This window comes from Pieris brassicae, chromosome 4 (assembly GCF_905147105.1).
Source record: "Pieris brassicae chromosome 4, ilPieBrab1.1, whole genome shotgun sequence".
NCBI lineage: Eukaryota > Metazoa > Arthropoda > Insecta > Lepidoptera > Pieridae > Pieris > Pieris brassicae.
Window position 1 is genome coordinate 1,521,053 of NC_059668.1, and position 112,524 is coordinate 1,633,576.

The following is a 112,524-nucleotide window of genomic DNA, read 5'->3' on the forward strand; positions in this document are numbered from 1 at the left end:
TTGCTTGAGTTGGTGCACAAGAGCGAGGCCCCGGGCTTTTGCCCTGTTCGCCACCCCCTGCGGCCGCCGCTGTCGACTGTACTTTAGCTATTCAGAGGGGGAACGCTGCCAGTATCCCTGAAACCTTGCCTACAGGGATTCCTGTTAATAATATATTTTAGTTATTCTTTTTTAAGGTTAATTATTGTTTTTTGCTATATTAACTTTATCCTAAAATGGATTATAATTGATATAAAATAATCATCTGGATATAAGTTTTAGCTTTTAAGTAGATTAAAATACAAAACAATTCAAAATTATATTCAACATTAAATATGACATAAGACCTTTTCAGTGGCCTATCCTTCGGAAATAACAGTCATCAGGTGAATAATTTTTCCAAGTAGCGATATCAAAAGTTAATAGATAAGTTGTCTTTGAGTTCAGTGATTCAGTCGTCGCATGGCGCTCCTAGAAGCATGGCGTTCAGCGTACTTTATGGCGGTGAAAATTACGACATAAACAAGTTTTTACGCGACCACCCCGGTGGTGTGAACACGTTGGAAAAGTTTAAAGGAAAGCCTATAGAAAGTGTTATGAAGGCATACGGTCACAGCACGAGTGCGTATCATATGTTAAATGATTTTAAAATAGATAAAAACATAACTGGAAGTGTCAGTGAAAACGGTAGGATTATTACACAAGACGAAAGCGCGCGATGTTCGGAGGAAATTAAGTTCCTGGAGGAGTTGGAGGTAAAGCATTTTTCTTTTGAAAAATAAGGATATTTTTTCTATATGTTGCTATATATCTTGCGAAATAATATGCCTTGGATTTTGAAGATAAAAACATAAAATATACCTATCTACATTTTTTTACGATAACTTTAACTATATAGTTGTATGTATCATAAATAATGTTGCTAGTTTTCTAATTATCAACAGCGATTATGAGTTTTAAATGTCACCTTTTAATATCATTATTGTTAATTTTATGGGAAAATAAAAAATATAACTTGTTATAATTTGTTACGGTGCAAAACTCACGTATTTAAAGTTATTACAAACAATACTGAAGACACGGTGCGGACCAGCACAATCACATATTCATGTTTGGGCAGCGTACCTAAACTGGAGGAACCGAAGTGGACATCACTTCGAGAATCACAAAAGCCAGAAGAACGTTTGTACATCTGAGGCAAGTTTGGCAACCACGCAAATTAACACGACGAGTCAAGTCAAAGTCTTTCATAAAGACCGTGTTACCGTATGGTGGAAAGTTACACAGAGCCACGCAACAACTCCAGGTCTTCGTCGCTGCATTCGTCAAATACTCGGCATATTCTGGCCCGTGAGAACCTCTATCAGCTATAAAATGAGGTGATAATTCAAAACTATATAAAGTGACATTGCCAAGACAGCTGTCGACTTGAATGCTTAAGGCAAAAGGACACGTGGCCGCCCGGAACAGACCTGGCAACGAAGCATCTTTGCAGAATTGAAGGAATCTGAAGAAGGACAAAATGGCGTTTAATTAAATTGCCGAAAACCGGTCAGGCTTGTTTACGTGAAGTTTAGTCTACGCTGGATGTCCTATGTCCCACCTGGGGGATCCTATGTTCCATAATGATAAATCAAAACATAAAACATACTCGCTCGAATATGTTTTTGATACTTGCGATATTTATAAGTAACTACAGTAAAACGCAATGTAATGTAATAGAAAATATTCCGATGAAGTATTTCTTTTTTAACAATCTTCATTTTGTGATAAGCAAAATATATTCTTACCTAGCAGACCTGACAGACGTCCTGTATAAAAATCTTAAATACAACATTTGAAACTTAAAAAAAAACAAAACATCTAATTGTAAATAATCTGAACTATTCTCGAATCCACTTAATTAATTAATAATTATTAATTAATTTAATCCATTTTTCTATGTGGAACCAGCTGCACACTGAAGTATTTCCGAACCAATTCGACTTAGGGTCCTTCAAGAAAAGAGCGTACAAATTCTTAAAAGGCCGGCAACGCACTCGCGAGCCCTCTGGCATTGAGAGTGTCCATGGGCGGCGGTATCACTTAACATCAGGTGAGCCTCCTGCCCGTTTGCCCCCTATTTTATAAAAAAAAAAAAAAAAAAAACACTCATCGAAAGCGGTCCACGCATTTATTGCATTAAAGCTTTGTCGGGAAAGATTTGATGGTCTTGGTCGTGGCATACACCAATAAAAAACAAAATAAACACAATCTTCAAAACTTCAAAGTGTCAAATTTTCAATAATACTTTACCATAGATAACATTACGTTTAGTTGTCAGTTATGTTTTGTTATTCGGTTTCAGTGGCGTTTAGTGACACCATTTTTAACAAACTGATATTTTGACTGATAAATTTTGATGTTAGATGCCACGGAAATCCCCCAATCCCAAAAGTTCTGAGCGATTCTACCTCCTCACCAATTTTCAGCCAAATCCGTTCAGTCGTTCTTACCTTATAAATAGTGTAACTAACACGACTTTCTTTTATATATAGATAACTTATAAGCTATAATAGTAGTATCCAATATACAATGAACATCTAATATCTCCTTTAATGATGAAAAGTCCTTGACCTAAATCGGTTCCTACAAATCAATTTTACTCATAATATACTCAATAAAAAATTCATTTCAGACGTAGACGTATAAACAGCCGTAAAGAAAAACAGACATTGTCATATATTAGGGTGATATTCAAAAACGTGACTTAGCGATGACTCCCCGAGTATGTAAAAATTCAATACGCTCATTACGAAAAAAACAATTTACTATAGTCTCACGGTCTTAGGTATTCAAAATAATGGCAGAGAATGTCTTACCAGTTCTTCTCACTTTAAACCCTTAATTAGGAAACTTGTATCTTAATTTGTAACTTTCACTTTGTTTTAAATAATGACGCTTATAAATATATATAGTTACAGAAATTAATTTTGATTTGACTCCTAACTTTCGGATGAATATTTATTTCTATCAGAGATTATTAAATATGTTGTAATCGCTTGAAGTGTTAACTGTATAACCAACTCTGAACACCATATACCGAATTTGAATGATAGACTTAGTAGTGATTCCATCAATTTTGACATTGCCAAGCGAAACAAAATTTCGTTGTAGTTATTTTAAAATTCGTAGCGTCTTAACACGAAATGATTATTTACGAATACTCAGTATCTATATTGGAATCGTATTCCCTATTCCAAGTTACGGGGTATAACTGTGGAAACGATTTCATTTGATACGAAGTAATTTCAGTCGGCCAGGGAGTTTTTACATATTTATTAAAAAAAAAAAAATTCTTAGATTATTTTTAAAAATTGCCAGAATTTTCCTATATACGTAAACATTAAACGTTATTAATATTTTACCTTACCTTACCGTATGTCTTAGAATTCAAAATAGTCGTAGCAATTTTGTAATTTAATATGAATTATTAATGTGTGACATTTAACAGATTCGCCCAAGGAGTTTTTACATATTGATGAAAAAAAAACTCACTATATTAAAAAAAATGCCAAAATTCTCCTATATACGTGAAACACCTAGGTTATTAATAATTTACCAAAAGCTCATTATTACTTAGCTTTCAATATACTCATAGCAATTTTGTAATTTAATATTAAATATTTATGTGTGACATTTAACAGATTCCTTTAATTATTTAATATTGACTTAATATATAAATTTTTATACGCGTTTTAAAATTATGGCTTAACGCTATCCATGCATGTATCAATTTTTCTTCTTGGATTCTTCCATACCGGTAAATTAATTCATTTTATTACGATTTGTTACGAGCTAGGGGATCGGATAGAAAATGCCGTGGATTTATTCAAGGGTTTATTTCTTGAAAAATCAATGAGGAATTTATGGGCACAAATTAATTGCAGAAATGCACTTATAGAACACAAAAACAAACACTTATGCACACTTCACACAGTACTTTATCACTTGTATTCACTTTATTCGCACTTTATCGCTTCGGTGTTTCTCCCTTGTTATCGCATTCAAAACTAAAGGTTACTAGTCGCGTTTCGGCTCGCTTATATATCCCTGGGAATAATTCTAAACAATATTCGAGAACTCTTTAGGCGGGCTTGCTACTGAGTAGCGATTGCAGAATTCTAGAACGTCCGCACTCTTTGTCTCTTTTGCACGTTGCTCCGTCCTTGTCGTACGACGTTCTAGAGTGCTCAGTCTAGTTTCGAGAAAGTTCTGATCTTCTTTCTCTCTCTCTCGTATCATTTCGTCCTTGTCTCACACGTAGAAAGTTTGGTCTAGAATATTTCTTCATCAAAGGGGTATACCTAGGCCTGAAAACGCCTGAAAACGGGTCTCCTGAAAACTGCACCACTCTAATACACATGTTCTGAAACCGACTGAAAAAAGGTTTCAGCTTCCTGAAAACTAAGGTAACATTATGGAAATAACAATTTTCTAATATGTGATTGATCCTCTCCTGAAACGATCAGAAATCATATTACAGCCTGCTGAAAAGTTCTCTAACTAGTGGAAAAATCTAGAAACATTGCAGTCGACCCGTCTTCGTAACAATATACATACAACACCGGCTCACACACCAATACTGCTGTAAACTCCGTTGAGTATTCAAAATAATGTAATAAATCCCCATTTACATTTGCTGAACAGTTAATATTTAGAAGTACAGAATCTTTAACCACAGCGTAAACACAAATCAACAAAGACAACAAATTGTGTGTTGTTTAAAGTAAACTACTTTAAATACCTCTCAACATTATTTACCTATTATTCAAGTCGTCTCCGGAAATGCCTGGATTTCACGAAAACTATTGAATCTAATGAAGCTTGATTTGATCCCTTATTTGGAGTACACTAATTTGTCCACCTCTATATTTAGTTTCCAAAACAATGTAGTTAGATGTATCCTCATACTCAAATATTATATTCCATTAATTCACGTAAGCATATACATACATAACTGCTTGTTTATAAATAGGTTAAACAGAGTAATTAAACAGTTGTGTTTACGGCTAGACTAGGTCTCTACCTAGCTATAAAAAATAATGAAAAGGTTCTGGCTTACCTTGTTATTAATATAATTGTATATATGTGCCAATTAAAAAAAAATCTTTAGTTTCCTCAGATTTCTGTACCTACTTTTTGATCTGTGGTTTATAAACGATGTTTTTCTTCACAGTACGAGTAAATTTGTGCACGGCCAAATTCGAACGCCCGAATTCTGAGTTTTTGTTGAATTATTATAATATTATAAATGCTTGTCTAGGCCATTAGCATGGAAACATTAATTTACGGGTGAGGTAAGGCAGACAATACATTTAATTTATAGTCATTGATTTTTAATCACTGTTCGAACATTATGGAAAACCTCCGCGTGCTACGAACAGGTGTGGTCGAATCGTAATTAGTAAGAGATACTGACTAACATAAAAATCGGTGTTATGAATGATTTGGTAATAATGTATTTCATTGTTTTATTGCTCTAATGACATTGACAAGGATATTTGTTGTAAATGTCATTAATGTAGCAAGGAACCGTCGCAGCATAGTACGTATGAAAAATCTTACACCACAGCCGTTGCCTATTTATTTACACCTCTGCAATATATTCGAGATACACCAGATAAACAGTTGGCGTTATAAAAAATAGTACATGACCAGATTCTTGATAAATAGAAGTATTTTCTTCAAAGATATTGACTAATGAGTTTTTATTAGACGAACATATGAATTCTAGCAGTCTTTTCTTTGTGTTCGTTCGTTTCAGCCCGTTGACGTTCACTGCTGACAGAGACCTCTCCTCTTAGTTTCCAGTAGGACCGGTTCTCTGCGCTTTGCATCCAACACCTTTCCTTAAGAGCTTACAAGCTTAAATGGCAATGGCGGGACACATTACCCAAAAAATCGATTGCTATATGTGTTTAATAATTCCGTTGGGGATTTGACAGTTCGCACTGTCCATCTTCAACAAGCTCCCTCCCATTCCTATAGTTTACTCGACTTTTCGCCGACCTATTTTTGAAGCGTATAGGGGGATTATATTATCATTTAAGGGCATACTTAGAGCAAAAGGTTTTCTGTGAATATAAAGTTGGCTAAATTATATAATACTTTTACAATATTTTTTGTTGAAATTTGGTCACGTTTGGGCTGTAAATAAATAATTACCCAATACATACCCTTGACTTATATTGTGTTATATACCACATGAATGCTACGATGCGTATATGTTTAATGAAGTCTTTACAGTCTTTTATCGACTCGTTTGTTGGTCGTATACTAGTCGACGTCGCAAGTCGTATTACTTGTATTAATAATACGTCAGGCCAAGATAAAGCGAAATACGTAACCGTAAGTTTGATTTTGTACGGACAAGCGGTCTTATTTTGATGTTAAGTGATATTGCCGGCTTTCTAAGAATTGGAACGCGCTTTTCTTGAAGAAAGGTCTGATCATGTCACACATGTGTGTGGTGCTGCCCGGCAATCACTGCCTGAAAACGCTTAGTTATGGAACACAGGACATTGAGGTTATACGAATGGAATTTCCTATTCTACCTCAACGCCTGATGATGAAACTGTGTTCTAAAATGAAGTGTCAAACGCCGTATTTTCATTTTAACATTATCACCCCAGTTGACAATTGTTAACCACATATAAGACTTTTTTTTAAGAAATGGGCAGGAGGCTCATCTGATATAACTGCATATCGACTAGGGAATGCAATCCCGACGCGAGATCGTGAATTCGAGATCCCGAGAAACTTTCGGGATCTCGTATAGTTTAAAAAATAATTCACATGACTGAATACGATGATAACTGCATGTTTGTGATAATGAAGTTAATTAAAATAAAATATTATTTGAAAGAAAACAAAAGCCTTTATCCTTTAATATTTACTAACTAAACAACTAAAAATTTTAGTTACATGAACATAATCAAAACAAAAGTAGGTATAGCTCAAGGAGATTAAGATGTGATTGATATTCGGGTGATTTTGAAAGTAACTTCTAAACGAGAGTTTCTTCTAAAGTGTATTAAGAGTGCTATCTGCTAACCAGCATCAATGTGCAGGGTGCATTGCAATGGACATTGATGTAATGTGCAATGTCGCGTGAAGCGTCCCGAGCGGATGTGTGTAGAATCGCTGACCATTGCAGCCCAATCCCGTCAATCTCGAACGGGATCTCGTCATATTATGCTTCAGGATTGATCCCGAAAAATTACACGGGATCTCGGGATTGCATTCCCTAATATCGACACGCACAGAAGCCTTGTGAACGCGTTGTCGGCCTTCTTTATATATATACGCTAACACAGAAATATTAAATGACTGTCGAATTCCATGTAATCGGGATTAAAGTATTTACATTTCAAACACATTAAATTTTTTTAGGCCATAACTGATAGTAGTGATAATAGTTGTGATACTTATCAGTATATCAGTATTGATTTCGAGGCTGCTTCGACGAAAAAAAATCGTCAAGTTCTGTAGTATCAGTAATAAAAATTATACAATAATGTTAGTTTTAGTATTTAAACCAATAAAATACGGCAAGAATATCGCGTAAATTTTCACAACAGACCCAGAAAATACATATATATATATTCTGTTTATTTAAAACTATTTATTTGCTTATCAGTATTGCTACAGCTACTTATGATACAATATCTAAACAATTACATAATACAGAGTTAACAATTATTAACTACTTATACAAAAAAAAACTTAAATCAAAAAAATTCAGATACATTGATCATTATAGTATGTTTAATATAAAAGAGAAATTAAAATATAATTCTATCTAATAAAGGATACCAGAGGTTTTATATTATTTTTAAGCATTTTTATTTACATTAAATAATTTGTTCACTTGACTTAGCATCCTGAGCTAAAGTAAACAGCTATAGATACCGGCAAACATCTTGAACAAATGTCCTTGCCTGTGCAGTAGCGATTATTAGGTATCACTAGGAGGGGTTTGGGAGGGGGTGCGGCGGCGGGAGAGTGACGTGTCGATCGCGTGATTGGTAGATCAGTTGACGTTTGCTTCCCGCGCTGTGTACGATGCGCAAACTTTCCCCCACTCCCTTGTTTAATGCTCAAGAAGTTTGCCGGTATTTGTACCAAACATAATAACAACAATTTATTTCCATCACAATTACATAAAACAGGAGAAAAATACAGTTAAATAACTGTGTTTTGTTTCTGGAAGTAAAACGTTTTATGAAATTAAATATATTTTTTGGTAGACGGCTTTTTAGTTACGTTCTTTCTCTCCGATTCAAGATTAACCTAGTGGTTAATGGCATAATATTTATGAATTATACTTGAAATATTTTCAAATTATTCTAAATTTCTGGAAGACTGAAATCAGTTCACAGGTTTAGGAGACATGCGTACGGAAAAATAGAAAAAAAATTGTGTTCGATTAAACTTATTTTATCGCTCGGGTTTAAAGTAAGATAATTCTTAAATAAAATAAAACAAAAGTAAACATCAGTTATACCACAACGAGTATATTTTATATCTGATAAAATTATTTATGGTGTATAACAATCGTCTTGCTCTACAAACCCTAATTTATGACTCATATCATTCTTTGCCGTTGACTGCTGGACACTAGATTTTTAGTACCCGGAGCGCGCTCTACATCCGAAGCCTTCCCTCCACTGACCTGTCCACCTATTGGGAGGAAAATATAGCATAAATTTAATTCAAATTATTATCAGTCTTATCAGTTCCATGATTACACTTGTAATATTTTATTCCCCGAAATATCTTATCAACATCACGTATTATGCTTCGTTCTACGGTTCGTGTGAGTTATCTGACACTAAATTGATAAAAGATTTCCTCATTTTTCGTAATATGCAGCAGTTTTCCTCAACATTTTTCATGTTTTTCTGTCCTGGGGTCTCTTTTTTACGCATTGTGTGTTATATTTTTAAATAACGTCAATGTATTTGTGAAGATATAGGTGTTATAAAAAATATACGCTTATCAGTAGCGACCGGCTGCGGCCGGCTCTGGCTTCGTACAGCCAACCGTGACTCGTAAACCTTGAATAATTGTACATATACCTTTTTCATGAATCATTACAGATGTTGGTGAAAACCGACACATATATTTCTATTTCCGGACCAATTTGACTGAGGGTACTTCAAAAAAAGAGCGTACCAATTTTAAAAGGCCGGCAACATAATCGCGAGTCCTCGCGAGGCATTGAAAGTGTCCACGGGCGGCGGCCTCAAGCCCGTTTGCCCACGGTAAAATAAAATAAAAAATATATATTATATAAGTTTTTATATACTATAAAAGTTGGCATATGCTATCACGTAATAAAGCTTACACCTTTCCTCTAGAATTTAATAATTTATTCATCATCATTAAGGCAGCGTACGCAACGCCGTTCAACCGTTATCGGATTACCACGAAAACATATTATCATTTTTCGGTCAATGTATTGCATATGACGCACAAAATAACGTAGCTATCTATTGGTAAAATCACTATAAATTGGTTCATTACATCCACCTACAACCTGACTAATATTACTTTGTAATATTAGTATGGACATAGCTGGAACGGGATATCATTTTTTAAACCGTTGCCTTCACCTACTAAATGCTGAAGGTATCGATTTTACTTACATTGCTTTCCCTTCTTAATTATACAACTGTTGTTTCACACAAGTCAAGAACTTGTGAATTTTTAATATGGATGCACTTTGGCTAGAAACTGAATCATACAAATCTGTGCTCTAACTTTAAATACAAATGACTTATTTCACATGTCTCGCTGACTATGTTTCTTCGAAGCAATGATTTTAGAGTATGACTGACTAGAATTTCGTGGGGATTTAGCTTTGATGAAATTTGGTTTAAGCATTGTTGATAACGATACGGAAAGCGCATACTTGCTGGAAGAGATTATGAGACTGCACGTTTCGGACAATTATCACCGCTGCCGAAAACATAACCTTTTTGCTGTGTATTCGACAAACACCATTCGACCAGCGTCAAGGAACTCAGGGAACCATTTGCTGACTCTTGCAGCCCAATTGTTTTCTCAACTCTTAGCCTGAGAGCGACCTATTTGTGAAGTGTATTAAACTATGATTTAAATATGTACTTAGTAAAGTTTAAGGAATAGAAAAAGGTTTTTGACATGACAACGTAATGAATCATATGAAAATGAAAAATCATGACTCACTGTCCCGTTACGCTCATTGTCCCGTTACGCGCAATGTACGCTTGCGCCGCATCTCTCTTCGACTCGATGTGTCTATGCGTCTGAGGATTCACTCCTCCTTTGTATCCATACAAAGTAGTGATAATTTAATAAAAATATTTCAATAAATATATTATTATTCATAAAAGTATGCAATCATTCTACAATAGTAGTTAAACATAAGTAGTTAGTCCAGTTATGTAAATAATAGTTTATTTATAGCCTTAGCGATTAAGATGTCCTTTAGATTATGGTTTAATAAAAATAGTACTTAGAAAATTAAATCAATAAACAAACACTGATTGTTGCTCGCGATAAACTCTTTTAAAATACCAATGAATAAATATCAGTTTATTTAGTTAATTGAACGCATTTTTTCAGAGCAGACTTGATTGGTCGAAGCCACTCCTATGCCAGCTCCATAAGATTTCTTCACACTATGAAGAGTGGGTTAACAGTGCCGTGTATAAGCAGTGCAGGCTGTTCTCTTCCCCTCTCCTGGAGAGCCTGACGTACACACCCTGGTATCTAGTACCAGTCTTCTGGGTACCAATAATTCTGTACCTTATATTTACACAGTATACTGAAAACGTTGTTTGGAAAGGTTAGTATTTGATATGGTTTCGGTGATGCTAGGTGTAGCATTTGTACAAGTATTTTGTAACGAATAATAAATTTATGTTATGTTAGTATTTTTAAGAGAAGTATAACTCAAGTCTTTTGTACGAGGAAGTTAGCAGATATTCACCAAATTTAGATTAGAACTTTTTAAAGTGAATCGTATGTAGCCAAGCCAAGCGTAGAACTGGATTACATCTATTTTTTTAATTATTCCAGAATACATGTCTAAGATTCTGTTGAGTTTTAATTTAGATACCTCGTGTCGTATTTCGGTAATTTTGGACCATTGTGATTCCAGCGATCTTAACTAACACGATAAGCAAAGAACAATGAATGCTATTTGCCAAATATAGCGTCGAGGTCAGAATATGTGAAATATATGAATGCGTATGATAGTACGAGCTAGGGTTCGGATATAAAACATCGTCAATTTAAACGCGTCATAATACGGACAACAGACAAATTAGTAATCAGATCACTCGATACAATATTCGCAATTTGATCTCTTCATTGAAATTTCTTGGAATCGCATCGCAACGCAATCGCGAATGGAGTTGAAACTGTATTAACTAGTTGCGTTTCGGTTCCGTCCTTGTTCTACGGCGTTCTAAAATGTTCAATTTGACTTCGAGAAGGTTCCAATCTACACTCTATTTAGCGTGTCATCTGACCTTGTCTTACACCTAGAAAATTCACTCCAGAATATTCCTTTATCAAAGAAATGAAATCAGTCCTGAAAATTGAAAAAGAAAAAGTTTCCTGAAAATTGTACAACGTTACTACACCTGCTCTGAAACAGCGTGAACAAAAGTTTTTGTCATCTGAAAACAGAAAACAAGAGTAATTGTATGTTAATTACAATTTTCTGATCTGAATCTTTCTAAGATTGAGAAATCATTAATTCAAGCCGTCTTCGTATATATACTATATCTTTTATATCTCTTTTTACCAACGGACATGGAGACAGAATTCGAAATGCCACCTGTATCACCTCGACATCATCGTTCCAGAACTGAATGTATTTTAAGGAAGTTTTTGCCTCGCACCAGCACTATGTGGTGCCACCTGCCCCTTAAAGGATTTCCGAACCAGTCCGACTTAGGGTCCTTCATGAAAAGAGCGTGCCAATTTTTAAAAGGCCGGCAATGCACTCTCGTACTCTCTGGCATTGAGAGTTACCCTTCTGCCCGTTTGCCTCCTGTTCTATAAAGAAAAATCCACGCGCATGGCTGTGTTCATTCCTTATCTGGTAGTCATTCCGAGGGCTTGCAGGAAAAGCTTTTCCTTGTTGTTTTGTGTTAATTAATAAACTAACGGTAGGAACTTCTTCTCTCCTAAAGGCGCGTAAATAAAAAAATACTATATATACTATAAAACTTAGTTATAAAAAATATTAGTAAATTAATACTCATAATTTTCAGATGCCACTCAAGACAAACTCACATCCGGCCAGTTCGCGTGGCACCTGGCATTTGGTTTTATTATGTGGAGTCTTTTAGAATACTCTCTACACCGATGGGTCTTCCACTACGACCCTGGTTCGTCTACTACGCTGATACAACTGCACTTTCTCATACATGGAATGCATCATAAGGCAAGTTTAAAGTACCATATACATTATAAAACTCAGTAGGGTGACAGAACCCAAGACAAAGATAGAGTATTTCATTTAAAGTAATTCTTGCTAGTTGTTTTTTTTACTGATGATGAATGACATTTGATTAGAAGTCAAGAAAAAAAAATGTTTACCTATAGTTCAATATTACGAATAGTTATGGTTTTTTTTTACATAAGAATGCAGTTCTTATTTAGTTAGAGGGTATTATTTGAGGTTATAAACAAAAGAGGAATATAATTATTTTCTACAGAATATCATAAAATATGTAGATACTACCAGGGACATAGATACAAAGGGCTCGCAGTACTCACAGAAAACAATAGGCGATATTTTTAATTTAAAAAAATATTGTGATTTTTAAAAATCGAATCCATAAATAATGTTGGGATCCCTTTAGATCATCAACTCGTGTACGATGCGCGTCCATCGAACGGAACGGAGAATTCGGTGGATTTTTTTGCGTGTGCGTCTACTACTGACTTCCCCGTAATGGCCCAGAGCCCCACACATAATATCTGTGGAATCCTTTTATTGAAGCAGTTCTGGCCATTTATAATAATAATAATAAGCCTTTATTCCACATCTTTGACATACATTTGATTGAAATAAAAAGAAAAATTATAGTTTTACTAAGATGCGGCCCCTGTCCGGGAGAAGGCCTCCTCCAACTTTTTCCACCCTACTTTATTTTTCGCCATCGTCATCCAATCTCTGCCAGCTACCCTCTCGATCCCGTCGGCCCATCGCTCCATTGGTCTTCCTTTCTTTCTGTTTCCTTTCGGACCCGTCCATTCTGTTACTATTCTAGACCATCTGTCGTCTGTACAACGGGCTACGTGGCCTGCCCATCTCCATTTAAGTTTAAGGGCATATTGCTCAGCATCAATAATATTGGTTTTTCTGCGAATATTTTCACTTCTATGTTTGTCGCGTAATTTTATTCCGAGAATACTCCTTTCTATCGCACGTTGGCACGAACGTATTTTGGCTTTTGTTTTGTTTTTGAAAATCCAAGTTTGTGCTCCATATGTAAGGCAGGGCAACAGGCAAGAATCCACTACCTTTTTCTTTAACTTAATTGGGAGCTTAGCTTTGAGGATTTCTTTTAAGCTCCAAAACTTCTAGTTCTGGCCATTTACGACTCCCTAAAACTTTGTGTGGATAAAATTTGAACCAGTAGTTTTAGAATAATAACTAGTGTAATATCTTAATTTAGTCACTCTCTCACTGACGGGCCGATCATCAAAACTCTAGGGAACATAAAGCAGACGGAAGCAATGTAGAATACTAGTATAATATTTAGTGTTAAAATCAAGAAACATTAAAGTTTTCCAATATTAATATAGTCACTATAAGATGTTGTAAGGTTAGCAAATTACATAATAACTTTAGACAGAAGGTATCATAAAGTAGGGACTGAATTGACCGGTATGAGACCGGTGTTCTCTTAATTTATGTGTTTGATAACATGGAATTTATTCATAAATATCATTTTTAGGTTCCATTCGATGGTTTAAGACAAGTATTCCCACCGATTCCCGCACTAGTCATCACCTGCATCCTTTCAGTACCAGTCTGGTGTCTGTTCTCACATCCAGTCATAAAAATCACTGGCGGACTTATAGGTAAGCATATATATGTGTGATGTTGTCTTTGTTTATGTGTACAGATACCGGCAAACTTCTTGAGCATTAAATAAGAGAGTGGGGGAAGTTTGCGCAGCACAAGGACAAATGTTTAAGATTTTTGCCGGTATCTGTACTATACATTTAAAAGTTAACAACAAACGAAGCGAATTGACTATGTTAATTCCTCTACGTTTGCTCAAGGCATTCAAAAGGTGTCATTAATGTAATAAATTCGCGTTTATATCTATCCAGTTTATATAAAAACACACTTAAATAATTTTATTTACGTAAATATAATGTGATAATAACGTTTTATTTACATCACAATACAAGAAAACTAATGATGTAAATGGACGGTCTTGCTGCTAAACGCAGTTTCTTCCAGAAACATAAATATATCAAAAAAAAACAATTCAAAATCAATTATTCATAAAGGTAACAATGTCCACTTATGAATGTCAAAAACAGAAATGTACATAAAATGCTTCTAATTTTACATTTATTATCAGTTCTCAATCAAAATAACGTTATTACCCAAACAAATTGTTTCATTTAACATAATATTAGGTTGGGGAAAAAGTATTTTCGCATTTTAGTATGTATGAACTTGTAATAAAATCTCTTTGGCTATTTGTATCTGGCTGGTTTTGGTATCATTAAAATTTTAAAGAAGATAATTCCAAATTCAAATTAGGAGAATGTGTGATTTTTCTTTTATTTTCGTAGAAGATTCAAGATGAGTGAATCTAAATAAGAAATTTGATCCATTTTAAAATATTGCTATTCGCTGTAAGGTGTTAATGTATTCGCCGTACATTCCTGACCTTGCACCTTCAGATTTCCACCTGTTTCGGTCTCTTCATAAGTCTTTAGGGAGTGTCAGGTTAAAATCACGACAGGACTGCCAAAACCAATAGTCGCGGTATTTTGATCAGAAGCCCCAAAATTTCTATAGTAATGGGGTCATGTCCTTACCTAGAAGCTGCCAAAAAGTTATCGAACAAAATGGTACCTGCATACTTTAGTTAAACGTAAATAAACATAATAAAAAATGTTGTTAATAAGAAAATTTCATAAAAAATGCGAAGAAACTTTTGAACATATCATATCTGAACATCCATACAACATTCGCCACCGACCTTAACCCTAGTTTCAAAGGTTTTATTTAAAGAACCGTTTTTATATTAACATTTTTCCGTGGAAAACTAGTATTTCCAGTAAATATATAAGGAAAAAAAAACAAAAGCGTAACATTCTATTGCTTTAGTTTATTTTTTATGATTCGCCGAACTTCATTTATTTATTTATAATTGAGATAAACTCATAATACATTTTGAAACGGTGCCACACAGCTATATCTAATATACAATGTCAGCGAAGGTTGATAAGACCAAATCGTGAGAAATGGACAAGATTCTCTTTTGAGTGGCAGCCGCAAGATGGGAAAAAACGAGAGAGACAGATCAGGCGATGGAGGGATTATATGCAAACCACGGCGGGGACCATGTAGTACTCACGGTATAGAAATAAGTGAGAGTTACAAGAGGCCTATGTGTCGCAGGACACTATAGACCAAATATTTTGTATTATATTCAAAAGTATTCGATATAAAAATGCCTGTAACTAACAGTTAACATTTAATGAACAGCTCGGAGTGCTTAAAACTTAGTTACAGTGGGACAACGACTATAAACCTCGATTTACAAAATCGATTCGTGACATATGTTTCAATCAACAAGTAACACAGAGTTATGTGGCCGAGTTATGCACGCAATATAAAGTTTTGTTATTTTTCTGAAGCCGTCGTAATACAATGTTTAGGTTATATTATTTTTTTCTCTTTTTGAATATATATATATATATATTTTTTAATCTTGATGAAAAGCAATGAATGTGTAATAATTATTTTTATAATGTAATACAATAATGAAAGCACATTTTTTAGTGCACAGGCGCTAAATAAAGATTTTAATTGGCGCCTGGTAGATAGTACCGGTGACCACAGAGCTGGTGCATTCCTGGCTTAACGTATAAGTATTGCAATACAGCGGGGAAATGCTGCCAGCGTTAAAGTTAAACTGCCACAGGGAACAAACTTTTAAACTTCGTTTAAATTTTGTATTTATTATAAATATTACTATGTAGGTTAAGAATATTGTAAATTCTGTATATTTGTGTGTTGGAAATAAATAATAATTCCAATAATGAAAACAAAAATAATATAACCTAAACAGTTTATTATGACGCCTTCAGAAAAAGAATAAAACCTAAATCAGTGCTACAACCTTTTTAGGTGTAGGCCTTAGATTTCTGTATCTATTTCCCTAATCAGCCACTTGTGACTGACACACACTGTCGACACTTTTGGGTCTAAGGCAAGACAGATTCCTCACGATATTTTCCTTCACCGTTCGACTGCACGCTGAAGCCATTAGGCTAACATTGCATTGCAAAAACTGTATACCTAAGTCAAACTAAGCTATCAAAATCCTGTTGACTTGGTTAAAACTATTTTTTTTTGTTTTAGGATATTTGACATACGACATGATTCATTACTACGTGCACCACGGCTCACCTCGTGACGGATCTTATCTTTACGCAATGAAGAGATATCATTCCAATCATCACTTTATTAATCACGATAAAGGTAAGGTCTTATACTGTACATATATTTGGTTTACACAATCAGTATACGGTTAAATAAGTCTTTTTTCGATTGCTCTAAGCGTCGAGCTATGAATAAATTCGTGTCATTAAGTTAGAAAAGTATTATTGAAGACAATTTCTCTGTGAAAAAAAAACTTGTGTCAAATGGAACAAAGTTCGTTACGAATAATTAGTGAAGGAATTGTTATTATTAACAAATGTAATGTAATTAAAACTTAATCAGTAGGCTCAATTTTAGTAATAATTGGCTTGTGGTAACTGAAGTAGACAACATATGTTTGGGATTGTCTTTTATTTAAATATAAAACTGCACCAATGGTAGTATTATTTGTTTGCTTTCTATGAGAGTGAGATACACACAGACCGACCATGCCGCACGGCTTACAACTATAGCAAAAAGCGTCGTTTCATCTTTTGCTCTTAATTTTTTCCGTCTAGCCCCCTTGGGCAACGCCGATAAGGAACTTCGTTCCAATATTACAAATATACATTAGACTTTCTTGAACATATTAAATCTGCAATATACTAGAATTATTTCTTATTATTATTTATGGGGATATTTAAATGCATTAATTTTATATGTAATCTTAACAATCAAATATACATTTTTTTTTATTTGTATAATTAGATTTCATTATGATAGAATCATAGAACATAAAGGATTGGACTCTTCCCGGTAATTAGTAAATGTCATTTATATTTACGACCAATAACCCTATTAGAACATTGTTGACACACTTATATTTATATAATACTAGTTGTCCAAACCAATCAGTGTTCGTTCGTGTTCAGTGTCAAACGACCAGCCATCTTCGAATTTCGCGCTTAGCAACATTCGATTAGGATTTTATTTTTGTTGGCTTCCTATGCAAAATAAATGGCAGTAATTTTATAGCAGAGGACTGTTTAAGCGTTTTAAAACACTAAGTTTCTTAACTAATAGACACTTTTTTTTTCAGCTTTCGGCATTAGCAGCAAAGTATGGGATCTTGCGTTTGACACATGTGTCCAAGTCAAGAAGTTAAGTTTTAGTTTGCGATGGTAAACTGTTAACACGAAAAAAGAAAAAAAAACAAATTGACAACCCTCTAGTGTTTTTGAGTCGTTTAAAATAATATAAAGCTTTTGGCGCAACGGAACTAAAATTCTATATGCCCTAAATCAGCGAAATATGAACAATATTGTAACATTTCTAATTCTATGCAAATATTTTCTACAGATACTAGATTTAAAAAAAAAAAAACATTTATCATAAATTCCAATTCTGTTCTTAAATGCTCTGCTCTAGGCATTGTGACTGTTCTACCTTACTATAGATGTCTTCAGCGTTTATTGTATACTATAATATCTAATAGGGTAAATAATTTACTAAAACATAAACTTGACAATCAATTAATTTAGCGTACATAGTAATAATAAAAATATTTATAATAAAAAGAAAATTAAAACAAATTTTAAAAGATTGGTCCCCGTGGCGTGTAGCTTTAACGCTGGCAGCATCACTGCATTGCGATACTGAAAGCATCAGCTCTGTTCTGGTCATCGATACTATCTATCAGGCGCCAACTTAAATCTTTAATTAGCGGAAAGGGAAAATCAAAGTTAGAGGAAAGACCTATAATTATAAAAAAAATATAATAATGTTTTACTAATAAGTAGGTTTTGTAATAATATCCGAGTTGTCGAAGTCTATTTTTACATAAAGAAAATCCTGGCGTCACATAAAGAATGTATTTTTTTATAAATATATGTACATAGGTATTTTCTTATTCATAAAATCTATAATACTGTTTATAGTTCGGACCCTTTCTGTCAAAAAAAGATCGTGACGTTCGAAAAATGTGTTTTTTTTTTTAATTAAGGCGAAATATATTTTCTGTTTGTTTAAAAATATTTATAAATTTGTTAATTTAGAAATAAAATAATTTAAAAATAGGAAAACCTCATCGATAATTCCAGTCGCGGGGGTTTTGATAGACGACAATTTCTTACAGTACAAAGTAATGTATAGTCAGTACCAAAATAAACTGTGATGTAAGTGTTACTCACACGAACTAATAAAGTATATTAAAAAAGTATATGTTTAAAAACGTAATAGATATTGGTATACGGGCCAAGTCTAGGCTCAGAACCCTGTAGCCGTAAAGTACCAAAGACATCATTTTGCCAGTGTATATAAGAAAATAGTTATTATATTTACTGTTTTATATGGACAGAGCAGTGTTGGCCTAGTGGCTTTAGCTTGCGTCGAAGGAAAGCGGCGATGTCAAACATTCGACGGCGTGTGTCAGGCTCAGAAGGCTGATGACCTACCTATTAGATGGCAAATGATCATCATATGAAGAGATACAGAAATCTGAGGTCTAGAACTAAAAAAGGTTGTACCGCCAGTGATTTATCAATTCATTTATATGGAGACACTTTATACTTACCTAATTTATGCCAATTCGCTATCCAGATGTTAACGAAATTCTGCTAGAAGGTATCTTGATGAAATGTATAATAATCGTTCAATGGTTTTTTTCTTTAATTTTATTTATTTTTAAGTTTATTTGATACAGGGTTATAAAATTTAAACGAACCATGAATAGCAAGAGACTTCTATAAAAAAAAGTTTGTAATTGAAATAAAAATATTTTCTGTGCCTTGTTTTATAATAAAAATAAAAATGTGTTCATTTGTTTTATTTTAATGTCATATACAATATTCAGAGACAAAACTATGTAATGGTACACCACCTAAAAGGACTTAAAATGCTTGTGTTTTTGAAGTGAAACTTCTGTATCGGCGTTGTAAAAAAATTTACCTTCACATTATTCCGTTACGCTGCATCTTTTTCTTGTCCCTACCACGATTGATTCGAAGAGATTCGAATCCATTATTAACAATAATATATAACGATTGTTATCGTAGTAATAATTCTATTACAATTAATGAAAATCTGTAATAATCTTAATAGTAATAAGGTAAAATGGAATAATTGTATTATTTGTTTCATATATATTTAAAAAAAGTATTTTTTCTTACTAAATCGTTTCCTAAACTTTTCTAACAATTCACTTCCATTGTATTAAATCCAAGTTTCAGTCAAATTTCTAGTTCAATAATAAAATAATACAAAAATAGGTTTACCGTTTTCATGGTTAACGTCCATAAATCTCCACTGGTTTGTGGCAAAACACACTGGGGCTCCCAAATACCAGCTTTTTCCTTTTATCGATGTCAATCGTCAATGTCAATCTCCAACGTATTACTGATTGGCTTGATTCTCTCTCTCTCTACACAGAGACATTGCGTCTGTTTGCGTTTTCTACAAAGTCTATGGTGAGTGTTCTAAAGAATTGCTTGGGTTGATCCCTCTTGTCTCGTTTGTACACCTTACGAGCCATATAAATGCAAAATTTCATCATCATCACCTTGATGATTGGAAGTCTTCCACAGTCCGTTTCACAAGACACTTTCTTTTGGGAACCAGCGAAGTGTGCAGTCGACTCCCGGGGGGGGGGGTCTTCCCTGCGAGATATGGCCTCCAACTGTTCAGTTAGAGTGTGGAGTAGTTCCATAAAGACACTCACTAAAAATGGGTGCCCATGCTATTATACATAAAAAAAAATATTCTCCTTCACAGATCTAATAAACCACTTGACCACGCACGCTAAAAAGTACGCCAAACATCGAAAAATTTTCTTTTTTTTAAATCATGTATATAATTATAAGTTTTTAATAATAATACAAAGCTTCAATCCGTTCAAAAAGTGTTTTTCTTAATGTGTAAAAGATATGTCAACAACATACAATACTAGATTACTTAAAGGTAGAAATGCGTTACAAAGGTTCGCAGACTTGGACACAAACTTCTTACTCCAACGAGGATAATCCCTTTACGTCACGTAAAAATTACAAATAAAAACAAAAGGTTGATTAATAATGTACGCAATCGCATTTTGATAAGGAATTGGGAAAGAGATGATGTTAGCTTTCTTGCAATTTGACGAAACTTATGTGATAATGCCTGAATTATATCATTGCACTTCGGTAACAAAGACGTGTTAACTAAAAACTGCAAAAATTAATTATTTAATTACGATGATTTAACTTCACCTTCTTTAAAGCATTTAATGTATTAGAAATGGGTAAATTATTAGTTTGTAATAGTTTTGTTGGATTTTTATTCATTTGTGCCAGTGTTAGTGGGTGTTTGGATGGTCTGGAGTGTATCCTTGACGATGTTTTAGCTGAGGTTTGCCCAATATTAGCTAATACCAGAACGGCTCTTAAGAAAGTGTTTAGTTGTTCCTCTGAAGGTAAGTTCGTTATAATCCCTTGTCCTTTATATTATTATGTCATTGGTCTTTGTTTAATAATATTAATAACAAAATCCAATCTTTACTATTGTTAACAATATACAATTTAAATTTGTTGATTATTTGTTACTCTATATCCTGACTGCCATCTGTACCATTAATCTTTTTAATCTCCAGCTTTTTTCAAATTTTGTTATGCAGTGCTTCTGACTGAAGCTTCTATATCTAGTTAATGCTATTTTTAAATATTATATGACCGCTCATTACGTGTATATACCAGATGTTCTGATCGTCTTGCAAACACTAGTCTATAAATCGATAATAATGATGAAGCGGGGTTCGTCTGTTGGTATAAATAATACAGGAATTAATTATATATTAATTACAAAAACTAAAGTAGACCACCAAGCGAGCACACCTACGGCAGTGTTGACCATGGGCATATCACTCACGTTGGGTGGCCAACAGGACCTACCAGTTTGCATCCGAAAAGTATTGCCACGCTCTTGCACAAGAATATGCTCCGGAGCAACATAATAATAAATAGCATAATTTACTTACAATTTACCGATCCCCGGTTGTTACTAATGTATTTTATATTACAATACTAGAAGACGGTCCGTTCACATCTGATATGGTTTCTGAATGTATTCGTTGCGGCCGCGAACTCTCCAAAGCTGCATCGAAGCGGGCCAATCAGCTTGTCAAAAATGGCGTCACTTTGGATGGCTGTTCACCCGCCATGATGCACTTTTTTTCAACCGACCTTCCAAAAGATGTAAGGAGGAGCGCAGAAGTCTCGCAGGAGTTGCTTTCTGCGACCAAGTTGATGCGAATGAAGTTATGTTCTAGGTAATACAAAGTTTTTTATATAAATAATGTATAAAAAGTATTATCGTATAAAAACAATTAAATATTGATAAATAAAAGAAAAGAACAAATTTAAAAAAGTGTGGCAGTACACCTTTAACGCTGGCAGCATTACCCGGCTGTACCAGCCCTGGCGTCGCCGGTACTATCTTGGCGTCCGGCAACTTAGGCGCCGGTACTATCTTGGCGTCTGACAACTTAGACGCCGGTACTATCTTGGCGTCTGACAACTTAGACGCCGGTACTATCTTGGCGTCTGACAACTTAGACGCCGGTACTATCTTGGCGTCTGACAACTTAGACGCCGGTACTATCTTGGCGTCTGACAACTTAGGCGCCGGTACTATCTTGGCGTCTGACAACTTAGACGCCGGTACTATCTTGGCGTCTGACAACTTAGACGCCGGTACTATCTTGGCGTCTGACAACTTAGACGCCGGTACTATCTTGGCGTCTGACAACTTAGACGCCGGTACTATCTTGGCGTCTGACAACTTAGACGCCGGTACTATCTTGGCGTCTGACAACTTAGACGCCGGTACTATCTTGGCGTCTGGCAACTTAAATTTGTGCACATGAACCATACGTCCCAAGAGTATTTACTCCAAAGGGTCACAAAATCAAACAAGGATAGACTTATATTTGAACCGTTTATTTCCACCTGGTCTACACCATTATATTCTTACTACCCATAGTCGTTGTTATAACTTTTACGAAAAACTTTAAAACATTTTTATTCTACTAATGCTTCAGGGATTTTCATAGTTCGATCGTCATTTCAGTTCACAGGTGACGCCGAACACCTTTCTATCGTATCTAGAACACAACGTGATTCGACCACATGAGTTGTTCTGCAAACCCTTCAGTACCATTTGCCTGGACGACAAGTATCGTAGCATAGACGGTACTTGTAACAACAAAGAACATCCGGCTTGGGGGCGACGTAATGCTCCATTTACAAGAATTGCTACACCGCGGTATTCTGATGGTAAATTTGTATGATATTAAAACAATAAATCAATAGCGCTACAACCTCCAAAGATGTTTCGTAATCATATTTTTGAAACGCTGTCGATTTATAAGTCACAGACATAGAAATAAAGACCATTGGTGCAGTCGCGATTCAACTGCACGACCTCGACCTGAAAGGCCTAGTCGACAATCATGCCTGGTAGCAACACTGCTCTTATTTATTTAATCAATGTAGTAATCTTACAGCTGAGCAGTGTTGGCCTTAGTGGCTTCTGCGTACGACTCTCATCCCTGAGGTCGATCCCCGGCTGTGCACTAATGGACTTTATTTCTATGTGCGCGTTTAACATTCGCTCGAACGGAGAAGGAAAACATCGTGAGGAAACCTTTTTGCTTCCTCCATATTATAAAAGAAAACACTAAGACAATATATAAAGACAAAACAGATTACATTAATAAACAAAATGTATGAAACAGAAAACATAGAATTAATATTTAAAAAAAAGAAATCTAAAATTTAACTAACGACAGCTATTTTAACGAAAAAACTAATTTGTTACTACTGCAAAATAAAGTGAAGCTTATTACGTGAAAGAATAATTAGAAACATTTGATATCAACAACAATCGATGAAACCTTAGACAATAGGTAAAATCAATATTTTGTGAAAGCACAGCTATCCGTAATTAATCTTTACAACCTATTATATCAAACCATACTAGCATAACTAATCATAACTTACAATCACAACTTACAGTTGTAATGTTAAAAAATAAAGAAAATAGAAAAACTATTTAAAAGAATACATGTACGATTACAGTAGGTCATAATTGATTGGAATTTTACGCAGGAATCTACGCCATACCTGTCGCCAAAAGTGGACGTCCTCTACCAAATCCTCGAGCCATATCTACCAGATTATTCACAGACCGACCAATATCAAGCCGAGTGTTCACATATCTCAACATGCAATGGGGACAATTTGTAACCCACGACTTATTGTTACAAGTTATGGAAGTGACAGGTAGTTTATTTTATTTTCACACATGTTACAAGGAGGACAATCTGATATTTATGATAATATGTTATAGAAGGGATATACATGTGTCAAAATAACATGAGAACGCGCTAACCAGATCCATACAACTTCCTCACTATCGAGTAGTCCACAATCTTGAGGGGACACTTTGTATTGAAAAAGTTGCATGGGTCCCGCCAAGAATCCGAGAATATACAATTAAAAACAAATAATTAGTAAGGATTTTAACGAATTTCTCCATGGAGTTGCTGACATACTTTTACCGACCGAGTAATTTTTCATCACAGTTTTACTGTGAATTATAGTTATACTAGTATAGAATTTCAAAATTATTTGAGTTGAAGTAAAAAACATTATAATACATACCGCTACCATTTGATAGTAGGCAGTTCTTAAAAAGAAATAGGGATGTTGTCGTCGGTCAGACCGTTAGGACTGACTTTGCGAGACACAATTTGCAAGCAGACTACATCTATAATAAATTTAATAGGCTGCTTAACATCTATCCGCTTACCGTCTACAATCTAAAAATACGACTAGAGGACTGGCTCATGAACATACCCTACGCAGAGTTGGAGCTTCTTCTGAGGCCTAGTATGTAGTACAGACTTTATTCATTCACTCACTGACTCACTCACTCACTCACACATGTGCACTCACACACTCACTTATGCACTCCAGTGTGTTGATAACAGTTAAAAATCAATAACAAAAAAAAGTTAATAGAAGATGTAACTAAATTATATATAAATTAAATATTTATGGAATGTATAACTAGGTTTGTTATGAAAGAGCTGGAAACCCTGACACAGGTATATTTCTTACTTAAAAGGGTTCCCAAATCTTACACATTGTAATGAAATTGAACTTAAAATGAATAAACATATTTTATTTATTTTTTATTATAATAATACATAGCTTTAAAAAAAAATACTTCTCTGTCTGTCATCTGTCATGAATTTAAATCATTTAAAACGTTTAGTTAACAATGGAACTATGTGTGCATAATTTAGGTGTAAGTTAAATCGTTTAGAATATATTTGTGTCCTACAATCAGTGCGAAACGTTATACCCTGAAGCATGTTTGTTATTTCGAGTATTAAACCTGTTTACAACTTCTCGATATTAGCCACTGAACGACGGTCCTTCGTTTAGGTCGGTGGAAGCCGACAAGGGTGTTTGTTGTGCGTGCTGAATGTGCAAACTATTAAGAGAAATCCTTTATTGTTATAACCAAAAATTTACATTAGCTTTAATTTTTTCCACACCTCATAAAGCATCTAAATTTACAATATCTTGCGGTTAACTTTGCATAAATATAATTCATATTAATATTATAAATGCGCAAGTAACTGATTTTAATGTAATTATGAGAGTTTACAGCCTGAGAGACTACTTTTTAATTCGAAAAAGGGAATTGAGATAGGGAATAAAAGTATCAATGTAAATTACGTGGCGTGACGCGGATGTCGTAGGTAGGGCATGCCTGTCTATCTGAATGGCCAGACAGTGACGGCTGAAGACCGTGGCCAGACGCAAGAAAATATTAAAAAGAATTCCCCATCAAAATAATTACAATTCAAGTCGTTTCACGATTAATATTCTTCGTGAAAAAAAAACAAAAACTTTTAAGTTATTAAATGTTCTCTAACATTGTCGTGTTTATAAAATGTACTTAAATGCGCTACCTATTTTAGCTTATTTTCATGTATGTTTTATTTGCAAAATAATTAGCATTAAAAAATATTAAAAATGCTGCCGAAAGTCAGTATTTCATAAGTCCTATGCTATATTTTATTTATAGACGAAGGTGGTATCCAATGCTGTTTAGGAAATGGTCAAGACATGCTTCCTCAGGACATGTTAAATGACAAATGCATACCAATATGTGTGCCGGATGAGGATCCATTTTACCGTAATTATGGCGTGAAATGCCTAAACTTCGTGAGGAGCGTCACAACACCGAGAGACGATTGCAGCTTGGGCCACGCTGAACAGGTGTGTACAACCCAGAGTCTCTTTGAGAAGTTTAGATAGCTTCCGTAATGTAGAAATTCCCTCATTTTACCAGTCTTCATTTATTAGAAAAAAATATAGGGTCTTTAATTATCTATGTCCAGAGTGCTATATAGTAAACTGTACGACATGTTTTTATTGTATGCTGTAGCAATGTACTTAGTAGGTTCGTTAGGTAAATTTTTCATGTGTCGTTTTTGGCAATACAATTTAAAAATCAAATTATGCATATAAACTAAAGGGTTCATTATTATCTACGTAGCGAAAGCAAGCATGCAAAAGTATACTCTTTCATCAAAACTCCTTTTAAACAGAATAAATCCCGATTTAAGTTTGTCAAATTGAGCAATGTTGGTCTAGTGGCTGAGGTCGTAGGTTCGATCCACTGTTGTGCACCAAAGGACTTTCTTTCTACGTGCGCGTTTAAAACTCGCTCGAACGGTGGAGGAAAACAATGTTATAAACCTGCTTGCCTTAAACCCGAAATGACGACGGTGTGCGTAAGCACATAAGTCTGATCACCTACTTGCTAATTAGATTAACAAATGATCATGAAACAGATACAGAAATCTGAGGCCCAGACCTAAAATCGTACCGCCACTGATTTCACTGATTGTAGATAGCGCAAAACTTTATAATAACAATCATCATCCATGGCTATACAGCCCCTTGTGGGCCTTAGCCTCCTCAAGTACACTTCGCCATCGCAATCTATCCAGAGCTTCCCGTTTCCAATTGCGTACCCCTATTGTTTCGAGGTCCTTCACAACTCCAACCCACCAACGTAGCCTCAATTATACTTATAATAATAATAACCCTTTATTCATCCACATCTTATTGACATATATTATATTTAAAGATAGAATCTACACACGGCCCAAAAATCAGCAGTGATATCAGGACAAATCTTACATTTTTTTAACGTTAATACACTATCATAGCAGCAAAAAATTACCTACACAAGAGGCGATATGCGTGTGTCGTCTACACTTTAAAATGGGGCCCCTGTCCGGAAGAAGGCGACCAACTTTTTCCATCCTATTTTATTTTTTGGCATTGTCATCGAAGTTTTTCCAGCTACCCTTTCAATACCGTCGGCCCACCGCTCCATTGTTTTATATATATAAAGTTCCAATAAATTATGACCTACTGTAATCGTATATGTATTCTTTAAAAAAAAATTTAACATTACAACTGTAATTTTTGCTTGTAATTGTAAGTTATTATACTTGTTCCGTTTCCTCTTAGAAAGAGCCGATTCTTATATTTTGGACACGTATTCAGGACCATGGAGGAATTAACCATTTTTATGAGCAGTATCACAAACCATAGACTTATATCAACCCATTATTTAACGTTATATCAAAAGTTGTAATTTAAAATAATTTTGAGCTTACAGATGAATACGGTGACGAGTTACCTAGACGGGTCACAAGTGTATGGCTCAGATGCGAAAACAGCAAACAAATTACGGAAGAAATGTGGAGGCAGGCTTAAGGAGGAAACAATGTCCAATTGCAAGAAAGGATTTTTACCGTCAGTGGATGATAAACCCGCGGTATGCGATTTGAGGAATATGTCGGAGCCCTGCTACCTTGCAGGTATAATTATTGAATGTGCCTTATCTGCAGTAATATGATAGACATATTTCTTGACTATTTGTCTATGTATAAACTTAATTCTTTTGTTATTCTCACCCCTTATTGCTAGGGGTAAATATTTCGTTTCAATGTAATTGGCTAACAGCATCTAGTCCTTAAACCCTATACACTCCCTTGACTATAAATATTAACAATAATAGATACAACTGAAAAAAATACACTTTGAAGTGCGCAATTTTTTCCGACTCACTACGCAGGTGAAGCTCTGGCCAGACTTGTGTCCACAGTAGTAGTTTCCAGTGACTGTATTGACCATCGACAATATCGTTGGTGGGGCAGAGTTTCCGCACATTGTGAAGAAAAATAACTAAGAACCTTACCTCTGTGCATTTTACGTCAACCTATTTGTTAAAAACTATAACAGAGGCTTAAAAAATAGAGATTCTTGTTATTATATTGTATTTGTAAAAATCAAGCTTTCATTAGAAACTATGACAGCCACATATAATAAAAATGCGATTATTTCTAAAGACCTTTCAAAGAAAACATATATATAACTATAATTAGTTATTCAATGTATATTTAACATTTTGACAAATAATGTAGCTAACCGCTAGTCGTATTAATACCTTCCTATTTTTAATTCAGGAGACAACAGAATTAACCAAACGCCAACACTGGCTGTATTACACACCTTATTGTTAAGAGAACATAATCGCATAGCCGATATACTCGGTTCCTTGAATCCACTATGGACTGATGAAAAGATATATCAAGAAGCCAGAAAGATAGTCATCGCAGAGATACAGCATATAACATATCAAGAATGGTTGCCATCGAATTTTGGTAAGACGTTGTATTTATACCACCCCGGTTATGACATAATTCATTTCAATATTTTAACAATTAAAACTATAAAGGTCAGAAAACCATTAATTACATCTCGTAGTTATTACGTGGGTAACACTGAACATGTTTAGAACTGGCCAGTTAGAAACATTGCTAATGAAAACTTTTTGAGTTTCAATTTTAGAACTCTTTGGTAACCTAATGTAGTATATTGGATTCATTTGTTTTTTTTGTGAATTGGCGGCAAATCTAAAACTCTTCATACTCGTGAAAATGAACCTAATGCGAGGAAATGTTCGGTCAATGATTTATTATGACTTTCGTTGTGGGCTTACTCAACAACAAAGGCTGCGATAAGCATTTCTTAATGAAGATATAAGCAAGCCTAGGCATTTCTATGAGTCAAGTTCAAAAAATAATACACGAACATTTAGTCAGGAAGCTTTGTACCAGATGGATTCCCCATACTTTAACCTTCGCATGGACTGGTGTCGCCAAATGTTAGATAAGTTCGCCGGCGGAGACTCAAATGCTGTATTTGACATCGTCACATGTCATGAACGCTGGTTATATAATGAAAGTCTTGAGGGGTGTGTGCAATCCAAGTGTACTCCAAGAACTGGGCTTCTTAGTACCTATGGGATATGTTCGACGGCAAAGGCAAAGGTTATTTGCGATACCAAGGTCAAGAACCAGTCTTTTGCACAGATCCTCGTTATCCAGGACGTTGCGACTACAGAATGCTGTCTCCGACACTATCGATATAATTATATGTTCACAGAGTGAATTCACGGTAGCGATATTGTGTAAATTATGTGTTTAATATTATATACGTATTTTATTATATTTTAATTATTTAATGGTTCACGACATTATCGTATTGGCATAGTCTGAAAACAAAAGACAATCAGCTCAGTGGGTGTTTCCTTTCGAGGATCGGCCAACTAAGGTGAACAAAAATAGAACACAAGGAAAAAAGATGATTGCCCCATTCTTTGGTCGGAAAGGTCATTACGTGACATTTGTGCTTGAAGATGGAAGGACAGTTACTGCAGACTGGTATATCATTCAGCGTTTGCCTGTTGTCTTGGAAGAAATTCGACAGCAGCGCCCTCGAAGCAGGATCCTTCTTCACCACGACAATGCCTCAGCCCTTGCGGAGTGCGGACTATTGACTGTGGCAGATGTCGAGATAGTGAGTCATTCGCCATACAGTCCTGACCTGGCGCCCTGCGACTTTCATTTATTCCCAAGAACTAAAGATAGAATTCGAGGTATTCGCTTTACAAGCATTGAAAATGCGGTGAAAGCGTACAAAAATGGCATAGAAGAGACCGCTAAGGAGGATGGGCCCATTGCTTTTCTCAGTGGTTCCATCGAAGGCGACGATGTGTAGAGAGGAATGGAGATTACTTCGAAAAACAATAAAAGTATTGGCAACTTTCTACATTAAGCCGTTTTTCATTTACTAAACATTTTCAGTGTTAACTACCTAGTAGTTAATGCAATTGATTGCGCTTTCGCAATGATAGGTACGATCGACTGGAGAAATTATTTTCTTACGAAGATCGTGCCTTTAATACAATATGAATGAAACTGTCAGAAGTGTGCTTGCCTCATATTGTGGGTTAGAGGTTAATTATTAGAACCCTAATGGGTTATACTTACTACGTACTTATTAAAATATCAGAAATAAGCTCTATGGTGGTTGTATCTTTTACTTTTCAACTGTTTCCTACTATCTATTCTTTTTGGTCTGTCTCTCCTTGTATTCATAAACGTTGATACTATGCCAAATCTTTCGAGACTCATCAAAGTTCATAAATATCTAGGTGAGAGTTATTTAAGATACTATGGAATATCACCAACATCGCTGTATAGCCACAGCTACAATGAGGAAGTTAACCCTGGAATCATCAACGGTTTCGGCGCGGGAGCGTTCAGGTTCCTTCATACAATGATACCGGATTCCATCATGACCTGCTCTTCAAGCTACCAAGTAGCCTATTTATATAAGTAAGAAAAATATTATTTTAACAAAAGATTTTATCGTTTTTAATTACTTACACGCAAAACAATTATTGCGGAGCAACAGTTTTGAGACTTATATTTTAGCTAAAAGTGGGTATCTGTTACAGTCTCGTATTTTTTAAATATTAGTCCTTAAGTCTTTCGAGCATGGTCAAGTTCAGTTATATAACTCATTAATTAATGTGTTAGCGCCTCCGCGGAAAAATACTTTAGATGTAAATCCCAAAATATTTTATAATATAAATACGACATATTGTTTAATACAACCTAGCCGTATTAATTTATTTACCCATAATATATTACAGAATGAGCGACTATTACTTCAATCCTAGTATTGTAGAGGCCAATAGAGAGTCTTTTGATGACATTGTCAGAGGAACCGTAACTCAGCCGGCAAGTGAATCAGATCCTTACGTCACGAGAGAGATCACAAATCTATTGTTTAAGACACGGGATAAATGGGGTATGGATTTGATTGCCATGGATATTCAGAGAGGAAGAGATCATGGTATCGCTTCCTATAACGATTATAGGTATTTTATATCATTTTCTACATATTACTTTAGTGGTGTCAGACATATAACTGGTGGCAAACAAAGATTAGGATCGATATGTTTTCACCATTACCTCAAAGATACATTGTTCATAAGCCTTTTTTTTGTTTAAATAGTTTTCATGATAAATATTGAAACATTTTTTTAAGGAAGTAAATATGCTTTCTACCACGTGACAGAAGGCACTCTAATATAATATGTATTTGCATTCACTGCCTTCTAATCAGAAACAATAATTGTGCATGCGTAATGTGAGACAAAAATGACAAACGATATCATGTTTTACCCTAAACTGTCTTTTGTTTTCTTTCTACACCAAAAGTACGCTGTAACCAACTAAGCAATTCAACATAAATTATAACCTATAAGTATTTACAGGGAGACCTGTGGATTAAAAAGGGCAATGTGCTTTCAAGATTTATTGGGAGAAATTCCTCAAGATGTAAGTTCGTATCATTTCTTTTTTACGCTTTTTACCACTTGCAAACATACACATAAAATGTAGTAGGTACACACATAGAGTCGGTCTTTTCGATATGAAACAACCTCTTCCAGGATTTTTTCGTAAGTCTGTCTTGAATGTATTAACGCAAAAGTACTTTATTATTTTTGAATCTACAGAACCTTAGTCAGCAATAAGAATCTATTTCGATCTCAATGTGCTGTAGTCGCACCACGTAATTTACCAAGTTATCTACGACAGATATAGAAAACAATTTTGTCAGATGATATTATAATTATACAGGTAGAATTGGTAAGAGAGCCATTAGTTCATCTTAGTTTTACAGAGCCCTACAGTGTCATTTATAGTACACAATTCCTTAGATAAAATATGAATATTTTTGCAGCGTATAAACGCTCTATCTCAAATATACGAATGTGTTGACGACGTGGACCTATTCGTTGGGGGCGCAATGGAGAGAGACGTACGAGGCTCAATACTGGGACAAACGTTTCAATGTATTATAGCCGAGCAGTTTTACAGGACGCGTATTGGTGATAGATTTTTCTATGATAACGGAGAAATGCCGCATTCATTTACACCAGGTATTAAGAAGTTTTATTTATCAAATTATATGTTATTTATATATCATAAACATTATACAACATATTTGTTATATTTAAGAATGAAGCATATTGTATAATAGTCTGTTATCGTTGTATTACCATTAACTTATTGTTTATGTTTTTAACCAACCAACCGTTTTTTATTCTTACTCTTACATAAAACCTCATTTGCCACAGGCAGTCTTATGTCAAATAAAATAAAACTAAACCACAGAACCGCAGTAAAGCGTATAAGTTTTTATAGAAGAATTTTTATTTTTACTACCCGAAGAGTTTTTAGAATTAAAAATAACCTCTAAGACATACGATAATTTGCCTATTTTACTGGCTTTACAAGAAATTATAACCGCTAAGTTTATGTAGACTGACCTATAAGCAGAGGTGGTCATGTTAATTCGACTTTTACAGAGCAATTAAAAGAATTAAAGAAGGCGTCTATGGCTCGTCTGATATGTGACAACACGGAAGGTGTGAAGTACATTCAGAAAAAGGCATTTGAAGTTGAATCTCAATACAATCCTAAATATAGCTGTGAAGATTACGAGAACATACCTCATGTTGACTTAACTGCATGGAAGCGACCCAAATTCGAACTGTTTGATTGATTTTTTTTATATATTTGATTTAATTTAATTATTTAATCCAACTTGTATAGTCGTTCTTTAAGAATTTTTTAATAAATAATGATATGTATTTATTAAATTAGTTATTTTTTATATAGAGCAAGGAGAAAGGAGCATTGTTTCTCCTTCCTAAGGGGAGAATTCTCGACTAATCTTAATTTGAATTTCTTAACGGCCGGAATAACTTCGCTAGCCCATTCGAGGGTATGACGTCATCGTAGTGATTTGAAAACGCGGATTGTAGATATCGCAACATAACTATATCAGCCTTTGCTACTGCTTCTGCCGCTGCCAGAAATATTGTCCTCAATATTTCATGCTGTGCTGAGCTGAGAGTGAGCTCTAGCGACGTATCACTCTCAGCTCTTTTCTCTTTTACTGAACGACTCGCTATTATGGCAATACCAGTGCTCAATACTCACCCTGCCTACATCGCCGTCACTGGGCGGAGTTCAAACGTTGCATAAGTACCTCATAAAAATTTAAAGACGCGTTTATTATTTAATAAGAAATCGTTTCTGATTAGAACTCTTTTCTATAATGTTTGTCAAAAAACTGAGTCAAGGACTACAGACTTTTTAATTGTGAAAAAGAAAATATTTTAACCATGTTGTCATTGTATGTACATGTCATTTTATAGTAGTAGCATAGTATACCTTTATCGCTTTTGTAAAGTTATTTTACAATGCAATTTTTTAATCACCGTAAAGGTAAAGTTAGTTGTAGCCTGGAAGAGACTGCTCGAAAGCGATAAGGCCGCCAGTTGCCCTCCTTTTCATTTAATTATGTCAATTGCATTATATTTCTGTATGCAACGAAGTGTTAATAAATAAATAAAGGTTTTGAGTGTGATGATAAATTTACCGATGGATTGTGTCAATAATTTTTACCTAGCTCGCTCACAGTAAGCTATCAATAACGTCATAGGGAGCGTTCAAGTATTACGTAACGAATTTTGGGGGAGGGGGGGGTCCTCTTGTAAAATGTTACGATGCTGGGCAAGGATTGAATTACGCGTTATTGTTAATATGATTTTCAACTCATAATGGTAAGTTTTAGATATAAGATGTCACTAGGGGTGGTCACGAAACGTTTTACTATTGGATACAGAAACGTTACGGCGCCTTTCATGGGGGGGGGGGTCAAAAATCACAGAAAAAATGCGTGACGTAATACTTGAACGCTCCCATACACAACTATTATTACCTAAACAAATTAAAATAAAGAGCAGTGTTGTTCTTGTGGATTGAGCATGTGCCTCAGAACCCTGAGTTCGTGGGTTCGAATCACGGCTGTGCAACATTTTTTTCCTACTATGTGCGCTCGTAACACTCGTATAATAAAACATAGTGAGCAAAACTTGCTTCATAGAAGAAACTAAAAATCACTAATCAGATGTATAAATCTGAAAATCAAACTCAAAACTAAAGGTTGTAGTGGGTTTAAACAGTTTAACAGTTGTACAACAATGAAACACAATTTTAACAGTTTATTTATTTAACATATATATATATATATTTGCAATGTATATCTTATGAAGGTATAATGTGGACGTTAACGTGTCATATACGGAAGACCGTTGATATAAGTAATAGAAAAGCTATAAATGCCTAATGGTATGTTAATTAATATGACCCTTACTGAAAATATCTATTTTTATTTAGACTATTAAAACATAAACTTTTTTTATTTATTTTATGAATCTCTCTAGATTTATTTTATGTAGTATATTAAATTCGGGCAACATTCAGGGTGACTAGCGCAAGCTCCCGTGTCAAAAACGTATTGAATTTTGACATTCCAGAGTCATAGTTCGCTCTAACGCCAATAGCGCACTAGCGGCCAAAACCGCTGTTACATTCGTCAGTGTAGATACAGCGGCCAAGACAAGCGACCAGGCCCCTAGTGCGTCCTTAAGGCCCTATGCCAGCGCGGTGCGCAGTGTAGAGGCGCTTCGGCCCGTAATAAAAATTATAATGTTCAATTAATGTAATTTTAATTTTTTTTCTCAAATGGATTGCGATAAAATATATCGTGTAAATTTCAAAATCATGTTCTATATACATTTTCGTCGTTTCTATGTTTGGATTTTTTTGCCCTCAAATAAGTCATTAAGGGTAATAACGCACTAGCGGCCTTGACGCGGCCATTACGCGTGTCCCGGCCGAAAGTGTAGCGGCCAAGCAATTTGGCCAAAACCACAGATACAATCGTCACTTGCAAATACAGCGCGCTTCAGAATGGACGTGTAGTAGTAGAGTAGACGAAAGTAGTAGTGCTTGTGATTGACATAATCCACAACGTCCTCCTAGTCTCAATGTCAGATATAAATCTTTATGTATTGAACGACATCGCGATGAGCGCAAATCACGCTAAGCTAGTGCGCGCACACTGGTGTTTATCTACAAGAAAGTATGATCTCAGTGACCGCAGATGCGTCGCTTTGATCTCGTTGGCCACCGCTGGCCAGGTGCGCGTGGTTCATGGCGATTTCATAATAATGTATCCATCTCGCTGTTCGCTGCGACCTGGCCGCTAGTGCGCTATTGCCCTAAGTCTCGACTCTAAGAAACTCAAGGTTTAATTTGAGTTTATGACAAATCATACATTCTCAACAGTTCTCAACTGACGCCTTAGCGTAAAAATTTAAATACATATATTTGATTTTTTTTATTGATAGAAGATAAGAATTATTATTATAGTCTATAGTTAAAAATCATATTAAGAGGTTTCTATCTTGTCTATTTCCCCACAAAAACGTCAACTTACTCTGTACATTGGTCCAGGACACAGAGCTATTCATAAAGTTGGAAATACTAGTGTTGGGTCGGCCTATTCTCTGTAGGAGTGGTCTTTTGTATAGTCTGTGTGATTCCTCCCTTTGGTCTTCTGTAATTTTGCGGTCATCAAGGTGGTTGAGGGAAGGGAATTGGGATATTAAAAAAAGCCTGAAATAGAATGGTTATTTGTGATGACAAAGTGCGCACGTCCAAAGACCGCTAATACATTTTATGATTGAATGGTTTTCTATGGCCTGTGGCAGTTACCTTTATATTCTACAAATTTAATATAATAATTTTTAAGTTTAAGTTTTTTAGCTTCTACATTAAATACTCTTTTTGTAGTTTTGTTTTTTTTTTAAATTAAAAATAATAAAATGGAAAACCTTAGACTTCATAAAATTTCATATAAAATCTTACCTATACTGCAAGTACTCATAAAAAGTACCACCATTGAAGTAACTAGGCGCCGCGGGATTCCCCATAAGTGATAGATATTGTAAATTTGGACATGACTCCTTCAATTTCCCCACCCAGGGATACAAGGATGCTATTTTACAATAATTAAGCCTGGAATAAAATAAAAAGTTACATTTACATACAATCTCGTGAGGTGAGATTTTTCCTTATTAATATCCATTTTCTATAAAGATATCGTGTGTGTACACGCGTTACAAGTTACATTCTGTGGCACAAGACAATTTTTTTTTAAATCATTCGCCTTATTCTACGTCTGTAGAAAAAACAACACTAACAATAGAGAAAAAATTTCATCAATATTCCCTAACGCGCCAAAGGAAGTATAACTTCAAAAAAATTTAAATGTTGACTATTAGTAACTTCAGGGCGTCGGTTTTTTTGTTACGGTGTGCGCGCGCAACGTAAAAAATTACTCTTAATAATTTTTCCGTATAACACGCAAAAAGAAGTATAACTTCCAAAAAACTAAAATGTTGACTATAGCTAACTTCAGGGTGTCGGTTTTTTGTGACGTGCGAGCCCAATGAAAAAATTTATTCTCACTATTTTCCCCAACGCGCCAAAAGATTATTATATAAATATTGAATCAGTCTCCTTATAAGGAAAAAGATGGAATAAAATCAATTTTATTACTGATTTTACTTTCTGTGCAATCTAAACCATTTATTGATAGCTTGTGCTACTAGATATTTAATAAAAATATAATTAACTTTATATCTGGATAGAATATGGTATAAAAATAACTTTCAATTACTAGAATTTTGTTTCATCTGCTGAGCTTTACTCTGTGTCCATTAATTATTTTTTAACTCATTCATAACAATTTGCTTCTCCTCAAATCTATGCAGAAAACATTGCATCAGCTAGGTTGACTTACCATAACAACTCCAATTTAGGTAATGGTGGTAGAAAGCAATTCTCTGTAACGGGGTTGTCATCTGCTATCAGTGATGTAAGGTGTTTGAAGTGAACAAGTGGCTCTAAATTTCTGAAAGAAGTAGAGTCGCTATATAATAATATCATATTTTCAAGCATCTAAACAACTATTCTGGAAAGTATAAATACAATTCATTCTTCTACATGTTCCTACAAAAATAATTGAAACCTTTTTATTGAATTATTATTATAGATATATAAGTACATAATAATGTCAATTACACTTGGTAAAGATTTTACCGGGAATAAATCTGTACCACCTGAATCTTGATATATTAGATTGTATAGAAAGACTTACGTTATCTTATTATGACTGATATCCAAGTACTGTACGTAGTTGGAAAACTTCTCAACTATAGTTCTTGGTATTTCATATAATCGCTCATAAGCCAATGTTAACTTACTCGAGTCTTCATCTTTATCATTACTCTCCTCAGCTCTGAAACCGAAGAAGACTACAGTTATTATTGAATGTTACATTGTTGTTACCTGAGGCTGGTAGTGCCACTTCTATTCATCCATCTATTAAAGATATGGATAATTAGTCTAAAGCCTAGTACTGAGAACCCCTGTAATAAATGAAATATACATACAGTAAAAACTGTTTATGACAACATAGTTTAGAACAACATACCCCTTATATAGACCAAAATCAAAAGCCCCAGCTGATGATTAGATGTATTAGGTACTTAATAACAACATCATCGACAGTTAAGACCATCGGTTTCTTGGAACAACTATGAGAATTTCCTTTGATGATGTTATAACAGATTTTGACTGTTATGCTATAAATTACTTTTCAATAAATGGAATATGAATTATTTTTCCTTTGGATATAATTATATGTATATATCATACTTACTCTAATATGTTTGAAGAAATTGCTGTTTGGGGCATTGTTGTCACAGAATCTACTAAAACATTGTTTGCAACATCAACAGCAATGATACCTTCATCATATTTTGGAGATACACTATAATCACTACAAAAAAAGGCAAGTTAGTAATCAATTATTTAAATATGAAAACCAGTCCCATTACTTCAATTAACATACTTGTTCTGTATTGGTAATATAATTCTAACTAATTAATATAAGTATTATAAATCTGGGAACAATGACATAAATTGATAACTTTATACTTAAACTTAAACTAATAGTTTTTTTCCAGTATGTAGTTTGATAAGTTATCAAACATTTCTTGCGTATATGAAATATGAATACCATATTCTCTTTCTAGCAAAATAAAATAATAATTAATAAAAAAATAATTAATATTCGTACCTTGTTTTTTGGAGAGGAAAAATCAAACAGATAAATATAGAAAACTCACAAATATTTATCGAGATACGAGACAAATAATTGTAGAAACTAGAAATTGGTTTCTCAGTTGTTTTCAAAAGTTAATAATCTAATATAAAAATCTTGTTAAAATATGTGTTATGTGATGTAAATTGTCGTTGTCAAGTTCTGAACTAGTTTCTTTAATCAAACTTTCTTTTTCCATCCGAAACAGTTATTTTTTTATTGCATTTATCAGTTGCATTCAAAACATTAGTACAACTACAGGATGTATGGATATAAATTAACATGCCTAAAACCGCAGTTTATTAAAAAAACTTACAGATACGTTAAAATACAACGTTGCTATTCTATCAAAGACATCGTAATAAGGTTGAAATGAAAGTCTACCCTAATAAACTTACCATTTTTCAATTTTATAATCCATTCTATTTCACAATCAGAAAAGGAAAATAAATCCACAAAACGATGATGATGTGACTTCCCTACCAATTATCAAACTGTTCTGCAACCGTAGATAAGGCATGTTTATCAGAAAGTAAGTGACCTGTATTGTTTATTTACTTGTAATACTAATTATCATACGAAATCAAGTTAGTCACGCAGTGTTTTTCAGGTTTTATTACTATAATGTGAACGAAAGAATTACGTAACGCTCTTGTACCCACATCATTTAACTAAATAACACAAAGTATTACATACAGTTACTCCTTAATCATATACATAGTACTCAAACTTATTTTGCAATAAGAACATAAGTTTATGACAATCTTACCAAAAATCTTAAATTACTCCCAATTAAAAATATAACAATGTTGTACTGGTAACTTGCTTAAAGTGCAGTAAGAAAGCAAACCATAAACCTAAATCTAGCAGAATTTAAATCAAAACTAATACCGAATAACTTCGAAAGTATTACATATTACACAATACAATAAATAAAGTTATTAATAAAATATATATAACGTATGATAATTATCCTATATTTTCTATACTTATTGAAGTGAAACTTCTTTATCGGCGTTGAAAAAAATTTACCGTCACATTTTTGGGTTACGTGCCATGTTTTTCTTGTCCCTGTCAAGGTTGATTCGAAGAGATTCGAAGCCGTTAATAACAAAAATATATAATAACGTTGTTATCGTAGTAATAATTAATCCGTTGTGATAGTAATAAATCTATTACAATTAATGAAATTTTGTAATAATCTTAGTCGTAAAAAGGTAAAATGAAATAATTGTATTATTTGTATTCATGTCTATGATAATAAAAGCCTTTTGGTAAACATTATCTAATTTTATATATTTAAGTTGCATATAGTAGATCATCTTTTGAAAAATAAGGTCATCAAGTTTCACTTCTTATGTGTGTACACTATAGTGTACACGCACACATTTTTGTATTTTATACTTTACTACTTTATTTATACTTCTTGGTAAAGTCGGTTTTTGAATGCTAAGAGCACAAAATGAAATTCTCTAGCGGTTGGCGGTTAGTTCATATTGAAACAAACATTTTTAATGGAATTTTGCAGTTGGCCTGAAGGGCCTTTACTACTCGGCTTGGTCTGTTTTGATGAGCGTAGCTCGGCTGGAATGGGTGTTTTCTCGCGAAAGCGCAATGGTGTCCTGCGAAAGTCATACCTCGGCTTGGGCCGTTGCGGGGTTGTCAATTGCTTGAAGGTCAGGACGGAAACTCAATGTTGTGAGTGAAATACGAATTAGAGGCCTTCCTCGGTGAAGGCGGTTTTTTACCGTTATCTGATTGAGGCTATTATTTGGTGCGAAGGCGACTTGATTTATCGTTAGCTACGGAGATTGGAATGGACATGTGGGGCCATCTTACGGGCATTTTTTGTCTGGAAGGGGTAATTATTGATGCTCTTACGCACCAACGAGTTGGGATGATGTTTAGTCTTGTCGAAATGGACGCCAACTTCATCTATTGGCCTAGGATAGACCGTAGAGAGCTCCAAGGTACAGCAGGGTAAGCAGTACACAATCTTCTTCTTAATATATATAAATCTCCTGTCACGATGTTTGTCCGCGATGGACTCCTAAACTACTTAACCGATTTTAAATTAAATTGGCACACCGTGAGCAGTCTGGTCCAACTTAAGAGATAGGATAGCTTAGAACTTTAATTATAGTCGCAATTTTATTTTATTGCAAATTATTTGTCTATAATTAATTGACAGTCACAATTATCTGTTAACTCTAACAGATTCTAACAGATGTCGATACTTTTCGACTGGATTGAGTAAATAATCAATAGATGGCACTGCTATGGTAAACCGACAAACGTGTCATATAAGCTACAATTTAATATCATGATTACCACGTGTTATTGAGGCTAAAGTATAAATTAGATTTATTTTGTAGTAAGCGAAATACCGTGAAATTCAATTATTTCTACTTTTTTAATTTTTGGTTTTAGCAAAGCCAACCACGTGTTACTTAGACCGAAGTGTAAATGAAAATTCAAATTATAGTGACGATAATACAGTGAAATTATTCTTTCGTGTCACGGTATTAAGGCTAACTAAAATCACATTAAGGAGCAATAAAGTTCGTGGGGGCAGCTAGAATCTGGCTAACGAAAGTAGATACTGGATTTTTTTGCAAACTTTTTATATGACAACACTAAAGTGTTCCTACCATCGGATATTCACCCTACAAATTGGGGTATTTCGGTCAAAATGTCTTGTAATTTTTTTATTTTAAATAAGTACATATTAGTTTTAGTCACTTTATGTTAATGTTATTGTTCTTTTACAGATAGTTTTGAGGATAATGCACGAACTGCTGAAGTTAAACAAGCAATTGAAAAGGTCACAGATTTAGATCAAAAAGATATGATGAAATCGCAGAAACAGTACTTAGAAGAACTATATTCACTCACCTGTGAGTTTTCAGTCAACGTTAATCTTAGACTAGTTTTGTAATACTTGTGTATTTTCTATTATTTCTTAGTTATGAGACTCACGATAATTGACATTTTATTTTATTCTTTTTACAGATGTAAGTGTTATTACATTGAAGAGAATTAAAAAAGAAGGTGCGGTGAACGAAGGGGTCTGGAGGACTCCAGGTAAAAAACGACCTCACCCTTCAAAAGTGTCGAACTTAGATAGTTTCGATATGGATGTTATTTGTAATAAAGTAAACAAATTTTACTGTGTGAGGAAACAAGTACCAACATTAAGATCTTTGTTGGTAGAGTTAAAAGAAAGTATAGAATTTGGTGGATGTCATGAAACTCTCCGTCGCATATTATTAGCCAACGGTTATAAATTTAAGAAAAACAAAAATGAATGTTCATTATTAATTGAACGATATGACATAGCTGCATGGAGACATCGCTTTTTGCGTACCATTGCATCGAAACGTGCAGAAGGTAAGCCAATAGTCTACTTAGATGAAACTTATGTCCACAAAACCTATAAGCCTAAAAAATGTTGGCAAGGTCCATCAACAAGTGGAATAATTGAAAATATATCGTCAGGAAAACGATATATTATTGTGCATGCAGGATCAGAGAAAGGCCCTATTCCAAACTCATTGTTAGTATTTAGCACCAAATCTAAAATGGCCGACTACCACCATGACATAATGATGAACATGGACATGAATATTCCACAAACTTCAACAAATGGCTTCAAGAAAAGCTTATTCCCAATTTAAATGAACCAAGTGTAATTGTAATGGACAATGCATCATACCATTCTGTCATAATAAATAAAGCGTCCACATCTCAAAATCGAAAGTTAGAGATACAGAATTGGCTTACATTGAATGGTATTTCATTTGAAACATACAATTGAAAAGCAGAGTTGCTCTGCTTAGTAAAACAGAACACGCCAGAACCTATTTATAAAGCTGATGAACTTTTAAGCCACAACGGACATGAAGTGCTAAGACTTCCTCCATATCATTGTGACCTAAATGCTATAGAACTCATATGAAGTTTAGCAAAAAGAAACGTGGGAAGCAAAAATGTAAGCCGAACTCCAAAAGAGTTCGAGGTTCTCATAAAACAATCTTTTGAGAGTATTACAGCAGATGATTGGAAAAAAATGACAGACCTTGTCATTCATGTGGAAAACAAGTACAAAAGAAGAGACCATATAACTGAAAATAATTTAGAAAGATTCATCATCAATTTAAGAGACAGCAGCGACTCCAGTGATTCTGACGATTCACTCCATGTTTAATTTTTAGATCCAGATTTTGATTATAGTGATTAAAAAACAGTATGAAAATATATGGTGTTGTTTTCTTTGATACATATTCACATAGATTTACAAATATTTAAACTCATGATAATATTGATACTCGTGATAGTGTTTGATAGCCTGTTTGTTCCTTTAATACGCCACAATGGAGTGACGTATCCGTGTGATGTTTGGTATGGAGTTAATAAAGAGTTAACAAGTGATATAAGCTACTTTTAATCTCGTCATAACGCGGACAAAATTGCAAGCATCCACTAGTAAAATAAAAATGAATGTCAAAGTATCAAAGTGAGTTGTTCCAACTTTCCTTTTTACTTTAGGGCTGCCATGCTGATATTTTTTAAATTTGCCGCGCTTTTTCAGTATCAACTTTCATTAGCCAGACTCTAGTTATATATATTTACGTTCTGACATTGACATTTGTCAACTTACAACTAAGTTTAATCATCTGATGTCATTTGGTGCAATCAGGACAATGATAGCTCCCACTAGCAACTTGTAAACACTTACACGTCACAAAGTTTTGTATAATGAAAAAATATTTAATTGACTAAGGTATAGCAAAAGGAAATAATAGTGTTGTTTTATAATATAAATATATATGTTGAAGGTGAACACTATGGACGTAAGTTAACATAATTTATAACGCACCAAACAATATGTACTACATATGGAGAGTAAAATTTATTATAATGTTAATTACATTTCTTTCAGGAAAGCAATATTCCTATAGATATTAATATCGGAAAGCTGCAAGACTGGCTGGTTAGTCGAAGACACGTGTCTAAAGAATGGCAAAAAAATATAATTCCCATAAGGGAAAAAATCAACAATGCCATCCAAGATATGCCAGTGCACAACGACATAGCTGCATTACTTTCAGGCAGTTACATTAACTTCTTCCACTGTCAAAAAATAATTGAAATTTTGAAGGAAACTGAAGCAGACACCAAGAATCTGTTCGGTAGGTATGGCTCTCAGAGAATGAAGGATTGGCTTGATGTGGTAAAGAATTATGAGCGTGATAACCTGTACCTTGCTGAGGCAGCTCAAATGTTAGCTAGAAATATAAGCTATGAAATACCAGGACTAAAAAGGCAAATCACTAAAGAGGAACAAATACAAGTAGTAAGTACATAAATAATAACCTTTTGGGACTGATAAAGATTGATTCAAATCTTTGGGCTTGTGTAGTCTACTCTTAAATAATTTTTATTGTCGTATTATTTTAGGATTGTGAAAAGAAAAAGAATGACTACTTGAAAAGTGAGGGATCGGCAAAAACAGAGTTCTTAAATTCATGTAAGCAACTTGGAATTAAAGGTGATAAGATTAAGCAAGAACTTGTTGAAAGATTGCAGGAACTACCAGCAATATATGATAAAGTAAGTTTTTTATAGTAAATCGCTGAACATATTTTATAAATGCGTCAATATTAATTTTTTTTAAATTAAATTATGTATGTATGAATCATGAAGGATTGTTTATGTTTATAGAAGCAAAGGTGATATCTTTAATGAACACCTAATTATACTGATTTCAGATTGGCAGTTCCTTGAAGCCACTTCGTCCCAGCATAGACTTGTATTCTGCATTTACAAAGTATATTTTGGGGGATGAGGCATCGGAAGTGTTGCCTTTGCTTCAATATGTGGTGGAGCATGGAAATACTACAGTATATGAATGGATGTATGGCGAAGCCCCACTAAGTGTGGAACCAGATCCAATACATATTGAAGTAAATGAAGAACAACAAGGTGGTGGTGATCAGGTATTGATTATTAAATTCTCTTCAAACATTTTTAGTTAATAACCCGGTATCATAAATACAATGTAATACTATGTGTACATGTTACATGCGCTAGGGGGCTGTTCAAGTATTGCATAAGCAGATTTACTGCAATTTATCCCCCCCCCACTGCTCTTGTCAGTAGAAGTAAGGAGAGCTCTCAAAAATAATAGTACATAGACATATTAATTATTTCTAGGAATCCTCGTAAATGCATTTCGTTTTCAATCATAGACAATATGTGTAAAAAAGTAAATAATAACTGTTGACGTAATCACCGAACATCAAAGATCAAACGTCAAGTATTACTATACTTGAACGGCCCCTAGTATGGGGTAATGTACATTATAAAAACTTTATATTGTGATACCCTGATATTGCGAGGATGGTCTTCCCGAGACAAACTGTATAACACAGTTCCCATTTGTATTAGTAAATTTTACGAAAAAACGATGTTAGAAACAACACAAAAATATCATATTTTTGTCATTAAACCGTGTGTGGAACGTGAGCTAATGTCATTCTCATTTAAATTTGTTCAGTGTTAGTGGACGAAGACGAAGTTTTGTCCCAGATCCTAGTTGCATGGACAGTCTGTTTAAAACAGTAGTTAATTTTATTTAGTTTCCACGTTTTTTTTAAATAAGCAGTTCTAGTCTTACACATTGCCTGCATATTCTTATGAATGCAATGCGATGGCAATGATATGATAATGATGGCAAGACTTTTAAGCAAACTCTTTAGTACCAAAAGCCAAGATTCAAAGTTGTGATCTAAGATTTGATACATGGTAGTTGGTGTGGCGGTGCAACCACGAAATAATTATCAATATAACGGTTACGGTTACTAATAGCGACACAACCCACCATGGATTAATGTTCAAAGAGGAAGTATTTCACATAGCTCATGCTACGCTGCTGCAGGATCAATCCAATGCTTGCGTGTATGTAGAATATATAGAATATACAGAGTTTAATACGACGTTTGCGTAGCGATTTTTTTACTGAGAATATTCGTCGTAGTCAGACTGTTGCGCGGCGGCTTATCGTGTGTTATATATGATGAAGGTTTCACAACGATAACTCGCGTGTTACCACGTCGAGCGCTACTCGGTGACTCTTCTCCCGACAAGTGTTCTACTTGCGCAGGATTCTTTGAATTATTACATCAACCGCGCGAATAGTCGTATGTGAAGGAAAGACAGGAAGGCCGTGTCTCAAACCGAATCCCTAATAGATACAAAGACTTTGTGTGGCGTAACTAGTAGTCGTACATACTAAGCTTAGCATTGTACTTTTGAATCCACAGGAGGGTGGTGCCATAGATTTTGGTGGCTTGGACACTTCAGGAGAAATTGATTTTGGTGATGGTGATGCTGGTGGTGAAATTGATTGGGGTACCATTGACACTGTACCTGAATTAGTAAGTCATTTTACAAATTAATGTATCCAGTTATAGTTTATATTAAAGTGAGCTAAGTGTTGAAATTAATTAAGCATATCCTTTTAAATAATTATCTGGTTAATATATTCTTGAAGCCTTGTTGTATGTAAAATAATTAATAAAAAATATTGATGATTTTAAAAATAAATGACAAATAGTGACATTCTCCAGTATAATAAACAGTACTCGAAACTACTAATTTTAACGTACGACCAATCAGGCTCCAGAAGATAAACCACTCCTTATAGAAATTGTTGCGAAGTTAGAGAAAGAGTCAAAGCTCTCTTTAAAAACGAATTAATCAATAAAGCTTATAGTGAATATTTAAATGACTCTAATCCTTGGGATTGATTTGCTCCAATTCATACAATTTGTATGTCTCAAAACTTAGCGATTTAAAAGAGTAGCGGACAGTTTCTTGCCCGCTCTACTCCCATGACTTGCGAACTGGTAGTAAATGTAAAGTTAGAATTAATTTCACTACTTTTCTGACGTTCATAAGTGTACATATGTATACCTATATGTATGTGAATAATGTTATTTTGAGTTTGGATTAGGTTTATGCACTGCAATTTTTCCTGTTTATAATATTTATTTAAGTTAGTAACTCTTTATAATAGAAGATATAAAGAGTTACTAGATTTATATAGAAGTTTAGCACAGATATGATAGAAACTCTTTTATCTAAAATATATGACAATAAAAGTACTAGGAATGTTTGTTAAGCAGAAAAAAAATACTTATTTTTATAGTCATTATTACAATAGTGTGATGGTGATTGTTCATTTCAGGATACATCACCTGATTTTGGGGCAGAAAGCTTGCCTGATGATTCTTTCATAGTCGTTGAAGAAGATGGGTTAGGAGGTGGTGTCGCTCGTGGAACAGAAGCCCTAACTTTGTTGGACAATCCTAAAACAAGAAACCAGCTAATCGATCAGCTAGTTGAGGTTAGTTTGCTTGTTTCCAAAATGGTATAAATTCATTTATTATACTTTGTTATCCATATGTTATGTTTTGACATATTGCCATAGATAATAAAAAAATATATGACAGTTAGGGCAACATTCAGAAACGAGCCAAAGCAACTCGAACCTCGAATGTCAAATTCTTAATGTCTGAGGTCCTTATTCGTTTCTGAACTCACAAACTCGTCGTGAGCCTTGACAAATATGTCAAACATCATACAGAAGAAATGGTTTGACAGCTCTAAAATCGAAATTTAGTTTTGATTCTCGTTCAAGAATATAGGCCTTAGAGGTACAGGTCTCAGTTTTAGTCTCGCTACTAGAAATGGCAGTAAATGTAAAATTAGAAGCATTTTATATACATTTCTGTTTTTGACGTGCATAAGTGTACAGTGGTACCTATATGCAAACATGATTTTTGACTGTGTATTTGTTACTTAGTGGTTAGTTACCATTAATTTTGTGTTATTTTCCTATTCAAACCTATCATGGCTTGATTGACATCGTATTATTGGCAAAATAAGAAGTTAGGGGATATTAAACTACTTTAAAAACACTTTTAGCTGGAATCATTCCTAAAAATGCGTCTACACGAGACCCATATATCTAATGAGAGCCAGAGCTTCTCGCTCATACAGCAGCTACCGACGGAGAGCTCAGACGCACTGGCCGCTATGTTGGCCACAGTACAAGACGCCAGTAGGGCCTTATTGGCACCGGAGATCGCACATTTGCATAATGTCAAGCATTCTAACAAGTTAGTATAATTCGCCATAGACTTTATTGGCATATAGGTATTGCGACTGTTTTTTCGGGCATTCAGGTAAGTTTAATTTCAGTTTTTTGACACTGTGTAGTCTATACAGATTATAGCATTCAATAGTCATTACAATGTTCTGTGCTCAATACACAGAATATTGTTACACGTTAACTTTAGCTCTTGACAGGTGTCAAAAAAGATATATTTGTTTCTCTATATAAATTATTATTTGATCTATGGATGTCGAATTCGTTTCTTTTTCTATTTTATTATAAATATAACAAAAATTTATGTGACGAGGACAAATAAATTGGTTTAAATTTGTGTCCACTGTATATTACAAAAATAATTTTATACTATATACAGTATAAATATTAACTACCAAAAATCCATAAATTCAAATACGTCATAATAGTTGATAGATGTGTGGGACCATAGGTTTTTTGAATCAAACTATTCGTTAGGTACATAGTGCGAGTGTAGTAGATATAAAAAAAACCGCGCTAAGTGTCGAGATGTTTAAAAGTCAAGTTTAAAATACATTAATTTCTTGGATGGATTATTTTTGTCATTTTCTACTTCGAAAAACCCGAAGAATTTATGCAATGCATAATTTTTTAGATATGTAGACGTTCTAACAGCACAACTCCAGCAAAAGCTTGTGATGTGCGATAAGATGTCAAGTCTCGCGCAAAGAGAGAGTGAGAGACGACTAGCGGCGAGTGAAAGAGCAGCGGAACTGAGGCCGCTACTCACACGCCTAGTTGAGAGAACTGTTGAGCTTCAAGCTAACGTAAGTATAAAGGCATTTTATACACGATGAGACTACTCCTCTGTTACCGGTTTTCAGGTTCTGGCCGGTCTCCACCAGTGTCTCTTATGGAGGAGGTTGAGTCTTTCTGGTGAAATGCCGTGCGATCTTTAACCTTATACGTCTGCGATTCTTTCTACTATGTATGAGATGTTAGATGATGCGTAGTCGGCATATAGAAGACAGGACTGGTTCGCTATTTCTCTCATGAGTTTTTCCCTTTTATAATGGTCGTAAGTTAAATCGGATATATCAGGCTCGCTATATTAATATTTATTTTATATCTATTTTATATGATTAGTTAAAATATTACAATAATACTTCGTTTCCCTATTCTATAGCCTCGACTTTGACCTCGAAATTGACAAGCGATAGTTCAAAACTTCTTTACTACAGGATAAAGTAGTTATAAATGCTAAGGGCGAACGAAACGCGTCTGTATAAACGCGGATTATAGGTTTTTGTGAAGCTTTTATCAGTAGGTTTAGGTGTAATTCTTTATAATAATTATATGTGAATGTGAATGATATAATTATTTTTGAATAGCTTTACATAATCAGAAAGAGGTTGCGATCGGAAGCTAGGGCTAAATTCTTTTCACATAGAAAATCGTACTTCAAAGGGATTTCAGATATATGATTTTTTCTTCTACAAATATTCATACTATAATTTGTTTAACGTATTTTACAATCACGTTAACTATCTATTCTTAAAAGGCCGGCAGCGCACTCGCGAGCCCTGCGCCATTGAGTGTCCATGGCCATCACTTAACATCAGATGAGCCTCCTGCCCGTTTGCCCTCTGTTCTATAAAAAATAGAATAATCAATTTTCTGCTTGTTTTCTTTATGATGAGGAACAAATATTGTTCTAAGCGTCCCCTTCGAGAGCGTTCAAGTATTACGTAACGAATTTGGGCGAGGGGGGGGGGCGTCCTATTGTAAAACGTTACGATGCAGGGCGGGGATTGAATAATACGCGTTATTTTCAATATTATTTGCCACTTTACAGTACTTTACACTATATAATAGTAAGTTTTTGGTATAAAGAGTCACTGAGGTTGGTCACGAAACGTTTTACTATTGTATACAGAAACGTTACGCTGCAGTTCAGGGGGGGGGGATGTCAAGGATCTCCAAAAATTGCGTGACATAATACTTGAACGCTCCCTTATCCAGGACAAAGACAGATTTGATTAGCTGTATTTTGTGCCTTCTTGTAACAGCTGTAGTTTTTAAGATTATTAGTCTCGCTCTCGTTTTACAGATTGAAAAGGAGATATCCAAGAAGTACAAAGGCCGCCCCGTGAATATAATAGGTGGAGTGAAGTTTTTATAAGTTGACCATATATGTACAGTTTTATTATTAAAATGTATATTTTGATTGTTTCTATTTGTTTTTTTTTACTTAAAAATTGCCAAATATTTTAGGTTATATACTTTGTAAATTGTGTTTATTATTATGAATGAATCAGTGCCGCCACAACATTTTTAGGTCTGGCCTTCAGACTTCTGTATGTGTTTCATGATCAAATTTTGTCAATCTATTGATGAGCCTGCCTCACACACGCCGTCGACTTTTTGGGTCTAAGGCAAGCCGGTTTCCTCACGATGTTTTCCTTCACCGTTCGAGCGAGTGTTAAATGCGCACATAGAATGAAAGTTCAATCTCCAAATCTCCTCCTGTGTACCAACACAGCAGGAGATTCGCACAACGGACCTATTGAGAGTCTAAGAAAATGAGTCCACAAACCATAAAGCAGCCGGGGATCCAACCTCAGGCATGAAATTCACAAGCTGAAGCCATGGGCCAACACTGCTTTTAAGGTCTGCGGCTAAGTATACAGTATAGTATTTTTATATGCTTGTATGTATATAATACCTAATTCTTTGTGGTTTAATAAAAATATAACAAACCTCACACGTTCTAAATAATCGTTCTGATTCCATGTCGCAAAAAGTTCTCTAAAATTGGCGCCAGTGTCCAAAATTCTTGACTATGTTTTTGTTAATTTATTACAGTTGTGAGTTAAGTTCGGTGGTGTTTGTTGCATGGATTTGTTCCGATATATGTTAAATGAAACACTTTAATCGTTTAAAATATTAACTTATGACTAACAAAAGCTAACTTGCCTTATTTTCATAAAGCAATAACGAATGTTGTATTACAATTTATGAGTGTGAAAAATGAAAAACGTCAAACGTCGTTTTGCCACGTAGAGATAATGTATCATTCTTAGTGAGAATCAATTTTTGAAATTAGACCAGTTATTGTTGATTTAATTTCTTAGAAACCCACCCCAGAAAACATTTTATTTAGTTTTTATAAAAAATAGGGGTTGATCGTAGAGGGTGATAATTAAGGGTTATATATATTTTTGTATACTGTATCATATAAAAATAAAACCAAAAGAAATTGTGTAACCAATTGTCTAGCCAATTCTCAGCCTTACTGAATATGAATAAAAAATCTCATAAGCATCGGTCGAGCCGTTTCGGAGGAGTATGGGATCAAACATTGTGACACGAGAATTATATATATATATATATATGTAGCAGATTCAACGCGATTAATAATTGTAAAATTGGTGTTACTACCGTCGTCCGACATTATAACACAGTCAGTGCGCACATCCGGCGCAGGCGACGTTCGAAACTCAAGTGACTAGAGAATTCACTTACTGCCACGAAACAGTCGCGCCACTGACATTTGGTAGATCACACAGACTAGGCATTGTCAATTGTCAACGTTGACAATCTACCTTACCATACCACACCGCATTCTACGACTAACTTCATAGTGGCGGGAACTTTAAAATATTCATTCTCCGACATATATGTAACTTAACTAATGTTAGGTATATAACTTGTGTTATAAGTTAAATTTGTATGTGTCTAAGAAATTAAATCAACAATAACTGGTCCAATTTCAAAAATACATTCTCACTAAGAATTATGCATTATTTTTGAGTAACAGACTATATACATTTAGTTTCAATATTAAAGAAAATATCCAACCGAAACCTGGAAGCTAGTAAATAATTTTAATGAATAGTGTAAAATAATCATAAATATTGATTTCATTTAAAACCATTTAATTTATAAAACTATCCATACACGTAGTAATAGGGATAATAATAATAACCATAAGGATAATAATAATATGGATACACATAATAGTAGGGGTAATAAGGATAATAGATTATACATTTGATTTCATTCTTCCCATCTCCGTTCCGTCGACTTTTAGCACATTCAGTTGGAATTGTTCTGCTATGAGAAATTACTATTTGGTGTGCTATGATCAGGATGAGTAGTATTTGGTAGAGTTTCATCTGAAAAAAGACAATGTAAAGCAAGTATTTGCAGCTGAGTTTCATACTCGGACATCGAAGGCAGAATACGAAATACCACCTGTAACATCTCGATGTACGTCGTTCGTCAACTGAACGTTTCTTAAGGCAGTTTTACCGTGCAACATGGAACCAGTTGCCCAGTGAAGTATTTTGAACCAATTCAACATAGTCAAGAAAGGGGCGTACCAATTTTTAAAAGGCCGGCAACGCACTCGCAAGCCCGACATTGAGTGTCAATGAGCGGCGGTATCACTTAACATCAGATGAGCTCTTTAGCCCCCTGTTTTATAAAGAAAAGTACGTCCAGTAATGTTTCTTTCTGTATTTTGTATTTATTACATCCTAAACAGATCTGTGGTAATAACTGTTATGATAGCTGTTAATAAATAATACTTGACAGTACTGTCATATTTTGAATGTTACGGAAAAATAAAGATTATTTTTTTGTTTTTCAACGGAAAGTTGGGTTCATAACATTCTTGATAGCCTAATTATAACTTAATATGGTTCTAATAAATATGTATTTATGACTCGGCGATAATAAATTTAAAATCATATGAATAATCCGTAACAAATGATTTTCTAGAAAAGTGTAATGGTATTGTTTTATCGATTAATTCGTCTTCTTCCATCCAAGCCTGCTTACGCTTTCATGAAAAGAGACAGTACTTATAGTACAGAGTAGTTACGGAAAATTATGCATTTAGAGTGATTATTTATGAATAAAGACGATGATTTCTCATCGGCATCTAATATCCTAAACAATACATATTTAAATCAGTGTACTAACTGATAACTTACATGTTTTGCAACTAGATTATTATGCCAAATTTGAAGATTTGAGGCTCATTACAAGGCTACTTCAATGTACATGTGTGTGTGATTCAAAAGCGTTTTATATTTAAAATTATATTATTGAATGATTCAAGTTTTCCGTTTATATTATAGATAAAAAATAATTGTACTTACGTTAAAGTTGGGGAAGACGTTCTGACGAAATGCATTTTATTAAAAGATTAAACAGAGAGACTGAGACTGTACGAAATTGATTATAAACTGTGTAATACGATATTAATTATTGAATCAAATCAAAGGAACAATCTACAACTCCTATCTGACAAAAAAATGCTCTGAAGTGATTGTTATTTTTTTTTTTGGTGCATTTTTATATAACCCATACTTGAATACAAATAGTTGTGTGCTGTGATATTGCGGGCTACTCGATTGTGAGGAAGTTTCATGGATCTGTTTAGCGCTGCGCCTTCTTAAGATCTCATATCAATTTCACACGTGTATATCTTTCTAAAACAAAATATGTTTTCATAAGTATCTGATTGTCCTCTAAGATACGTGATGTGTAAGATCAATAAAAAATCATATTGTATCATTTATAGTATCTTAATATAAATTACGCATCACGTTCTTTATCCGCTATGGACTCCTAAACTACTCAACCGAATTCAATCCAATTTGCACACTGTGTGCAGTTTGATCTAACTTGAAAGATAGGATAACTTACACATTTCTATTATTCTGCACGTATTAATGTCCCTGAACTCGTCTTAAACGGCTGGACCTATATGAATGAATTTTTGTAAGTGTTTGGGTGGAGCCCTAGATGGTTTAGATTGACAAATCAGCCCGGCAGATGGCGCTGAATTCAATACTTTCGATTGTCGATACTTTATTTAATATCCTAATCGCTCGAAATATCATGCTGAACAACGTCTGTCGTGTCCAGTATTATATACAATAGAATATGTGGAGACATAGACAGTTAGTACTCTTCATCCATATCAGACTCTGTCGAAGGCTTATGCAATAACGATAAAAACAAAACTGTTGCTTGGACATGTTATGAGATCACGTTATGCTATAAAATTTTGAGAAAAACTTTCTTAGAGATTACTTTGGTGATTGTGTTGAATGCCGTACTTTGTAATTGGACAAGATTTATGTCTTTTTACTGACCTCATTTTTGGTAAATTTTCTTTGCACTGATCGTGTAAATTGAAAAAAAGGCAGCAGCTGGGCCTCTAACCTCAACCAGCGCTGTTCTTGTTAGAGAGGTGAAAAGGTAAAAGAGAAAAACAAATATTTAGTAACCACATGTATTATATACAAAAATATTTTCTTACATTCTAATGATTAGTATTTGTACAATATAATCCTACAAGGGACGACCTTATTTTAAACATACGGTTTTACTTGTACTATAAAACGTTTAACTACGATATTGTTATCTTGCAATTACCATGGCAACAAATATCATATTAACTTTAATCTACATTTGTAAAGCCTTTCAATAACATTACTTTATCATCAATAATATTAGTTTCATACGATTAATTTACTTGTTAATTAATGGTAACAAGTTAACTCTATTTTGTACATTGTTTGATTATAGCAAAAAAAAAAAATTAAATAAAAACTATAACTAGACTAGAATCACAAAAATATATTCTGTAACAGCGAGTCAATATAATCGACACATGTTTTTTAGATCCAAAACATAATTGAAATATATTTAGCTATTTATATTAATTTCAGTGCTAATTCACAAGCTAAATAGGTCTTAAGCAAAGTTCCAATAGCGACCTCGATCCCACTTCATGACATGAAAAATCTCAAATCGCAACGCTTTTGGAAGTTAAAGAATACCGCTGTAGGATAACTCCTTTTAAGTTAGTTATGTTTATTAACACTAATGTTTGATCCTCCTTTGTACCTTTAGAAATATTCGAGGATTCATTTTGAATGTCTTTGAATAGACACCTCAAGTATGGGCAGAGCCTGACTTCCTCTGCACAGTCTGGCTCCACATTTAATTTCTTTTTAATCGGCAGCTCATGTCTGTGGCGTGGTCAGCATGGAAGTATCGGACTATCCACCACGGGTTTCCGTTGAGCGCCTCTCTTATAGCCAGTGCAGTGTTGAGTCTTTCACTTGATGGGTCGATCTGATTGCCATGTGATCTGATTGCCTTTGTTGTTACCACGATCATGCTCATTTTACGGTTTATTTTTTAAAATATAAAGTGACTTTGTAGTCCTAACGCGTATTTTGGATAGGCCTTTCACCTTAGGGAACGATAAGAATATTTTGGAGCAACCTAAACGGTGAAGATTTGCAGAGTGGACGGCCAATTGGACACGTGTACTGTCGGACACACATAGCAAAACGTCGGTCACACTCACAGAGTCGACCTGCGCAGCCATTTATGTATGCGTTATGGAAGTTCTCTAAGGCGCATAAGGGTTCGTGGTTGAAGCATGTCCAGTAGTATGGTTGGAAGTAGACTGTGTAGAACGGGCAGTGGATGTTTTCGTAGCATTCGTCATGAAGTCTGCAGCAGCTAAAGTTTATATGTTACTATTATAATACTACACATACACATGTACAAACGGAAACGGAAATTGTAGCGTAAAAATCAAGACACATTCAACCAAGTATTCTATTTTAGAAACTGAAACAATTATTGTTTCGATATTTTTACAGCAGGGCTCCCTTGATTTTTTGATCTTTATTTATTTTTATATTATATAATCATATATGAGGCAGTCAACATTATTTCATATTTGAAGATTATATGTAATTGGTACATAACTAATTAGCGCTCACAATTTTTAACAAGAGCCATACATTGGTGTACAAGTTTTAATATAGTTTTTAATTCAATATTTAATTCTGTTCGATTTCAAGATATATACGTAATCTTTAACGCTATATGGGCTAATAGAAACAATAAATAAAATTGGACCGTACTTGTCAATCCCATCCGCAGGTCTTCCAGATCCTCCTAGTCCGCAGTAGCAGCCGTACCCCTTGTAAGCGATAGGGTTGCATCCAGTTGCACAAGTCAACATATTATATAGATGAGATACTCCACGTTTACCCCGATCAGTGCGGTTTGTGGATTGTGGGGTCTCGACGATTCTGAAAATAGAAAAATTAATTAATTATTTTTGCCTTATAACAAACTATCCACAGACTGGACGTGTAAATTCGCACACCAACTTTTTTTATTGTATTGTTTTGTATTTACACACACGATTTTTACAAGCAATTGAATCTGTACTATAAAAATTGAATTATTACAATTAATAATAACGCTTGTAAATTATGAGAAAACTGTTAATGATTGTAAATGAGAAAACTTAATTAACTTAACTTAACGTTAGTTTATAATGGCTATCAACAATATTTCACTAAAGTACAAATATTATATACGCAAAACAAATATTTATACACCGAACGCGTATTTATTTGCAAAATGTTTTGAATTCATGTAATAATTTTATATTGAGATCTGGCCCTGAGATTTAGGTCTGGGCCTCAGATGTCTGTATGTGTTTCATTTGTTTTTAATAATTAGGGCATGATGATTTTCTCACGGTGTTTTCCTTCATCTTAGCGAGAGAGATACGCACTCTACGATTTCATTTATTAATATTAATGACTTACCTGACACCCTTGCGATAATCAGCCTCAGGCACGGAATACCTAAAGGGGTCATGGGTGACTCCAACGAGAAGATTCTTAGTCCTTTGTACTTTGGCAGGCACGGGTCTCGAAGCGTGACGAATTTGCGCATAAGTTGTGCTATTGTAAATTTGATCGTAGGTCAAACGACTTGGCCTATCTGAAATACATATTTATCTGTACAAACACCGAAATATTATTAAATCATACGATAGCCTGGACAGGTTAAAGATAAATCATTGAATCGTGTAAGTTACGTTACTGGATTATAATAATAATCGTTTATTTGCCAAAATAGTGGTACAGTGGTTAGATCGATCAATTACAAATATCCGCACAATCAGCAATATATAAATAGGCATGCAAATGTCGTATATTTTTACAATGTATTATTAAGAACATAAAATAATGTCAAAGTTCAATTATTTACAATCGGTGTCAAATCTATGGTCCAAATACGCTATAAAATTGATATTAAGACCAGCAATTGTTTGATCCGTTAAATAAATTTATTTTAAATGTATTGCACTCATATAAACAAAACCAGCCCGTTATGCAGATCAGGGCAAAGACATTAACCGAATGTACCTACTGGCCCAAGAGGGCAAAGCATGAAGGACAGACCAAAAGTGCGATAGGCCGACGTGGCTGAAATGTAGCAAAAAATAAATTAGGGTGGAAAAAGTTACAGGGGGAGGCCGCGGGCCGCACCTTTGAATAATTAAAATTGTATATATATTATATACACCATATGAAAATTTTAGGAAACAACCGCAAGATGAGAGCTGGCTGTTAGTGTAAAATTAGAAGAATTTCATATACATTTATTTTTTTGACGTTCACTAGTTTTACATATATGAATGATTTTTAATTTGAATTTAAAGAACCCAAAGATTCAGAGTGTAGACTAAGCGATTAGTAGAACTTTGCCCAAAAACCTAGGGTAGGACACATAAAACCTAATTAACGCCAACTCTCCAGATGTTACACTTAGAACGATGACTTTCGTATGTCAAAAGTTTTGACAGTCTGGCTGAACTCTGTCTCGTTTCTGAATGTTTGGGAGTTAATAAAAAATAAATCAATGACGCTACAACCTTTTTTTTTTTAGGTCTGGGCCTCAGTCTTCTGCATGTGTTTCATGATCGTTTGTGAATTGAATAGGCAAGTAGGTGATCAGCCCTCTGTGCCTGACACACACCGTCGACTTTTTGGGTCTAAGGCAAGCTTCGTCACGATGTTTTCCTTCACCGATCGAGCTAATGTTAATAACGACTAAATTAATTACATATTTCAAAACTCGGATGAGATGCGGCAAGATAAGATTAGATCATTGTATTATATGAATTGACGTATCATGTAGGTAAATAATGGGGTGATGTAAAGCCATTCAAATATATTTTTTCACGCACTACATAACATGGACAATCGGTTCATTATAGATAGTAAAATGGTACACAGTGAACACAGTAATATGCTGCATAAATTGGCCTTAACCCATATATAATGTTAAAAGTGTGTTTTTTATAATAGGGGGGCAAACGAGCCTGCAGGACGCCCAAAAGGGGCAGTCATCGCAGCCCATAGACACCTATTTTTAGTGGGTGCGTTGCCGGCCTTGGAGGTAGGAGTACGCTCGAATTTTGAACAGCTGGAGGCCGTATCTCTCGGGGAAGACCCTCACCAGGAGTCGATTCCACAGTTCGCTTGTTCGCAAATGACTTGTAAAACGGTCTGTGGAAAATTTCCAGCCTTCAAGGTGATGTTGGTGAAATTTTCGTCTGAAGTACTCAATTAGCAGACCTCTTAACTCAGTTGATTGTGAAGAATATTTTTTTTATACCTTTATGTTCGATGTAGGGAATTAAGTATGACATCACACTTTCATAATTTGAGTACATTTCTCTATAGACTAAAGCGTAACATATACGTATGATATAAGTATCCTATTTTATACCGATTATAGAAATATTAAAATAATAATATATTATTTATCTTATTTCAAATATAGGGTGTAAATCCATTATATGAACCAAGTTATGCACTATGCATCATCAAATTAAATATTGTTATTTAAATAAAGGAAAATTAATTACCATATCGTTAGCATAGTTTCTTTAATTACTATTCTTTTTCAAGCAATTATATAATATCCAATAGCGGAGCGTGCGCGTAAATAAATAACAAACTAGTGGCGGTAAAACCTTTGTATGTTTGGACCTCAGATTTCCATATCTGTTTCATGATCATTGTAATAGGCAAGTAGGTTGCGCTGCGCTTGACAAACGCAGTCGACTTTTTAGCCTAAGTCTTTTAAGCCTTTAGTCGACTAAGTTAAACCGGTTTCCTCACGATGTTTTCCTTCACCGTTCGAGTAACTTAAATTCGCACATAGATAGATGTCCATTGGTGCACAGCCAGGAATAGAAACTTCGACCTCGGGGATGAGTGTCGCACGCTGAAGAAAGAAAGCTGTCGAAAACTAAATGCTAGGTTTTATATTACACCCTTTACAAATGTTTAAAGTACAGTAACCCTATACAAATCTGTTCGTTAGAATATTCCGATCACCACATAACAAAATGCACGTAAATACTTTTAAGACAGTTCAAAACGTTTTCTTAGAATACCTTGCAATCGTCTCCACATTCATGGTCTTGCTTGTACGATACTCGTTTAGACGATTTGGAGTTACCCTAAAACTCCGATGTCACTTCATTAACCTTGTTTATTTGTAATAAATATTTAACTTCAATACTAATACTGATCATGCTAAATTTTCCTTTCTTTGTATTCCCAGTGTTACTAGGAATAAGTCTTTTATATGTACCTACTCTTATATGCTACTGTTACTCTTGTAAACAGGCTATCTCGCTCTTACAATTATTATTAATTAGTTATTAGAATTAATAAAAATATCAATATATTACACAACACTGTTCCTACTTAACGTAATTTTGTTTATTATGCTCTTAATAAGTCCCTGTGTTTTTTTCCTTGCTACTTTGTAATTTCTATGTTCTAAAATAATTGATGTGTGTGTGTGAAATTTGTTCCTACATATATTCTCAATGATGTCATTGAAGCATGCATGTTTTAGAATGTAATAAATAAAAAATTGCAGGTTTAAAAATCTAGTTTAGTCTACTTGTTTTAGTCAAATATAGAATGAACACGACTGTTCACATACTCATTCTAGTCATAGATTCAAAATTAGGACAAGGACTTCCCATATTTGCCAACTACTGCGAAACTACTGATAGTTGAGATTAACATAAACAAATATTGCGGCGTTGGCCGACCAACATTTATTGAAAATTAGACCAAATGTCAAGGAACTAAATCTCTTAAGACATTTTGTTCATAGCTAATACAAACTTTTGTTTGCAACACAGTTGGTGCAATATTTTGCCTAGAACATAACGATATTAAATACAATACATATTAATAACGTTAGTTTTGGACTCACGTTAATCATAACAATTAATCCATATTTCGTTAACTAGACCAGTAAAAGTTTGAATGTTTAAAGAACTTTTTTTCTCATCACAAAACATGTATTTTGTTACATGAGAAACTTAATATATGCGAACGAGGTACACTTCGCCATCAGCCGTCATAATTGTTGACTACTGAATTGGTTAAACGCGAATTTTAGACGCAAATTGTTAAAATAATGACAAACCTCATACTTAATAGACTTCTTTAAATAATTTGTACGCGGCTTCGGCAAGATCAGCAAACTTGCTCGACGAATATTGCGTGTAGTGGTTTGTTTGATTATTAAAGTATGTTAGTATATCTCAAGACGATGGGCTAATGACTTAACACTGTCTTGTTACACAAAAGACTGGCAGACTGTTGATAGAGACATCTGGAAAGGGTTGGAGGAAGCATAAACCCAAGAGGAGTCCGTAGCCACAGGCGACTAATATTTGTCTATAAACAGTAAATACCAACAATTCTACTACCAACATTTCAAATGTCAAAGGCTTTATTATTATTATATCTCAAGACTAGATCTTGTCGATAAATTGACTAACACAAAAATATTTGTATAAGGAGTCTAACCACACATTCTTAGTTTCATACAACACAGGTTTGAGGAAAAGAAGACTTCAACGTTAAAGTATTCTTCAGACAAAACACGTTTAATTGTTTAAGTTTTGTTTTAAATTATAATACTGTTTTATTCCATGTGCATTAGATACGGCCACCATACAGTTCATACATAGTTGAGGACTTTCATTACATTTTCAACTTGCTTCTACGATAACGAAAATTCATAATTTTGGTTATAATAAACTGCGTAATTGGTTTTCGTATTACACAAGCCACGGTAATCTTTAAAAAAAAAATGAAATAAAAATAAAGTTATTCTTTATTACGAATGGAACACATTACGAATTGATTGCAGTTATAAATACAAAATGACATCATAAAACTATTAAATTTCAAACACACAAATATACAAAATTCTTAACCTATATAGTAATAATAATTAAAAAAATTATAAATAGAAAAAGAGCGAGAAAAGCACCAGCTCTGGGGTTACCTGTACTATCTACCAGACACCGGCATAAAAACCGGCATAACTAATGTTAAGCAAAACCGTTCAATCAAATTATATTTCTATAGCTTTCACTACTTATTTCTAATAAATTTTATAGTGTAAATAGCTGCGATTAATCGACAAATCATTGAACCTTAAACGTGCTACATATTTGATTAAAACTAAAGCGATATCAGACAATCTCGTTTTGGCAAGTGAAAGTTTGTATCCGAAATATTTCGTTTACCGGTTGACCGCTGAAGAAAGTAGTTTTTTATGTAACAGCCCAATTATTAGTCATCATTATACCAAATTTTATAGCGCAATAATTATTCTACACTAGTTGACTGACACTGTAAACTGGGCTTTTTTCTTCAATATTATGTATCAAGGGTCGTTCCATCACCCTTATCAATCTTTTTATGCATATTTAAATAACCGAAGGTTCTGGAATTCATTACCGGCGAAATGACAATTGTTTAAAAAAATATTGTCTAAAAGCCTCGTACCCCTATATGAAATAAAGTTAGCCTTAAATAAGTTAAGGTTATTATAACCCGATAAAGATAAAACATTAAATATTTGACCACAGCTGCAGAGACGGTTAATATTCAGTAGTTTTAAACGTTATATAAAATATTAATTACATACATAATACCTGTCGTATTATTATCTAATTAAAAATATACATCAGATACTAATAATAACACACATAGTGGTAATGACGTGCAACGAGCGATCTTATCACTGATGATGCTTTTCATGTTAGGTTAATTATGAATACTCATTACAAAATAATAGTTAAATCTAGATTGGAGCTAGGTCTGAATTCCTATGTATTTTGCATTGAATGTATGTTTAAATATGGAATTCATCAACCTGTTAAAAACATTGTCAGTCCATAGACTAACCTACGAGATATATTCCTTGAACTTTGTGACAGATAATAAGTCTCAGAGAAATATGTACTATATTATGAACTTTTTTATAGCAAAATGTTTTAGTTGTCGTTACTTAGAATGAGTAGCAGTTACCTATATTATCTGATCTGTATTTCTAATAAATTTATATTGACATCTCGTAAATATATTTCGCAATTCAAAATTAAGAGGTTTTGATTAATTTTATTTAATCATTCCGAATTATTATATAATAAGAATTTTAGTATAACATAAAATTTTTCTTTCATCTTTTTTTAGTTTTTTTCCTTAGTAGGCAAGGGAAGCTTCGTCATTATTCATCGCTTGTTGGCGATAAGTCCTATGGATATATGGATTCTATCCCTTATAATTTTGGTGTTATTTGTTTTAATTTTAACGTAACGAAGTATAGCTAAATAAATAATAATTATGAATATTTTTTGCAAATTTTCAACTCGGCATAGCATGCCTTTCACAGCGTTTCTCGCGCGATGTTCGCGATAATACAACTTTCACGTAATAACATGTACATTTAAAAGAGAAAATAATTAGACAAGTAGATGACATGTGCTTAATTGAGTTTTAATGTGTGTTACAACTATACACAAAAATTGTACTTATATTTCATAGAACAGGCGGTATACTGGCAGGAGGTTCATCTAATGTTAATGGACCATGGACAGTCAATTCCAGAGAGCTGGCGTTGCGTTATCGGCGTTTTAAAAATTGGTACGCTCTTTTTTGACTTAACAATCTAACGTTAACTAACTTATGTATTAAAATTTTCATAAATTTCTTAGATTTGTCTCGGAAATTTATTCCACATCTTATATCGTTCTCTTAACTATTCTATATAGATTCTATTATCTATGATAGGATATTTCTGGTTTGAACCATTTAAATTTTTTGCACTTCTTTCACAAATAATACATTAAACATCGAAATGAACCAGGTAAAATGTAAAAATACGAATACGAGGTAGAATCAATCAAAGAAATTGGTTTTGCCATTAAATTATACGCCTACACCCCACACAATGAATTAATTTTGTTAAAACGATCAAGTATATAATTTATTTAGTCGCATGTATTTACTATATTAATTTACTTTCTGGGTTATATATATATATATTAGTATTGAAGAGATGTTTCGTGTTATTTTGTAACGTGTAACTATGTAATAAATAAAAGATAAACATCGAAAAAAACATAATGCTCAGCAGTTGGGATGGGACTTTTTTGCATATTCCTTACGGAAAGAACCTTAACAATCTTTTAAGGTTATTTGACAGATATGCCCGACACCTGTATAGGTTCACGGAGCGAGTTTAACTGGCGACATAGTATCATGCGTAGCTAATAATATTATTATAGACTATCAACTATTGAATAAAATTTATGACATTGGCGGTTTTTAATTGATTTTAGTTAAACGTTGATAATGGTATGACAGCTGACAGTAACACCATTGCTCCGTTATGTATATTGTTCTTTTTAACTTTTAAGGAAGTTTAATTGTTCGACACAATTTGTAATCGTTCAGGATAAGTGTATGTATTTTATGAGCTGATCACGAAAACAATCGTAACTAATTGTGATAAATCAAACTTAATCCTATCTGTAATTTTAAGTCATTTCACTGTGTTGGCCTCAAGTTTCTGAATCTGCATCATCGGTGCTGACCTAAACGACAACACGTACATATTATACAAATTACGTAGCTTCTTAGGACGTAGGTTCTTAGGTCCTTATAAGTTACTCGTTTTATTACCTTATAACTTACGACTTATAACTACGTCACTATTGTACATATAAGGATAAAGCGTTGTTTGTTTTAAAATTTGGTAAACCACTTATGTTTTATTACAGATATGAAGTTCAGCCCTATTTCGTGTATTGGAGATGTGGCTTTGCAATGGACGTCATCTTAGCCTTCCTTGTTTACGTCTAAGAATTAGAAATTGTCCTGAATTTACTGAATTTAAAGGAAAGAAATATCGAAGATGTTAAGTTACGTGATAAGAAAAATACAACTTTAATGCTTTTAAAGATTTTTAGATCGATACCAAATCTATGTCAGTTAAAGTGTAACGCTTGCGTTGTATAATTAATGCGGTTACACTAAGCTAATATAATAAAATAACCAGACTATTGACAGTTAATGGGTATTAACTGTCAGATTTTTTAGCTTAACAATAGCATGTCATCTTTTAGTAATCTGTGTTTTTATACTTAAATAATTATTAAAATAATAATCTATGTATATTATGGAATGTAAGATACAGGTATCAGTTATTCCACGTCATTAAATTTGAATCACAGACTTACCTACTCATCGGCAAAGAAGACGGAGGATGTAGGCCGAGAGAAAAAGCCGGCGTAAAAAACTCTCAGTACTCTTTTAAAATCGCAAATCATCATACAAAATGTCAAACAACATTTATTCTAAAATAATACCAGGCTACTTCTAATAAATATCGCAAATTTATTTCAAGTAGCCTATCTAGCACTTGTCCCAGGCCCTTTTATCAACTAGATAATCGTTAACTTTATAGTAATTACAAAATAAGAACTTATTCTTCTGCGTAATACGTTTTATTGTTTCAAAATGAAACAATAGTCGTGGGAAAGTAGGAGTAAATAATAATTTAAAATGAATTATAGGATTTTTTTGTTTCAGCTTAAATTAATAGTACCAATATTGTACTGTGAATTTAATGTTTAAAGAACTTTATTTTCTCATTACAAAATTTTTATTTTACATGAGAAACTTATTATTATGTATTTACGAGTATTGTAATTTAAAAAGAGACCGAGACCGCAAATAATGAAATATTTTTTCTAGCAATTTTTTTAAATGTGATCTGATCTGTAGTGTTCTTGCAAAAGAATACAGGGTCGTAATTTTGCATAGATATATTATTATGACATTACAATATTTATCATCTGTGCGATCTATTTTCTGAGTTTTATAAAGTTCAAGGCTTTATGTAATAGTAGGTCATACCATTGTTTTGCTGTGATGGTAAGTGCCTGGTAATTACTGAGATTGTCACCTAACCATAGATGTCTCATATTATAAACATACTGGTAATAAATTATTTTATGCGTGTTTCATAATGTTTATTAATGCAAACATATATTATTTAACGGATAAATGAAAATCTATTTATTTACTGCCAACAACAACAACAACTGACAACAAAACGTTGTTTTAATTTTTAATATTAAATAAATATTTTTTTACTATGAAAATAGGTTTTATATGGTTGTTATCGTTTCATAAATTAACAGATAAATACTGATAAATTGGTTATAATAACTATTAAATCAAACTTAAGTACAATTACGCTGATGTATTTTGCGTCTAAAATCTTTTATCTTAACAAACAATTGTTGTAATTGTGATAAATACCTGATTGGCTGAATACGGATGGCACGATAAGTAAATAAATAACTAGACCCGCATACAAATTCAGCGCCATAAATCCTCCTATCTTGGTAACATTTACAGCTCTGAAATAAGTTATCACAGAAAATACCACAGATAGCCACATTTTAATTCTTCACTTTAATTTTCGTAAAAACAAATGCACATCTATTATAAAAAAGTTCGCTTCATTTCGCGCCATTCAACCATTTTCTGTTTTTAAATTAAAACTATATAATAACTTTTTGTTAAAATAAAAAGGCGCGAATGCCCACTACACGCATGCGCGACGCGAAACGTGCGTACTGCACCACGATTCCCACAGATTTCGATATAAAAATCGAGAGTGATTATGAAATTGAAGCATTTCGAACGTTTTGAAACCATTTTTTAATAATTTATTACACACGATGTTTAGGTCATGAAAGTAGTTATAATGTTATATAATAATTATTATATTATAATGCTTTTTATACTTAATCTAAACATCTCGTAAGGTTCATGCGGTGCATGAAATTAACAAACTATAATTATAATAACAATGTTAAATAATATAAAATAAAATTGGGGTTGTCTAGAAAGATATTGTTAGTGGTGGCACGGCATTGCATTGCATTATTTTAACGTAACTGTGTTTCTTTCTTATTTTATGTATAGTATTGTAAAATGAGATGATTGTTTGTTTTTAGTGGAAACGAAAAGTTGTTATCTGATGGTTTATTGTATATTAACTTTAAGCCCCCTTTTGTTTTGGTCCTATAATCTGTACGCAGTATAAGGTTTTATTTCAATATTTTCACATAAAATATCGTCTCAAAAAATCTCATAAAAACAGTGATTGAAACACCTGAGTGAAAATATGTTTTATAGTCCGTATACCAGTTTTATTTGCACTGTTAACAATAAAACCTATTTATAGGTGTTTTCATTAGGAAAATTACTCTATACAAGTAGGTAAGATTTTTTTGATTCGTTTATGGCCTGGCCTGTAAATTTATTTTTACATGATCGGTACAGAAACAGGTGACACTGGCCGCCGTCATCAAGGAAATCTCTGGAGGAGTCCGGGAGAAGTCGCTAAGCCCACCAGACCTAGTTTAAGTAAATAAGACTATATTTTTAGGAATGGGGAGATTTGAGCTTAGATGGCGTGGTCAAGAGGCCATTAATATAATTAAATATTTCGGTTTATAAATAAAAAATAAATACAATTCTTTTACCCAACTGAATAAATCCTCAAACTCTTATTTAAGTGCAAAAAAATCGTAGGAGCCTGCGGAAATCGAATAATCGTTAATTATTTATCGATAACCTCATAACAGCTCTCGTGTCATTAAATTACGCTTTGACCGCCGTGTTCCGTTTTTAAATATTTTCTTTTTTAATTCGGCTTGAATTTTTTTAAAGGTTCTATTTAAAATGTCTACTGTCATAGGCAAAATATGTGTTGTCTTATTGGTGTTGAGTTTTAGTATGGGATCGGCGGAAAATAACACTGACGCAGAAAAGAATACGACGCCGTCTTTGGAAAAGAAATGCCCACCTCTGTGCATAGTTATTCCATTTTATCCTATTCCTACGTATTATTATTATCCATAATATTATCCAACGATTTGGGTGATTGGCTAGGTTAGATTGAATAATCGTTTTACTATTTCGCCAATTATTTTTAATCATATCGTAAATTAGTTATTCGAAACTCGAATTAATTTTTGGACTGAAATTTGGATAAAGATAAAGTCTTTTTTTAAATTAAGAAGCTTATATAATCGTTGTTATTACATCCTTAGAATTATTTAGTTATTATTATTAGTATTAATACTAAATTCAATTATGATAATGATAATATATTCAATTTCAGATGCTTCTTCAGATTATTCTTATTACTGTGTTGGATGAAGGAACCGCTTATTACCGAGATTGGGGGCCTATTCTGGCCCCATTTACACCTGGCGTGGTTCCTATCCAGACAGAATGTGACGATTCAGGACGGCCATGTCTTGAGCTGCCATCTAAAAAAAATTGCAAAGAAAAATTCTCACAACCTCACTTTCCTTGGCTTCCTCTGCCCTGGTGGTTTTTCTACTGCCAATCACTCATAGCCCCAAAAATAGGCCCCAAACTTATCACTACATCAAGTACGATACATCCATATTTTTCTAAGACGTTGGAGGAGTTTTTAAGGTTTCATAGACAAAGGAAAAGGTATTAAAAGAAAAGTAGTGATGTCTAAATATTTATTCTATTTTTAAATCGTATCCTATAAACTTTTTAAGTATTTTGATTTAAGCAAAGATTTTGTGTATTGTTTTTTTTGATAATTAATAGCAATAATAAATGATATTCGAATATAATGAGAACCAGTTTGATTTAAATTCAAGACATAACGTCCAGCTTAGTGTAAATTTGAAAATCGAATTCAATTGTAAGAAAAGACCGCCATAAATTTCCATTGGCTGTAATATGTATACAGAGAATCACAAATTTACATAACTTTTATATAAGTACACATGCTGCTATTGTTTTTCTATACGATTATCATATAAATATCGAATTATCATACAAACTTTTGATAAGCTCAAAAGCTACCACGACTTTGGTCACGTTTAAATATATCTGCGTCAAATATAACATTAATCTTAGTATACATTTCAGTAAAGGATATTGTATTCATAATATGCTTTACCGACTTCAAACAATGAGATGGATGGATGGAGTTCTTAACGTCAAGGACATTTATGTGTATTGATATGCACTTTAAAACGCCTGTCAACATCTATTCAAATAATTCTTCTTTGAAAGAATATATTTCCCAAATGGACCCTTAGACACCAGAATCTAATGATGAAGTCCAGGAGAAATGGAATGAACTTTATTGGAAGGCAGCGTCATAAAATCCACATCTTCCTTAGGTTATTAAATTCTTGGTATCAAAATAGTTTCTTTATTCCTTTGTATAAAACTAATAACAATATTTTTTTACTTTTTTAATTAAAATTATGTCACTTAATTCTACTTTTAAATCTAATCAGAAACTCTAACAGAAACATTCAAAATCTTCATAATAGGCGAAGAATAAGAGTGTCCAAGAAAATGCATATAGACTAATTTACTCTTTTGTATTGTACATTTTTAATTACCTACTTCTGAGATGGCTTAAAAATATAACAAAGCAAATGGTTTGTTTTCCAATATATTTATCTGTCTCTTTAGATAGATAAAAAAAGATGTGGACTGTGGAGCACAGACTTAAAAACTTATATGCGAGGTATGTCAAACTTTTTGCGCCTAAGATGGCGTTGTAGCAAAACACACATTTGATGTTAATTGTCAATTGTTTGGTTTATTATAAATTTTCCATTTATAAAACCATAAACACTTTATATTCGATTTAACGCCCATTAAACTATTGTAATAGTTTTAAGATTAATCAGTATAAAATCTGAGGTTTTCTTAAATATTTTTACTATGAAAACAAAGGTGATTATTGTTTAACAATTTTTTTCTTAATTTTTCAAAGAGAATTTGTTAATTATGTTTTAAAAATGAATTGTCTTGTGTAATATATATAGAAATGAACACACATATGAAATATATGTGTCTCTCAACTATGTGCACATTGAATAACACTTACTTGTGGGCGAAGATCGTGTAGAAACCGGCAAACCTCAAAGTATTTGCTTATAATCAAGAAAAACTATAAAAGAACGAAATATATATCTTTTAAACTCATACCATAATATTCTTCAGGCAATCGTACTCATGCTGTGTCTCCATTCCGTCTTCACCAAAATCTGGAAATCAACTAATAGGGATGTACCGAGGGTCCATAGACAAGAATTGTCATACGTTACGTTACCTGACAAGGACTTCTGTCAATTTATGAGAAAAAGCGGGGGAGACTTTCTGGTGCTGCCATGGTGGCAATACTACTGCGATGAAGAACATGACCAAGAAATAGGAAAGAAGAATGTCTACCTTCCGATGTATAATTCAATTGTGGAACGAATTCAATGGTATCGCCGCCATGGGATTTTCAAACCTGCCGATACTGAACTAAAGGAAACTAAAAGCAAATTCCTATAATTTTTTTTCTTATGACATAACTCAAATAAGAAAGCAATATTCTTGTGTTGGGATTTTTAATTTAAAATAAAAATATCCCATCCAATCCAATCCCATCAAGAGAGTGATAATTACCATAAGCATTTCTACTTAACAAACAAAACAAACAAAAAGAAATCCACAGAAAATTTAAATCATTTAATTGAAATGAATCTACTACTTAGTATTTAAATTGCCCTTGTTTAGCACCGTCTATTAAAAGCCAATGGCGCTGTAACGTCTTGGCCTCAGATCTCTAAGTCAGTTATTATTTATTTTTCTTAATAGACAAGTAGGTGACCTGTTTGACACAGGTCGCAATTTTCAGGCATGCCGGTATCGAGCAAGTACATAGAAAGATAAATCTTCAGGTGCACCCTCAAAAACGTGTACGCTCAAAAAGTTCCGTTTTTGGAGTATAATTCAAGTTGGAACATTCAAAACAAACACATCGATAACATTACTCAAACAAGTGATTTGTTTTTGAAAATTGCAGTTTAGTTTCAGTGTTATGCACAAGAATGCAGTTTATATTTGTGGTACGTGTTACATAAAAGCCTAATAATTTGTTCTATAAAATTATATATTTAAAGAACGGTACTTAATTGGCGACTGGATTCAGAAAGGATAGTTCTGTTGTTCATAACATTTCTTACCTATTTTTTAGTGTTAGGTAATCAATCACTAGATACTTGTTACATAGAAATATCCATTACTTGTGAATATTATATTAATTTATTAGTGAATTTTGGGATAAAAAATCATAAAATCATATTAGAAAATATCTTGTCAACACGTTGTATAATGTTTTATTTAAAAACAATTGAAGGACTCGAATTGAGACACAAATACAACCATGAAAATTAAATCCTTCAAATCAATACCGTTCTCAAGGCCTAATATGTCATACAATACCATACACATGTGCCATGGCAATCGAGTAATGATATTGCGACATATAAAATCGTCATATGACGTTATACGCATGTCTACCAAAGTGTTACGGTCAGTCTCGTTATACTGCTCGAAGAGACACCTTCCTAAATCGTCGTAAGATCTATCTAACCTATCTTATTTACAATGTTCTCTTTCAGACAATACTTGCACTCCACTTTACATTAGTAGTATGCAAGCGAAAATACAAAGATTCCTCCTCCGAAGAAAGTATAGAAAACGTCCTATACTACCAAGATTGCAAGCATAAACACGACCAACCACCGCCACTACAAATGAGAGCCGTTGAACCACCGACTACCAAGAAGCCTCAAGAATGCAAAATGTGTTGCTCTATGTGCTGTGGAGAGGAGTGTCAACAGTCAAGCACTTGCAATCAACAAAAGCCTCAGTTCACACCAGTGAAAAAAATTCAGCCAGCTCGACCCATCCGGCCGCGCATACAAAATCAAAACCCATTTTTTGCTAGAAGAGAATTTGGATTAACAAAAGAAAATATTAAGAGCCTTATATCTCAAGATACGGATATAAGAAAGATTTTAAAGGACTTAGTAAGAGTAACGATGCAGAAGGTTGATCTGATGCAGCTATTGAAGGCGAAGCAGACTGAGAAGCCGTTGCTGAAAGAGAGCGAGTATGAAAATGATTTATAAAGACACAGATCTGTAAATAAAAAGTACACATTCAAAAAGTAGCTTTCTTTCTCCTGGAATTACGTGTGTTTAAATGCAGATCTTCTCTCGTGTATGATGTTTACAAATGTTCAAATATTAGTTTGCCAATTAATTCTAGAAAGCAATAAAAATATAAATAAATTATTTATCCAGAATATTAACTGCATCTTCTACCACCACCATGTATGTACCACGAAGAGTATTCAGAGGAGTTGTTCGGATTAATGCTTGCAGTTGAGTTTCATTTTTTATATGGAGTAGGCATACTTAACCAATTCGACTTAGGGTCCTTCAAAAAAACAGCGTTCTAAGGCCTTAGGCGTTCCCAAAAGGCCGGCAACGCACTTGCGAGCCTTCTAGCATTGAGAGTGTCCATGGTCGACGATATTACTTAACAGCTTCCTGCCCGTTTCTAAGAAAAATATAGCGCATTTGAGTGAAATGTACTCGCAAAAGTTTATGCAGCAATCATTATGGCTTATTATAAATTGTACCTCTGCTGAGTCCCTCGGGATGTTAAATATTAACAACATGATGCAAATTGTTGAGAATTCGCCGAATAATTTTAGGAAAATTTTGATTTCACAATTCTGACGCTTTCTGTGACTAACTTCTGAAATCAAGTTAAAATTTTTCGGGGCCATGTTAAAGTACTTAATTTTTATAAAAAAAATAAAAATCATTTACCTGAAGTGGGATATTTATCAAATAAAGTTACCTAATGATCCTGGATAAGCTAAAAATTCTACTACGAGTATAGGTTTTTACCTTCAGATCTGTTTACACAGGTCTTACCTACCTACTCTACCTTCACTTTAAAATAATAGGTATGACGTTATAATTGCTTCAACATCAGTCATTAAATACTATGTATAGTAGTCTGTGCAGAAAGAGAACTGTCGTAGGATTTAGGAGTATTTATATGATTATATACTGAATATATATTTATTAGTGAATTCATTAAATTACGCAATTAACAATTACTATACTATACTGTCATAAACTGTCGAATTCAACTTAGTTAAACGGCTCCGTTTAGTTAAAAGGCTAGGCTGTTAATTGAACGGCTAATTAAGCTAGTTGGCTGCGACACTCACACACACTAGTTCTTAAGTTTACTAATAAGTATATTTAACATAAGAAGTATTTAAGAACACTACTTATCGTCTCTAAATAATGCGAAGATACTCATTTACACTAAAGAATAATGGACACTAAAACTATTTCACTAATACTGATGTACTTTTCAATATATTCCCTAGAACTGTGGTGCCAAGAAGTTTAAATCGATAGCCTCGACATTCACGTATTGGTGGAGCCTTTGATCACGGGTTTCAGCGATCTTTTTAATAATTCCAGCGACGTCTACATTGAGGTCCCGATAGAGGTTGCTATTAGTGTACCAAGTATTTAGTACACATACACAAGTTTTACAGATAAAATAGTAGTACTATTAATAGAGGCATAACATACTTAGTTACATAACAATAATAAAAACACAATGCTCTGGGTAATCCTTAGAAACTATTTTTCTGTGACGATGACAAATAATAGTTTAGCACTCAGGTCCACTACAGGACCACTTAAAAGGTAGTAATAACTCTCTTTTGTGTACGACATATTTCAATCTTTGTTCACACGTTGAATTGTTTTATATATTTCCATATAATATTGTGTAATATGTTTTTTTTATATAATAGTATACTCTGACTAATTGTTATATTTAAAAAAATGTCTGCTTGTACACACGTAAGTAAAACTTCTTTATGACCTTTTTTTTTAGAAAAAATATCTACTATATGCAACTTTACAGAAATTGGTTAAATAAAGTTTAACAAAAGGCTTTTATTATCACAGACATGAATACAAATAATACAATGATTTAATTTTACCTTATTACTACTAAGATTATTACAGAATTATATTAATTGTAATAGATTTATTACAATTACCTTACTCCGCGGAGAAAGTACTCTTCGAATCAACCGTCGTAAAAAGAAAAAGGTGGTGCGTAACCGAAAAATGTGACGGTAAATATATTCCCAACAACCTAATTCTTCATATGACCTACTTGCCTACCTAAGATTCTACATCCCAGAGTAGATCCAGAGTGATGATTTTAATTCCGCTTAATATTCTTTATCTTTAATAAAATCTTGGTTCGTTATGTCTAATCTAGTTTGCAATAGATTACACTATCTTCATAGTATACGTTACCCGTACTTTTAGTTAAATTAAAAAATGCATTGCGCGTTAGACTAAGTTATTAAGGTGTTTAAAGTTGGCTGGGAACTACTAATCATAAAATCATGAATCAATTGGTTTGCAGTGTCATCTAAGTATCAGGTAAGCCTACTGCCCGCTTCCTTATCTAATATATAACATTCTCGTGTCACATTTCCGATTATTATGTGAATTTGTATGCATATTCAGGAAGTCTGAGAATCGATCCCATCTTTCAAACCCATCTAGTCTAGTAGTAATCAAGTGGAGTGTCCCTCCAAAAACCATCCCCATACTATCAACCACTATATATTTTTTTCTTAATTTAAAAAATTATGACTAGAACTCTGAGGTTTATATAGAGAAATATTCACAGAAAAACCTAAAAGTTTTCATTCCGGGAAACCGAACTGTCTCTGGGGTAGCATAGCAAAATGTTTCATATGGGTTTGTACTAAAAAGGGAGGCTAAGTAAAATCACAGTAAGGAGAAAATAAATTCGCCGGGCAGCTGGTTGTTTTTTTTCAAAATAATTCCACTCCCTTCATCGGCAAAGTTTCATGTATTTTGTAAATATTTTTTGTGACCTTTTAATAATAATTTATATATATCACTTAATTTACATAATACCATCATAATATATGCTCGAAACCGACATGTCTTGCCTGAAATACCTGACGTGATGTTTGTGGAAGTTTATACCTATGCCTATTAATAAAAAAACCACAGATAGAGAAATCTAAACTTTGTAAAGTTAATGTTTTTATGATAACAAAACATTTGTTTTAACAAGTAACACTCTGAAAGTAACACGATCGATTGTTACAATCACAAATAATTTTTGTAGTATTAGTAAAAACAAATTATGCTCTGGAAGGTGTAGCCATTTAGTAAAACTGTTTTAAAAATATTTATTTCTTATTGTCACTTTGAACAATTTTCGTTTGAATAGTAATAATATAATTTAGAATAATCATTTCTTAATATTTCCTTTAACTCGAAATATTATTAATAAAGAATAAAGTGTGATTTGGGAACGTTTAATCTGTTTTTCTCTGAAAACAGAAATATATTCTGTGGTATATTAGGTGATTTGAGATTACACTTTTAACATAATGTCTTTGTCTGATGCTGGGCTCGAAATATTTATACTTTTCTACACAGTTTGAATTGTGTATTTTTTATTCAAAACTATGTATATGCATTATATCTTTATGACGTTTAAGTTTCTATTTAGTTTTAGTTATGATTATTGTTTTAATTTTTTATTTTGTAGTTCCTTGTTTAATTTTTTCCCTTGTTAGCCTGCTTATTTTATTTTTATTTATTTATTATCTCCCATATAACATTTACAACAATAAATAAGATTACAGTTGAGAAGGTATTGGGAGACTGGTTTCCAAACTAGGTAAGAACCTGTGATATTGATAAACAGGCTTCCATTCACAGCAAAGTCATATTGAGTGGTAACAAAAAGTATATACATATATGGGTAGGTAAATAAATTTAACGTTTTAAATAAGGAAACTAAAACAAAACAAAGCAGTCAACTAGTTAGGCATTAGTAGAAATAAAGTTGTATGGGTGTATATTAGGGTGTGTGTAAGTATGTGTGTGTATGTGAGTGTGATAGTGGGAGAGGGTATGTACGCGTGTGTGAGTGAGTGTTAGAAGGCTGTGGGTATGTCAGGCACACGCCTGAGAACATATCTGAAAATTATTTTAATACATCTAGCAGATTTTGCGTTTGGTCATAGTTCAAAGTAAGTAAAAATGTATGAACTATTTGCTTTACACTTTTGCACATTTTTTAGTTTTAGGATATATATTCAGAATTTTGTTAAGTTTGTTATACAAGTAACAGCCTTGCCTCAATAACAGCCTCTAAAAAATTAGAATAGGATGGGGTTTCACAAACGCTATATTTGCGACGTTTGTCCAATATAGCGGTATCGAAGAATAACATCGAATGTTGCTTAAGAACAGTGTATAAGATAAACAGCTGTCGAACTGTAAGTACAGAACTGCTTTTATTAAGTTCAGCAGTAGAGAAACGAAAGGGAAGAGAAATGAGGTTTTAAGAACTGCTCGTTGGGCTCGCTCAAGTTTCAGGAGTGAGGATTTATAGGTGCCTCCCCAGATCACTACACAGTAAATGGCAAAGCGACTCGTACACCCTTCTAATTGTAATGGAGTCAGCAACCCCATGCAGGCTCCTGAATACATACATTAGCTTGCGCAAACGTCCCGAAAGCAATTCAATATGACAATTGAACCTAAGATTGTGGTGGAAACCTCCCCCAAGTCGGTGCATGAAATAATAAAGCCGTGACATCCGCAAAGGTAACGATGATTATGTTAATATCATTGTTGTGTAATATTTCTTGTTTAATTTTATGCATACACGTTGTTTTAGAACTTATAAATACATTTAAAAAATTGAATTATTTCATGAGATTCACGTGCCAAATTTTTTACTTTTATACTAATATTATAAAGAGTACAATATTTTTTTGTATGTTGTCAAATACACTACAATCTAATAAAATCATAAAATATAGTTTGTATGAACCTGTAATAAAATCTCTTTGGCTATACTATTTGTATCTGGCTGGTTTTGGTATCATTAATAGATTGAATTTTAAAGAAGATAATTCCAAATTCAAATTAAGAAAATGTGTGATTTTTATTTATTTTTCGTTCCGTCAAGATGAGTGAATCTAATGAAGAAATTCGATACATTTTAAAAATTTAACTGCGAAAAACAATTGCGATGTTTATTGTGACTTAGTGCAGTGTCTGTGAGAGTAGCACAAATTTGGTTTAAGCGTTTTTAATCCGGGAATTTTGAAGTCAAAGATGCACGTCGCTCTGGTGGATGGTGGTGGTGGTGGATTACGGATAAAATGGATGCCATTTTTGAAAAAGTGGAGCAAGGTCTCAATATCAGAAGTTACGACGTAGCTGAAGAGTTTTGGCGCATTTGCAAAAACTTGGTACACAAACCGCACGATATTACCTCACGAGCTCACTGAAATAAATTTAATGAACCGTATTTATTTGTGATTCTATATTACGACGTAATAAAATCGAACCATTTTTGAAGAAGCTGATAACTAGCTGAACCAGCTAAAGCTGAAGAAGCTGGTAATGAAAAGTGGATCACGTACGACAAGAACGTGCGAAAAAGGTCGTCGTCAAAGGCCGGTCAGCCTTCACAGACTGTGGCTACAGCCGGGTTAACTCGCAACAAGCTGATGCTATAAGCCGTTACCACCAGGTAGGACCATCGATTATGCACTCTACTGCGAACAACTGATGAGATTACAGCAAGAAGTTGAGAGAAAGTGGATTAATCAACAGAAGGTTTTGGTTTTGGTTTTTCATCTTGATAACACTAGACCTCACACATATTTAGCCATTCAGCAAAAATGAAAGAGAGCTTGGCTTAGAGATGTTAATGCAGCCGTGTAGTCCTGACCTTAACCTTCAGATTTCCACCAGTTTCGGTCTCTTCAGAATTCTTTAGGCAGTGTCATGTTAACATCACGAGAGGACTGCCAAAACCAATTGTGGCAGTATTTTGACCAGAAGCCCCAAAATTTCTGTACCAATGGGATCATGTCCCTTCAAGATGGCATAGTCATCGAATAAAATGGTACCTACATACTTTAGTTTAATATAAATAAACTAAATTAAAAAATGTTGTGAATTTTCTTAAAATATGGAAAGAAACCTTTTTACCAACCTATTAAAAAAAAAAAGGTTTATAGGGTTGGAACGTTTGTACACACCAGAAGGGAATGACTGTATGGAATGGGAGGTGGAGAGTGTAAATCCATTTTATTACATTTAAAAAAAAAACAGAACAATATTTCAATGTTCAATATTTACTTTATTCCATATATGAATCAATTTTGTAAATTGCACAGAATCAATTCTAAGTTACAGGCATTTGGTTAAACCTAAACGTTTCTCATTAAGCAATCAATTTCAACAGTTTAGTAGTTAAAGATAACATTGTTAACGGAAAACAGAGATCTAATAATATTCAATGTAAATTTCTTCAATCTAAAATTCTATTGAAATAATAATAATAATAATAATTCAGTTATTATGAAAAGTTTTCACTCGGTGTTTTGTGTCAAATGTGGATCTGGGATCGATTTCTTGTAATAGATAATGTTCATATTAGGTGGCTGAAAACCCACATTCCATAACATATATTTTTAAAGGCCGCACCCACTGAAATGGGTGTCAATGGACTGCTCTTTTTGGGCGTCCAGTAGGCTTCTGTGATCCTTATAAATATATTGACTATGATGGTCGTCATTTTGAAAATTTTATGCAATTTTATTCTATTAAAGTAATTGCAATTGTTTTGTTTGTTTTTATTTATTACAAACAATTTTTTTTTGTTTCTTCCATAAAAATGATGCTTGCTTAATGAAATTTACCAAATAAAAAGCTTATAAACTAAGGAAGGAACTTTTAAATTCAAGAACATTTTCCTAATATTTTTTAAATGCTTATGTTTTGGTTTTATGTTTTTATGTCAAATAGCTTAGTGTTTAAGCTAAGTAATAGAAAAAAGAAACAATTCTTTATCTTTATTATTATCAAAAATCCGCGCAAACTCACAAAAATATCTTAAACTACAAAAAATCCCAGAACATACATTATTATTAATTATTGGGGGTTAGTCGGGTTCCTCTAAGGGTGAATTTATTTTAATTTAATTTAATTATCTCTGGGCCACCGCTGGACACTCATTTACATTTATATGGAACAGATGCTAAAATATAATCACGCCTTTTAGGAAATTACGATTAATCTTAAAAATGATTTAACAGCAGTCTTGGCATAGTGGCTTGAGCGTACTACCCTCATCAATGAGATCTTAGAATCAATCCCCGGGAATGGATTTTCTATGAGCCCAATTAGCACGCACTCATGAAGGGTAAACATGGCGGCGATTCTTGTATGTTGGTCGCAGAAGACTGCCACAGGGTATTCAAATTAAATGTTGTAATTAAGCTGAGTGAGTTCGTTTATTAGCTGCTCACTAAAGTATTTCCAAACGAATTCGACTTAGGGTCCTTCTCGAAAGGAACTCTGACATTGAGTGACTACGGGCGGTGGACGGTGTTAATTTTTTTATAGAACGAGCCCGCGAGATGCCCAAAAAGGGTAGCCATCGCAGCCCATGGACACCGATTTTAGTGGGTGCATTGCCGGCCTTTGAGGGAGGAGTGTACTATTGTTTAGAAATTGGAGATAGTATCTCCCAAGGAAGACCCTCCACCGGGTGTCGATTCCACAGTTCGCTAGTTCGAAGATCTCAAGTGAAGCGGATCGTGAAAGACTTCCAGCCATCAAGGTGATGCAGATGGTTTTTTTAATAATAAGACGCTAAGATCCTTCTCCCCGTTTTATAAAAAAAATATTTGTTCATAAACTCCTTTCAGAGTTCTATTTTGGTATTGCTGTTGCCATTTGAAAAATCAAAACAACTCATGGGAATCATTACACATCTGATAAGCCATAATTAAAAAGCATCGAGTGCTTCCTACAATCAACTGAATAACAACTTCATAATCAACTGATTGCAACTAATAACTTGAGTGCGTGAGCGAGAGGATGGGGTGATGTGTTTGGTCTCGCTTTAACCCCAAACGTGGTTGAATTGCGTGTAGAGCTAAATATTTTTAGACTGGTAACTGTTCAATTATTTATAGATATTAAATATTTTAGTTATTCTCATGTACGTAGCATTTGCTTAATAATTTTCTCCACAGAAAATGATATTGAATGACTGAATTTATTCTAGGGTAAATTTTTTATTAATTAATTACGTAAATTCATTACTTTTTGGATTTAGAACTCAGATGAAAGCAAGTTTCAAATCAGCATTGTACATATTTTTGTAATACATTGCTTAGTTATAATTTGTTTTAAAATGAGAGAACATGTTTCAATATACAATTACAATCGCTCTGTAGTTAAGATATACCATTGTACATAAAAAAACGTGAGAATAGCGTGAAGTAAAACACAAATGGTCAAATCACAAGAAAATTGTAGGAAGGTAAAAAGTTTAACCAGGTACGTATGAGCGGCCCACGCATTATTCGCTAGCTCTATGGGCGGACTTAAAAGCGCGCGGCCCGCCCGCCCTAGCGTACTTTACGTGGTAACGGCGACGCCAGTGGTTCCTGGTAACTTCGCTGCAACTTGGACTTGACACGTAAGTTTTATAACTTTTTTTAAATATAGAACAGTTTTAATATATTTTATGACCTGCCTATTAATTAACGTTACATTAAAAAGCTTTGCTTTTTTAGTGTTCTAAATTTAAAGAATTAAAGAAAGGGTCTTTAAATTCCAATTATATTTTTCACAACAAAAACAAATCAAATTAAGTTATCTTAAATAGGCCAACTAGTAAAAGAGTTTGATATTTATGTTATATATTTAATTTATCATTCAGATTAAAACTGTTAAATTTCTCAATTATATTAATTACAATATGGTAGACACAAAAATATCCTATTTAGAACGCAAATATCTTTAGAGTGTTAGTGTTATTAAGATGCTAATCGATTTTTTCTAATATTAGTAAAATACTAATAATAGTACTACAGTGTTTAACTTTTTTGTTGAATTAATATATTTCGTACAATTAATTTTATCCAGCAAAACGTGTACGTATGAAAACTCAAATTTTAAGATACGTTTATAAATCCGACGAAAATGTATAAATCAATAATTAACAAAATGTTACATCTTAGTGGTACAAGCATCAATATATTTCTTATATTAGAAAACTCCTTCAATGTGTGAATTGTAAAAATGGATATAACCAGGGTGTCTTTGCCTCAGCGACTAAACTTATTTTTTATCTTTAATTAACTTAATAATTTATTATGTTAAAATCTTGTAAGGTGGAAATAATTTTGATTATATAAACAACAATTATAAACACATACTTTGGAAATAGCATATAAAATTTTATATAATATTTTCGATTAATAAAGAAAAATAATATCAAAATATGATTTCTAAGATAAAAAATATCTTAGACAGCTTTTTATTACTAACATAATAGTAAATTTGAATACGCTTTTAACAAATTATTTTGATTGATTGATTGTGTTAGAAAAAAATCGTAGGCTTATATTGAATGTATGTTATAATATAGTAAGAGCATTCAAAAGCGATACAACGATTACAGTGGCCACAACACAACACAATTTTTCGATACCAATATGATAGATGAAAAATAAAATTTCTTAATAAATAATATGTTAAAATACAATTATTTACTCAAATTAAACTCATGTTCTGAATAAAAATGTTTGTTGTACTATTATTATATTAATTTATTTTGTCATAATGAAACAGAATTAAATATTTAATAACCTACGTTTACCTAAAATACCAATTTACACATTTCAAAATTAATATAATTGTACGATTGAAAATAATTTCACAATGCAGAATATAAATTAATTTGATTGTCATTCTGTCCTTAGTGTAAATATATTTTAATTTAAGTATACTTTATTGGGTTTTAATTTAATTATTCATGGCTGATGCTCGAGAGTGTTTACTACATATTTATCTCTATTTTCTAACAACTACGTGAAATCATTCAGAGGTAAACCTGCGGAACTAGAGCGATTCATTGTCCATCCGCGACGTAGTAGCCGGCGCTTCTATGCGCCACGTTAAAATCTAACTATTATAATAACGTTGATCACCCTTTTTTAATGAGTCTTTTGACACACATTTGGCGCAATTTTAATTTAATTTCATAACAAATAATATATATAAATAACTCTAGATTTTCTACATAAGAAAAGAATTAAGGAACAATATAGATTCTAGATAGAAATATTCTATATTATTTAATTTATACTGTAACGAAGTTTTAATAGATAAATCTAGGCATCTTAAGTATAATGGATAAGTCTTATAACATTTCTTAGTCTCCATTAAAATAAAGACACATTGGCCATATACCTTAAATCAGAAATTTAATCGTAGTATAACTTACCTGACAGCTACTCAAGCCATCAGAATATACTTTAAGTCAAAACTATAGCAAATAAAAAATGATTTGCTAAGTAATATAGCCGGTGACTAGGGGACTTAAAAAAGAGCGTAAATCTTTCTTGTCTTAGAAATGTTCTCTTTTTTTTACCGTCACGGAACTTAAATAGAATAACAGTAAAGATACGTAGAGGAAGCTTTGAAAAATATGGCCAAAAGTTGGATACATTTTGCTAGTTTTATGGATAGTTATTGGTACCAGCTCGCTCAATTAACGTAAAAATTTCCGATAACGCCCGATTATTACCAATAAAGTTTTAATCATACTTACCATATCTTTGAAAATCGCGCTTTAAGTAGTTATTATTCCATTATCATAAAGCTTATTAAATCCTCATATCTCGGCTTATAAAACAGATTCCATTGTGTATTAACTGATTCATAAAGATACAATTTGACTAAGTGCAAATGTAATGAAATTGGTCGAAAACGTGTCCTGTTAAAATGTTTGTCATTCAAATAATTGGATGTGTAGGTGTTTATTTCATTATAGGATTGAATTATTAATATTTTTAAATTTATTTTCGTATAAAAGATAATAGAACATACAGAAATGAAGCATTCAGTAAAGCTTTAGAACGTGAGCTTCAAGCAAGCTTGATTGACAGCTTCAAACACCGCAAGGCTGTTGTCAGTTGACAACTGTTGATGAACTGATGAAAGTTCTACCAATAGACAAACTATTTATTGCCATAGTGCTTAACTTGGGGCGTCATAAAAGGCCGCGAGGCCTTTGGTATTGAGAGTGTCCATGGGCGGCGGTATTACTTAACATCAGGTGAGCCTCCTGCCCGTTTGTCCACTGTTCTATAACAAAAAAGCATATTACCTAGTCATCGTTATTTTGGCAAATAATCAAGGAGGCTACCAATTACTTTGCGTAATTGATATACATGATCCAAATACAGTCTTTCAATGTTGAAATATCGGCTTCCAACTCTACACAGTTTATACCTAGATAGCTAATAGGTCTGCAAATCTGCGGCCATCCTCAAACATTGAATTAGTATCTGAATTCCAGTGTTGGGGTCTTCTGCCTTAGAGACGACTTTTATTTCAGTTTCTATTTGATGTATGTATAAACATTCTATAAACATTAATAATAATATTAATAACACTCACCTCCCTTGGACAAGCAAAAAATCAAATATAAGAGTTTCCTCCAACTTCGATTTTGTTCTCGTTGAAGGACAGAATCTTGGGACGTGGTGTTCAAGTGCAAAGGTCATTAATTAAAGATTTAAGTTGGCATCTGGTATTGGTTGACCCTAGAGCTAGTGCTTTTCTCAATAAATAAGTATAGCAAAACCGCGAGGGAACGTTAAATGAACTATGCCACAGGGATCAAACTTTTTAAATTTGTTTTAACTATCTGTTTATTAATTTATTATTATTATTACTATGTAGGTTATATATAATAACAATAATAAGTATAAAAAGTTTATTATACAAACTATACTAATGTTTTAAAGAGAAAGTTATTTTTGTTAATTATCAAACGTTTTCTTGCGAAGCTGGGTTCAGGCTGATTGTAATTTTAAAATATCAAAATAAATAGGTAACCAGACAATGCAAGTAATTTTGGTTCTTATATATTAAACAAAGTCTTGATACAGAATTCCGATTTATGTATTGATACTCAAAGATCTGTAGAATTTGCGCGCGTAAATTTTACTTGCAAAAGAAGCCTTGGGGACTTAACGTTTCTACATAATATCGATGAAAGTAAGATACTCTAAGCCTTGGCTTACTAATGCTTACTATAATTTTCTTTAAAACAAGTAGATCAAGAAAATTTTTTAGATCCATTAACCATCCAATAAGCAATGAGCACTTACAATATTTTTTTACATCTATATAGATACATAATTTTATATATTTAATCTGTAGATGTGTTAAAGCAAGGGACTGTAAGTGAGGTATCGGGTTCGATTCAAGGTTGGAGTGCAGATTTGTTGCGACTCAATAATTCTCTCATGTGGCGGATATTCGTATAGAAATGCCATAAAATATACACTAATAGGTTAGGTCGGACAATAAACAAAGAATTTTGGCATCGTAGAAACCTTAAAGGGACCGACGAAAGTGTTGAGTGTTTCATGGTTAAAAGTAACACATCATGAGGGCAAATTAATTTACGAAAATTTCAATAATTTTATACAAAAAACCAATTAAAAAGAATGTAGTTAAGAAGAAGTTAATCTAATTAACTTAACTCCTAAGATTAATTTTACTTTTTCATAAATGGATATCCTCTGAAGTTACCTAGCAATGCCTTGTTTCAATAGTGAAACGCGACACACTTAAACAAAATTGCTTTTGGATGCCTTTCATTTTATAAACATAACACTCAAGAATATTATTTCGCAAACAAGCGCAAAGGAATAAAGTATTTGTTATCAGCAAGATAAACGTCTTGTGGGACTTATATGTCGCGTGTCAATTGTTCTTGCGATCGTATAAAACATACCGATAAAGACAAGTGTAGCTGTTCTAAGACGTAATCGTTAGAAAAGACATTTGTGTATTTTGTCTAAATCAGCTTTAAATATTACTATTTATGGGAAATATCGAGTAGTATATTAAAATAAAGATGGAACTTTAAAACCTAGACATTTGGGAAGGTTTTCAACAATTCAGTCAGCGAGACTGTTTGATACTGTAATGATATGGAGATTTAAAAGGTTGCGGAGGAAATGAAACAAGCAACGCATAGTGGATGGACTGCTATAAATAGTTATTAAACAATTATCAGTGTTTATATCCGTAAAATAATTTTGATTTAAACATATAATTAATCAAAGAAAAATCTTTTGTCGTTAATAAATTACATTTATACTTAACAAAACAAAACTTATAAGATTAACTTCATTGTTAATTTTATAGATAAATACCACAAGCAAATATTAGATAATGGCTAATTACGTACACAATAATTAACCACACATACAAAACGTTAATCAAAAACAAATATTTTGTTTTTGAAGCATTGCTTTTTATTGATAAGAATTAATCTCTTCACTTTTACGTATACAAAATAAAATTTACAAATATGCTGAAGGGTTTTTATGCCTTTTTATAGCAACTTCGGCAATTGATAACGCAATTTAGTCGCATAATACAATAACTAGCCCAACCTTTTAGATTAATTTATTTAATAGTTGTTGTCTATACTAATTAATACTCTTTATTAATATTCAAAAGTTGTTCCTTCTTTATAAAGAAATGAAACTAAAGTTTTTTTTTATTTCGAATGGGCACACGAATTACGAATAATACTTTAAGGTGATATATTTAGAGTATATATCACCTTATTGCGATACTTTTTCGTTGAGCGAGGAAAGCTCTAGCTCTGTGGTCACCGTTACTATCTATCAGGCGCCAACATACATCTTTAATTAGCGCCTGTGCACTTGAACCCTATTATATATGTATACCAATGCACATCATAACGTAATAATATTATAAAAATGGTCATAAATTAACACAACAAGTTATCATATTTTTTTACTACCTCATTGGTTTAGTGGTATGTTACATTGTAAGTCATAAGACAGGTGGTGTGGGAAATATGCCATCCGAACATCTCGGCAAAACAGCTGCACCTGCTCACGAAATACTTTAGTCGTGTAATCTATGCCATTCTATGAGATGTATGGAATAGATAGACTAGCGTACGTACTTGCGTTAAGCGTAGATGGCAAGCAGCCGAATCCGAAAGGCCGCAGGCCTGAAGCTCATTTTTATTTGCAAATGAATCAAAAACAATTTTTATTTGCAATTTTTTGCGTTACCTGTTAAGACAGGATTGTGATTATAGTTTTTAATAATAAATTAGTAATACATTTATATATATAGTTTAATTAATGTTCACCTATGAACGTTGGCAGAAAAGAATATTAGTTCTCTAAACTCACATTTTACTGCCAGTGTTAAGCTGGCAATAACGCTTCGTCCATCTTTTAAATCGCCAAGTCTTTTTTGCATTTTGAAATGTTTGTAACAGCAACCATTATAACTCATGATACAGATATATATTATGATAAACAACGAGTAATACAATGTTATCTTTTATGAAACTTTGACACTTTGCTGTTAACTATGAACAAAGGTATCACAGATGATGTATCGTCTTTTGAAAGTTGTACAAATATTCGTCAATCCCTTTTAACCGTAAATTTCATTACGAAACTTTTCGCCATTTTTCTCGCTAAAGCCTGTTCACCTTTTATTTCCTAAAAAGTTAGAGCATAACCCACATATCTAAGGTCCTACTTTCGATTACCGGATAAACACTTTCGATAGTGTTGTTAAATTTGAACATTCTGATTCAAATAGCCAGTTCAACCCACATTTGAAGCAATGATGAACGCATAAGGCGTGTATGAGGTTCCTAAACTGTGACAGTAGTAGATTGAATAAAATTTTATCAAAATGTATAAATTAAATAGTTCACTTTCTCACTTTCTATGCGGCTTGATCCATTGGCGTTACGTGGAGATGTGGGGTCTCTCTGCATCTTCTACCGCATTTACCACGAAGAGTGTTCAGATGAGATATTTGGACTAATAGCTGATTTTCATCATCGGACGTCAAGTCAGCTTAAAAAACTAAAATCCGTATCGCCCGACGTTTCACAACTGAACGATTCTTAAGGCAGATTTTGCCGCGCACCACGTCTATATGGAACCAGCTGCCCACTGAAGTATTTCCGTATCAATTCGACTTAGGGACCTTCAAGAAAAAAACGTAGCATTTCTTAAAAGGCCCAACGAATTCGCGAGCCCTCTGACATTGTGAGTGTCCATGGGCCAAAATTAGATGAGCTATCACTTAATATCAGAGTTCAGTTTCCCTGTTCTATATAAAAAAAACTTCCATCACTACACAAGCGTATTGATTGTATATCTAAAAAAGGTAATACATATAGTCTTTGAACGCGTCGAACGTTCCGAGATCACTCAACATCTACGCTTTTGTTATATACAATGTAATTAACAATATGTTTGTAAGTAAATATTGATTTACGTCATGCCTTTTAGAGTCTGTATATGACGTAAAAAGCAATATACCACTTAAGTAACCTGCGTGTTTCATAATAAAGAGTAAATCCAGTTGAATGCCTCTCAACATTATCTCTATACACATGAATACATCATTTGTCAGTTTACGACAAAAGCAGGGTGCTTTACGATGTTTTAGTATTCATAATATTACGCCATCTTAGCATCACTTTCGCGCCAAAATAAAAACGCAATAAAACTTTAATGACTTGAAAACTTTATAGTTTGGTTAAAAGCTCCAACATCTCAGAATCAGTCAATCGTTTTTTAAGGGTTACTTAAGCCATTAAAAAATAAATAAATCAGTGAAGCTACAAGCTTTTTCGGTCTGCGCCATAAATTTCCGTATCTGTATCAAATCATTTGCCAACCTAATAGGCGAGTAGAAGATCTTTTTGAGTCTAAGGCAAGCCGCTCTCGTCACGGTGTTTTTGTCACCGTTCGAATGTTAAACGCTCACGTAGAAAGAAAGTCCATTGGTGACGGGGAACCTACCAGGGATTCGTACTCTGAAGCCACTAGACCAACACTGCTCTATGATTTGACTAGGGAAATAATAAATAAAGAGGTTGAAGTTTCATCAGTTATTATATGAGTGGACGTTTCAGTAGTTAAATTACATATATACGTAGTTATATGTAGATTAGATACACAGCTATAATCGACAATTAAAAATAATTAAACTGACATCATAATGGCGGACAATATTAATTTACAATCGCGGGGTTTTTTTTTTAATTACATATTAGACGCTAGAAAAAAATTAATTTAATTCTTTTACTTAATACATTTTTGTATGAAAAAGAATTGTAGTTAATAACGGAATCTGTTGCTTGAAGACACGGTTAAAAAGTTAATGAGTTTCATAAAGTCTGATGTTTCATCATTATTTTAGAATGTACAAGAATATTATCTTAATTCCAACCTAATCATTAGTATGAGTCTCTAATTAAGAAGTTTAAATAGACTAAATAAATATCATAGAGAAACAAAAAGAAGAAAGATAATTGATACATGAATATTTCTGATCAACATTTTAAAAGGGTTATACTCTTATATAATAAGAGTATAAGAAAAAGCTAATTTAAAGAATTTTAAGAAAAACACTTTTTGAACGGATTAAAGCTATGTATTATTATTAAAAAAAGCTTTAATCCTTTCAAAAAGTGTTTTTCTTAATGTGTAAAAGCCATTTTAACAAAAGACAATATTAAAGAACTTTATTTCTCATAACAAAAATGTATTTTATTTACATGAGACACTTAATACATATATACGAACGAGACACACGTCATCAACCGTCCGAATTTAACTCTCCTAGGCTCATTCTGATATGTTTCTTCAAAACAATTTTGAATTGTTTAAATGCGCTAATATTACGAACGTTAGACGGTAATTGATAAAATAATTGCGCACCCTCATACTTAATAGACTTCTTCAAATAATTTGTACGCGAATGAGAAAATTAAACTTGGTATTCGAACCACTCTTATCAGTTGTGCTTTTTTTACTAATTTAAAAACCGTTATTTCTTTCATCAGCATAAATATATATTTTGCGTGTAACTCATATTTGGTAACATATAATATATATATATAATTCTCATGTCACAATGTTCGTTCCCATACTCCGCCGAAAGGTCTTGAGCGATTCTTACGAAATTTTTTATGCATATTCAGTAAGTCTGAGAATTGACAACTATCTATCTTTCAAACCCATCTAGTCTAATAGTAATCAAGTGAAACGGAGTGTCTCCCCAAAAACATCACCTCTATCAATCACTATATTTTTTTTGTCAATTAAAAAGTTATGTCTTGAACTCTGAGGTTTATATAGAGAAATATTCGCAGAAAAACCTAAAAAGTCTCTGGGGTAGTATAGCAAAATGGTCCATATGTATGTACTAAACAGATAGGCTAAGTAAAAACACAGTAAGGAGAAACGAAGTTCACGGGGGCAGCTAGTATAATATAGTATCTTTATCCGATAATTTCAGACTACGTCTCCACCAGTAACATAATTTCGGACTGGGAGTTTATTTGGTGATCTGTTTAGACCCGGTATAGAGCGATTCGTGCATATATGTAATCAGATTGAAACTGGAACCGAACTAAGTTAGTTACCCGCAATAACCGCGCTGTCAGTAACCAGAATAACATGAGCACTGTTCAGTCACCTGTTATTTTAGAAAAGCTCCTTCATTTCTTTTGCGAATTGAAACGTCTTATGTGTTACGGTTTAGAGAATGAGTTTAAGCTCTTCTTCTTCATATATATACTTCAATATTCATAACAGATTGTTCCGTTCATAATTACAATGTTTTATCTTATTAGCGGAATAACATTAATTATGTATTTGGCTGGTTCCAAAAACAAATGCACGTGTAAATAGATGTGAAAAATCTAGAATGTTCGAAATGAATTTAGAATTCCTAACTAAAGAGGAGTTTTGAGGAGTATTTGAGGGCAAAGTGGCCAGTACGACCAAACGTCAATTTCATATGTAAGAACCTAATATGTAAAAAAAACGCTGTGGGGCGAAATGTGTGGCGCTACAATCGTTTTAGGTCTGGGTCTCAGGTTTCTGTATCTGTTTCATAATCATTGTTTCATTTCATAATCATAATAATAGGCAAGGTGAGCAGCTTCCTGTGTCTGACACGCCGTCGATTTTAGAGACAAGCCAGTTTCTTCACGATGTTTTCCTTCACGGTTCGAGCGAACGTTAAATGCGCATATAGAATGAAAGTCCATTAGTGCACAGCCGGGGATTGAACCTACGACCTCAGGGATGACAGTCGCACGCTCAAGCCACACTGCTCTAATACGTACGTTAATCGTAAAGTATTTCTTTCATAATATGTTTTCTAACAACCACTTAATAGTATATATTTTAAAAAATCTTACCACAATAGTTTTTGATTTCTTCTCATATTTTAGTTATCGTTAAGAAACAAGGTCGCTTTTCACATCGTCCCCACAGGACACACCTAAATCTAAATATGATGCGTCTCGCACCTTTCATTATAATTTTCACATATATTTACAACGTTGAGTACATTTTGTTGTTGAAACTTCTGCATAATACATTTTAATAAAGGTAAAAACAGGTTTTACATTAAAGAAAACGTAAACAGTATTAATGTAAATCATTTATAAATGGAACACTTCGCTTATTATACTTAAGATTGTCGTTTCTAATTACTTATATAACAATGTAAATCGTAAACTGTTTCAAACCTAAACATAACAATCAAATATACAGTATTTAAAATTTTCTTTTGCCCCTATTTAATAAAAAAAGTATTTTTTTTATTAAATAGGGGCAAACGGGCAGGAGGCTCACCTGATGTTAAGTGATACCGCCGCCCATGGACACTCTCAATGCCAGAGGGCTCGCGAGTGCGTTGCCGGCCTTTTAAGAATTTGTACGCTCTTTTCTTGAAGGACCCTAAGTCGAATTGGTAATTGAAAATTAATAAAAAGGAAAGATAAATTTAAAAAAAAAATGGTCCCTATGGCAGTGTACCTTTAACGCTGGCAGCATTTCCTCGTGTTGCTATACATTAATCGTTGAGAAAGGAAAACAGCTCTGGGGTCACCGCTACTATCTATCAGGCACCAACTTAAATCTCTAATTAGCGTTTTTTGCACTTGAACCTTACGGCCCAAGAGTGTCTCCTTCAAAGGGAACAAATCGAAGTTGGAGGAAAAGCTCTTATATTTGAGCCGTTTATTGTTTTCCGCAAGCTCTGCGGCCGCCCCAGATTTTTTGCTTGACCGGGGAAGGTGAGACGGGGCTAAAGTGTCCATACAAGAAGCATCCCATATCAAACCCTGTCCCATCTTCCAAGGATTCAACGACATCCCATCCGGCCGCTTGCCATCGTCTCTAGCGATACCTGTTGGCTCCGAAATGGCAATATAAATATATTCATTTATATTTATCATAAAATATAAAATACACACAAATACTAGGACACATGTTACACTATTTTGTTTTGCCTTCATTTGTGAGATTTTATTACGTTTTTGTAACGTGATTTTTCTGCATAAATCACTAAATACCTTCTGGAAAGTTAAGGAATTAGGTACTAAGTACTACTACTAGTAGTTCCAGTAGTATACAAATACTTATACTAGTAGATAGTAATAGGCGGCGGCAATCACTATTCATCCACGCTTTCCCTTTCAATTGACGAGATTGTTCTCATAGTAGACTACAGGGTAATTAAAGGTGGTAAGCACGTACATGTACGTTATTTTACTGTCTTAATAAGCTGAAATCAACCAACTGTGCTTTCAGAGTATTGGATTGATCAAAGGGTACACCGGTCACATGTTAGTCGATATAATCCGATTTGCGGTCTTAAACCAAAGTTGACTCAACTAACTATGCACGTGATGATTAATTTGATATCTTTATTTGTTTCAGTCTATCTTTTAATTATATAAAGACAATATCAGGATTATTTTGAAATAAATGCAATGCAGGATTTTTTTGCAATTAAGTCAAATCGACAATAACAGCTACGTACAAAAACATACGGTAGTCATGTCAAAATCCAAAAGTTTTGGGTCTGAGTCTGAGTGATGATCAAAAGCTCGATGAAACGAAAAATATTTTAAAGTTAGAAATTTCATCTCATTGGTTAGTAGGTATTTATATTTATCACCATAAACACCGAATAATCTCGATACTTATTACAAAGGGGACAAAAACTAAGAACCTGTACGTTGGTGTAGGTCGTCTCATTGAAATGGCTCTGCTGATTTTTCGATGACACAAAATATCACTTAAGAATATTAATCACCTCACACATAACTGGAGCTTTCCTAGTTTAACGTGTATCTAAATAGAACGAACGAGAGCGGCGTAAGAGAATTCAACCACTAGGTCTTTTCAAATTAATTTTAGTGTGTTATTTGTTTTTATAGTGGATACCCCCCAAACTTCGTTTGGCCCTGATACGATTTTTTTACTTTGCCTACCTTTACATACTAAATGGACCAACTGTTCGCAGTTTCGCAACGGAACTAAAATATTCATTCTTTAAAGTATTTTAGCAAATTTTCTCTCCGTAAAAAAGTTTAATAAATAAAAAAATACTCACTTAACACAAATTTAGTAAAAAAAATTATTTATATAGAAATACAGCATACTGCTTCACGTGTAGCTTAGGTTAATATTGTCAATTTATTGACGATTGATTAATATTGAGTAAAGTTATTAAGTAGACAGAAAATTGAAATATTAAGTAAATTAAATACTACTTATAATTGGTTTGTTATAAACTTGAAAGTATATTTAATAATGTTATATAAACCCAAAGAATCAAGTAACTAATAATCGTCGAATTTCATAAATATGCTCGGACAATGGTTTCTCTTTCGCGCCTTTGAAATTAACAGAAACATAACTTTACGAAATATTTAACAAAGCGGTTCTTTTATCAATAATTCATTGGTGAAACCTTTCAAGTTCAAAGTTATAAAACAAAGACGTCTTTAAACATACAAATTTGTAAAAAATCTATTTTTAGTACAAAGCTGAGTGTTTATTTACTAGGAACTATATACCTGATACATACTAACTAATAAAAGATATTTACTAAAATAGTATAACTAGATATAATTAATTTTATGTACAGTTTGTATAATAATAAGTTGAAACGTATTACTAGTTTCTTGTCAGTAACTACAAAACAATTAACATTTTTAATTAAAAAACGGGTGATCGTTTCGATGAAGGATATATGTGGATGGAGCACTGCAAGTATGCGAATCGAGTGTTATTTTTATTTATAGAGGATACTTGATGACATGCAGAAATTGCTGATTACGAGCCCCGATGCTAAATAGTTCGCCTAGTATGTAAAGAAGGGCAAAGCGTAAAATATAGAAAGAAAATATTGGTTAAATAATTAAGAACGTTTAAAAAGAAGTAAACCACAATTTGAGGAAAATTTTGAAGTTTATTTTAACATAACCGAAAGTCTTTCATAACTTTACATAACATAAAAAATAAAGAAAAAATCTCACAGAGAAAATTTCACACAACACGAACTGCCGCATCGGTGCTCGTATGTTTCGTTATAATACACTATGTTTAAGACGTAATAGAAAGGTGACTTTAATAAAGACCTGTAGTTCAGAGGACATGGTAAAAAATTTAAGCTATAAAATAATACACTAAATTATGAAACGCTTACTTATTTTTTTTAATATTTAATTTTAAGCTATCTAACATTTATTTTGTTATAGGTACACAATGGCGCAAAACTTACTAGCACTGTCTGTCATCGCGATTCTAGTCATATCAGTTGGCGTGAGCGCTAAACGTGAGTATTAAGTACATATTAAAAAATGCAGTCACCCTGACATAATTTTCCTTTTAGCCAATAGATAGAGTGTCCTGCGGAAGGTTTAGCTGTAAACTATCTTTTCTCAATAACGTTACGATACGTTACGAAAAGTAATTATTGTTTTATGTTAAATTTACTAAATATTTCAATTATTGATGGAGATGTCGCAATAACTTTTATCGAACTCGGTGGCCAACTTACTTATTTGATGTTTGTGTCATTGGTTTAGTGAACTTTTTCTGAAATTTCGAATGAAGGCCAATCTCGATAAAAAAAACCGGTGGCGCTACAATCTTTTTAGGTCTGGGCCTCATTTCTGTATCTGTTTGATCATTATTTGTTAATCTAATGGTGAATGGTGATCATGGTGATCAAGTCCATTTGCTTGATACAGATGTCAAAATTATAGTTTGTAAGTGTGCCAATGTTTAATGGGCATAATCAGAAAGTCCATTGGTGCCACAGCTGGGGGATCAAACGTACGACCTCACAGTTGAGAATCGCACGCTGAAGCCAATAGGCCAACACCTTCATTCCAGTCTCAATAATCCATGGCGAAATTGGTCTATAACACGGATTGCTCGTATACTGTTTATTTTAATACCGAAACTATTTCTTTATTATTGGTATTTTTGCTACATAAATACTTTCTTTATATAGTGCGTTGGAGCAGTGTTGGCCTAGTGGCTTCAATGTGCAACTCTCATCGACCCCCGAACGGTAAAGGAAAACATCGTGGGGAAACCGGTTTGCCTTAGACGCAAAAAGTCAACGGCGTGCGTCAGGCACAGAAGGCTGATCACCTACTTGCCTGTTAGATTAACAAATGATCATGAAACAGATACAGAAATCTGAGGCCCAGACCTAAAAAGATTGTGGCGCTATTTATTGATTTATTTATTTTTATATAGTGCGTTGACATAAAATATAGTAATGTTTTAATAATATTTGGACATTTTCATGTTATGAAGTTCTTTGTATTCCTAACAAATAAATAAACAATTATTACTTTTTCAAATATGTGTATTTGAAATAGTCTTCAACCTCCAAAATCCCATATACAGGCCGACACGTGTACTAATTAATATATTAAGCGTGAACTTAACGTCGCTAGTGCTAAGTCTGGAGTCGGAGGTTAACCCTACCAATATGTATCATAAGTAATATATGAATACAAAAACAATCTACCGACTATAAATTTTATATACCGTCAGTACTCAAATCTACTAACCTTTTATCTACGCTCAATTTTGGTTTATTTTTCCTAAGATCGACATTTTTCATTAATATCAAAACAATTTCGTAAATCAACGTTAACCCTACGCTTCGATTGTTTGAAAATGATTAAAATCTCAAGATTTGTTATTAAATACATATTCGTACAATCGAAACTCACGTTCCGCCTGATTAGACCTTTTCAAACTGGAAATTACTTAACTTGCGAGCTTTTCTGATGAGAACCCTTCATTTGTGGTAAGGGATAACATTGCGTTTGTGCTTTGTTATTTTAAAATAACTTGCGCCTGCCACGAAAATATTTGCAAATTCCCTTCAATATTTGATATTCGAATACGAAATAAGAAAAACGATTTAAATGAACCGTTAAACGGTAAAATAAGTTGTATTATATAATTAGAATATCTATTTATTTCGCTCTGAAAAATCACTAAATTAGTCCGTTTATAGATAGGGCCAGTGGACCTTTTAATGTTGATATTACGGAGGATAAAATTAAGTGTGCTGTGAACAGGTTTGCCGTCTCTTCTCAGTCGTATTCTTCATTGCTGAAGGTCGCGTCACGGTAAGAAGTTTGCTGTTCTAATGATAATATCCCACTTGTTCGATCAGTAGTTTCACTGATCTTTTTTTATAGTCGGTAAAAAATAGTTTGTTTTCATCATCAAAAAACGTCAAGAATATTCAGTTCGATGCCTATGATTTTTTTAAAATAAATATATGTCCGTAATGGATTCCACTAACACGCGAAAAATGGGTAAATATTAAAGATATTTTACCATTTAATTGATAACCATATAAATGATTATATATATATATATATATATATATATATATATATATATATATATAATCTATATAAATATAATATAATATATATAGCATTATAAATTATATTTGAAGTCGTAAAATAATAAATTTATTCTAACATCCAATCTGATACGATCTAAGTCACTAAAAGAGGTAAACTTTAAACTCGCAAAACACATACAACTACTAAGTTATTTCCTACGTGGTTAAACTAAAATACGTAATTTAAATGTTAGTTGAATGTCTAAAATAGGTTAGACAAACATCAAGAGAAATAAGGACGAAAATGGCTTAACACCATTTCATTTAACGCATAAAATGTGTGCGTGTACTAGTGTACACACGTAAGAAGTGAAACATCTTTATGACCTTATTTTTAGAAAAAATAATCTAATATATGCAACTTTACAGAAATTGATTAAATAAAGTTAAAGTAGATAAAGTTTAACAAAATACAAATAGCTTTAATCCGGTTAAAAAATTATTTTCTTTCAATGTGTAAAAGCTATGTTAACCAAAGACGATACAAAAAGGCATTTAATATTATAGAGATGAATTAAAATAATACAATTATTTAATTTTACCTTATTACTGCTAAGATTATTATCTACAGAATTTCATTCATAGTAATAGAATTATTACCCATTACACTGACCGTACAAGCGAGTTAAATGCGCATACATACAGCAAGTCTATTGGAGCACAGTCAGGGTCGAACCGACGACCATTAGAAGGAATGATATGAGCCCGCACATGCAATATGTATGGTCCTCCGAAAGCTTGTATTATTTTTTGACAAGAGACCCTTTTTCTAAACAAAACTGATATCTGTCGCCCAAGGCTACTTTAAAAATACATTTTTTTTAAAGTAGGCAGGTTTTGAAATTGTTTTTATTAATCAACGGAAGCTATATATACACATAATAGAGATATATAATCAATTTGCTTAGTTAAATTTCGTGTAAATATTGTTCGGAACTTTCATGCTTAACGTGTGTTATCTTTATCTCTTTATATACAATAGTTTGTCTTATATAACTTTGAGCACTCTTACATACAGTAATCGTGATTAACGAGGGACAAAATCAAGTTTACGAAAAACTATTTGATACATTGATTAGAGTCCATCTGTTGCCGCGAAGTTGGTGTTTCAAAATTTCATTCGATTTTCAAAGAAAAACAAAAATTACTGATTGTTGCCAATAGGCGTAAAAATCGACGCCGTTTTTAGCCTATCGACAGGGACGGAAGGCTGATAAAACACTTATATATCTTATGTAGACTTCTTTTACACACATTTACATTGTAAATAATCACATTTTCTTATATATTGCTCATTAGATTTTTAGGCTTCAGTTTTGTAGAGATCTGTAATTATGTGACGAGATTCCTCCATTCTTCATTCTATAAAACATATGAAATCTCAAACGCTCCAAAGGAAATCAGTAAACTGATTTAGCTGACAAAGGACAGCATTTAACATCAAAGATTTCATATTATTGTAAAATATTAAAGCAAGTCAACAGTTTTGATATCTGTTGATAAATCAACGGATAAACTTTATCACTTTGAGATTCAAAATTTCCCTATTCGAGTCATGTAATCATGTTTCTTGACGGCAAAGTGCTACGCATTCCTTCAAAACAATTCTATCGCTGGAGGGCTAAGTTTCCTTTTTTGATAGCCAAGTTGGAAATGTATTTCCTCCACTCCTGGAAGTAGCAGAGGTATATGGGACTCGACACACCAGAATCTCTGCTAATCAGTGGATACCGTGGTCGTTCTCGCATTCTTTAGGAGCCTCATAGGTGTAACTGTTATTATCGCGTTATATTTCGCGTTCTATGTGATTCGTCATAGAGCGCTTTCTCTCTTGTTCTCTATCTCTTTCTATAGTCCGTCAATAACTTTCTTACAAAACTAGTGCATTCTATATATAGTTACTGCAGAGCCATGACCATCGGGGTTCTGCCTAACCGCTAAAGGTAACGAAATAAATTCACTACTTAAGAATAATCGTGACCAGGAACTTTATCAAAGAAAAAAGCATGGTGACGTAATATGTTTTGTAGGATTATATTAGGACCGGTAAGGTTCGTTAGAGGCTACAGATAATCCACTACATTCATACAACGTTAACAATATTATCTATTGTATTGCATAACACACCACAGCTTAAACTGAGTCTATCGTAAGCTTTGTTTATGCAGGATCTTTACCGTTTACACATGTTTAATTGTAGGAATTATAATATCTATTTAGATGACCGGTGACTAGGCGAACACTAATTCTGATAACATGGTTTAAATTCGGAATAAAAATAGTAATTTTTGAGTTTGTCGACTCTTTCGGATACTATAACAATATTTTTACTTTGACTAAAAATAAATAATTACTTTTATCAAAAACCTTACAATGCGCAGGGTTTCCTAAAATATGTATAACATACGTATTTTATTTATTCAAGTTGCAAATTTGTTCTGAAGATGTTTAGGTTAATAAAATTACATCAGTTTCTGATAGATAGTGAGTTTCGACACAGTTTGTATATTTTTTATGAATGCTTTGTTCACGTTGTACAAATTTTGCATACAAAAAGAATTTCCTATACCTATAGTTTGCTCTGATTCTGTCGACATATGGCAATATCTTTAAAGGCTTTCATTATGACGACAACTTCATGCGACGGTCTCTTACTAACCACGGTTGCTGTAATGCCTCGAATTATGAGAATGAAAAATTCCCAATAATATTCATTAATGTTGGCCTAGAGATTTCAACATGTGACTCTCATTGTCCAGGCATCAAACCGAAGGTCGACCAATAGACTTTCCGTCTATTACCATGTAAATATAAAGCTAGAATTAATTTAACTTCTTTTCTGACGTTCATATATGAATAAAGTTATTTTGAGTTTGAGGTACCAGTAAGGAAAACATCGTGCGGAAACCTGCATTAGACTTAAAAATTATGGTGAAATGAATGATCCCGAAACAGATACAATAATCTGTGGCCCGGACCTAAAAGGTAATTCGTAACATTCGTTTTGATTTAATATATTCAGTTAATCTGATATTTCGTATATATAAACGCAGTATCGTAAAACACCGCATTTGCCAATACAAATGTTTGTTCAAAGTTACAATTGTACATGATGCTCAAATAAGCTGAGCAAATATGTACGTTACCTTGTGTCGGTGCCAGTTCGAGGTTGAAATGCCGCTTTCCTAATCTAATGCCTCCTATTGGGAATATGCTTCCTTAAAATACTTCCTTATTATTGTCTCTGGGCTGTAATTGTGTTTTGTTATCTGTCTTTGTCTTGTTACAGGCTGATTTAAAAAGGTATATGAATCGAATGCTATATTTTATCCATTAAAGAAAGTTGCGTATTTAAAATGTATGGGAGTGCAAAAACTTTATGGGTCCATGTAGGATTTTGTAATCCTTACTGAATTTTTTGAGTAACTCTTCATAAACGACTCTATGTACGGCTCTTTTTATATATATACCAGCTGCCCCCGCGAACTTCGTTTCTCCTTAATGTGGTTTTAGTTAGCCTTAATACCGTGACACGAAAGAATAATTTCACTGTATTATCCTCACTATAATTTGAATTTGATTTACACTTCGGTCTAAGTAACACGTGGTTGGCTATGCTAACACCAAAAATTATAATATAAATTTATCATAATATAAATTTTATAATATAAAATTATACTATATAAAAGTAGAAATAATTAAATTTCACGGTATTTCGTTTACTACAAAATAAATTTAATTATAGATAGATAGATAGATATTGAATTGTAGCTTATATGACACGTTTGTCGGTTCACCATAGCAGTGCCATCTATTGATTACTTACTCAATCCAGTCGAAAAGTATCGACATCTGTTAGAATCTTTTGGAGTTAACAGATAATTGTGAATGTCAATTAATTGTAGACAAATAATTTGCAATAAAATAAAATTGCGACTATAATTAAAGATCTAAGCTTCTCTTAATTTAGACCAGACTGCTCACTGTGTGCCCATTTAATTTAAAATCGGTTAAATAGTTTAGGAGTCCATCGCGGACAAACATCGTGACAGGAGATTTATATATATTAAGAAGATATATCTAAATATTCAGACACAAATATAGTCTATGACACGAGCGCTAATTATCGCTAGACGGACACTAGCCTACCAGGCCTTGGCCAGTCCAATTATTTTAATGATATATAATCTTCATAGGCAACGCTCTGGAAGGCTAAGAGCGGAACTCTGTGATTTCCAACAGCGATAGTGATCCCGAGTTTTTGAGTATGAATCCAATGTCATGTGGTCCCCTCAAACTTGTGATCACTTGGTACAATAATTTGTTAGTAAGTGGGTATAGCTATTGAAAGCTACAAAGTACTGGCGTAGAGACACAATCTGCGTGAATCTATAATATGCCAGTTTCCTCACAATGTTTCCCTTCACCGTACGAGTTTATTTCAGTAAAAATCCCTACAAATACTTAACGCTGTTTATTATGAATTTAACAACTATGACTTCAACATTCTTTTATGTTAACCAAGATATTAAAAACTTTACTTATGAATACCTAATTCGGAACGCTAAGTGAGCGGAATTTGCATTTTAAAACATTACACCATTCTCTGTTTCAGTCTTTATGAAAATTAAGTATTATACTGTAGAAACTGAATTTATAGGAGTGTAAATGTGTATTAACACAGTTAAAATATGCAGTTTTGTGTTCTTTTCCGTAACATTAGTACACATTATTACAAATTTATGATAAAATAGATCTTTTCGATTTAAATAAATCAATAAAAGTGCATGCGTACAAATTACACACGTCAGAAATGAAACTTCTTTGTAAATTAACTATTACTAATAGCCCCAATGATAGATCCAAAGATGGGCAGATGATATAAGGAAAATAGGAGGCACAATTTGGACAAGAATAGCTAACATTATAAAATAATGGAAGCAGCTGGAAGAGGCCTATGTGTCACAGGACACGCTGATTACCCAAAACGGGTCATGTGTTGTATTAGATTAAGTTTTATTTATGTATTAGAATTATGTTTTTTTATGTAACTTAAATAAGGGTTAATATATTTTACTGGGTGTCAGCAATAAAGGCTTAATAATAGTAATAATAGCCACAATATATAATGCGGAAATGTTGGAGAGACTGGGGCTGCGTGTGCCAAATAATCATCATCATCATTTGAAGTCATCACTGAAACCGTTTTCCTGGGCATAACCATTGACAGTAAATTACAATGGGTAGCTCACATCGCAGCATTATCAGGTAGACTAAGTTCTGCAGCTTATGCAGTCAGAAAAATAAGACAACTTACTGACGTTGCTACAGCTAAGCTTGTATATTTTGCTTACTTTCATAGCATAATGTCCTATGGTATTCTACTGTGGGGCGAAGCGGCTGACGTAGATGCCATATTCATTCATCAGAAAAGGGCAATTCGTGCAATTTATAATCTTGGCCCCCGCGAGTCCCTGAAAGAATTATTTAAAGACATTAATATACTCACGTTGCTTTCCCTTTACATTCTAGAGAATATCATGTTTGCTCGTAAAAATTTGCATCAATTCACTGTCAAAAGTGATATTCATTCTATAAATACCAGGAATAAGCATAAAATAGTAGTCCCAAAATATAGATTAACAAAATCGAATAAATCGTTTCTTGGGAATTGTGTCAGATTCTACAACAGGCTACCGAAGTGTGTAACTGATCTTACGACTAAAAAGTTCAAAAACGTCATCAAAGGAATCCTAATTAAAAAAGCGTATTATAAAGTTATTGACGATAAAGATGTATGGCGCTAATTCATCTCTGCATGTGCAGCTTCCCTGGCAACTTGCGCTGTGCAAGTGTGTGTATCTCATTATACACTAATAGTAAAAACTCAATTTTCTTTTGCATTGTATGGAATCTCTGTATACCTTGCATTATATAAACTTCTCAGCCGATTATTACTATTGTAACCGAGTCTTTGTAAGCTAAACCATTGTTAAAGAGTGTCCATGGAGTTTCTTGCCGGTTCTTCTCCATGAGACCCACTTTTTGGAACCGTGCAATTAGACGTTTCATAAGAGCCTGCAAAGGCCTATTTGAAATAAAAAAACTTTTGATTTTGATTTTGAATCACTCTCGGCGTACGAACTTACTTAGAGCACCATTTACGCGTATCTTGCGCACCCTAAATATTATTGATTGTGAGACAGATGTTTTTATTTGCACATTGGCTGAATTCACAAGAATTGCATTATTTATAATAAGTTATAAAATGGTTTAGATTTTAAGTTTTTACTCGTTATGTTTATATTATGTTTTTAGTTCAGTTTTCTATTGCATTAGTATTAAATTACTGTAAAAATAGGAAATAAATAAATAAATTATGTACCAGTATATCATCACTTTTTTGTATATCTATATTCACACTGTTTCCACATTGTATAATCATATAATACTTAACGAATACTTCAACCAAATGCGTGTGTTTTGCTATGTGCGCCCCCGTCTCACTCCTCTATCAATCGGTCTCAATCGCTCCCTTCTCGCTTACTTCGACAAAAACACTGCACATCTTCGGGACGCTACAATTATTATTGCGTTTCATGCATTAGATATTCCTAAGTTATATTTATTTATTTATTTACACTTCGTTACACTACAAAATAAAAATAAAAATTAACATAATTAAATCAAAAGGAGGGCAACTGGCGGCCTTATCGCTTACGAGCGATCTCTTCCAGGCAACCAAAGTATGTAAAGAAAAAATAAAAATGTATTAAATAAGATAGGCAAGTAGTGCAAAATACATGTAATACACAGTTATTAAAATAAAAACTAAACAGGAATACAATATTAAAGATACATTAAAGAGTAAAAAGACACATAAATCACGATAATTTAAGATAAGTCTCACGTCAGTTAGTAGTTAGTAAGAAAGTTAGGGATACGATGTGGACAGGTAATGTTTGTACAAAAGAAATTTAAAGGAAGATAGAGAAGGAGCTAAGCGAATAGGGACGGGAAGTGAATTCCATAGCCTAACTGCGGATATATATATATTGTAATAATAATTAAAAATGTTTAATGTATTATTTAAACAAATTTAAAAAGTTTAGGCCCTGTGGCAGTGTAAGGAATGATAGCAGCATTAACATAGTATATTTATATTTAGAGATGTACAAATATATTATAACACACAATCACTCCAAATATATACAATATCTTCAATAAATTAATTGCAATTTTTAATATTACTATTTATTTTTGAATGCAATTATAGTTGTTAATCTGCTCGGTGATGCATTCCATTTCAATAGACAAATTTTTGGTAGACCAATGATAATTCCTCCGGAGTTAGGTTTGACCGTTGTCTATGCAAACTTCCGTTTAACTGTCCATAGCTATTTAAAGCGATACAGAGTGTTATTATATGCTAATACAAAAAACATCTTTGTCTTATTGGTATGAATGTGACTGATTGAGAAGCTTACGTAAGTAGTGTTATTGAACATTTTCTTATATTAAATATCCTTTTAAGTAAATTAAGTTCGACTTAAATTACTGATTAGTCTTAGATCGTAATGTTACCTGAAGTTTTTATGCAGAGACAACGATAGACGTTGATAATTACAGTCCATATAAGCCATTGTTTTTTTTTAATTACGTTACTTTATACATTATCAAAGTCATGGTATGTATGACCTATACAAGCCTTTGATGAACGACTCCATGTATTACCCGTAAAAGATTATAAGAATTAAAATAAAATTCAATTAAAATCTCTTTCAAAGATATAAAAAATACTAGACTAGGTTATGAATGACACAATTATAGTTATAGGGAAAAAATCACGTAAACTTTAAACATTGAGGAAATTTCACCATTTCCTCAAATCGTACACGTGAGCCCTGACAAAGCGAATTCGCTTTCTGATAAACGATATTGTGACCACACCACATTGTTATTATTTTCCTGGTTTTTAATGCTTTAGAATTTTTCCTCGTATACCTAAAGTTAGGGTAGAATTTAACACCTGAAACTGTCCATATTCTCGGAAACCTAAGTGGAGTTTACTCTTACTTACTTTTACTCTTTGGTTATAGAACCATAAGTACTATACCTGTCTATGGCTATTGTTTTTATAGCCTGTATTTTTGTTATGTCAAAAAAGTCGACGGCGTGCGTCAGGCACAGAAGGCTGATCACCTACTTGCCTATTCGATATACAAATGATCATGAAACAGATACAGAACTCTGAGGCCCAGACCTATTTTTTTTAATTTTTATTAATGTTATGTAGATCTGTTGCTTATGGTATTTCTATATTCCTATAACAATCAAACACCGCACCAGTATCCAAGAGGTAAAATATAGTATTGTTTGTCTCGTACTTTTATTTATTCCGTAATCCTATACATACAATATATATAACAAAAAAACAATTCATAATATTTACAAAAAGGTTCAAATTTTCAAAAGGAAAACAACATTAAAAATATTAAATACATTCACCTAAGTAATACCTAATTCGGCTGTGCTGTGTGATGGTGTGACATACACACCCTGCACACCATGTGAGGGTGTGTATGCAGGTGATTTAGCGCTACGCATATTGTTAATACTAATTTGAAGCATATTCCGTGGTAGCTGATGATGAGAACATTCCTTTTAATCATTGTTATTAACCACGATTGGTGAAATAATTACTGTGTACATTTTGCACGATTCGTCCTCTTCACCGAGCCGTTATACAAATATCTCCAAAAATGTATAGAAAACGAAAACAATGCAACATTAACATAATACGTTATGAATATATTTTAATTTATCCAATTTGTTAAGGTTTGAGTAATTGTAATGTTGTTTCTATTCTATATGTTAATTTTTAGGTGGGTGTTCGGCTTTTGGCCATTCCTGTTTTGGAGGACACGGGAAGCGCTCAGAAAACTCACAGGTATTATATATATTTAGTATTTATACGGAAAAATCTATTGATACACGGTTGTAGTTTGAATACAAGAAGCTATTGATCAGATTATTTGAAAAAATATTGTTTTTATATTATACTAGCTGACCCGACAGACTTTGTTCTGTCAAATAGATTTGGAATGTGGCAGTTTATTGTTCCTACCTATTTTATAGGTAGCGCAAAAAAATCTCCCGAACAGAACCGTCACCCTAATGATAGGGCAATGTGTGTAACGAAACGTTAACCCTAAAACGTTTGTATGGGAAAAAGAAAAGGGCTATTTTAGGGTTTTCCCGGAAATTTTTCGAATTTTTCTCGCCGTAAAAACCATCCTTAGACTTCAACGAACATTAAAAAAAAGAATTGGTACAATTGGTCCAGGCGTTGTAGAGTTATGCGCTTACCAACACATTTTGCGATTCATTTTTATATTATAGATTATATTGTTGTCACCGTGACCACGCACGCTGTAAAGCACGTGAAGCATCGGAAAATTTAAATTTATAATGATGTAAATAGTTATAAGTAATAATAATACATAGCTTCAATCCGTTTAAAAAGAGTTTTCTTAAATTAATTGGCCAGTAATTGTACTTGGTACATCTTAACGCTATATTTTGTTTTAAACTGATGTTAAGTGATACTGCCGCTCATGTTGTGTAGATACTTAAACTGCCAGAAGGCTCACGAGTGTACTCCGGCCTTTTAAGAATTGGTACGCACTTTTCTTGAAGGACCCAATGTCGAAATGGTTCGGAAATGCATCAGTGGGCACATAGTTGTGAAGTGCGGCAAAAGTAGCGTTAAAAAAGATCAGTTGTGGAATGACGGACGTCCAGGTAATATGTAATTTCGTATGCTGCCTCGACGTCCGATGATGAAACTCAAAATATGCGTTATAACGCAAGGACCACGGATGTGATAAATTAAAGAAAAACATAGTATACACTTAATCGCCAATGTTTTTTATGTACTACTCGAAGTATTATTAACTTAGTTAAAAAATTATATAAATCGAAACAGAGTAGTTATAAACTAAAATATGCCAGCATGTATTTTACTAAAGTTAATATAACTTTAAGCTGTGTAAGTACTAAATATGCCAGTGTCTTAGCACGGCGTAGAGCAAACACTTGCAAGTAAACATGGAACTTAAGGTTTGACTTGTACCGATCGCCATCGCCTCAAGTGTATGTGCTTAACAAGAGTTGAATATTTAAGAAATAGTTTAATAATTTTTAAGGTTTAATTGGTACATGTTTGTCTGAAGTATCCTTTAATTAAGTATATTTGCAATATATTTTATTCTAGTGGATCCGACAGACGTTGTCCTGTTCACACGTCTTACATACAAAAACAAATCTAATATTGTTAATAATTCTAAACTCCACTTGAACCCACAAATTCATCAAGATCTGTCCAGCCGTTTAGTAACGAACACATGCAAAGTGTATTTCTATATATACCAGCTGTTTATTTGCTGTATAGATGAATAACCTTGATACCGGCTGCAGCACCATCTGCCGGGCAGATTTGTGAATCTAAACCATACAGGGTGCAACCCAAACGCATGCAAAAAAATTCATTCAAATCGCTCCAGCCGTTTAAGAGGGGTTCGGTAACATATACACGTACAATAGAATTATATATATAAAACTAGGTAAAAGACAAAAGTTGGTATCTATTTTATTATTAATTCAACGCTTGGCGATAGTGATAAAATACAATAATGCAAGAAAATATCTAACACAACACAATGAATCTGAGGATTCAAAAACAAACACAGACACAGTGTACGTCCCATTCACATACTCATACATTCACACATACTTAAGGTATACCTTGGTGTACTTTGGTTGGATTAGACGTACTACTAAGACTACTTTTTCTTTAAATATGTACCACGGAATAATTGCACGAGTAGTTACCCATAACACAGGCTCTCCCATTGTGGGGTGTGGCATTAGATCGAAATTGTCACACCATATTTATGTAATGGCTAAACTTTTATTATTGTTATTATTACAATACAATTCCAGATTAATAACAAAAAACATGTTAGGAACCAAATACTTGCTACGATATAGTACTTGCTACGTCGTAGCACATTACACAGTGTGCTACGCCCAGGTCTTTTAACCGATATTTATCACTAGGCATCAAGCTCCGAAATACTGAGTGGTCGACAACTGGGACAGGAAGAGACTCCACCTCACCCTGTCTACCCGCACTCTGGTTATGGAATCTTGCCTTCTGGTGACGACATCATACCGATCAGGGATGGTGGTAAGTCTTTGTTTCGAACAGCGCTTACATAAATACAATAAAATTAAGGACTACTATTTTTTGTTTTCATAGTCTCTAATCAAGTAGTTATTTATAAACTGATCTGCCACTGACCACTTTAAATAAGAAATTTATTAACGCGTTAATATTTCAATTCGTTATATGTATATGTTGTGTTGAATATATCACAAACAGAGGAGGTCTCGTTGTATCTATTAATAGTCCGGTACATAAACGGTTTACTAATACCGAGTGTATTTTCTTTCATAGAACAGGGGGCAAAGGGGCAGGAGGCTCATCTGATATTAAGTGATACCGCCGTCCATGGACACTCTCAATGCCAGAGGGCTCGCGAGTGCGTTGCCGGCCTTTTAAGAATTAGTACGCTCTTTTCTTGAAGGACCCTAAGTCGAATTGGTTCGGAAATACTTGAGTGTACCTACTTTGTGTAATGCAATCACAACGATGTTCTCTTTATAACTACACTACATTTTAATATTGCAAAATATTGCCCAATGTCCAATACATTACGTATATATATCTATCAAAAGTAATATTTTTATAGCAGTATTGCAATACTGTTAGAATTGAAAATTAACAAAATATATAATATACTAAGTATAGCCTGATATTCAAATATGTAGCCCCAAAAATCTATATAATAAATTTCTGCCCATCATCATACTCTATGTATGTATGTATATGTGTGTGTAGGAATAGGAATAGAGGATATTTTATTTGTATTTGTAATCTTTTACGTTTTGTAGGTGTATACGAACGCGACGACAACCCAAGAGATGTAATGAGAATGAAGCTTCGAAATATCGTTAAAAACTGGGTAAGAACTACAGCGAAATTTGTCAACAATATTGATAAATATTATTTACTGCATAAAATCCCTTAAAACATGTTCTATTTTAAGCCATTACGCATAATGTTTTGTATGAAAATAATAGTTGCATCGAATCTATTAATTTGATAAATTACATACATTTATATTTAAATCACATACATAACCACTGCACTATGAATGCTTATATTATATTAATTGAATGTATGCAATAATACGTACAATAAAACTTCGTCAGGACTCATTCCACTTAAGGTAAAAAAAATATTATCAGCAACCAAACCCAGGATTTCGTTTCATAGTTTACCAATATAGTATAGACGTGATGAATAATTAGAATAATATAATATATATATCCATACTTACAAAATCACTACTAATAGACTTTTCTTATGTTTACAAAGTCTTTGATCAATCGACCGCTAAGTATATGGAAATTCAGTATTTACCCATAATGAACCAACGCGTACAATTCCGGGATTGACGCATACATGACTAGGAAAGTACATGAGAGTTTTTTAAACAATATTATTTAGGAAACATGTTGCTTCGGGTATTTCGATAGTGTGTTAGAGAGTCTATATTTTATTCAGCTGACTTTGTAATTCTGTTGTAGAATCACAAATTTGACAAACGGTTGTCAAAAATTGTTAACAAGTATGTTATTGAAGAAACGTAATGTGCTCAACATTCTGAGAATCTCTGAGTTTGTTTTTCGTTTTACATTAATTATTTTACATTGTACACAAACAGATGACGAAACAGTGCGTTTGATTGTGATTTTATAACCGGGCGTTGACGTATGTCACGTGGCAACTTGACATACGTCAAGTCAGACACTAGATAATCTGTTGACAAGTAAACGAAATCCTTTTTTTAAAAGTAAAAAGTGTTGGATTCTAAATATATACCGTTTTTTTTTGTCTTTTGTTTTACGTCGTTTTATTGGTATAACTGATTTGGATAAGATTCGAAATTAGGCGCTCAGATTGAATTCATACTATCTTTTCCATTCAGATTTTTCGGTAAATTTGTCGAACCACGGCTCCACCATAAACCAGCTCCAAATTTATTTATTATAAATTAAAACTAATTGATTACAAGCAATGATGTAAATGATATTGTGTCAGTTCCCAGTGGGTCCCAGTGAATTCCTATGGGGTTAAAGAGCATGCGTCACCACATATTGAAAAAAATATGAAGCTGTTTTAAGGTGGAGCCGTGATCCGACAATTTTATCTAGTATTCTATTCATAGTATTTTCTTTTGTTAATATAGCTTTTATACATTAAGAAACGTTTTGAATGGATTGAAGCTATGTATTATTATTAAAAACTTATAATTATTTACATAATTTTTCCGACGCCTGCATGGTCACGGTCACCGTGACAGCTTCAATCCGTTCAAAAACTGTTTTTCTTAAGTCTTATTCAAATAAGTAAATAAACATCAAGACTTATAACAAATCTTTACAAGACAAATCCAAAACAATCATATCGAGCGTCTATAGTGGCAGTTATAATGCTATTTAATAACGATGTATATTACAGATGGAAAACATCAGACGATCGCAAGAGAATGAAGACGGACTCTACATTGAAGCTTTGTAAATCTTTGTAATTTAATACCTATCATATAGATTATATCAATTTGCTATGAACTGTCGTCAATTGTTTAAATTAGCGACGCTAATTATGACTTCTATAAAATTGAATTTTAGTTCAAGATTATTCTATTTCCGCAATCATATTTTACTCTTTAAGGCTGGGTTTTCAAATTCCTATTGTATATATATATTAAAATAGGTTCCATTTTTATATTATATAGATGACTTTGTGGTATACTTAAGGATCTTTTCAAAATATGTTTCATAACGTAAGTTTACCATCATAATAACGTAGTCTAGATATTTTAACATAAAAAGATTCTGTTTTATTAAATAAATTATTAGACTTTGAATGTTCTTTCATTTCCTATATGAATACCATGTTAAACTGATTTCAATACTTTGCATCTAACCAAGAATAGGCCAGATAATGTCTTTACCAGGTAAGGAATTGAGTAACAATTTTATTTAATTAACTTCGTTAGTTAGTAAACAATAATTGTATTAAACTAAGCTAAATTATATTTAACATCGAAGTAAGTGGATCAATGATCAGGCTTGAAAATTTAAGGAAATAAAGGTAATAAATAGAAAAATATGAATTATTCATAAATTCTTCCAACCAATCTGCCACCAGTGCAGGGTTTTTTTTACATTTTTTTTATTATTATATAGAAATTAATAAAGAAGAAATTATATATGTATATATATATTCCCTATAAATTATATATGTATATACCTATTTATGACACAGCTTAATACAAAGAATGGTATTCAACAACGGGAAACACATTTAAACATTGGAGAACATGTCTACAATAATCTTTTGTCAAGAAACTCAAGTAATTTCAAGTTTTACACGCAGAATGAATTTTAAATCAATGGTATTTGGGCCCGGAACAACTTTGTTTATAGGATAAAAATAACTGGCGTAATTTTAATTATGGCTTGGTTGTAACATTTCTTCTTTCATGACATTTACATTTCGAATTACAAAGTTATGTCTTTCAAAATATTTTAAAACTTTCTCGATTTTTTATTATTATGTTGGAGTTTTATTAGTTCTAGGGCCAGTTACAGTCATGTCTTTTCATGTGCTACTCGAGAAGAATAATGATCTCCTGCGTAAATAATAATAATAAATAGTAATAATAATAATAATAATCTTTATTTCTTCTCTCACATATACATACATTATTATGATTAAACTAAGATGATAACATTTGGAAGTGTATGTGAGAGACTGGTCTCTGTAACAGGAGACCTGAGTGACAGATAGCCAGCCTCTCCACCACCGGACCGGAACAGGTACAATCAAGTCATTGTCAGAATATACAATAGAAGAAAATAAACAAGTGCTAAAGGAAAGCATTGGAAACGGAGTCGTAAAAATAAATTTGGTGTGTGTTTGTGTCTGTGTGTGTGTGTGTGTGCGTGCGTGTGTGTGTGTATGTTGGGCGAGTGGGTGTGTTACAGAGTCCCAGTTATTAAATCTTCTGTTTCATCATAACTCAACGTCTTCAGCCAATTAGTAACCATTTTTTTACATTCATATTTCGATAGTGGGTAAATGTTAATTTTTTCATTTAATTTATTATACAGGTAACAGCCTAGGAAATTAAAGAATCTTTGCGAGAAAGAAGTTGTCCATCGTGTAATACGACAGCAAACTTTATGTTTAATCCACTTGTTTATATTTAATTCGGGGTCGTAACTAGTTTTATAATGTTGTTTTAAACTGTGTTGAGAATAAATAATTGAAGAATTGTTAACACATCGGATAGGGCATAAAGCTCTTTAGTGGGGAAAAAACGGTGAGGAATGACTTACTTTTAACACTGCTCGTTGGGCTCTTTCAAGTTTTAGTAGATTCGTTTTGAAAGTACCTCCCCACACAGTGATATAATAGCTTAAAATTGACTGAAATTGATTGATATGATTGCCTAAATAAAGAGCCGTGGAGACTATATTATTTTTGGGATTTTTTAGGATTTTTTTATCAGTTCGACATCTTGCTTAGTCAAACGACGTTAAAGGCTAACAGCCGTCAGACGACGGTCAAAGTACGATGAAAGGTTAATTGCAAGTACGTAGCCGGTCTTTTTTTTCTATAAGCTCTTCTTTAGGAGGCTAGTACATTGATTCTGAAATAAATATACAGGATTCATAAAGGTATTATGCGTGGGAAGAAAAGAAATACACACTAAATCAAGCTGTAACCGTGAAATCACTGCCGTAGAAAAATTGGTGAAATAATAAATGTATCACGGTTTTTCAAACAACTAAGATAAGGTCTTATGAAAGGAGTGTTTAGTAAAAGACCTATTTAAAAACCTCTCCCATTCGTAACATAGTTTAACTTGAAAGTAATTAAAATTGCTTTTGATGGGGAAAATTGTTATAAAGTTGTAAAGTAGCTAAAATAAAGATGAGAACAAATTCGAATGTCGATATTTGCTGTGGTTTCGTTCCAAGTATTTTCAAACGGCTTACGTTTTGAGCTTTAGAAAGTATTTGCAAATTATAAACATTATTTGAACACCTCATGTAGGTATTAAATTTATTGTTGATAATTTGCTGGGGTTCACCAGTACCTGTCACCCTTCTTTGTCTTTGGCTTGACCCTGATTTAAAGGTCAGGTGTGATTGTATAATTTGGCTTTATTGGTGATATGGCTATCTGAGAGTATACATACGCTACCATTGCCTGAAGAGATGAGAAGATAAAGCTTGTTAGCGATAAGGCCGTCATTGGTTTTTACCGTTACATAAATAAATACAGTACGAATGAAACTAAACTTCATCACAAATGACTTTAACAATAAATAAATATTATTATATAGCCTTGCCATTGCCATTTATTACCGCTGACCTTATATAAGAGCGTAATTAATTTCTCCCCCATTTAATGGGTCTCATGTATCAAGAATACCTCGGCGGGAGCAATTATTTTAAAGTTAATTTACAATCTATATCAAATAAATTATATAGACGTATATTGCTGTCTGGCATACGTCTGTACTATTGTTTTATTTATTTTTAAGTAATAAGAGGCAAACATGAAACAAACACAAAATGTTTTTAATTTATTTTATTAATTACTTAAGAGGTCATGTGTAATGGTTGCAGCGTCTTGCAAACGTTGTGTAAAACAAAAATCTGGTGATTTAATAGAGTGGCGGAGAGTTTATTGCCAGTTGTTCTTTTTCTATCTACACCCTTGATTTGAGAACTGGCAGTAAATGTAAAATTAGAAGCATTTCATATTTTTACATTCTTTGTCATTGTGTTAACTATTTGAATAAATGATTTAATTTTTTTTGTTAAGCGATAGCGCCCATGGATACTCACATTGCTGGCGTATCAATTGGTAAGTTCTTTTCTTGAAGAATATTTAGAACTGAAAGGGATTGTTAATATAATATACTAAGTAGAAAATATCAAATATTTTATATATAATAGAAGTCAAAATAATCAGTTTTGTTGGAAGGTTATAAGAGCTTCACTCTTAAGTTACAGAAAGGATATTTCGGATAAGCAAACATATACGACGCAATTATGTATTGCAAATTGTTAAATTAAGTAGATAGGTGAGAAAAATACGATTTTTGAAAATACTCTACGATAATGTCCTTTATTAATGAATCCATACAAAAATTGGTCAGTAAACATATCTTAATTAGTTGTGTTTGTATAAGTAGTAAAAAATTAAGTAAGTTTTTTTAGTGGTCTAGTATTGTATGGCTTCTTTTAGACTAAAAACCTTCTTCAAATTTTTCTATTTCTCTTTTTTTTCTTAGATTTTTCTTTATGCATTGTTCAGATCTAAATGCGCCGCTTACAAAAATAAACTTGACTTATCCAAGGGTTCATAAATCTAAATGACACTCATGTTATTGGACATTGTCGGAAACGAGATGTTAAAATAAAATTTATAGTGTATATTTAAGTGTGGTAAAAAATTTAAGGGCTTAATATTGGCTTCAAGTGTACGATGATGGTTTACATTTGGTTTACGCTTCTAATTACCAATATTATTTACATAGTTATTTAACCTAACTTTAGTTAAGTTACACGAGTACGAGTTCATGTGTAGTGGAGTATATATTACTATTACTTAAATCACATTAAAAACAGCTGTAATTATAACTCATGGAAGACATGCTTTTGGAAAATTTATTTCGTTATTAACATAATTAAACGATAAAACAAGTAAATAATAGTGCCTAAGTCTGCGTATTTTATAAACTTAGTATTTATATGTCTTATTGTTTATATATAT

At 33.2% G+C, this 112,524-nt stretch overlaps 7 protein-coding genes and 1 long non-coding RNA gene across 10 annotated transcripts; 6 read left to right on the forward strand and 2 right to left on the reverse strand.

Moving 5' to 3' along the window:
• The first annotated feature begins 445 nt into the window (after window positions 1–445).
• LOC123708894 (dihydroceramide fatty acyl 2-hydroxylase FAH2) lies at window positions 446–19,412 on the forward strand. Its single transcript, XM_045659892.1, has 6 exons — window positions 446–734; window positions 10,633–10,855; window positions 12,294–12,466; window positions 13,989–14,115; window positions 16,646–16,765; window positions 17,745–19,412. Exons 1-6 carry the CDS (start codon window positions 459–461, stop codon window positions 17,828–17,830), a joined length of 1,005 nt encoding a protein of 334 aa, XP_045515848.1. The 5' UTR covers window positions 446–458; the 3' UTR covers window positions 17,831–19,412.
• Window positions 19,413–20,830: 1,418 nt separating this feature from the next.
• On the forward strand, window positions 20,831–32,729 carry LOC123708376 (peroxidase-like). Its single transcript, XM_045659050.1, has 12 exons — window positions 20,831–21,089; window positions 21,701–21,941; window positions 22,742–22,947; window positions 23,782–23,955; window positions 25,775–25,968; window positions 27,386–27,587; window positions 28,236–28,433; window positions 30,269–30,452; window positions 30,773–31,000; window positions 31,400–31,463; window positions 31,870–32,068; window positions 32,498–32,729. The coding sequence occupies exons 1-12, from the start codon at window positions 20,915–20,917 to the stop codon at window positions 32,692–32,694; spliced, it is 2,262 nt and encodes a 753-aa protein (XP_045515006.1). The 5' UTR covers window positions 20,831–20,914; the 3' UTR covers window positions 32,695–32,729.
• Window positions 32,730–34,771: 2,042 nt separating this feature from the next.
• LOC123708843 (leucine-rich melanocyte differentiation-associated protein-like) lies at window positions 34,772–38,836 on the reverse strand. Of its 2 annotated transcripts, none has more exons than XM_045659769.1 (6): window positions 38,613–38,836; window positions 37,771–37,890; window positions 37,207–37,347; window positions 36,850–36,960; window positions 35,913–36,062; window positions 34,772–35,660 (listed from the first exon to the last, which is right to left on the reverse strand). In XM_045659769.1, exons 1-6 carry the CDS (start codon window positions 38,633–38,635, stop codon window positions 35,429–35,431), a joined length of 777 nt encoding a protein of 258 aa, XP_045515725.1. In that variant the 5' UTR covers window positions 38,636–38,836; the 3' UTR covers window positions 34,772–35,428. The 2 variants fall into 2 exon arrangements, with proteins under 2 accessions (XP_045515725.1, XP_045515726.1); XM_045659770.1 differs by lacking the exon at window positions 38,613–38,836 and adding an exon at window positions 38,191–38,354.
• Window positions 38,837–42,911: 4,075 nt separating this feature from the next.
• Window positions 42,912–49,600, forward strand: LOC123708827 (CDK5 regulatory subunit-associated protein 3). Its single transcript, XM_045659742.1, has 9 exons — window positions 42,912–43,067; window positions 43,157–43,570; window positions 43,675–43,827; window positions 43,986–44,213; window positions 45,540–45,653; window positions 46,466–46,624; window positions 47,206–47,399; window positions 48,024–48,195; window positions 49,479–49,600. The coding sequence occupies exons 1-9, from the start codon at window positions 43,044–43,046 to the stop codon at window positions 49,548–49,550; spliced, it is 1,530 nt and encodes a 509-aa protein (XP_045515698.1). The 5' UTR covers window positions 42,912–43,043; the 3' UTR covers window positions 49,551–49,600.
• A 4,417-nt stretch (window positions 49,601–54,017) lies between these two features.
• On the reverse strand, window positions 54,018–65,263 carry LOC123708508. The gene is made up of 4 exons (XM_045659263.1): window positions 64,936–65,263; window positions 56,032–56,209; window positions 55,333–55,503; window positions 54,018–54,922 (listed from the first exon to the last, which is right to left on the reverse strand). The coding sequence occupies exons 1-4, from the start codon at window positions 65,075–65,077 to the stop codon at window positions 54,649–54,651; spliced, it is 765 nt and encodes a 254-aa protein (XP_045515219.1). The 5' UTR covers window positions 65,078–65,263; the 3' UTR covers window positions 54,018–54,648.
• Window positions 65,264–68,345: 3,082 nt separating this feature from the next.
• On the forward strand, window positions 68,346–69,082 carry LOC123708627. The gene is made up of 2 exons (XR_006753632.1): window positions 68,346–68,430; window positions 68,701–69,082. It is a non-coding gene; the product is annotated as an uncharacterized LOC123708627 (long non-coding RNA).
• Window positions 69,083–69,424: 342 nt separating this feature from the next.
• LOC123708611 lies at window positions 69,425–70,839 on the forward strand. Its single transcript, XM_045659405.1, has 2 exons — window positions 69,425–69,593; window positions 70,149–70,839. Exons 1-2 carry the CDS (start codon window positions 69,576–69,578, stop codon window positions 70,659–70,661), a joined length of 531 nt encoding a protein of 176 aa, XP_045515361.1. The 5' UTR covers window positions 69,425–69,575; the 3' UTR covers window positions 70,662–70,839.
• A 2,130-nt stretch (window positions 70,840–72,969) lies between these two features.
• Window positions 72,970–108,481, forward strand: LOC123708602 (neuropeptide CCHamide-2). 2 transcript variants are annotated; one of them, XM_045659393.1, is made up of 6 exons: window positions 72,970–73,028; window positions 92,347–92,423; window positions 103,421–103,485; window positions 105,657–105,786; window positions 106,554–106,624; window positions 108,187–108,481. In XM_045659393.1, exons 2-6 carry the CDS (start codon window positions 92,354–92,356, stop codon window positions 108,244–108,246), a joined length of 396 nt encoding a protein of 131 aa, XP_045515349.1. In that variant the 5' UTR covers window positions 72,970–73,028; window positions 92,347–92,353; the 3' UTR covers window positions 108,247–108,481. The 2 variants fall into 2 exon arrangements, with proteins under 2 accessions (XP_045515349.1, XP_045515348.1); XM_045659392.1 differs by lacking the exon at window positions 72,970–73,028 and adding an exon at window positions 79,110–79,152.
• The last annotated feature ends 4,043 nt before the right edge of the window (window positions 108,482–112,524 follow it).

What these genes read in the sequence shown, in the direction of transcription:
- LOC123708843 (XM_045659769.1), bottom strand. Translation starts at nt 38,635, where the DNA reads ATGGATTATAAAATTGAAAAATG. An exon ending in ATTTCTTCAAACATATTAGA is followed by an intron (nt 37,348 to 37,770) that starts GTAAGTATGATA and finishes CTTCGGTTTCAG; the next exon opens with AGCTGAGGAGAGTAATGATA. An exon ending in TATGAGTACTTGCAGTATAG is followed by an intron (nt 35,661 to 35,912) that starts GTAAGATTTTAT and finishes ATTCTATTTCAG; the next exon opens with GCTTTTTTTAATATCCCAAT.
- LOC123708376 (XM_045659050.1), top strand. Translation starts at nt 20,915, where the DNA reads ATGGGTAAATTATTAGTTTGTAATAGTTTTGTTGGATTTTTATTCATT. An exon ending in GTTTAGTTGTTCCTCTGAAG is followed by an intron (nt 21,090 to 21,700) that starts GTAAGTTCGTTA and finishes TTACAATACTAG; the next exon opens with AAGACGGTCCGTTCACATCT. An exon ending in GCTTGGGCCACGCTGAACAG is followed by an intron (nt 25,969 to 27,385) that starts GTGTGTACAACC and finishes TTGAGCTTACAG; the next exon opens with ATGAATACGGTGACGAGTTA.
- LOC123708894 (XM_045659892.1), top strand. Translation starts at nt 459, where the DNA reads ATGGCGTTCAGCGTACTTTATGGCGGTGAAAATTACGACATAAACAAG. An exon ending in TGAAAACGTTGTTTGGAAAG is followed by an intron (nt 10,856 to 12,293) that starts GTTAGTATTTGA and finishes CATAATTTTCAG; the next exon opens with ATGCCACTCAAGACAAACTC. An exon ending in TACATGGAATGCATCATAAG is followed by an intron (nt 12,467 to 13,988) that starts GCAAGTTTAAAG and finishes TATCATTTTTAG; the next exon opens with GTTCCATTCGATGGTTTAAG.
- LOC123708827 (XM_045659742.1), top strand. Translation starts at nt 43,044, where the DNA reads ATGTTGAAGGTGAACACTATGGAC. An exon ending in TTGACACTGTACCTGAATTA is followed by an intron (nt 45,654 to 46,465) that starts GTAAGTCATTTT and finishes TGTTCATTTCAG; the next exon opens with GATACATCACCTGATTTTGG. An exon ending in AATGTCAAGCATTCTAACAA is followed by an intron (nt 47,400 to 48,023) that starts GTTAGTATAATT and finishes ATAATTTTTTAG; the next exon opens with ATATGTAGACGTTCTAACAG.
- LOC123708508 (XM_045659263.1), bottom strand. Translation starts at nt 65,077, where the DNA reads ATGTGGCTATCTGTGGTATTTTCTGTGATAACTTATTTCAGAGCTGTA. An exon ending in ATCCGTATTCAGCCAATCAG is followed by an intron (nt 56,210 to 64,935) that starts GTATTTATCACA and finishes TATGTATTTCAG; the next exon opens with ATAGGCCAAGTCGTTTGACC. An exon ending in CCTGCGGATGGGATTGACAA is followed by an intron (nt 54,923 to 55,332) that starts GTACGGTCCAAT and finishes TATAAACTTTAG; the next exon opens with CTGCTGCAGACTTCATGACG.
- LOC123708602 (XM_045659393.1), top strand. Translation starts at nt 92,354, where the DNA reads ATGGCGCAAAACTTACTAGCACTGTCTGTCATCGCGATTCTAGTCATA. An exon ending in AGCGCTCAGAAAACTCACAG is followed by an intron (nt 103,486 to 105,656) that starts GTATTATATATA and finishes ATTTATCACTAG; the next exon opens with GCATCAAGCTCCGAAATACT. An exon ending in GAAATATCGTTAAAAACTGG is followed by an intron (nt 106,625 to 108,186) that starts GTAAGAACTACA and finishes TGTATATTACAG; the next exon opens with ATGGAAAACATCAGACGATC.